The sequence below is a fragment of the Ptychodera flava genome, unplaced genomic scaffold (genome assembly GCF_041260155.1).
Source record: "Ptychodera flava strain L36383 unplaced genomic scaffold, AS_Pfla_20210202 Scaffold_37__1_contigs__length_1687728_pilon, whole genome shotgun sequence".
Classification (NCBI taxonomy): Eukaryota; Metazoa; Hemichordata; class Enteropneusta; family Ptychoderidae; genus Ptychodera; species Ptychodera flava.
In genome coordinates, this window is record NW_027248359.1 from 575,103 (window position 1) to 719,281 (window position 144,179).

General features: G+C 37.9%; 3 protein-coding genes and 2 long non-coding RNA genes across 6 annotated transcripts; 2 read left to right on the forward strand and 3 right to left on the reverse strand.

The window, feature by feature from the left end:
- Positions 1-14,191: 14,191 nt before the first annotated feature.
- On the reverse strand, positions 14,192-16,185 carry LOC139127836 (uncharacterized). The gene is made up of 5 exons (XR_011551146.1): positions 16,078-16,185; positions 15,735-15,901; positions 15,196-15,320; positions 14,581-14,692; positions 14,192-14,288 (listed from the first exon to the last, which is right to left on the reverse strand). It is a non-coding gene; the product is annotated as an uncharacterized lncRNA (long non-coding RNA).
- Positions 16,186-16,289: 104 nt separating this feature from the next.
- Positions 16,290-20,825, reverse strand: LOC139127790 (tyrosine-protein kinase receptor Tie-1-like). The gene is made up of 7 exons (XM_070693663.1): positions 20,714-20,825; positions 20,321-20,487; positions 19,908-20,033; positions 19,631-19,742; positions 19,097-19,193; positions 16,661-16,760; positions 16,290-16,556 (listed from the first exon to the last, which is right to left on the reverse strand). The coding sequence occupies exons 2-7, from the start codon at positions 20,342-20,344 to the stop codon at positions 16,290-16,292; spliced, it is 726 nt and encodes a 241-aa protein (XP_070549764.1). The 5' UTR covers positions 20,345-20,487; positions 20,714-20,825.
- An 808-nt stretch (positions 20,826-21,633) lies between these two features.
- On the reverse strand, positions 21,634-24,225 carry LOC139127811 (uncharacterized). The gene is made up of 3 exons (XR_011551137.1): positions 24,076-24,225; positions 22,667-22,837; positions 21,634-21,722 (listed from the first exon to the last, which is right to left on the reverse strand). It is a non-coding gene; the product is annotated as an uncharacterized lncRNA (long non-coding RNA).
- Positions 24,226-25,420: 1,195 nt separating this feature from the next.
- Positions 25,421-90,817, forward strand: LOC139127810 (nephrin-like). The gene is made up of 17 exons (XM_070693678.1): positions 25,421-25,877; positions 56,181-56,288; positions 57,124-57,456; positions 57,695-57,985; positions 58,317-58,586; positions 63,504-63,776; positions 64,363-64,692; positions 64,913-65,245; positions 65,382-65,684; positions 65,850-66,137; positions 83,265-83,396; positions 85,404-85,422; positions 85,739-85,794; positions 86,341-86,412; positions 87,047-87,136; positions 87,271-87,794; positions 90,542-90,817. Exons 2-17 carry the CDS (start codon positions 56,213-56,215, stop codon positions 90,752-90,754), a joined length of 3,603 nt encoding a protein of 1,200 aa, XP_070549779.1. The 5' UTR covers positions 25,421-25,877; positions 56,181-56,212; the 3' UTR covers positions 90,755-90,817.
- Positions 90,818-116,902: 26,085 nt separating this feature from the next.
- On the forward strand, positions 116,903-123,613 carry LOC139127797 (uncharacterized). 2 transcript variants are annotated; one of them, XM_070693671.1, is made up of 8 exons: positions 116,903-117,330; positions 117,706-117,948; positions 118,266-118,342; positions 118,939-119,147; positions 119,521-119,899; positions 120,305-120,457; positions 120,684-120,774; positions 123,278-123,613. In XM_070693671.1, exons 2-5 carry the CDS (start codon positions 117,788-117,790, stop codon positions 119,560-119,562), a joined length of 489 nt encoding a protein of 162 aa, XP_070549772.1. In that variant the 5' UTR covers positions 116,903-117,330; positions 117,706-117,787; the 3' UTR covers positions 119,563-119,899; positions 120,305-120,457; positions 120,684-120,774; positions 123,278-123,613. The 2 variants fall into 2 exon arrangements, 1 of the variants encoding a protein (XP_070549772.1); XR_011551130.1 differs by lacking the exon at positions 117,706-117,948 and having other exon boundaries at positions 118,939-119,899.
- The last annotated feature ends 20,566 nt before the right edge of the window (positions 123,614-144,179 follow it).

The window sequence follows — 144,179 nt, forward strand, 5'->3', positions numbered from 1 at the left end:
GAACAATCCCATTCAAAGAATCAACCACGGTTATCAATGAAAATATAAATGTACCACGACGTAGCATTAGAGGTATCGCGATACTCTTCACTAAAAATCAGAATCAGTCAGAACTGAATAGTGAACTTTTCTTTAATCCATCCATTGAATCTGTGTCTGTAATGATTGAGGGTATTGCAAATAAAATATACGCTCAGAAGATGTTACCAAGACAATTTTGGCGAGAGGCACGACGGTATTTTGCTGAAGATAAAGATTGGTGTGAAATTGATATAGATGAAGTCGATTATTTGAAGAATAAATTCTGTCTGTTTATCGATCTGCGTAGCTTTAAAGATATTGAATTTCATGGAAATGGTCTTAGAGTAATGAACACAAAGGATGGAATACAGCTTGAAATCTTGAAGAAAGATACTTCAGTTAAGGGTATCGACTCTCGCGATGATAATAAAATCGAAGCTCGCGATGATAATATATTTGCTCATGTTTATGTTATCAGTGATGCCCAGGTCTCTGTTGAGAATAGTAGATTAAAGTCTTTACTATTTTAGTTAACAGGATTGTTCAGAAAAACCTACCGGAACGATTCCACAGAAAATTTTCATGAAAACCGTTCCGAAAAACTGTAGAATGACAGACCTCTGTCATGACATCACAGGCTGCTAAGCAACCGTTCCGCGAAGCCTACCGGAACGGTATTGCGAAAGTCCTACTGGAAAGTCCCTGCTGGAAAGGTATTGCGCAACAGTGTTCCCGTTCTGGTAGGGTAGGGGAAAATCTCGTTCCGATAGGTAACATAAGTGTTAATACGACTCCAAACATAGTGAAAATTCACACAGCCAGCAGATATTGATAAAATTCATACTTACATTCACAAGACGAGAATCGCCTTCAGAACTCCTTCGGAACGGTTCCGTAGGGCCCTGTTGCCTTTGTAAGAGCAGACTCGCTCCGGTACATCTCAGTCAGAAACTATCTAACAAATGATCTGAGAATGCTGATAGTGGATTACCCAGTGAGTCATAGGCTAGTGTATTGCGCAAGTCCAGGACCTGACTCAGTGGGAATTCCCTCTTCCATGCATGCGCAAACGCGTAAGGGGGGATTACCCCTTCGGGGATTACCCCTTCTGTACTATATCTGACTCAGTGGGGAATTCCCTCTTCCACGCATGCCCAATAGGCAAACGGGTAAGAGGGGATTCCCTGTAGTTAAATAAAAATAAAATTTATCACAAAAAACAATATTTACTTACTACTGTCCCAATTTCGACAATTAGAATTGCTTCACTGACGAAAAGTAGACAAGACTACAAAACAAGATACTACCGCAGGAACGTGAAATATAAAGATACTTTAAAAAGTTTAGCCAAAGCAAATTAACAAATAGGCGCAAAAATCAAGAAAAAAACATTGTTATAAAGTACTTAAAACAGCAAAGCATGAATGAAAAAACAGAAACTATTTAACTCTAGTCAAACATCCAAATGTGCTGTTTGTAAAAAGGTGTTGTGATCTGATAGTGTTTTTAAATCGGAACTCTAAAACGATGACCAGACGAAAGCGGATCGAACTTATGACGTGATTGGCGTTATATTTAGATAGAGTTAACCTTACGTGTAATATGTTTTTCAAATAACTTGGAAAGGCTGGTCTGATGTTCTCCAAAACGTTGATGCAAATATTGACTATCTTATATATTCATTTGCTGCCCTTCTCATTCAAATTATCATACAAGTAAGCCGTAGAACATGTTAAATTACTTTCCACGAATGATCTGTAAACCAACGCCACTAGAGATTTTTTACATTGAATTGGGTTCAGTTTCCTTAGGAAAATTATACGTTGTTGCCCTTTACCATAGATAACATCTATATTTTCTTCTCATTTGAATTTATCATCCAAAGAAGAAAGAAGATAATTACTTTTTCAGACGATTTCAATTTCTGCACGCCACCCCCTATAGTTGTTGGCTTCGGGGGAGATTGGCCCTTTCTGAAGTCCATATACATGTCTTACCTTTTACTTACATTCATCAGTAAAGGACAAAGGGTGGTGAGAGAGACAGAGAGACAAACAAACAGAAAACAAAAGCAAACAAACAAACAACAACACAAATTTAACATAGAAAGACAAACAAAGAGACAGACAGACAGACAGACCAGAGACAGACAGACTGATGCTAATAGGCAGGGAGTGATATGAACGGTGTGAATATGTTCCGTCAGCTATGATGTACCACTTATTTAAGGGTTATATTAATAGATCTGTTTATAGGTCAGATCAAGGTTGGATTGGTTTGTAGATAATTGGATAAATAGATATATTCAATGATAACCATGAAAATTCTAAATTATTAAAATGGTGTACGTTCACTAAAATGTCAATGTTGGCCACATATACTACGGAACATAAGATACCGTTTTGGTGTTTACTCACATCTTGAGTTTCGTCTCTTGTGTACTATGTGTACATAATATATAACAACTATTCAAGAATGGGCAGCACCAATGAAGCCTATCAGCACATACATTGTCAGTTATTGTAACGTGCTTCCCTCTGTGGTAACGCAGAATTGTTGCTTGAGAGTTTGTGGATACAATGAAATGAACTCTATTTCTGAAATTATAATTATTACAAGGCACAAAGAAAAGTTTAATGAAAAAAAAAACAACGAACTTAGACAAAAATAACGACAACTACGACTGTAGCAAAATCACTGTTGTTAAGAAACACTTGAGGATTGCTATAATGAAATTACCAGAAGAGGGCTTTTCTAATAATTTTTGTGTGACAATTTGAACATGAAGTAAATACTGTGGTTTCAATCCAATTCGAAATCACAACGCTACCCAGTCACCTAGCGGAGAAGCCACAGATAAAATACTCTCGGCCGAATCCTCAATCTCAAAAAGATTGGTTCAATAACCGAGTTAAGTTGTTACAATTTTTCGGACTGTGACCCCTTCCACAGGCATATAATGCAGCAGGCACGGAGGAGGGAGTATTCAGTTGATCTTCTCACGTTCAACTAATAACAGTGCATGTAAAATGTCTAGACATAGTGTAACAAGTGTCACATTGAACGACCTGAATGTACAATTTGATTATTTGTAAATAAAACTTAGAAACACAAAAGCATGACTAAGCGCATTTGACTGGCATTTGTACATACTGATCGTGTTAATGGTGTAACCACAGTTGCATTTCTTATTGTGATCTGATTTAATGTTTAACGTGTTGCTTTTGTTTTCTGAAACATAAATGGAATACATATGTGCTGTGGAGTTTCTGACTTAATTGGTAATTTAACATTTAGCTATTGTTTATAATTTAAGGTACACACATTTCTTAAATAAGTAAATTTTAAGCACTTGAAATGGACTGAGGGCTTTCGAGTGATAAAAGTCTCTTTGCTCCTCAGATCAATGTTATTTATTTTTTCTTTTTTACGTAGTTCTGAAAGCAACACGTTATCAATGAAACAGACACAGTCGCTGGTTTCAGCCAAGATTAACGCATGTAGAGCAGATTGGTCGTTCGATTGGTAAATATTTAATGAGGTCTGTTGTGACAGAGGTACGATTTCATAAAAATGCTCTGATTTTCAGGGGGGATAGTTTAGACACTTACCCAATCCTCGTTTCTTCATAAACGGTTTAGAGAAGGTATCCAATATTCATGTCTTCTAAGAATAGACAAGTTCTCAACTGTGAAATTCTGTCATTTAGCATGGGAGACGGTTTGAGTGACTCAATGCTTACTCAAGATAACCTTTAATGTTTGACCTTCGACCTATTCACTTTGATGATGTATAGAATTACTTTGTTGTCTATAGGTCCAACATGATAATCGGACTACAATAAATCAGAATCCCTTACAGGTCCCAACAGCCTGTACTATAACTAAGGCTAGCTACAACCTCTCCCTGGTAACATACACAGAATATGTACAGCACTGTTTAAACTCTATTCTCGACACGCAAACCACCAAAAGTCTTGACACAGACACAAAAACAAATAGACAAAATCCACACAACTATTTAACGTTTTTAGTTCAATTCGCAAAAAGTTACGAAACTTAATTTGAAAAATTCCATTCGGTCCTTGCTCTTTGAAGTCACTGTAATGGCATAATATTGATTGTTTATATGATTGTAGATGTTTCCGAAATAGTACCTTTACATTTTCAACGATACAAATTCAATCGATGTACAAACATATGCTTGAGGGCGTACACCACCATTCCATCCATTCATCCATCCATCCATCCGTCCGTCCGTCCGTCCGTCCGTCCGTCCATCCATCCATCCATCCATCCATCCATCCATCCATCCATCCCACCATCCATACATACATACATACATACATACATACATACATACATACATACAAACATACATACATACATACACACATACATACATACTGCTACACTGAATATTTATTTATATAGACACAGACAAAAACATTTATCGCTGGTTCTAGCATTTCAACGTCACACCATTTGCGAATTAAGGCACTTGTTTTCCTTTCGATGTTGTTTCCAGTCAGTCAATTTTGTCAACAACACACGATCTGTCATGCAATGTTGCTGAAACAAAAACCTGGTTTTTGTTTGTGTTTTGTTACAGATGACCCTCTACTGTCGTGGTGGTTCCCTCAAAGGGGTTATTTTAAATTTGATTTTCAGATCATATTATCGTTCGCCGAATCATTGTGCAATCGACTGCTTATTTTCTGTGCGTTTTTTTTTTTATTGTTTTCATTTTGTATGTGGATATATAGGCTGTTAGAAGGTTTAAACCCATAATCGTTTGGTATCGATAACATACAAAAATATTTCTTGGTGAGTATATCCCCGTACACATTTGTTTGTGTAAAGACATAAACCGTACAAAACATTAATGTTTACTTTATGTCCTATTTCTAGAACTTTGCAATCGAAGCTGCAGTTGATCGATTGTTAGTGAAAATAAAATTGGATCCGCGATGCTTGTTTTAATATATCATCATTACTATTCGAGCTTCAGGTCATCATTCTAATCTTTGAATCCAGTAGTCCATCGTCTGACAGACAAGTCAAATATATAATACATTAAACATGTAAAATCTTAATCAACATACACATAGAGCCTTCTTCACAATTGAATATGCGGGTTACGAAAATGTCAAGATCTGTAGGTAGCGATATATGTCCGAATCGTTCTTTTAACTAACAATAACCAAAGTTAGTTCGGATGGCAGCTGACGCTATATAGTTCTTGACAGTAAATCTTCACTAGTGTACATTACTGGCGATTAAAAAAACAGAAGTACAGCAATTCCCCTGCTTGATAGTGAAATGTTTACTTTGTCTCCAGTCTATTTACAAGTAGCCTCCATCAAAAACGCACAAGCTTCGCGGGAAAATGACACGTGATATGACATATCAGGTATTGTAAATAACCTAGCGTCAGTTTCGGATAAAACTTCCACATGTGTGTTTTCAGTTAGCGTTTTCCATTTGGAATTACCCGTTTACCAAGCTTTCCTTGGATACTGTTTGAATATCAAAGTGTTATATGTCACATTTCTGCCGATGACCTTACAAGAAATAAGGTGATATACGCATGCCCTGTTTATGGGTTGAAGTGCCCCTCGACTTGGTGACAGAGATCAATACTAGGCAGACACAAGGTAAGAACTTAATTTAAAGTTGACTACTTGGCGTCAGACTATGTTTGACTCGTCTTGCTGATATATTAATAGCAGTTAACATTAAATAAGAACAATGATTTTATTTTAATTTCCCCTCACACCAATATTAATTGCGCCAACATGTACCCAAACGTACCGAAATATAGTGTGACACAGACTTTTAAAAACGCAAGGTCAGTGATCACCTGGCGTGCTGTATTTTCGCGCCACTTCTCTGGCAACAAGTTCAACCTCTTCACGTGCTTTATATGTAAAGGAAAGATCAGCACCTATACAAAATTTTGTATATTGACTCAATAATATTGAAGTCATATTGGTTTTGTGCTAACAGTACAAACACAGAAATGTAATCATAGTTCTTCCCGTCTATCATATTCTGTTTTCAATATAGTAGTCTTTTCTATGGCAGTGCAACTTCCGCAGAAAATACGTCTCTCCACTCTCGGGAAACTGCCTCTCCTCTTCAGTAATATACAAAGCCACAGGCAGCACAAATGATGTTCAGAGACGGGAATACAAAATCACTCGAGCGACTGATGAAGGGACCACACTTTGGTCCTGAAACACCGTTACGAGGAATCACACAAACATAAAACCGTTTTTCCTGTACCAAGATCAAATGAGGAGGGTCAAAGCACTGTCGAGTCGATTCACTGATGTCCTACTATTTTTGCCGTTGTCATGAATCCACATAGATTTACTCTCCATACATTATCACTAAGAAAGGCAGAAAACAGTGTGTGAAGTTGCCTTTATTTCCCGTTTCAATAATCGCAATCATACCATCCATAATCCAATAACACTAGGTCAAAATTTGTAAGACAATAGTTGTAAACATAGACACAAAACAGCACAGAAACAGACAGTAAATAGACGGTACACAAACAAAGTCAAACAAATATTGTATCTGCTTTCTAAGGGAAGTAAAAGAAATTTGCATTGTACACATGGAATGTCTTTGAAGATATCGTTGACACCTTTAGAACACCCAGTAAATAACCGGCATTAGTCAATGATGGGGGTCTTGCATATTTATGATAGATCGAGCACAGCTATACATATTAATTATGCGACATTGGACCTATTTGCAAGTAGCAGCGATCATACAACTTATTTCCTCCAATTCAGATGACACACATACAAACAGGCAGGTCATATATGGGGACAGGAAATGTGTAATTTGCCCAATATACATAAATCAAGAGATTTGGGATGGGAATAACAAGGTGATACTTGGCGCGTCAATTGGACAGCTCCATCTCCTATTGCCAAAAGTTGCCAAGAGTTGGAAATGTGGTTGTAAAATATAGAATGTGCAGGTACTTGTGGGTGCTATCGCAGTGGTCTGATTTGGACAGAACTTTGAAGTTGTTCTTGCCTCAACTAACATCATGTTTATGTTGACAAAATAAAGTTTTAACATTTGGTCTAAAAAGTACAAACCAGTGTTTTGAAAGTAGGCTATGGTTCCATGAGTACTAGTTAAATAGGTAAATTTGTAGGTTTTCAATTTAGAGATTTACAGAATAACAAAATATGCCTTTAAAACCAAAAAGAACAGTCTCAAGCACATAAAAACATACAATTTGACACAAAATTCACTTAAATTGGGAATGACATATGCATTTTATGCCTTGAAATATAGTATACGGATTGCTTAGAAGCCATATTGTAAAATGCTAACCGTACGGGCAATCACCTTACATGAACAAAATCACCAAATATGCCTTTTCAACCTCCAAAACAGTCTCCCCACCCGGGAGTGATGTGTATCTCGTAGGAGAGTGCATGGTAGTGATGTGTGCGTTTAGCTTAGCTGCCGCGATGGCTGCACATATGAGCTATTGTTTGCTCCCAAGGGAGTGATTGGTATAATATTAGGTCCAGTGGACCAGGGGTAATGATAATTGTAAAGCGCCGTGATCACATTTACTAGTGGATATGTGCGCTATATAAGAACCCATTTGTTGTTGTTGTTGTTGTTGTTGTTGTTGTTGTTGTTGTTGTTGTTGTCGTTGTTGTTAAAGCTTCGCTGGAAAAGCAATATGCCACGGTTTAAACTTTCGATGAACTCTCTCTCTCTGAGAACCATTACAAAACACTTATTTTGTGAACTGTACATGTAGAATAAATGTAATACAAATTGCTTTAATCTATGTTGGTTTTGAGTAAAATGTGTGCCATATTTTTAAAGTATAATTTCCATGTCATAATCTCCTTAGACTAATGATTAAAACAAGTTTAAAATATCAGCTGCTTTAAACCATATATGTACATTTGTTTACCTTTTGCATATGACACGGCGTGACGAGAAATACGTAAGAATAAACTAACGTTCGGTCTTGATGTCACAAGTAAATCTGGATGGAAAACGTAATGTATGATCGATGCACATGATATATCTTATCAATTCATATGTTTAAATCACTCAGTGTGTACAGGAACGTTTGTGTCGAAATCAGGAATAATTTAGAATTATGTCACAGCCGACGAGTCAGAAAGATACTGTTAAAGTTTTGAACTAAATTATTATAAACATCCAGAGTTGTGTCGAAAAGTGTGGGTAGCCACCATTGCCAAATATATAAAGACACAAGGGGACTGAAAACCAACCAGGTCAAGGGGAAGGAATGGGTTGATGAATAACGTTATGCGGTTATAGAAAGCATTAGACGGGTGGCGGTTGATTCAGGTAAAGATCACAGGTCAGGTGCCAGAGGTTACGGGTAAAGTCAAGCTTGCATATAAAATGCAGTGGCTAACAGTCACTCTAGACACAAATGAGAGATTGATTGTCATATTTATCATATATGTAATATTGTTTACACGCAAAGAACACATATTTTGTGAACTCTCTAACGTAATATGATACCATTAAAGTCAAGTTTCTAACGTATTACATGTGGTATTATCATTATAAGCATTATAAACAAGCAATGATGTAATCACATGCATACACACACAGACTCATTGAAGAGGGACACATTATGAATTACATGCTGTTATTATCACCATCGTCCTTCTAATCGTAGTCGTCGTTTCCGTTGTCGTCATCAGCATCATCATTATTATTATCATCATCATTATCATCATCATCGTCGTAGTAATTATTTTCGTCAAGGACACCGTCGCCACTTTCGCCATCATGTATCAAATAAATAGAACATATGTTACAAAGTAACCATTTTCCTTCTGAATGCCGTTAAATGCTTATCAACACTGCACGTTTTCCATAGTTTTCAAACCAGAACCAGAGCTGATTTTTCATAGCTGCCAACTGCTTTATATGTGTGCCTTATTTTAGGGGAAACAGAACAAAAATGAACGATATTTGGTAGTTGAACGGCTAAATATGTGCCATGCATCCTGTATGAGTATTCTAAGGCCAAGCATGTGCAAAACTTGGTGGACTTAGGGGAGCACTGGTGTTGGTGTGTGGCTGCAATCGTCAAGGTTCATCGAACAAACACGAACACAAACACGAGCACTGACCCTGTTGATCTAGCTTTTACGGCATTTGAGTGGTACGATGCATGCAGTTTGGCCAACAGGCGGGCGTTCAATAAAACGACCACATCCACAGTAATGAGTGGGCAGATCGTGCAATCAATCTTATCGCGTAATTGACGTTCAGAAATTCTTTTCTTGCCATGCAATGGGAACTTTTTTTAACCGTTAACCGTTTTTGCTATGTTTCAGTAATTTATATCCAGAAAATGTATTAGAGCTGCTCAAAGTATCAAATGCATTGATGTCACAGGCAAAGCGCCTACAGAAATTGGCACAAAGCGCGCTCATTTAATTAGTTTCGTTACTATTGTCCTATATGCTGAAGGACACAAATTGACTAGACAGTTTTTTGTTAATATAAGATGCATGATTCCATTCTCTGATTATTCAAATAGCTTGTACGGCGGTTTGTCCACAATTCATCCATTTTCGTATGACAAAGTCAGAGTTTCTTCTTGTAAGGAACACACGTGTGACACTGAAATGTACGTGAGGTTTTCTACGATGATTAATAATCATCGTAGAAAACCTGTCGTATATGCAATATCACACTCATCAATAATTCGGGAATGGGCATGGTCTTTGGAACTTGGAGTGCAACTTTCTTTCTCACAATGAGTTTTTAGTTTTGTTTTGTGTTTTGTTGATGTTTTTATTTTCCTAAATGTCATCAGCTGCTAATATTTCCAAACTCTCAACTGCATATACTGGTACCACACATAATAATAGGAAAAACCACTCCCGTATTAAATATATCGATAATGTATGACCTTGATTTTCATAATGGGTAAAAGGTCGTGTAATTCAATAATACAATCAAGTAATACTTTTATCGAGCCCTTCATATCTCAAAAATTATCGGTATTGTCGAGAAATATCTACTTGTCATTTGGAATTGCAATTTCGTTTTTTATTCCTTTGTATTGGGATTCAAACGACCTTTGGTTCGGATTTCGATACTTAATATCAATTTCAAAGGCCCATGTTTGTGACAGATCTCATACTGCACGAGTTGCAACATTTTGAAAGCGAACATGTTAAAGAAAGAATTGGTGGTGAAAACTACTATACCTGTACTACATTGTTTGCTCAAACTTGAAATATGTTCCCCTTCTTCTTCTAAATTAAATTCTAGCACTGATAGTAGATGTGTGACAATATACAATTTTGAGGAAATGTTTGTACAAAAACGTACTCTGCTGTATGTTTCCTCATGTCAATTTGCAATACCTATAGAGTTCATAGAGTCAGTCTCTCTCTCTCTCTCTCTCTCTCTCTCTCTCTCTCTCTCTCTCTCTCTCTCTCTCTCTCTTCTCTCTCTTCTCTTAAGAGGAGCCTTTATCACTGGAGCGGATTTCGATACGCGGATCAATATTTGTAACAACCTGCGTTCTTTACCTGTTTTACATATGGGGTGTCATTTTATTATCTAGGGCTATTTCAGATAGCTTTGTGACGTAATGAAACTTTATTTTCTCCTCAGGGACGCGAAGCAAAAATCCCGTATCATAGTAAAAGCGTGTCTGTCTCCCCCTGTTTATCTGTCTGTCTGTCTGTCTGTCTGTCTGTCGTCTGTCTGTCTGTCTGTCTGTCTGTCTGTCTGCCTATCTGTCTGTCATCTGTCTGTCCACCATCGGTCTGTCTGTCTTTTTATCTGTCTATCTGTCTGCCTGCCTGTCTGTCGTTTCTGTCTTTCTTTCTGTCTGTCTGTCTCCCTCTCCCTCTCTCTCCATTGTAGACCAAAACTTGCAAATTACATACCTTCTTCAAAAGCTCACATTAAACGGAGTTTTTATCACCGGCAGCGGGTTTCGATTCGCTGATCAGTGTTTGTCAAGACCTGCGTTCTTTACCTGTTTTAAGAGGGGTGTCATTTTATTCTCTTGGGCTATTTCGAGTAGTTCCGTGATGTAATGAAACTTTCGGTTCTGCTTAGTGACGCGAAACAAAAATCCGACATCACAGTAAAAGCATCTACACATATCTAAAACCAATTTTCAGCCAATAACGACAGTTGATAAGGTAGTCGTTCCCTGGTCTACACTGACGGTAGAATAAAGAGTAAAAAATTTACTAAAAATGATTGTCTTTCCAAAGATATTTTTATCTCGGGTTTTCAAAATAGTTTGGAGTATTTGTTATTTGTCACCATTGAAATCACAAGTTATGGTACTTGCAAAAGAGATTTTTAAACTTTACTCTCTGCATGACCAATATACCTTCGCTACGTAACCATGACATGTAAACAATGGAATGACAATTATCAAAGGCAAGGGGCCGAGGAAAAAAAGTGGAGTCGACGGAAAAGGTGTTCAGGGTACTTCAGAATTCAATGTTCTGAAGAGGGGCCTCCAAAGTATCCGTCAATGAAAAAATTCTTATAAATCTCTCTGAACAGGGCAGAAAGAAAGTATTTGATGAACCAATTTTCTGAAGTTATCCAACGAAAAAAGTTGTGATACAGTGACTTAAGATTAATTAGAGTTTGTACCTGTAAAAACTATTGCTAACTGTCTACATAAAGACGCGGGTTCCGGTGACGTAGAACGACAAGAGAATAAATCTCGTAGTTTTCCTCAAAGACGAGAAACTTGCCTTGTGCATGCAATAAGTACTTTTATTATTTTAAAGAAATAATATTACATCTACAAAGTGACTTATTTTATATATGTGAATAAGCTTCCGCTATATATGTTTTGTGGTACATACATAGATACATACATAGATACATACATAGATACATAGATACATACATAGATACATAAATAGATACATACATAGATACATAGATACATACATACATACATACATACATACATACATCATACATACATACATACATACATACATACATACATACATACATACATATATACTAATATTACATATGTATGATTGTATGTATGTATGTATGTATGTATGTATGTATGTATGTATGTATGTATGTATGTATGTATGTATGTATGTATGTAGGTATGTAGGTAGGTAGGTAGGTAGGTAGGGTATGTATGTATGTATGTATGTATGTATGTAGGTAGGTAGGTAGGTAGGTAGGTAGGTAGGTAGGTAGGTAGGTAGGTAGGTAGGTAGGTAGGTAGGTAGGTATCTATCTATCTATCTATCTATCTATCTATCTATCTATCTATCTATCTATCTATCTATCTATCTATCTATCTTACTATCTATCTATCTAGTTTGTTATATATTTGTCATTTATCTTATATTTATCTAATATCTTTACGAAGACAACGGTCTTGCCTGTACTACGGCAGAGTATTTCGCAAAAACATTGGACTTATTATATATTATTATAGCTTTTTGTTTTCACCCACAGAACCATTCAGTAATGCCCATGCTTTCACCTGTTAGTAAATGTAGGCGAATTGCATATATGCAGATGCCCAAGAGTAGCGATATTGCATCGATTTACAGCCCTGCTTGTATACAACCTGTCAGAGGAACGAAAAGTAAACAAACTTTCAGAAAACTATCCCTCAAGGGCAATCAAATGTCAAATTTCTCAGTGCATCGGTTTCTGGTTCTATCCTGTTCTTCTCAAACAATCTTGACAAAACGGAGGCGAAATCTCAGATTTTCTTCCATCAGTGTTGCGTCAGGTCAGTTCAAGATACCCTAGAGAGCAGTTGAATGCATGTCATACCAATTCGTTCAAACCATTTCCAGCAGTGGTTCTCGTTTAGTAGTACAATTCAAACTTTAAGAGTTCCTGTTTTGTAATAAACATGTATAAGGAATGAATCACATCTTAGATATTGTGAGTGATGCAATCGCAAATCAGACTAATACTTCGTGATTTCAGTGGTATTTCATTTCGTTTTTTTTTATTTTGACAACACAACATGTAGATATTTGTGCCGATCATCGTACTTCAAATACATTTCACTTGTAAAGATGTTGATTGGTTCTACCATACAATTATGACACTCTCACTACAACATATTTAATAAAATGGAATTCAATCTTCAGGATACATTTCAATATTTGTCCAGGCATCACTTTAAAGACTACCTGTGTCGGCGGCAATGCAATTAATTTGGTGTTGTGTAAAATAAATGAATTGCGTTTTCACTTACGTTTTTACTGTCCCTGAGTTGCTTCGTCCGCTGGAGGACGCTAGAGAATGAAAGCCGCTCTTTTGGCATATTCTGCCAACAAGCCAACATTAGGTCGTATCTATCAAAAAAAGATTGCAGTGTACTTGAAGCACTAAACAGACATCCATTGATCCAATAGTAGGTAATAACGTATTTTAGTCCATGGGCTGGTGGGCCAATCATACACTTCCCCAATAAACCTACTACAATTGGGTATTTGTTGTTTTTTAGGATAAATTGAATAATGTAAGGTTTGTGTTATTTCATACTACACTGCATGAAAAACCAATAATTCAGATAAATTCACATTAATGAGTTGCCTGTATTATAGTGTAATACACGTGAATTCACATGAATCCACATGAATACAGGCTTGCTGAATACAAAAAAGGATTCTTGACTGTATTCATCTGTATAATGCACTCTTCAGATAAAATACAGGCAATAATCCACGTTAATACAGTAAGTATTATAGGGTTTTTTATGCAGTGCTAGTTTCCTTAATATAGGGGAGGCTATAGCACCATACCCCTAGCCATTGTTTTTTTTTCATTTTTCGCGATACATGCAAAGCAAAAACCAGCCCACAGAGGTAGTGTATGCCAAAATATACAATATAAACATTTTATTCTAACTTGTTGAGCAGATTCTAAAGAAGAAACTTATACTCATATCGTAGGTTTGTAGAGATGCACGGTGGGCCCCTCCAGCCAACGGACTATTCGTAAACAATAAATCATAATTATTGAATACTGTGCACCAGGAATGGCAAGTGTAAAAAAAGCAAAGTCATGAGAATGTAACTAAATTCTCACAATGCCAACAAATTCATCTGCAGTGCAGTTCAGTTATTAAAGGTGACACTTACAAGCTTTCGCCTATGTGGGTATATCTTTGTAATCGCATTCCTCTTTGAAGAAGAGATACTACTTCTGCTTGTGTGAGATTTTCAAATGGATCACAACCTTGTATATGTAAGATAAATGAATGCAACGCAAATGTTAATATTTCTCAAAATCTATCCTAGCAAATCTAATGAAAAGACATTATTCATATCAAGCAAACGGTATGTAATGCACTTTCTTCCGGAAAAAATAGTGATACAGAATGCAAGGCAGTGATTATGATGCAAACCAGTTGAACCTCTAATATAATCTATGTAACCAAAAACTGTACATGTGGTTGTACATTCAATTGATACACATAAACGTCAGCGTCTTCAATATCGCTATACGCATTTTCCTGAACACAACATACCTATGGTTGCGATTTCCCAAAGTACAACGCCAAATGACCACACATCAGATCTTACACTGAAGGTCCAGTTCGCTAGTGACTCAGGAGCCATCCAGGGATATGGAAGCTCGCCCTTCAAGGAAGAAAGAACACTGTCGCGCTCGAAATATATTTGCTGTGTATATACTATATCACAGTTATGCAAGGTAGAACTAGTTATTCTAGCACGGGAGGTGTTATTTTTAGTTGTTACTCTACTAGTGTCATACTAATGAGTGTCCAATATTTATCACGATATTATTTTGTTAAATACTTTTCTTTGTTTTAATGGAAAATTAACGGACAGGTTCCGCACTCTTGTTCATCTTTGCTGGTCAAAGCATACGTTGTTTCGTTATGTACATGCTCCACCGGTCATATAGGAAAAAAGTTAAAACACTTTATAAAGAATCTTGCTTGTCTCTTTCTACATCAAAACACATGTTTTGCTACACACAATATTTTGGTAATGTTATATGTTTGACGACCACGCTAGGAAATATTTTTCGGGCATCAACCCTCCATATAATTGCAAGTCATTATTGCGACAACATATTTAGCTGATAATTTTCATAGCAAAGCAAACACCATACATACCCGTTCAACTAATTTCATGAATCTATTCCCGTCGGTTACGTCACTGGTGTAGCTTAGATTTGATATCTTACATGTCATTCGTTACATACAAGAACGTGTTTTGCAGCGAGATATCTATGAATAATCTAATGGAAAATAAGAAGAGAATGATTTCATCGAACTTGTTCTATGATTCTATTTGTTATATATTCAACTAAAATCTAATGAAAGCTTGCTCTATATATTTGCGTGATGTGGTGATGTAATATTATTGTTATTGGGTTAAACTGTCTGTTATCGTATCCATCGCAATTTTAATATTGAAAATTATTCCGCAAATGACACCTTTGTTGACCACTTGACGATAGTCATACACATAGATAGGGGAAAAAAATTAGAAATCAAGAATTTTGTTGGATAAAATGATAAAATAATTTCTACTTCAAGTTATGAACTAATTATATAATGATCATTAACAAAAACAGTGATAAATAGCTATAATTAATCGATTATCATCTGAATTAAACAATTTTTCTTCAATGATTACACTTGAGACTTACCCTATGAGACGCAATGTGTTTCATTCCATTGGCAATGTCGACCGCAAAAGAAAGCAGTTGTTCTTGGCTGGCTGCATTGTTGTCAATTAGAAATTAAACTCGATTCCTCTGAAGGTAAGCTTTTAAATTACCGTGTTGAGAGTATTCCAAAATTAAATAGGGCATTTCTGTAACAGAATGTATTTAACACAGAATTTGAGTTCCTTCTTACTATGTGGACTTTATACACAACCATGTCTGTTATTGTCATATTATTATAAGTACAACTTCAAGATTGAACAATATTGCACGAATCACCAATTTCCATCAATTTGCAAAGATAAAGTCCGCAAATGCCACATACCTTTCTTTGTGCTGTAGGCAAGAAGAGATATCACATTTCTATGGGAAATGGTTTTCATCAGTTCAATCTCTTTCCGGGCAGTGTGTGCAGTTACCATTTTGTTATTGCCTAAACTATATGTGCAAATATTAATTTTAGAAAACGCCAGCAGAACAGTCATACTGTAATAGCATGACCATATGGTTTCCAGATTTTACATGCAGACCTTTAATCTACCTGATAAATGTATTCGGATTTTTTAAAGGTTGACGGCAGAATTCCAGAAACTCACCTTTCGGAATCTTGATAGCAATTTTCGTATGAGATTTCTCCTTGCCAATCAGAGACGTTTCCCCAGCGAAGACATCGCTGAATTCCCCTGTGTAAAGTACATCCTTTATCCTCACAAAATTACGATTAACTTCGAACACATTTTGCCCTGGCGTAATGTATTCAGACTCTAAAAATCCATCCAACTCTTTGTAATGCTCAACAGGTACCTACAGCGATAAAGATAAGTAGAGTATAGATTTTCAATGTTCTGTTCTAACCGATGTTAATTGTGCAAGTACAATTACACCCTGGTAAGGTTATGCAAACTTACGTCTTCCTTCTCTGGAAGGGCTCGTAATCTTGGCAGGAGGCTTGTAAATGTCGGTCGATCATTAGGCCGTTTTCTCCAGCACTGTAGCATCAAATTGTACCTGGCGATGAGGTTTAACGGAGAACGGTTTTATCATGTAAAAAAATGAAACAAATTTCAGCAAATAAATTAACGGCAACTTAATTGGAGACAAATTGTAAGGGATGCAATAATGTAAAGACACCCTAGGCTTAAAAAGTCTAAAAAAATGAAAAAATGAAAAAATAAAATTAAAAACATCATGACAACTTTTTCCCGCACAGATTTAGTTGTGGTTGATATGACCTATTTGTAGCGAATCGGCCATACAATTAATGAGTTTACTTCTCTTGTTTACGCACACACTTATATCGATTGGAATTTTGCGTAATGGCTGTTACATAAGGTTGAGAACCCAAAAAATGGGCAATGATTTTGTATTACTCTTTGTAAGACAGTTATGATCCAAATAAAGCAAGACAAATTGTTGGTTTCATGAATTCATCTATATATGCAGCACTAACATTCATCAAGCAGAGAAAACTATGCAGCCTTAGTAAAGTCGTCAGGAACGACATTTGAAAAATGACGAGCATATATTGAACAAGATATTCCACAATGTTTGCCGTGTACCATGAGGTAATAACTGCATTCCTGGGTCCGTGATCGTAGCGAGCGACTAACCATGGAGGAAGAATAGAACTGATTCATCTCGTTGAACTAACGTATGCGTGAACAAAAGAAAAATAAACCATGGGGGTTCCGACTAGTCTTTACTTTAACTAGTTTTCTGTCACGGTATCAACCGATGCACGACGGTCAGTTATTAACCCCACGGCCAATATGGGTCAAGAGTGCTCGGCTATATTATAACCCTGCCACGAAGAGTGAACTAGCGCGCGTATAAACGCCAGAGAAGTAGCTGAGGCCCTTCTTTCATTGTACATGTGGTCTTCGGTCCTTGCAAACTTGCAGCCACCCAAGTTTGTGTACGGCGATGTGTGTTCGTCCACTGTGTTTCCCTCTGTTGTGGTGGCACCGCGCAGTGAACCGAACATGAACAGAATTTCACATAGCACCATACATATGGTGCATCAGCTTCAATGAAAGTAGCCCACGGTTAATGGAAAAGACCAAGAGTAGCCCAACCTAAACTTTCCTTATTAAACGTACACTCACTCTGTCAATAAACTACATTTGACTTAAATGGGTGAGATAGAAAAGCATGCCAATATATCCCATGAAATACTGAAACAAATCTTCCAGAAACAAATAACAATCACATACAAAAGAAACAAAAGCATACGGGACACACTGGTAAAGGCAAGACAAAACAAACAACCGAACAGCAACGGCAGCTGTAACAACGTCTTAACAGAGTTTTAACCATTGACGTACCACATATAGTTGTACGTTTTTGTTGACGTACCACATATAGTAGTACGTCTATGCTTTAAGATAAAAAATGTAATATCCTACGAGACTGCTAGAAGAGCAAAACAATTAAACATGAACCAACCAATTCAAGTAAAATACATAATTCAAGCGACTGATGAAGTAAATACTTAGGGTTTAGAAACGAAAGCGTCAATGGATCATAGCGACCAGGACGTAATCGACCCGGCTTCGTCTCGCAATGGACGTACCACAGATCTGCTGTTCGTCCACGGTCTCGCAAAGGCTTATTTTTTACACTAAAAAGCCCACACATATTCCACAAGATGAATATGCTACACTTAAATACCCACGGAACGATTACACAATCATACCGTACCACAAACCATCAAGCACACAACGCCCAAAAAAATTAATAGCGATTTGTGGAGCCGCGTTGCCTTAGTTTACTTTTAACGTGTCATTTTTGTCTCTTTTGCGATAAACTACAAATGAGACTTTTAATTACAATATTGCTTTCCAAATAACCTATCAAAGCATATGAGGGGGAGGGTAAGATTGCTAGAACAGACAATTTTACCAATTAGTTTCAAGAGCCTGAAGAAAGGTGTCAAAAGCATGCGATAGATATATTGACGAGATAAACATTGAGAACAGTAGGATTAGAGGTGTGACTGGTCCAACGTGTTCAGTGTCTGTGTTGGGAAAAGTTGGAATGATCAAATATTGAATGTACATAAAATAATAAACAATACTTTTTCAAATATTGAATGTACATAGAATAATAAACAATACTTTTTAGGCATATAGGGTGGTAGACTTTGAAAGCCAGGGATATTTGACAACAATGAGACAGACGTAAATATCATCAGCAAATAAAAGTATACGCAGAAATGGTGTACATTAGAAGAGGTAGCCTTTTTAACGATGAGTGAAAAAATCAGAAAAATAGATTAGGAAATAAATGCTATAAAGATAAGCTCAAACTCGGATATGGTCGTCATTTGGAGCTAAGAAGCTTACACGTCTTCATCAACACAGTCTGGTTTAAGCAGTCTGTATCCTCTATTTAGTTTCTCGGCAACATCTTCCTTGCAATGATCAACGTATGGCGTTAAGCCTGATAGGAATAGTTTAAAAATTAACGTCAATATTAACCTTTACTCACACATTAATATAGAGAACAATTTAAGACTTAAAAAAAAAAAAAACTCAAACATTTCCGTATAGTAAACACTTCTTTGAGATTAAATTCACATGAGATTCAATTAGTATCAAATTAATGTTAGGCACATGAGGTGTGCGACCAAATTTCATCCTCGCCCGTGTTGCTGTACGAGTAACTAAACTCGTAATTTCCTTTCTTGATATATGTCCATTACTTTAATATTAGCATTTCATGGCAAAGTAGAGAAGTTTCTGACTTACAGTAAAGAAAAATCTTTTATATATTACTTGCCTAAAATGTTCATGTGTGTATGTTTTGGATGGTTTTGATTTAAGAACCATATGGATTTACGTGAAATATTTGGTATTTGTATCTAATCTACTATTTACCGTATGTAAATATTTCCCATAAAGCTACTCCGAAGCTCCAAATATCAGTCTCCGTAGTGAAACTTCTTTCATCAAAAGTCTCCAGAGAGATCCATCTAAAACACTGCTCGCACTGAAGTTAAATGGTAAAAGAGATAAATAAATATTATAAGTTTCCAGGAACTCGTCTAGTTTCCCTCAAGGTGTGTACAAAAAAGGTAGTAACCTATTCCCTCTAGCCACTCTGGCACACGACATATGTCCATATATTAACAGGTAGTTGTTATACTTCACTTACCTCATTAGTGATCCGGAACAACTCAGAATCAGTAATAACGCCTTTTGAATAGTTGAAATGTGATACTTTACACCTTAGTTGGTCGTCGAGTAATATGTGTTTTGCAGCAAGGTATCTATGGATGACCTTTCAGGACATAGATATAAGTTATACAAATTAGTACATATTACTATCTATTATCAAAAGTTTGTTTGACCCGTTTGCAATTTTTCAATATTCAAATAATATTCATTTTCTCTTTATGGTTAAGACGTATGAAATAATATATCAATTTTATTGCTTTAAGTAATGAACGTAAGTGTACCCTTAAGAAAGTTGTTGAAGTATATGCAGCCATGCTGTTGTTTTCTTCGAGTCAGATAGCAGATTTATACGGCTTATGTCTGATGTTATATTTGATCATGAAGTCTTACCTTTTTCGAACTGATGTACTTCATTGCCGCCGCTATGTCAATCGCGAATGACAGCAGTTGTTTATGGAATTCATTTTCATCATACGTCTCAAGGCTCAGTTGTCTCTTCGTGATAAATGTTTTGATATCCCCATGGGGGTACTTTTCTGTAATCAAATATATTGGACCTGAAGTCCAATACATGTTGTTTTGTTAATTGCCTGATATGTTTGCATATGTAAGTAAACGTAATTGACGACGCCAAACAATTCTATTATTGTGATAACATTAATAGCAGGATATGCATTCTTAACCTCATTCCTGCTACTTAAGGCTGAAATGGCACCACAGAAATACCTGAAACACCCATCATGGTATTAGTTTGAGTTTCCATCGTTTGCCATATCTACTCACCTGTGGTTGTGCAGCACGCAAGAAGATTGTCGATGTTTTCATGATTGAATAGGTATTTTAAGATGTAAATTTCGTTCTTAATCAGTGTACATGAACCTTCCAGCCCTGTTGACAGTGGAAATAATAGGACAATAATGATATGGATTGAAAGACAAGAAGACAAAGATGCAATAAAAACTGTCGTTGTTTAGCTCATTGATTACCACACTTTAACCATTATTTACCAAAACTTTTAAAGCAATCGTTACCAGTTGGTTCTTTGATACGAATTTTAACGGTGCCTTCTTTTCCTCCGATGAACCATCCTTCTCCGCTGTATATGCGAAAAAAATGTGTGTCAATATAACTTCATGTACATAGATTCGTTTAGGATCAACTTCAAATGCTTGTTGACCCGGTAAGATACATTCTTTTATACCATCTTCAACTAATGCAGGAGTGACATACGGGCCGTTGTTAGGCGATACCTAGAAAGAAAGAAAAAAAGAAAGAAAGAAAGAAAGAGAGAGGGGGGGCAGACAGACAGACATACAGACAGAAAGATAGGAGAGAGACAGAGACAGAAAGACAGAGACAGAGACATAGACAGAGAGAGACAGATGGAAAGAAAGGCAGGGAGACAGACAGAAGATAGAAGAGGAAAGGGGTTGAGATTGAAGGGAGATTAAGAGGGGGCCATAAAAATCGTAAAGAAGGCATATATATAGTTAAGCTAACACAGATGTACAAATACGAGAGCAAACAAAACATACAAACAAAACATAACTCAACAACACAATGTTTAAGAAATAAAAAAACTGACAAGTTAGCTACCTTCGTTGGAATATATCTGTAGATGCACAATCATTATAGCCTTCGTGGTCATTGCTTCTCTCTCCGACTGAACACCTACTCACATTTTCGCCTCCAGCGCCTTCTTCGGCAGAATAACGCAAGTTGTTCACATTATTCAGGAATTTATGGAGATGTTCGTCAATTTCTTCATAGGAAGGCTGACTACTGCTACGAGCTTGACAAAAGGAGATTCATGATTTAAGAGAAGAGAGATTTTCACATGGAGACAAATATTTCAGAGAAAATTGATCGAAACTTAATTTCTATTGCGGAGGATAGGCTCTTATGTAAATGCTGAAAGCTCAAAAGTAATAAAAACAGGTGGATTTTCTGAATATGTCGATTGAGTAAACATAATTCCTTATATAGATATATCGTAGGCTAGAATTCAGACCATTGGTAATGCTAAATTAATGCCAGAATTAACTTTTTATAAATCTCCTAAAAATCACTGTCTTCTCAGTTGACATTAAGAATTAACGATATAAACTTTCTTGAGACGCAGATCCATGGTGATGCTTTCAGGAAGCCAGAACAATTTTGGTGTAAGTGTGTGTCATTGCGTATGGTCCTGATAATAATAAACCCACTTTAGGACCCAATATTTTCCACTCTGAGTGACAAATGATTTAAGGAACGAATACATAGTCCGAATGCGTAAATGAATAGCTAGATGTACGGATTGATGGATTGATCGATTGGTCGATTAAAGATCGATCGATTAAGTGATGTACGGATTAAAAGGGAAGGGAAGGGAATGTATGTAATGGAGAAAGGGTGATGAGTGATTAAGGCAATACAGACAGACAAACAAATCAACACACAGAAATTGAGATAGAAAGACAGACATATAGACACACTGGCGGACAGCCAGACAGTGATAGCGAAAGTGTGTATATGTTCTGTCGCTATGTTGTACAACTGATTCAAGGGTTATATAAGATTGATAGTATGATACTGTTTATATGTCAGATCAACAATGGATTAGTTTGAAGATAATTCGATTAATAGATACACCCATTGTTAAAATTATTTTATATGGTGCATATCCTCTGTAAATGTTAATGATGGTCACATATATACTAAGAAATATTTGATACCATTCTATATTTTACTCACATCTTAATATCCTCTTATGTATACATAATATAACAGCAATTCCAAGAATAGGCAGCACCATGAAGCCTACCAGCACATACATTGTCAGTTATTATGTAACCTGCTTCTCCATGTGGTAACGCAGAATTTTGCCCCAGAGTTTGCGAACACATTGAAACGGATTTTACATTTCTGAAATTATAACAAGACAGGACGAAATATTTAGTAAACGAACCGACCTAGCGATAACAGTAACGTCAACAAGTGCTGTAACATAATCATTGAGGTTAAGAAACACTGGACGTTTGTGATATTGGAATTACCAGAAGAGGGATTTCGAGTAACCTTGTGTGAAAATCTAAACATAAAAGGAGGTCATAATAGCATATAATGTAACAGACACTGAGGATTGAGTGTTCGGTTGGTATTCAGATTTCCAAGTAATCAAATTATATGTAAATAGTCTAGATATCATGTAACAAGTGTCACATTGAACGACCTGAAAGTACAACTTGGTTATTTATAAATGAAACCGTGGGAACACAAAAGTATGAACAAGCGCGTTTGACTGATATCCTGATCGCGTTGCTAATGTTGTTACCACAATTATATTTCTTATTGTGATCTGGTTTTAACCCATCGGGGCTTGTATGGAATGAACACAAAACAGATACGTATACCGCGGTAATATATTTTAGTGAATAATGTCATCTTTACGAGGAATTTATACCTGATATGATTCAGCACGCTGTTTATGTATCAATATGCTGTCATATTCATAGGATCTACGGTTGTCAAAACATTTTCTGTATTTGACAAAAAATTGAAGAAGTTCATACGTCACCGGTACACATTTTGAAATGTCACATCAGCAGTTCGATATATTCTAACATGTGCAGTTTTTTGGTAGATTCAAGACTATAAACTGATGATTCGACAAGACAACTTTTACAGGAGGTAGGAGAAAATTAGCCAAGTGCAATTGCCGTATACGAAAGATTAGGGAATATTCAGACATTGTTAATTGACAAAGAGACATTCACGTTTAATATCTGCCTTTTGTTTCCTGATCATTAAACGCGTAATGCAATGCATTTTCTGAGACTTGTCTGATTTAACATTTAGCTATCTTGTATAATATCAGACACGGTTCTAAAATAAGTATATTTTAAGCAACGGCGAAGTTTCTTTCTGACTTAAAGTGGCGTTAGGGCTTTCATGTGAAAAAGTCTCGTTGTTTTTTATCGATGTCATTTTTATTTTTACGTACTTTCGAAAGCAGATTGTTTTCAATGGAACACCCACAGTCGCTGGTTTCGCCCATGAGTCATACATATAAGAGGACGGGATTGGTCGTGTATATATGGGTAATTTGGGCAAAATACAATCACACTTGCTCGGATTTTCAGGGTCACTGTTTAGGCACTTACCCAATTCCTCGTTCCTTCCAAAATGGTTTAGAGTAGTTGTCCAATGTTCGTGTCTTTTAAGAATGGGTAACTTTCAAATAAAAAAAGGTTGATCAGGACTGCGAGATGTTGCATCGGTTTGACTGATTGAATGCTAACTCCAGATCACCTTTCAAGTTTGACCTTTGACCAAATTATTTTAATGACTTATATAGTTTCATTGTTGCCTATTGGTGTAACATGATACTCAGACTAAATACAATCAAAATTCATTACAGTTCCCCACAACGTATGCTATACGTTTGAGCGACGACCAACTCTCCCTGGTAACGTACACACACTATGTAAAGCACTGTGTGACCCTGATTCTCGACACAAAAATAAGAGAAATGTCGCATTAACAGAAATAGATACACAAACATACAATCAAGTTTAGGGTTTGACAGGCAGATTACACAATACTTACAGATTTGAATGGATAGTAGAAATATTCATACTGAGAGTTTGAATAATGATGCTTGATTGTTCGAAATAGACAAGAAAAAACAGTTATTGATCATTGAGTTTTGAATAAAAGTTTGAAACGTTTGTTATTTAAGTCACTGATTCTTCCTTTGAAAGTTGTTTCAGTTTTTTTTCCATTTCATCAAATACTCTTGATCAGTCCAGCAAAGGTAATTAACAATGTTTTTTCGGTTCATTGTTGTTTTCTGTCTTAGGTGATCCTCTAGTTTTGTAGTGATTTAACAAATACATGCTATTTTCTTGTCGATTTTCAGGTTATAGCGTTGTTCGTCGAATCGGGTGTGGCAGTCCTCTGTTCCTTTATTTGTGTATTTGGTTGTTGTTTTTATGTTTTATTTCCTCATCAGGAAGGTTACTTGATAATACACTTTTATTTGATGATTATTTTAAAACAGTATTTTTGCGGGTGGATAGCTATGATTTGGCACAATCTTATAATGAGCAAATAACGTACAATTAAAAAAATATTTCTTTGTGAGTTTATCCTTGTACAAATTTGTTTAAGTGTTGACTAAAGATATATAAAGCGTAAAGAGAATAATACTCTCGAGCTCTAAACACTCGGATTGAAATTACTGTTAATCATTTTTCCCCGGAAAAAAAATTGGATCTGCGAAGCTCATTATAATTTATGATCGTTGCTATTCACGCTTTAGGTCGCAACTCTATACCAAAAATTTAGTGGTCTGTCTTGTGACAGCCATGTGAAATGTAAAATACATCAAACAGGCAAAATCTTTATCAGCATACACATTGAGCCTGTTCCAAATATGAATAGGCGCGCTAAGAAGAGGTCAAGGTTTGTAGGTCGTGATTACTGATTAACATGTGATATTGTTCCATTGACTAACAGTAGCCAAATAATGTCGGGCATAGATTCAGACTCTGTTACAGTAGTTCTTTACAGTAAGTATCCGCGAGTATACAAAAAGCAGTGATCAAAATAACAACAGTACAACGATTTCACCGGGCACCATTAAAGCTTTAATGTGTACTCAGTCGAAGCACAAGTAGCCTCGATGAGAAATGCGCAGGTTTAGCGGGGAAAATGACACGACGTGATAGGGCATATCAGGTATTGTAAAAAACCCGGGGTCAGCTTCGGATATAGCTGACGCCTGTGGGCTTCTGTTTGTGCTCCTATTGGAATTTCCCGTTTACTAAGCTTGCCTCGGATACTATTGGATATATGTTGTTCCATGTGACATTTCTGCCGATTACATGACAAGAAACACAGTGTGTTTATGCTAAAGTACCCGTCGACTTGGTGATATAGACAAGAAGTGGACAGAGAAAAGGTAAGACGTTCGAAGTTGGTTAGTTGACGATAAATGCTGTTTTGACTAGATTCATACAAGTTAACGTCAATAAGGACGAGTGATGTCATTTTAATTTTCCCTTAACCCATATAATATATATATCCACACACACACACACACATATATATATATATATATATATATATATATATATATATATATATATATATATATATATATATATATATATATATATATATATATATACACACACATATATATATATATATATATATATATATATATATATATATATATATATATATATATATATATATATATATATATATATATATATATAATATATATATCCTCGCTCTCCTTTACAAACGCAACAAGCAGATCTTTTGATTCAAACAACTGTAATATAGACTCATAGTATATATAAAATAATTGGCTAAGCGTCCCGTTATAATTATGTCGTTACTAGACAGTTACGTGTTAAAACAAATAAGCGATGCATAGTCAAGCGCGAACCAATGGTGGCGCACTAACTAAGATCATTAAATTCGCCACCATTCAGGGACATAAATATGATATAACTTGACAGGAGAATAGTACTGTTAAAAAAGGTTATGATCGGGACATTTATCGATTATGTTGTAAAGACATATACTGCCATCTTTTAAATACGTCCACATTAATTTGAATGCGTTTGTTAACAATTATCAAAAAAGATAACAAAACACATACACAGGAGAATAAGACTGACAGTGTGTGGAAATAGCGCCCATTTCTCCTGTGAAGTTTTATTGAATATTAGTTTCATCACAGTCCGCTCCACGAGGGACTGTGGTTTCGTGAAAGTTATTGGTATTTTCAAAGCCTGACACCACTTGGCAATTGCGATGCGACATCGGTACAACAGAACTGAAAAGACGTTTCGTTTTGCCAACACCTGGCACAAAAGCTGAAAATGGTCGAAGCCAGTTCGACATAAACACGGTCACTCCACAAAAGAGTGGAATGACCGTGACTTACAGACTTCACTTGACTTCTATAGCTTGCAGTATTGACTGCTTCTAAAATTCACATTTTGCAAGTTATAACTCCTACTTTGTTTCAGCAAGAAAGACAGAGACATTGTCTATGTATTCGACTCGAGTGCATTGCATCCGATGTAGCCTCGCTAGTCACGATCGTATTATCAAACGTTTTGAATCAGACCAGGACTTTCGTCAGGAGAAAATCTTCATGAAAATTTGACCCATTCCTGAAGTTGCTAATTTAGCAAGGTAATTGTGATTGTCTCACAGTCTGCAAACACTCATAGCAAAATATTCACATCAAGCAGTGGAGAACGAATTCAAGTTTTAAATACCCAAAGTGTAGTTAAAGCTACATCCGAATCAATAAATATCAATATACAAAATTGAAAGTCCCTCAATAACGCCGATTTTATGTATAGGATAAAGCCCGAGTACGAGGGCTCTTCTGGTATATAAAGTCCAACCAAGCGAGAAAATGTCGAGGCCGCAGGCCGAGACATTTTATCGAAGGGTTGGACTTTATATACCAGAAGAGCCCGAGTACGAGGGTTTTATCCGACTTAAAAACTATCGCCCCTAACTGATATATTTTCGTTTTCAATGTGTTTACGTCAACCGTCCCCTTTGTCAGTGTAACATGTTTAGGATATGAATTAAAACTTTTATTTGTGAAATAGCCTTCCAATGTAATGGAACATCCTATAAATGCCCCAGGGTACATTATATAAATGCCCTAGGGCACAGCAGATTTTGTGTTGCAGCTGGTTTCCGCTGTGTTACCAAATTTTAATATTAAAACGTACCAGATGTCTACAGAATATGACATGTTCACTTTTGATTGGACAGTACTTTACTGCGGCGCTGTCATTCGTTTCTGGAATTTGGTGACCAAGGCTTTATGAGTAAATAAAACACCCTGAATTGAGCACTCTGATTGGTCAATCAACAGTAGATAGTTTTTAAGCCTGTGATAAAGAGGGGGCCGCGGGCCTCGAACGGAATGATGTTCAGTTAAAGTCGTATATATACAAATTTTTGATTCGGACTTTGATTTACTTGAATTTTTAGTGATTCGGACTCAATATTTGCTGCACCAAAGCGCGTAAAGTGTAAAACGAACGCTTCATCATAATTTTGAATACTTTCTGCGGATGGCAGTGGGCCACAAGGTCCATGCTGCTTATCTCCTTTGGTGAAAGGTTAGATCATGTTTTGTCTAAATAATGCGATCAAAATATCGCTAAATTTGTTAACATTTGATGGACATTTATGGATTCATGGAGCATGAAACGTGTCGAAATTATTCCTCTGGTAGTGATTCGTATACTTTTACAGAGCTCTCTTTTACGTTGTTAGCCTTTTCTATTCAAATTCGATTATGTTTATCCAGCATATACGCTAGAAGGGAGGACTGCGTTCCTTTCTTGAACATAGCTTTACAAACTACAATTTGCCGATGGTACACATTATTTTTGCAAAGTCCCCCTACGCTAAAAACACAATGAGAGTGAGTAACTGAAGAAAGACAATTTTCACGAAAACAAGGATATCTGTCACTGCGAGTTGGGGTTAAAAAGGGAACCTACGCCAATATCGTAATCCCCATATTATGTAATCATCGCAGACGTGCCCTCAAAATGACTCAGCTGAAACAGTTTTGTGACGTACCATCGTTGATTTTTAAGGATATATGTCACTTTAAAATCACATCATTTCATGGCCAAAACAGTGACCATGAAGTTCCGATTTTAATTTCCGCATCAACGTCGATATTTTAGTTCTTTTGGTGTAGCGTCGCCTCCGTCGATTTTAATTTTCACTGAACGAGCGCGCGAACAATGATCGCTTCCTTGCTCCCTGTTTCTCTTCGTCTCTTTGTCCCTCTATCTTTTCTGTCTACGTATATATACACAGTCGCTGTCACCATACCTCCATGCTGTCACACACACAATCAATCTATCCACGGAGGTGATCTATTTATCTACTAATTTGTCTGTCTGTTTATCTAATGCTATATTTTGATTTATGCTAAATTGCAAATACTGGTCGAGAATTTTTATAGTTCGTTCCTTTGTGAAAAAAAAAACCACTTAGAATGAAAATCACTGGAAGAAACTGGAAAGCGAAATGAATTATTGCCAAGTCAACTTCCGGTACGTCTAGTCTCAAGATAGACAAAGATGGCTTCGCTTGTGTGAAACACGGCCGTTCTGAAGATACACAACGTTTTATTCAGATCAGAATGCATTCATGACCCACTGGGTTTAATCTCCGCTCCTGCTAAACATCTTCAACTCGTTGGCGTGTATTCATGGTAAAATAATCTATCTTTATTTCTAAGTATCTCTAAAGAATTTCAGCGCTGTAATAAAGTGAACCTTTGATCATGACACACTACAATAATATCACGAGATCGTTCGGAAAACGGGCAATGATAGGGTCATGTGATTATAGCCTGGTAGTTCCAGGAAATTATCTGAAATATTGATTACATCCATTTTTCCGTGCTCCCATGGAAATTTGAAATGTTGAAATAATCTGCCTACTAGTCGTTTTCGGGGTAACGATTTGCTGAACAGTTGTACATTCGTTCGCTTAATCCCTTGTCAACACCTCCTCGCGAGTTGCAAATAATCTGCCATGGCGTAACCGACGAGGAAGTCAAAACGCTGAAAAAACAGTGCACATTGATCATTGATACCAGACAGATGTTTAATTTTTTTAAAGCAGTGGGTATGCAGCATCAAAATGTCAGCAAATAAAATCTTCCGGGGATGTTACTTCACTACACTGCAAGTTATTGATGCTATGCTCGGACATAGACCCTCGAGGGTCTATGGCCCAGAGAAGTGTTAGAGCATTTAATACAGAACAAGGTCGATCGACATTCTTAACAACAGTAAAATTGCGCACATGCACACGTCACTCATATGAAAACGTAGCTTTTACTAATGTTTTACGGCTGGGACGTGTGCCTTCACGATAGGTGCAAGTATAGTTCAAAAAATGGAAAAATTCCATGGAAATATGCCGTGTAAATGTTCTACTGTAGTGCTGTTTGATTGGAACATTGCTGGTGCAGTCAGTCAAAAATAAATTCGTAGTCTTACACCATGGAGCTAGACACGGATCTGGCTCCATGCTAACACCGATACTTTGCACCACTGTATATGCCGCTAATGATATATACACGTCTGGGTACACATGGTCAAGTGCCAAGAATGTACTCTTGCATTGCAGGTCAAACCGGTATCGATTTATCACTGTGACATTCCCTCCTCAAAGCAAGAGACGTCCTTTTCAAGTTTTCTAGCTCCATTGGTCAACCCATGGAGGCAGTGGTCATCCACAGTCCGCATCGTGTTGAGGAATCGAGGGTGGGCATATTATGGTCCGTATTGTCGTAATGCTGGCCAGAAAATTCATCGTCAATAATCCCCTCATTACCTAATCCTGAGAGCAAACTGACTTCATTTACACGTCACCGCGAAATGCATACTGGTGGCGCTTTTCACAACTGATTAAGAGGCGTTAATAGGTGAACATGTTAGCATCGGCGAAGTTGAATGTTTATAACGGTATCACGTGATCTTTGGGCGTACTGAGTCTGCGCAACACATCGCGGCCATTTTACTCAGGAGAAGAACCATCGTCCTGTGACACTTTTGATGTCATGAAACACTTTCGGAGTCAAACGTGTTTTTTGCTTTTCGGTCATTATTGTTTAACATGGACAAGGAAGTGTAACATAATCCTATTAGTAACTAACACTTTGCTGGATACCAGGCACAAACTGTATTCAAACACATTTATTCCATTACGTAAAAGTAGTGGGATGAAGCAGTTGGAGCATATAATAATCGTTAAAATCCGGGAATACTTTTTATATCAAGGAGACACTTTTACAATGAAAGACATTTGTTCCAAATAATACTAAAAGTTGAACAAAACCGTTGAATTGTACCCTAATCTTATTAGTAACTGACATTTTACATGTCACCTAGCACATTTTTGAAGGCTAATGAATTCTTTAAGTTGCATAAAGGTCGTTTCAATTAGCAACAGAAACATATAATCGTCAGTATTTTCCGGTAATCCATCCATCAATGTATCAATCATCCTTAATCTTACATCTGTTCAAAGTCAGAGTATTCAGCTTTAATGTACTTACATATCGGATAATTTTCACTGATATGCCATGCTCATAAACTTTCAGTATGATTTAGTGTCATTATTGTACTTGTACTTTAGACCTCTGATCAAACTCACTCCCTTCACTTTTAACAAATAGCTTTGATGTAAAGCCTAATTACACATTTTCATTTATTATGCAAATGATTGTGAAAAATATGAAACATCACACAAATCAAACTTTGAGAACAAATAATTTCAAGTACAACCAATGTATACAAGAAGTTCAATCGAATTAACACCATTTTGACATACAGTCTGATTATTAAATGTTATTGATATGAACATTATCTGGAAATTAGGATGTCACGCTCATCAAACATTAACAATAGGTTCAACACGGTATGGTTAATAAATAGCAGAGGTCAAACCCAAAACCATTGCATTCAATATTGATATACAACCTAATTGTAACAAACATGCAAATCGGCTAGTAATTAACATTGTGTGCTCAAAAATAACAGCAGAAAATTCCTTAATGGGATCAATAAACAACAGGCGTCTGTAACAGTTTTTATAGCCATTATTGATATATTCTGAATCCAGAAATGCAATGTATAAAGTTATGTAAATAAGTTGACAATTAGTCTGTTGTGCTGATTAAAACTTAAAAAATTAGTGGACCTACCAATATTCAATAATCTATGCATCTTTGATCTGTGACTCAATGCTGGTCGCACCATGACAACTTTTCCCCACACAGACGTGGTGGCTGTGACCAATCTAGGTTGAAATTGGTCATAGCCACCACGTCTATTAAAATTCATGAGTTTACTTTTCTTGTTTACGTACATACTTATATCAGATGGAAATCTGAGGATTTGCGATTACATCAGGTTGACAACCCCCCACACAAGAGCAATGAATTAAAATTACTCTTTACAAAGCATGCGGACAAATTTGTTGGTTCCACACATGTCACTTACTCTTTACAAAGCATGACAAATTAGTTGGTTCCACACATGTCACTACAAATACAACACTAACGTTCATTGGAAAGGGACAATTTGAAGCCGCCTATTAAAGCTCGTGCCCGTGTGCAGTGATATGTTCGTCGGTAACGCTGTGAATGAAACATGCACACAGTTTTGTTGAAACTTGAAAGAGGATATTTAAGGCCACTGTGTAGTGATAGTACGGACCGGTGTCAAAACCGTGTCTGTTTCGTGTACCGAAGGTGTAACCCTATAGCCTAGCTCTGCGTACAGGTATGTGTGTTCACGGCGCTGCAACGCTGTGGTGGAGGCCGCGGACGTGCAACGCCGTGAACACACAGACCTGTACGCAGAGCTAGGGCCCTATAGCCCTGCGTACTATGCCATGTGTTCTGTACGCGTACGTGCGTTCGCAGTGGGAAAAGTCAGGTCTTATGTACATGGAAACAGAGTGATTTCTGTTTACGGGCTTCTGCATTGTACACAGGGCGAGTGTAACACCAGCCTGTGCTGTGCCTCGATCAGTTGTTCGGATATGGGGTGTACACATGTCCAATTGAAATGTGATCGAGTCGTTTCCCAACGGCGAAAACACATTCATTCATGCACACTATCTCACCACTCGCATATGCTACTGCATCTCTACAACGTCCATACCACATTTTATGGGTGACCGCGAGCAGTTTCTTAAATGTGTGTAGATTTGGAAAATTAGCCTGTGCTCCAGAATTCCACCATAAATACCGTTTTGAAAGTGTCAGGTGCTACTTACTTTTGTTGGCGACCTTATTACATTTTCATCGACAATTCTGTCCCATTTTGCTGACCAACCGTTGAACCCGACAAGATACTGACACGGTCCTTCTTCAACTGCAACTATTTTCTTCACTGCACCCTTTGTCCACCAGTAACAGTCATCGAGGGCCTCAACTTTTCACCTACTGAGAACGCGTAATGAGCCATGTTTTTTGTGTTTTCTGGTGTTTGGCTTAATTGCTAATGAAACTTTTAATGTTAATTGTTTTCCGAGTCAACTATCCAAGCATTTTAAGAGGGGTGATCAAAAAGGCCAGAACAGCCAATTTTGACCAACCGGGTTCAAGAACCCGGGAAAGGTGTTAAAAGTGTGCGATAGATGTGTTTAAAACATAAACATTACGAACAGTAGGATTAAGATAGGTATGAATAATCCAAACTGCCCATTTCTGTGTGGGGAAAAGTTGGAATGACACAGATTGATCCTTTCTACAGGAAAACTGTCTAAATATGAAGAGTACATTTGACTTGAAAAACAAAACAAAACAACATTTCATCACGGAAACATCCTGGATAATCGCGGTCAGCACACCTCAGAATAACATATATTTGTCTGCTAAGAGCGCACTGCACGGATAGCTGACTCGAGTCGACAATGCAATACAATACAGTGGCAATGGACATTGACAGGATTTCAACATTTTAAAAATGAATATAGAAAAAACTACCTTGACAGGGTAAGAGATGATATCAGTGATATAAATCTGAACTCTACATTTCCTTGCATAGTAAAATTGGAAAAAAATTTACGAAACGGAACTTACTTTCGGCGGACAGCAGGCTGCTAAGCACTGGCAGACGACAAAATGTATTCATCGGAGGCTTCTAATGTTTTACACGTAAAAAGCCCCTGATATCCATGTGGTATTGGTTAAAAATATAATACAACTGATTGAGAATAATGAAAACGACAAAAAATAAGGAGAAGTTAAAACAAAAATTACCTGAGGTAAAGGCATGATTAATGCTGTATATATAAGGTCCTCGCAGAGGGAGGGTAATTGCGACGTTCGTACTTATCATGGAATCCCTAGAATATCGTCAATCAGCATAAAACAAACCTTCAGGGGATTTCGGGTCATAATCAGAAACGATCGTGAATCGTCGGGATGTGAAAAATACGTTTGGGAAATGACATGTTTTTATCGAGATTTCGCGATCCGCGCGCAGTCGCCACGTCAAATATCGACCGTTGGCAATAAAAAATGTGTTTTAAAAATGTTACCATGTGGGAGTGCCACTTTAAGCTTTACAAATTTTCCGTACTATCGATATTTGCTTACAAGCGCTGTCAGTTTGAATAGCAATTTCATTTTGCTTCATTCATCATTAAAGTTAAACCTATGATAACCATTGTCAATCTTCTAAACTCATGTATGTATTATCGGGTTGAATACTGCGAGGTAAATTTTTGAAAGAGATCTTTTATAAGACTGTTCGTGGTGACAAGTACAAAACGGCTAACAAATATTTTTCCTAACTTTTGAAAATGTCTGATCCTGTTTGAAGCTAGTATGCACCTCGTCAGTGAAACACTTAACTGTTGCTCAGTCTTTTCTCAAACAATCGTTCAACCGTTCTCTTTCATAACAAGAATAAGAATTGGGAGTCACCGTGCAAATTTTAGTACTAGAGAAACAAATAACCCAAGATTTACTGATATATAAATTTCAAAATGGCCGCCATCCCTGTGCTCACTCTATGGAAACTTTTCAATTTTCGAAAAATACATAGCCAGTAAAAAGTTTCTTACGCCTTGCGTTTTACAAAGGAACCCTCAAAAGTGGAATATCAGAAAAACATTGTAAAAGTTTGAAAGTCTGAATATCTGTCTCAGAGTCGCAGTTTACCTCAAGTTGAATATTAGTGCTAACAATTTATATGCTAATACATTAATTAAAAAATGTGTTGTACAAATAAAAATGAAACAACGGTGCTGGCGCCAATGCTCCTAGAGATATTGTTATGTTGAGCGACTAGATGGCAAGAACGAGCTTGTGAGACGCATTGCATCGAATCGAAAAGTAACATTATAGTGGACTCTGGTGTCTGCTCTGGCGGCATGATAAATCAAATTACCCGACGCGCTCATTTGCGCATTGTGTTAGATATGTAAACAGAATTTAATTCATCAATCAACTTACGACCCGTCGAAACCAGCTGTTATCGTAGCACACTTGAAAATACAAATTTGAAGTTGCAAATCTCTTCCCTTACTACCAACATGTTTTGAGAAATTTTATAACCATCATGGTATACTGCCTCCCTCCCTCTTCCCCCCTCTCCCTGTCCCTCTCTTTCTCTTTCTCTCTCTTAGACATTTGTGATCTTGTGATCAAAATTGACACATTTTTTTATAGAAAATCCTGTTTTATCAAAGACATACTGTCTTTATACGTAAATCAATCATGTATGTCATGATGTGCGTTGGATTGGAAACGGTCTCCATATCCTCTGCCTGGCTAGTTTCGTGAAATTTCATGACGTTGTGAAACAAAATCCCTTATGACAGTAAAGCCGCTTACACACATCAAAAGTCAATAGCCATCTAAATTTCAGACTATGGGAAACTGATATCGATTCCCCCCTATCAACGTCCAGGCAAGAGAAGATTTACTTCTAAAAGGATTTTCTGTCCAAATGTATTCTTTTATCGGACTGTAACAAAAGTTTGAAATATTTTACATGTCACATTTGAAATCATCAGCTACATTAGTTCCTGGTAAAATATTTAGACAAACTGTACACACACAACAAAATTCATTAAGTTTCAAAAGATATACAATAGCAAGGAATAGTTTTTTGATTGAAAAAGACAACCATGTACATTGTAAAATAACATTTATGGTTAAAATTTTAAAAAAACCCACATTTTTTGTGTACAGTTGGCCTCCTAATCTCAATATTTTAGTAAGTGTATTCATATTAGTCATAAAAATTATCCAATCAAACAAATAAGGCTAGTCTTGTTTTAAAAAAATGATCACAGTTTTCACTTTAGGCAACCGTGTATTGTGGAATGACACTTTTAAGTGAAAATCCCGAATACAATTTCGTGTACATTATTGCCTTCTTATAGATTATATTCTACTGAAGTACATTCATAGCAGTTTCTAAATAAATATCATTGTAACTTCGCCGATGCTGACATGTACACTAACTAAAGTTGTTTGCACAGTAAATAATTATGAAAAACAAAAAAAGATTTGAATAATGTTAAATATTTTTTTCATGGGAGGGACATGTATAAAATTACAGTGATTTAAGAGGAAACGCAATAGTCCCCTTTTCATGAAATTCTTGTTGGAAGATAAAAATTATAACGCAATCGTACTGAAATAAAACGTTTTGCTTTCATTAATGATCATATAATTCTTCGTCTGATTACGAGGTAACAACTGCTTCCAGGGGATATTTATTTCCTTTGAGTAATGGAGGTCAAAGTATCGATCGCCGGGAATCGTCCGCTTTGTTTTCGTTTCATTTTATATTGTCTTCTCGTTTGCTTTCGGTTATTATTTTTCAAATTGAATTTTCGACATGATAATGGACTAATGATGATGATAGTATAAAAAGTAAAGAATGCCATGAAAAATCCAACGTAAAGGTAGTCTCTAGCCATTAAAATCCCTTATGTTAAATACGGTTTTAAAATTTTAATTAATAATACATTTATGATAGTTTATAGAAATAGACAGATAGGTAGAGGTCCTAACGCATTCAAAGTAAAATGAGAGTAAGTCGGATATCCACATTCCGTTCAAATTACTTTCTGGCAACAGTTAATGGTTGCTTTCATTCTTGTCTCAACTTCTATTTCTCTTCCTGAAATCTAGTGGTCTGTCGCTTATAGACGTCTTTCATGACAGATAAACCGATTGGGTAAATTCTTAAACGACTTACATACAGAACCTGTGATATTTCGGACACGTGATCTTAGCAGTGGCCCAGATGAGTTTAAACGGGTCAAGCTGCGTAGGTAATGACTACTGATTTACGCGTTTTAATGTCCCGTAAACTAACAATGCCAATAGTGGATTTTCAGAAGTTTCAAGTTTCAAGTTCTCAACAATAATTTTTTGCCATTGTCTAAAATAAGAGGTTACAGTAACACTTTCAACTTAACGGTATTTCAATCGTCATTGTGAACCCTGTCTGTGCACAAGCACCCTCGATGAAAACCCCACTAGCTTGGCGGTAATTGACACGTCATAGGACTTATCAAGTAATATAAATAACTTAGCGTCGGTTACGGGTATTGCTACCGCCTGCTTGTTTTGCATCAGAGATTTTCATTGTGAATAACCCTTTTGTTGAGCGTCTTTTGAATTATATTGGATATACGTCGTTATAAATAACATTCCTGCCGAAGACATTGAAAGTAAGAACGTGACATTATCGTGTTCTTTCTGTGCTGAACTGCCGTTGACTAGGCGATAGAAAGGAGAAGTTGACAGTCACAAGGTGAGGCTTTAATTGCTAGTTTGCAAGGTTGCTGTATTGACTCAACCTGCAGACGAAATCGTACAAGTTCAATAAGAACCAGTGTTTCATTTTGATTTCCCCAAAAACCCTATGTACTATACTGATACTTTATCATATCTATAGCATTTTAGGGTGCCACATACACACCCATGAACATTTTCAACCAATCGGTTAATGAATCATTGATGTCAAACTATGGTTACAATGCAAGGGGCCACAGATAGGAAGAATAACCCTCGCTGTTCTTCAAACATACAAACTCGGGACACTCCGAAGTATTAGTTTTTACGACCTAAAATTAAACTTGTATTGTGTTGTCAGTCTCTTTCCCTGACTGTGTCATTGAATTACTCTATAAAAAGCAAAGAAAATGGTAGACGCGCTCTTTACTTGAACGAACATTCATTCGCCACCTTCAACTAACTTGAAATGCATTAGCCTATAAGTTGACTCTATCGTCAAAGTAAATTTTCGAAAGTTTTGTTCTGAGATACGCAAATTGTAAGGGATCTGATCTATGATCAACCATAATCAGAAAGTAGACTCAATTATGTTCTAATGTTTACTCGCAAAGGAATAAACAGCAACAGTTTTACATTCAATGTGTTCTTTTTTGGTTAGCTTTCTTTGACAAAGACACACTGCCACATGACAGTTCTAGTAACATTAATAGAGAACTTTAAAAGAGGTCATTAAAAGTCTCCACACACTAATCAACGGTACAAGCTGTCAGTAAATCGATCCAAGGAATAGCTGCAAGATCGGAGTTTAGATTTTCCCAGTTGGCTCTCTAAACATTGTACATCTCCCTCTGTGTATACATGTTTTGTAATGCCTTGCAGTAATACAGACAGTGATTGATGATCAGAGGTTATGATGTTTTCTCCGACCTCAACGCGTACTTTGTCAATGTTTGACAGACACAGGTCAAGAAAATACGTCTCCCTTGTTGGCAGTAAACAGTTCTGATCGATATTGAAGTTTGACATTTCTTCATCCAAACCGAAGTTGCTGATATCATTTGACGTCATACACATATGCTCTGATGTTGATTTCCATGTAATAGTTGGAATATTGAAATCTCTTACAACAATGTATGGGAGACAAGACTTTTGCACATTTTCCAAAGACAACACCAGTTCAGAAAGGCCATGCACTGTCGAAGACGGTGGTCTGGAATATGTTCCATCAAATAAACTCCAACTCAGAGATTAGTTCACAGTTAGATTCAAAGTGTGTCATTCATTTGGCTCCAAGGGAGAGATTTACTCCAATAGCCACACCTTCACCTCTTGTTTCTCCCGGTCTATCACGCCTGAACCATTGGAATTCATCAGACAGTTCATGGTCTCCGACAAAAGGCTTTTATCAGGTTTCAGTAAAGCAGATTACATCCAGTGATTTTAAGCATTCACTGTTTGCTTTAATGTCATCAAGTTTGTTCTTTAAACTTTGAACATTTTGGTGATACACACGCATTGGATTGTGCTGGACACTACAGGTTGTAGCTGGTCAAGGATTTTGATGAACGTCACCTTACATGGGGATAACGTAAAAGGTAGAGGTGTGATTAGCATAATAATGAACTGGAGCTCCATATTTTTACCGGTACCTGAATTTAGCAATCAAGTCTATTGCAGATGCAGTTCTATTGTGTCTGTAGACGACATCTGAGAAGTAAACCCGCAAATGTAGCAAATAACAACAAGATGTTGACCTCCATTGGTATACGGGTGAATTCCTGTGGAAGCTGCTAATTGAGCAATCCTGCGAGGGTTGTTATGCAATACAGTTTTGTAATCCATGGAGCACAATAATTACTGCAGATAGTAGGATGTCGTGGTCGCATATAATTGGAACAGCACTGCAATCCCCTGCAAGAAACAGTTATTCCCTGTAGAGATACTCCAAGATCAGAAAACAGTTTCCCCGGAAGAGGGGAATGTTTCACAGGCTTACTTGATGTTTCCAGTGTACTCAGGGTATTCACGAACCTAAGTGTAAAGTATAGAGTTCGAAGAAAAGATAAAATCCAATAAAATTACTAAAACCGGGGGAGCTCCTGTAGCGTTATTGTAGCATGGCAACAGCAGTGAAGATAAATAACAACATCTGTGAAGTCTTTTGAGCAAGTACCATTTATAAAAATCAGAAACAGCTAAATGCAAGTAACGATTATATGAATTCGTCTGTGATCAATGAATATAGAGGGAAAGGAAACAAATATTGTCCTACCTTACAGTTAATCTCACGAACACAAACATATTCTTATCTTTACTATTTTGACTCAGTACAATACTTAATCAGTGTACATCAAAGATTCAGTCATGGCAATACCCTTCTGCACGACAATTTTGCTTTGACGAAGTCTGATTCGTGACCTATTACAGCTGATATTTAGTCAACATGTTATATCATTGGCACGCAGACCGTACTGACAGATAGAGGGGACTCAGATAATTTATTCTCATAAAAAAAACCCATACATTGAAAATTCCAATATCCTTCATGAAACATTTATTTATACATTTGAACATCTCGAGGGGGGTGGTAACAGTTCCCACACATTGCCGTGCATAACAGCACATTTCGTACTCAGGTTTGAGTTCTTTAATTTCGGCATCATCGGTGTCAATATGATTCACATTTTAAGACCGGGTTGGCGTATTGTCAGAGCCCTAAATTTTAGGGTACAATTATACAGCAAGCTATCTTCGGCAAAGTTGTAATGTCTAACAAAAACAGTAGTATTTTCTTCTTTAAAAGCGTAGGAGCTTGAGGAACCCATCGACGACAAAAAATCAAGTGCGCGAAAGGAGGTTATACGATATGCTTGTAACGTTTAAGTTTTTGTGAAGAAATTGACGCAACTGTTTATGTATTCGTGTACATCCTAAGATTGAACTTTTAAACACAGAAATGTGATACAATAATAATATTTCATTGTTGAATGGCCAGAGCTTTGGTTGTTAGGACGGTCATATTAATATACATACATATATATATATATATATATATATATATATATATATATATATATATATATATATATATATATATATATATCATGACCCTCTTTATTTATGTTTCACTTCAAAAGTAACATTCTCTTGCACAAATGCAATGACGAATGGCTAACTGTACTTAACGTAGGTAGACAGCATGCATGCCAAGCCTAGTCTATGAAGGTATGGGATTTGCGATTTTAAAAAAAATGAGAAATGAATTCGTGTCTTGCAAAATGATTCAACCTTTGTTGCCACACGAAACACAATGTAATCATACTGTCGTGCATATTTAAATACGCCCACGGAGGTTTTGCTGAGTCTTGTCGTGCTTAGCAATTCCAATCGGTCTGGTCAACGGTAACCTGGTGACTCTGCGAAGAAACGCGCAAAATGCCGGGAAGACTTAGAGATATATGGGCGCGCAATCACGGTGACGGTATGCGTACTCTGCGTGTTGTAACCGAAATCAGATGCGTTTGCACAAGTTTCGAGCATCAACAATAAACTTGCGAACAGTCCTAGTCTGATACATGCTCCTTATGTGTATTACCACCACTATCGCCGACGGTACGAAGAACAAGTGTGATCGAGAAATGGACGGGAGAGATAGAAACAAACACAAACGGAAACCAATGACTTCAACGTCAAATTGTTTGACCTAGTCTTTCGTCCGTTATCACGGAAACTTGGTGGAAACTTCGTCGAAAATAAATGAAGGGACTCTCCTCCCACAACTGATATATGTTGTACAGACAAAACAGCACTTCAATATCGCATATTATCATATACCTATGCCCTGTATTGTGTCTGTACCGAGTTCAGTGACTTGATTTATCATGTTGATTTGCAAATCAATAAAGTGATACGCCTTGTTGATTTGCATATGAAAGGAATGATCAGCACGTCTTTTTTTCATTCAATTGAATATTTGCATATGAATAAGTGGTAAGACATGTTGATTTGCATAGCAAAGCCTTATACGGGCTGTTGATTTGCATACCGGACTACTTACATGGTGGCACCCTAATCAAAACAAACCATGGTCCCGTCTATGATTTTGATTTTGACTACAATACTGTGCCGATCTCCAAAAGTGGCAGGGTTTTGAAGCATAGGGAAATGCGGGGTAACTAAATAAAACACATGTGTCGATATCGGATTAACCTGCTAGTAGTGCTATCAATTTGAACAAATTAAAGAGCAGAGCATCACACCGCACGGGCACTGACAGATCGATGACCGACCAGCTGTTCCGTCCGTGCGTATGTAGAGACGCGCAGACGACAAACAAAAGTGCTATCGGAGGACCGGCAAATTCAAAACCACAACTTTCAAAAATATCATGTATTCATGGTAAATGCATTCGGAAAAAAACAGCGAACACAACATTTGCATGCAGCGTACCGATTTGGAAGTAAATTGAACTTCATTTTAAATAATTTTTATCATCTGAAATATTTTGAAATTTTTATGAGACACCGATATAAGACGGTCACTATAACAACAACCATGCCATTCCACCGTGTCTGTCAGCGAAAACCTACAAGAACTTTTCAGTCTGTCAGATTCTTTAGCTGTGGAAGAAGTTTTTGAAAATTTACCACCCCAACCCGAACAACAACATCAACTGTATGTAGAGTTTACTGATAGTGACCGGGAGGAGTTCGTCAGTCTTCAAAAAAGAAAAATACCGTACAAAACACCAACACGGCTACCAAACAGTTTAAGCAATGGCTGAATGCTATAAGGCCAAACGAAACCTGCCGAATACGTGACATCCCTCCTGCTGAGCTTGACGACTATCTTGCAGCGTTCTTTTTAGGGACTCTCCAGGAGGACAGTAGCGACTATGAGCCTGATACTCTTACAAAAACTATCAAAGAGGTATCGATCGGTTATTACAAGACAGCGGCTACGGGTTTTCCATCATACGCGATAAGTTGTTCGAGAAGTCGCGAAAATGCCTCTCAGCCAAAAGAGCAGAACTGAAAAAGCACGGAATGGGAAACAAACCAAACGCAACCGACAGACTGACTGAGGGAGAAGAAAAAAAAATTCTCGTTGAAGCTCTCTTCAATGCAGTGTGGACTTACAACACCAAAATGCTCGGGTTCCGCGGCGGGCAAGAAAATCGTCAACTTGAATGGGGTGATATAATGCTGAAGAAAACCGCCGGCGGCCTAGAATATCTCGAATTCAACGAGAGGGAAACAAAAACGCGATGGGGGCAAGCAGGAAGTTCAACACGACCGTTTAACCCCAGGATATCTGCGACACCCAACGCCATGAACAGCTGCCCGGTCGCGACTTATCGTCAATTCGCTAGCCGTCGTCCTCAAGAAATGAACACTCCGGACAGTCCGTTTTATCTCAGTATTAATTACACCCCCACGACTCATATTTGGTATAAGAAAAATCCAATGGGTCAAACAAGTTGGCTAATGTTGTGAAAACGATGTGTAATAAAGCGGGAATCTCCGGGAAGAAAACTAATCACAGCATGCAGAAAACGGACATAACAAATTTGCTCCACGCCGGGATTCCCCCAACTCAAGTGCAGCAGTTGTCTGGACACCGTAACGTTCAGAGCATAAACAACTACGCTGTAGCGTCGCTCGAGCAACAAAATGAGATGTCCAACATACTATCCAACAATAACAAGGAAGAAACAGCAATGGTTCCATCATCGGGAAATGTGACAGAAGCAAGACCAGCAAATCCACCATTTCACAAGACCATCAACGAAAGCACGTACCAAACCCAGGCAGCAGCAACAGCGGGTATATTCAGCGGGACGGTTATTTACGGCGGTTCATTCACCATTAATTAATGTTGCCACGCCCACGTTCAAGTCTCCACCACGCAAACGTCGTAGGGCCGTGATATATGATTCTTAGAGTTCTGACAAAGCCCAGGACTGGTGATCTTCCGAAATGAGAATTTTCCAATTTTGTTCGCGCTCGTATTCTCCAGATTTCACACGTTGGACTCGAACATGTGACTGTTGTGTTTCATTGAAGTTGAATTTGAAATTGCCGTGTTTGTTGTTTTTTTCCCGCCAGTTTAACGACTCTTCCAGATCAAATATCAATTTAAAAATATTTTATTCGTGATTTTGTTAAAATAGTCCATCCGATTTTAATTGAAATTTTAACAAAAGTTTTCCGATTGCATGCGTATGCGGAGGATATATTATTTTCAACAGTCTAGAGTGGCACGGGTCTTTCGACTAAAGCCTACGAAGCACGTTTAATAAGCTTAATAATGGCCGGGGCCATCGCGTCAACACCAAAAGATCTTCGTGGCAGTCTCCTAAAGTGTGTCACTTCAATTTCGCAAAACCCTCACCACTCATGATGCCACAGCCTGCCGAAGTTTATTACTTCACTAATGATGGTAGTAAACGGCCTTTTCAAACATGCTTGCCTTTATTTTTTGATTTTCATTTGATAACAGATTTTTGGTAAGTCTAGGCCGTGCCCTGTTATCTCAAGGTTTTACACTGATGCCGGTATTCCACACTTCCGCCCAACCTGACCCACAGGCTGCGGCAAACTACCATTTGTTGGTCGTATGTAAGGCACAATTTTCTCCAGAATAGAATGATATTAAACATCCGCCTGCCAAAGTTCCGAACTAATTGAAACATCGCAATATGTATTACGGACAAAGAAGTACAAACTAAAAGGCATTCGCAGGTTATTTAGTTTAGCCAGCGTTAGCAAGACGCAGTGACGTGATATAATTTGTCTCATGAGCGGCCTGGTACGGACATATGTAAGCTAGATAGTGTCTTTAGTATCAGCGTTCTCAGTCGAATGCATAAGTGGAATTTGTTAACGAGCCCGCGCGGCAGTTCAACCAGATCAGGCATTCTTTAGCGTCAGTATGTTGCTTCACTTATATACTATGTTCAGACAGGGAAAAATTGAACGCTTCTGCAACACTATTTGTGATTTGTAAACACAGGGGATTAATAGATTGAGTCCGCTTGCGTCCACATACACAAAATTAAGCCATTGTTTTGATGTTTAAGACGTCTTAATGCGCCCTCTCGAGTTCAAAAGGTGTGTATGGCCAAGCATTGTTTGTAACAAGATGGCTGAAATGGACGACGTCGTACTGGCTGTAAAGAATGTGAAAGAGGCTCCCCACCCACCTAACTATCCAAAATGTTTTTGTGTCGAGTTTGTGTTTTATTCGTTTCTAAAATGTGTTCCTACATTCTTATCCGATTGTTTGTGTTAATAAAAATGTTTGTTTCGCCTCGCCATAAGCTTTCCTCACACAAACAAAACATTACCGTCCACACTAATCCAAACTTCCCTACAAATATCCGAGGCGAAACAAACATTTTTATTAACACAAACAATCGGATAAGAATGTAGGAACACATTTTTGAAACGAATCAAACACAAAATTAATGACTCCATCGAATTTTTTGTTCCCAATTAATAAATCATAGACAATCTCAATTATCGGTTTATGGCAATTTTTGTCGACTGATAAAAGTCTTTTCATCTTCAACATTCCATTCTAATTTCACCTACGGTATATAATATCCTAACCTCCTGTGACTTTCCTTCTAAACGTTGATTTGCCTTGTGCACCAAAGAGATGCTGTATTTTATGCCAAACGATGAAAAAATATGTGAAGAAATAACCATGTATCAGTCAGTACGGCAGGCGAAACCCGGACGACCATACCGATTGGGACAGAGCAGAGTAGATCGAAACGCAAACGGGGTGTTATTATAGGAAAGGCGGTGACTTATTTTAAAGCTGAATAAAATGCTGTCTCTGGTTGTGTAAGTCTGTTGATCGAAATATATATTTTGTTCCCAGTTGATTAATCATGGGGGATGGCAGTCTCGATCTCCCCTTTATGGTTCGATATTTACTGACTCGTTCCCTCTCATTTTTGTCAATCAATGAAAGCATTTTCGTCTTCCATATTCAATATTACTTTGACCGATGTTACATCCTGACCTATACTGTCATTAGTTTTGACCAACGTACAAAGACATTGCCCATGCGTCCGGCTGATGAGATGTTTTGCAAAACGGTGAAGAAATGGGGGCTCGGGAGACATCGATGTCAGTCTTTCCGGACTGTTTACATGTAGCTAATAGGGGATATCAAAGGAGATGAATCAGTTAGTTGAATAAACATAACTTTGCGGACTTATTTTATGTCAATTTTGTCAATGTCGGACTTTTGATTCAAGAGAAACCAGAATCACCTACAGAGATGTCTGTATTAAACACGGACGCACAATTGGGAATAGTTTGTTATGCTACTGTCGGTCTCAGTCGTGGTGTCTCTCCCATAAAATTTCGAAGCTATAGGTCCAGTCGTGTCGTACACTTGTCGTTTCGATTCACATGTAGCGGTACACCGATGACCAGATATTGTACGGTTCTTAAAACTAGTCTAAGCAATTTTACGACACTGCACTATTTGCCATCGTGTCTCCCCGTGAACGTCCTTGAACCTATGGACGTGACCATTGTTTTACTGCGCCCATTAGAGTGTAAACCCCTGTTCGTTACCAGCAGAATACTTTTTAAAGTTCTGTACATCAGTGTACATGTACACTGTGTGTATAAGCCCTAAACCTAGTTTAATTCAATTATGGAAAGGTATTAAAGAATAAAGGGTCGTTACAGTTGCTAAAATTGCGAGAAAAACGGCACTTTTTACTCAAATAGAATAGTCCTATTCACAAGCGCTATTGTTTTAAATCACGTCCATGGTGTGCTGTTGATTTTCATTCTTTCGTGCAATTTCATTCGCTTGAAGCAATTATCCTTTCATTTGACTGCTCTGTGGGACTCTTCTGAATATGTGTTTTGGATAAAAAGAACTCTACAGTGAAAGACATAAACTTCGACGGTGATAGGTATACAATATCGGTTCGATGTGTGAAGATATACAGATTACAAGTTATTTTAGAAGTTCTCAAAACCAGTAAAAATAATTCTGCGCGCCACTTATTGATAATTTCTTCTTGTGAACGTCCTTGAATCCGTGACCGCGACCATTGTTTTCGAAGTGTTCGACGGTGGATGATCGGTAGATTAATGAAGATATATGTTACTGAACTATCGTGTGATTGTTTAATAGCATGGTTAGGTAATAGATGGTGTAGTCTGTAGAGGCGATACGGCGAAATTCCACGGCCAAAGGGAGCGTACATCGCATGGTTTCTTACAACGAACGAGCCGTCGGTTTCCATAGCTACTACGTGAAATCCGGCCTCACCGATGTCTCGGGCCGATGTCCCTGTCCTGATTCGGAGAACAACTTTCAAGCTGCGTGTTGAGGTTCAGATGTCCGATTTTTTCATATTCAAAAGGCTTATTGATTTACAGAGAACGCCCGTCTTGTTTTTAGCTTTAACTTAGCACATGATGGCAATTGAAAATTCAAAGCCAAATAGCCAGTGGGAAAAAAATAGACGACTCGCTCTCACCAGCGGTCGAGGTCGCAATGAAAAAAAAATCGAAGTCTCTGAAATCGGTATCATTGCTCCGCCATGTTTATTGTTGGTTGTACGGCCAGTTTAAAGTCACAGACTTTCTTCACGGTAAAATTCATATAATTGCCATACCGCGAAGTTCCCTGTGCATTTCAATATGTCTATTTGGAAGCAAAAGCGCCACGGACATTCGATCGATGGTGATGAACTTTCTCCAGGCCGTGACATGTCACCAGTTACGAACTTTACCGGTTTTCGATACGAAAGATGCAATATATTATCAGCGTTGTTCACGTTGTGTTTTGAGTTTGATATGGAATATAACAGGAAAACACTAACGATTAGAGTGACGATAGAGACAATGCCCGATACGGAAAAATTGACATCAACTACTTGCAATGAGCAGTGACCTGAAACTTCAGACTGATATATAAATGTCGACAATATAAAACATTGAAATGCCGGAGAGAGAGAGGGAGAGAGAGCTTTACGCTGTCGCGAACTGATTATACTCTTTCGGATATGACTTCGGTGTAGACGATACACAGACATCGAAAATGTACACCTACTTTCCAGAAATTCGACTAATCTTATAATAAAGAGTGGAACAAATCCAAAAGTGTTGGTTGAAGTAAATCTTCAGATGTTGGTTTTCTAAAGTTAGATAATACTTACAGAAATATGGTCGTCATAGTCTTCTTTTAAAAACTATTATCTTCAACACCACGTTTCTTATGATCGGTGATGTCATTTTTTATTATTTTTACAAACTTTCAATGCATCAAACGCTATAAGACTATCTCATCTGCCTGTCAAGGAGTTACAATATATTTCCAAGGGCTGGCACACGATGTCAACTTACGTGTCGTCCGTCGAGCGGCCGGTGGCAGTGTCACAGATTGTTTCCGTCTGTAATCGCGGCCACTTTGATTTTGATGTGACACCAACGTGCGTTTGAGGTTTTTTTGTTACGAAATTTGTCGACCTCACAAAATTTCACAGTCCATGCTTTGAAGCAGTCTCAACATGGCAAACATGTCTCGCTTAAATTTCATCCTCGTCGTTCCAAATTAAATTCGACCACTAAATTATTTCGGCAGTTTTAATTTCCTATTAATTCGACGTTTTTCAAATCGTAATGAATTTTTCTGGTCGAATTGATAGGATTTTTGGTAGCAAGCTTATCTCTTCGTCGGACCAGTATACCGCGAGATGTAGTACTGTGTTCGGCAGCCATGGCGACAGTGAATATTGTATATTGGTTGTTGTTTTGTTTTATGTTAAAAACACCTGTCGCGTGAGGGCGTTTGAAACGCTTCTGAAGCGGCTCAGTCTGTCCACACAGCGATTTGCGGATAGAGTTAATCCCTACAACGGCTCTGGTCGGGCCGACTAAACCGTCTCAAATCTGAAACGCTTCAGAACCACTTCGGAGTGTCCACACATAACTTTCTGCGTCAGTATTGGCCCAGAACCGTTTCAGAGACGTTTCAATGGCCTGTGTATGAACGGCATAATAGTATAAGTATAATGCTCATGTTATTGCTAACATAACACTATACAAAGAGAGACATTTTGCCAAAGCAAGGTTATTCATATCTGAATGGGTGAGCAGAATTTTAAATGAAAATAAACAGTGAAGCTGCGTGATGCAAATAGCATGGTTTCTTAGATTTTCAAGTTCCGAACAAACTTTATATTGAATTCAAATATGTGTTCAGTACTTTTTTCATTACTGTACGTGACTCAATCAATTAAGGTAAAGGAATGAAAAAAGGTATCACACTCCGGTCAAGCAGACATACTGTCAGACTTGTCAGTAATAATTATATTAAACTGCGCCATTCAAATTTTCTCGATTGAGAAATAGACAAATTTGGATCAAAGACATATCCCATTTATCCGCTTTCTCATTGTTTTCCTTTCCTTTCATGGAAATTTTATCACATATTCTTAGCTTTTCACAACTGATAAAGCGTTGCCATCTGTTCTCATCATTTTGATTCTCTCACAACATATGTTTGAGGAAGTGTAAGTTCGTTTGATACAGCTCCATAAGGGACAAATTCACCAAAATCGAAAACATTGAGGCTCTTCATGACTGTAACAAGTTGATGAAGAGCGTATGACAAAAGGTCAACCACGTGTATAAATAAACGCATGCGGACGTAATTCTTCGTACTGAGGGGTGAGCCATTTTCAATGTACGGTCAGCTTTGAAAAATAACGTCTCCTCTACTCGAAGTGCCGGTTGCATTACGTGCCCACTGGTAAGCTTAAGCGACCCAAGACCACGGTTTCTTGGTTTTTAGTTTATTCTTAGGTATGTCTCAACGTTCTGTGGCGCTTTGTAACTCGTTAATTGTGTTAACCTCGGTTACTCTAGCCAGTGGTGTGTTAACAAATTGACCGGCATGGACGACCTATGACCTATGACGAGCTATGCAAGCCTGTAAAGCGAGACTGCACAACGCAGTGGTAGTCTCTATAATGTTGTCGCTTCGCTTAATGCCATGTACTTCTCTACCACTTGCGGCACACTTTGCGATGAATATTGCAAAAAATTAGCGAAGTGACGATGGTCTCGGGCTGGGTCGAAAGGCCCAGGATTTCAATAGCAAGTATATATGGGTCAACCAAACAAAACGTTTAAGTTTCATGTGTTAAAGGCTGAATATACGTAAATTGGAGGCACTTTGCCACCACTAGGTTGGCCGCTGCATGAGTCGAGCTCAAACACGGTGCACTGTATTTATCCGTCAACGTTTACGCCTGGTTAACACAAACGCTGAAGGAAGTGTCAATCCCAAATTACGCTGTAAGGTAGACACGGAGACTCTATTTTGGCAAGCGTCAGCCATTTCTCCATCCCCACCTTTCGCACAGTCATGCCTACTCTATTTCCTTTAGTAATGAGCTAGACTTTCGTTCTGTGAAATGAGTGGTGCTCAGGGGAGTGTATCGCATTCCATCGTTGTTAAAAGCAATAAACCTTAAGGGCTGTTCAAATTAATACTAGTCGATTTTTCTAACCGTATGGTATTATGATCGTTATAAAAAAGAAGTAATAAATGCAATGATTTTTGTGGTAAAATAATGAAGTGTCGAGAAATATCATACTTTGCAATTGAATCTGAAGTAGGTGACCGAAGTATCGGGATTGATGAATGTATACGATGTTATTTATATTCATTGATTAAAAGGTAGCTTCACGAACAGCACAGTAATGTTTGTCTCCTTTGTTGTATTGGAGAACCTCAGGAGGATGTATGACAGTATTCCTCTTGCTGTTATCGTTACAGACGTAAAAAAGGCTCAAAAGACGCAGATTTCTGTAAAGTTCAGAGCACGAATAACCCGAACGAAAGGTACAAATTAACGATGATCTCCCCATCTTTGCTTAGAAGTCAACAATCAAATCACGATAGATATGCAACTTTAAAGCTTGCCGCCATATTCGTTAGTGCTTGCCGCTAAGCGATGATATGATTGCGGTTATAGCACATGTCAGACGCGTCATGAATCACATTTTATGGTTAGTATTTGTCAAGGTAATTAAGTACTTATTTTATCGCCTGCTTATACAGTTATAGTTACGCAACGAAGGAAACATCAGTTTTGTAGTCATTCAAGTCACTTGAACTGGACCATTGTTACATGTCATACAGTCGTACCGATCGACACGATCCCAAGCGTAGCACTCGTCGCTGATGTGTAATGCATACCATACAATGTCAGCTTAGAGCGATCGGACAAACGCGAGCGCGCTCGTATATGGGCTTGTCACAATCTTCCAAATTGGCGCACAGAATAGTAATATTTCACACTCAAAATACATTAGCATTCTGGGACGCTAGTGATCAAGCTGAAGTTTCTTTGTTTGGACTCTAACAATGCTGGCGCCACGAAATACCAGCACAGTATCGACAACATGATCTCGCTCATTTACACATTTTTGAAAGAATTACGCAGTAACTAATTTTTCACATGGAGGTATTCTGCGTACTAACCCCATGTTCTATTATGTTTCAACCAATCGTAATATTGAGCCGCTGTTATCATTTTAATTTATACATGGTGTGGGTTTGAAACAAAAGAATTGTAGCAAACCACGCACGGGCATGTGATAATTTCTACTTTTGTAATCTTTTCTAATGTCGGTAGAAATCAAGTATTGCCTTATTATATTCTTGAGGGACTGTGGGGCTCAAATACTCGGCATTATCGTGTGTCGCAACGCATTTCTTTTCATTTTCGACCAAAAATGGTGACTTTGGTATTTTACAACATAACATGCACTTTTAATAGTTTGCTAGTATCCGTTTCAACTCAATGGACAATGGACACATCGTTTGGTGTTGCCGTTCTCAACTACCGAAAATCCAGTCGTTGTCGACTGACCAGGTGGGAGTGCAGAGAAATACTTAGAAGAGCCAAGTGTAGAATTTGGGATAAAGTGGAGATAATTTGTTTGCGTTCCTGCCAGCCTTATCCGAAGCATTCTTTGTAGTTTCATCGCCCCAGTTCACGCTAATATTCATAGACGTGGTGGCTATCTAGTTCTCGGGCCTGAACCGGATAGTGCCCACGTCAAAATTTGTATGGGTAAAAGCTGAAGTGTTTTTTATTGTAACTCGTTGTATTGCTTCTTTGAGGTCTTTATGTATGACGATGTTTACCCTTTCCTTAGGCTTAAGAGCGTCAATAAAGTATTTATTTATTTATTTATTTATTTATTTATTTATTTATTTATTTATAGTTGTATGGTGAGTCTGGTGATAATTAGTGTATCCTAATGGTTAATCATGAGATTTGTGTTTAGTGTCGTAACACTGGTCCTGCTTCACTCTGGGTTTCATGGGGGAATAGCCTCAAGCTGTCCGTTGCGAACAGTAATCGTACGTTGTCCAGTCCTTACCAGATATCCGAGGTACAACGGGACCGTAATACTTGTGTACCTGAAGACGAACACGCCCGTTAGAATTGAGATTGATGGCTTTATTGTCTGCATGGAAACTCAGCCCAAGTAACAACTTAAGCTCTCTCATCCCCGTCTCTCCCCTGAATTAAATGTCATTTCTCATTTATCACAATTTTAAGCTTACTCTATTACGTAATCTACCTTTACTCAAACGGTAATACACATTGTATTCTATTGACACACCATCTCGTGATACAACGAAATCCTGACTCTCCATGATACGTTGACTCTCCAAACTTACAGTCATTGTCGGCACTTTTATTGCCACCTGGATTGTCACCTTGAAACATCACGCGCTGTACGTATGTACAATCACGCCACTTTCTTAAATTAAATATGCTGAACTGTAAAATGCTGACTTGGGAGATATTACAACATAAATCAACATCATAAAACTCTGTTCGTGTCACGTGGTACTCGGTGGAAAATATACAATATATTTCATAAAAAAACCCTGAAAGTTCTGAAATTAAGAAATTACAACATATGCACTAAAAATCTATTGTCTAAACTCAAAAAGAATTTTCGATACTTATATAATTTTATCGGTACGAAATGATCGTCTTTAGTGTAAATTGGCTACAAAGTTAAATACGTCTCTAAAGATACATAATTACTATGGTTATCACGTGGTCATTTTCCCGCCAGTCTTCAGATTATATCAATATCACACCGTTGAATATCCCGTATTCCATTGTACCGTGGCCGAAAACGACACAGACCCTTTTCAGTTTGTAATTGCGTCGTTCTGTTAGAGCTGCGTCGTTCTGTTTTGATCTGCGCTCTTCAGTTTGTAATTGCGTCGTTCTGTTTGAGCTGCGTCGTTCTGTTTTGACCTGCGCTCTTCAGTTTGTAATTGCGTCGTACTGTTTGAACTGTATCGTTCTGTTTGATCGTCGCTCTTCAGTTTGTTTTGTTGTAATAAAGGGAAAGCAACTCCACACATCGTTCATATCTGAGTTGTTTGCGTTTTGTGTATGATTCTATGTGTGTGTATATAATGCTTAGCTGTTTTATGTAAAGGGTTGATTAGCCATGGCGAGACGTACCCGTAATTTACGTGTCTTCAGTGTCTTGCTGTTAACCCACATCGGAGCGGAGAGACTAGCGTTACACTGCGATCCTTTGAAGCTACGTTTGGAAAACAGAGTTTTCTTCATCAGTCACTTAAAATTCATTTTTGATTGGTGAGACATGTTGAATGATTGATTGATTTTGTGTGTTAATATGTTGTTCCACTGAAGTTTGTTGTTCAATTACGGAAGCTATGTCTACGGTTTAGTCTTGTTGTGTTTGCGTATGCTCATTTGAATCTGATTGCGAGCTATTGTAGCTTTGTGAAGTCTGGCATTTGTAAGTGTATCGCATACTTCTGTTCCTTCTGTATGCGATTATTGGTTGCTCGAAGGTTTGCAGCATGAAAAAAAATATTTGGGACAAGATTTCACTGACGTTCTTGATCCAAGGCTTAAATAGTATAAAATCATGGACTTTTGTATAAAATACAGCAAAAAACGGGCTAAGTGTCAAAGACACAAGGGAAAAAAGCTGGAGCAACAAAAAAGGACCTCGAAATTAAGAAAGTGAAATAGAAAAACATGAAAAGACATTGATGAAGTTCAGAGAGCTTTAGATGATATTTACGAAGTCAAAACACAAGGTATTATTCAACTTGCTAGAGTAAGATGACATGAGCTTGGTGAAAAAAGCAATGCTTATTTTTTGAAGCTTGAAAAGAGAAATCATTACAAAAATCACATTCGTAAACTTCAAGCATCTACAGATTTAAATGAAATTTTAAACACGCAGAAAAAATTTTATCGAAATTTATACCAGACTACACATTGTTTTCCTGAAGAAAAACCAGAAGAGTTCACTGGCGATTTGCATATTCCTTTACTGTCAGAATTACAGAACAAATATTTGTGAGGGTTATTTGAGTCTCGAAGAGGGCTACCAAGCTTCGAAAAACATGTCCAGTAATAAAAGCCCGGGGTATGGCGTTCTTGCCCTTATATGGTAATTTAATTGTACTGAGTTTAAACTATATGTACACGTCCATATGGAGAGTTGTCAGTGTCAGTTTCCCAAAGACAAGCAACCATTACTTTGATTGATAAAAAAGAAAAAGATCGTCTGCAGCTGAAAACTTGGGGACCTATTTGTCTTTTAAACTTTTATTATAAAAATTGTTGCCAAGGCCCTTTTAATTCGAATTTCAAAGTTTTATCGGAAATAATTTACCCAAATCAAGCTGGTTAATATGTGAAAGGTCGCTACACCGGTGACGCTGTTGACCGGTCGTCCCCTTCGTCGACCATCAGACCAACTTCATGAACTTTCTGAGCGCAAGGTGAATCGTGGCAGAAATATACAATTACACTTACTTGAACTAATTTCTACACAAACTGGGAAAAGTTTACTTCAATCAGTTGACAAAATATGTCTCCGAAAAAATCTAAGCGTGTCAATAGCCACCTTGGCTATTGCCACGCGCGTGGCAATAGACACTCCGATATATATATATATATATATATATATATATATATATATATATATATATATATATATATATATATATATATATATATGTCTAGTAAACACAATACGAACACAACCTTTAACACAATAGAACAAAGTTAGACATCCTAGCTTCCAGAATGAAAGAATACGTACAATCTGCCGTTTATATACCACGAAATTTATCCACTGAACCTGACTTGAGGCGATTGATAAAGAAAGTCTGGCAAACTTTCGAAACATAGCGTTAGTGTCGTACGCAGTGTCTCTACTCTGGAGTACAGACTGACATTCATATTTAGCTGTCTCGCCGTACCTAAATTGCCATTGTACAGACTGCACTGACATTCATATTCAGCTGTCTCGCCGTACCTATTCTGTTCTGTACACAAGACAGTGAAACAAAAAATACACACCACCATACATTAAACGCAAACAACCAATATGTGAACGATGTGTGGAGTTGCTCTCCCTCTACTACCTATGACTCCACGGGCACCCATGCCAAGTTGCATATTCTCCAAGTGACCGTTCAATGTTTGTTACAAAATGTTTACTCCAGTACTTCCGTGTTATGCTGAAAACAAACTGAAGAGCACAGATCAAACAGAACGATGCAGTTCAAACAGAACGACGCAATTACAAACTGAAGAGCGTAGGTCAAAACAGAACGACGCAGCTCTAACAGAACGACGCAATAACAAACTGAAGAGCGCAGATCAAAACAGAACGACGCAGCTCAAACAGAACGACGCAATTACAAACTGAAGAGCGCAGCTCAAACAGAACGACGCAATTACAAACTGAAGAGCGCAGGTCAAAACAGAACGACGCAGCTCAAACAGAACGACGCAATTACAAACTGAAGAGCGCAGGTCGAAACAGAACGACGCAGCTCAAACAGAACAACGCAATTACAAACTGAAGAGCGCAGGTCAAAACAGAACGACGCAGCTCAAACAGAACGACGCAATTACAAACTGAAGAGGGTCTGTGTCGTTTTCGGCCACGGTACAATTGTTCTCATTGAAATCTTAACCAATAATTACTTAACCTATCACACTATCTCTTATATGCTTCTCGTACGATCTGAGTCAATGACCTTCCGACGCCTTAGCCACGTGAGGGACACTTCGCGATAAAATTCCTACGGGGGAGGGCGTTACACTTCCATCGCAGCAGAAATTATGTGTTCCATAAACAGACGACTAGGAGGCGGTTCAGTTGGAGCCTGCATCGACTGTGATGGAGAAAGGCATGCTGTATAGAAAAGGAATCGCGCCGCACCGTGCACGTGACTACGGGCGCTTTTCAGTCATGTTGTCAGCTGTAATGGGTATACGTAGTGTAAATAGTAACCACAAGTCTAGAACGATTCTAAACAAATCACAAAATTGTTATCATGTCATAAATTATTAAATTTGACTTGGACAAAATGCTTGATATGCGCTTAGCATATTTACTTATATTGACGTATATGGAACACAATATTAATTGCATACGCAACGTATATCTTTGTATATGGAACATTCCAATACGTTGATATGCGTTGCGTATTTCTTTGCAGATCATGAGTACACGTAATGCAGATCTTTGCACACTGAGTGTACACTGTAGTTTTGCATTTTATTAGTATACTTACTTGTATACTTAACGTATTTGACACATGTAGCATCAGTATATGTGTATATATTATTGAGTATTTAAGCATTTTGCAAAGTGTAACTTTAATAAAGGTGGATAGCGTCAAGATGACAACCGTCTCTGACTTTATAACATGCTTGTTCTACAAAGTACGCGAGAGGATTGCAATTTATTTCAAAAACTAGACATCTCAAATTTATTTTACATGTTCTTTATTTTTATTTTGTTAAAGAGTCTTTCTGAATTTTGAAGTTTGTGCAATATATGGCAGGAACAAACGTTCTCACGGAACTACTGGTAGCGTGCTGGTTTTTGTATCAAACACATTTACTGCCTTCCGGTAAGTTTATCATGAAACGTTATGGTGTATGAACTGAGAGTATATGATGATTATACGGTAAAATCCCCCCCCAAAAAAAAAACCAAAAAAAAAACCAAAAAAAAAAACAAAAACAAAAACAAAAAAACAAAACAAGGTAATCTGCTCCTGCATGCAACCTACGTGCACGTGACTACGGGCGTTTTTCAATCATACTGTCAGCTGTAATGGGTAGTGTAAATAGTAACCACAAGTCTAGAACGATTTTTAACAAATCACTAAATTGTTATCCTGCCATAAATTATTAAATTTGACACTGGACAAAATGCTTGATATGCGCTTAGCATATTTACTTATCTCGACGTATGTGGAACACAATATTAATTGCATTCGCAACGTATATCTTTGTATATGGAACATTCCAATACGTTGATATGCGTAGTGTATATCTATGCAGATCATGAGTATACGTAATGCAGATCTTCGCACACTTAGTGTACACTGTAGTTTTCCATTTTGTTAGTATATACTTACGTGTATACTTAACGTATTTGACACATGTAGCATCAGTATATGTGTATATATTGTTGAGTATCAAGCATTTTGCCAAGTGTAACTTTTAATAAAGGTGGTTAGCGTTCCGAGGACAACTGTCTCTGACTTTATAACATACTTGCCCCCCCCCCCAAAAAAAAAAAAAAAAAAAAAATGGTAATTTGCTACTGCATGCAATCTTCTTGCCAATTTTGGATATTGTTTTTCTGTATTAGGCATTTCACCGCTGTTTTATATTGTTATATCAACAAGAGGAAATTGTATAGCACGGAGTTCAAATCATTTCACCTCTCCGTTACAGTGACGTGTCTGACTTCCTGGGCAGTTACACCAGAAGATGCATACGTCAGAGAAGGAGATACCTTGACACTGAATTGTTCAGTGAATTACTCTGAGCACACATCAAATTTTCTAGTTCCTGGATGGACAAAACGGCCACTGAATGGTAAACCAATTGACGATATATGGATAGCCATCAATGGTACTTCAGTCAAAGATTGCTGTGACGTAACTGGTGATAAATCAAAGGGAGAAAGTAATCTGGTCATCAAGAGAGTGACTAAAGAGAGTAGTGGACAATGGCATTGTTTTCATCATACACTGAGATCTGCTACTGCAACCATTACCGTGATTGGTAAGTTCATCTTCTTCGTCTAATGAAATGACTTTCAATATCGTTAAACCTTCAACAGGGAATTACATGATGTCAGCGAAATACTTTGATAAACCATGTCGTCAAACATTGTCAATGAAAGCTTCCATTTGCTCAAACGTGGGCAATTTGAATCCGTTAACTTCATAAACACTTCTAATTTCACACTGCACTTGTTTTTCCGACGCCAGTAATGACGAGTCAAATATTTTATGAATAGATCCCGACGACCCTGTCTGTACTGCACTCAGTGGTATAGGCCGACATAATGAAGTCATCGAGAACACTGAGGTAACATTACGGTGTAGACTGAAGACTGAAAATATCACGCCACCAGGCAGACTAGTGTGGTATAGAAACGGAGCTGAAATCCACAGTGGCAACAGTTCCCTTGATATCAGGACAACAATAACAAGAGATGATCATGGTGTTCCTTTCAGCTGCAGATTAGAACACACAAATAGTTCCTCGTCGATTTCATGTTTAAATAGCATTACACCAGATGTTCAGTGTAAGTTCGTTCCTTCAAATTTACTCTTGTAAAACAATTCCTTAAAATTGTCCGAAACGAGGGTCCTATTTTTGGCGGGAAGCAGTATAATATCGAGGCCAAGGCAGGAATCTATACAGCTCCTCTGAACTTTACTCTGTGAGTGCACTTTGCTCATTTCTGGAACATGTATGGTTACTATGGCGGTACAAAAATTATACCATGACTAACATGATGCTCGTAAACAACATCGTAAAGAGTGGCCTTCCGGGACAAATACGCAATACGCTGTCTTTTTTTTTTGAGCATATTACACTGAAATATAATGTTTTTGCATTTTTGTTATTCACAGATCCTCCTCTAACGAAAACTCCATCGAACGTGTGTGTAAAGGAAGGAACAACACTTACTATCAATTGTGAATATAAACCGGGTAACCCAACTCTCACTTCTATTGGATGGAAAATTCCAGGAAGAGAGTCATTCACAAGACACAACCCCCTGATAATCGACAAAGTTAATTCAGCGAAACATAGCGGAGTCTATACATGTAAAGTGAACAATACATATTTCAGTGGAGAACAAGGGGAGAGTTTAAATCAAACTGACGTACGTGTTGAGTGTAAGTACAATTATTGAATTCATAATCGCCTTAGCAAATAATAGTCATCTGTTAAGTTATTTGTTACGATCAATATGATACTTGCAACAAAAAGCTTAAGCGAACGACGACATAGAACTTAGTATTTAGTGTCACTTTGTAAGTCCTCCGGGGATGTATTAGAAGGGGACTGCTTGTACTTTCTGTAGAGTTTGGCTGTGCAGTTTGGCTGTACAGTTTTGCTGTGCATCTCTACGCCTGTGCATCTGTCCGTCCGTGTGTCCACCCGGTGTCTTTCCTCAGACATGTCCAAAGTTCGAATTCGTTCACACTTAGCACAAGTAAAGTATCGTATGGCATACAAATTGACATTAAATTATTTACGATCTATTAAAGAAGTTGATTGACCGTCGCTTAAATGGATTCAACCGTAACAACTGCACTTAAAGGTGGCAATAGATCCATACGACCAATGTTACCACTGTATCCAAGCTACGATTGGATTGCTGAAAGTTAAAACATGTCTGTCATAATCTACATCGTATAACTTTAATTTTGCAGCTATGATGATGAGGCGCATCGAAATAACGAGAACACAATACGTTGTTTGTAAACAAAAAACAACAACTCGGACAGGCGCAGATCCGACTATTATTTCCATTAAATGCGTATAGGCTAGGATCAATATATCACACACATCCACACACCCCCTTATATATTATATATATATATATATATATATATATATTATATATAACAAATTACGTCGAGTACAAATTAAAAAACCTTACTTAAGTTTCATGCATACTGCAGTCTTCAGACAGAAAAAGTGAAATGATTCTTAGCTCAACACTCTCATATATGTATGATCGGGACGTACCATTCTATTTATAGGTGGTGTTAACCTTTGATAATACTATTTGGTTTGGTGGCGACATTTTGAAATCAACCCAGAACGCTTGCTTAACAGCGTAGATTTGTCAGAATTGATAACGTGTAGCTTTTCTGATATACAAACACTGGACAAAATTTTTGATATACATTCAGTATATTTACGTGTATTGACGTACATTATTTGCAATATTTATTGCATAAGTAAGTGTATCTTTTGATATGGAACATTTCAATACACTGATATACCTAGCGTATATTGTTGCAGATCAAGAGTATACGTAATGCAGATCTTTGCACACTAAGTGTTCACTGTAGTTTTGCATTTTATTAGTATACGTACGCGTATACTTAACGTATTTGACAAATGTACAAAATCAGTATATGTGTATATATTGTTGTATATCAAGCATTTTGCCAATAGAAAAATTACATCGCTTGCTCCTGTTAGAGTATCTTGATGCTTTGTAATCAGTAATCAGTAATCAATTATTGACCACGAAATGTCAAGACGTGGTTCTTTTGTTTAAAGGACCAGACGTAATCTGAGAGCCCAACAATGGGTGGCCATGGCATTGCTATAATCTTCGTTAACGTCGGAGAATGGCTACATCCAGGCGTTGCCACTACCTTTCCCCGAGGCCGCTCGTAGATTTGAGTGATCACGGGGGAGGGTAGCCTGTTAGGGAGCCGTCATTATTTACGGCCTGGGGGGGGGGGGGGGGTCGGAGGAAATGCTTTCGAAACTCCAAATTTCGAGTAACCCCCCCCCCCCCTGCAACCATGACGTGTTTGAGTAACCGCCCCTCTCTGCTACAGAAAATTTGAGTGACCCCCCTCCCCCCAAAAAAAATTGGAAAAGTTAAATATCTATACAGTAAATGGATCGCTGCCGCGACAGGCCCAGTACAGACCCTGATTAAACCCTGTGGTATAGGTCTTTGTCGGAAGGAGGTTCCAATTGCTGTGGCAGGGGCTGATGTACAGGTCTGTATCCAGTGCTCTGGTGACATGCAGTTATTCTGTAGGATTTTTTCAAGAGGGGGAAGATGTGGTGTGAAAGCACCACAAGAGACCGCATAAGTGGTCGCGGGGGAGGTCAGGAGGGGGGTATCCCCCCTCCTGCCATTGGAGCTTTTGAAAATAGAGATTAAAATGGTGTTATTTGGTGGCACTTGGGGAGTATTTTTTTCGTATAAAAACTCAAGGAAAATAAATCTGAGACAGTATTCCAAAACTTATATAGCAGTTCACTGATTTCAACTATATTTTTTGAAACCGAAAAATAGCGACAGACATACATTTATTCACATTTATTATTTATTATTATTTCCTGCAATAAAAGATGGGTTTGTTGTCAAGGCATTCAACTGGTTTTAAACTTTATAGCATCAGAATAAGCTTGCTTTACACATTTTCCCCTATCGGTAACCTATACAATGTAGAATATAGAAAGCAGACGTTTCTCATTAATGATCAGGCAAGTATATCAATCTTTAATCAGGAAATACTGAAAAATGTACTCAGTACTAGCCTCTAACATAAGGCTTGCCATGTCGAATAGCTGATCATTCTCGTCTGAAGATCACAATAACGTGAAACACATAGTGTAATGAGATTTTAGTTTCTACTTGAAACCACCTGTATTATGATACCGGGTATGAATATACATATCTTTACTATTATTGTTGTATTAATTCATAACTCCACTAAATGCTTCAATACATGTCAACAAAATTGAGTAGCCCCCCCTTTCTTGTTCTCAACTTTTGAGCAACCCCCCTTGTAGCTTTCGATTTTTTGAGTGACCCCCCTCAGATTCCTCCGACCCCCCCTGGCCATAAAGAATGACGGCTCCCTTACCAGGATGCACGTACTGCCACGGCGGGGGCGTTGAGGCGTCGCAGCGGCCTGGACGGCGGTACGGGGTCCCTCACGGGATCCCACCGCACGTCGGGCAACGTGTTACCGGGCACCCACAGCAGGCCCATGACAGTAACCCCAAAATTATGTCAGCACTGCATCGAGCGTCAAGTGCGACGTTTTGATGTCGATCTGCTATGCGTCGCCTTTCCATCTGCCAAGCGTCTTGATGAGCCAGTCGGGCAGGCCGACTTTGGCGTAGCGCACAGACTAGCATCGGCGATTCCGCCTAAAGTTAGCAGTTCCCACAGGCAGAGATTCAGTCGTTGGCGCATGAGCCACGTCCCATTGTGTATCTGAACGCTGGTTCTCCTGCACGCACGCAGACGCGGCTCTCGGTGTATACTTCATGTAGGCATAGACCGCACACACAGAGGTCCAGTTGTTATCCTGATTTCGATCGCATCCATAAGCAACAATATCGCGGTAAGCAAGGTGGTGTTTTCATTGAATTGTGTGGGTGTTCGCAGGGTGAACTCACTTACTCTCAGGAAGGCGTAGAATGCCAGTACAAAGCTGGCCTATATCATGAGTTTGTCATTGCTACACATGTCATCACGCTGGCGTAGACATTCCTTGAGGCGGCGGAGTAGGTCGATGGTGATCAGCAGCCATGGCTAGCACACTTTGCCTATGCTTTGCCTGATCCTTTGTAGCATCCGTTGCAGAAGAGCATGCGTCGTTACGTCGTCGATGTATCCGCTTTCAACATGTTGGTGCATTACCTGGTACGCGTGTCGTATGTTGTCCGCGACAGTATTCTCGACATAGACCACCTATCGCCCCGACAGTCGTCGTGTAGCAAGCGGGACGGGTGCAGGCTTATCAGTACCGGCGTAGGGTCGTCTTCTGCTTATGCCGCCAATGCTCTGAATCTCTCCATCTGTGAACGATAAAGTGAATCGGCGATTGAGTTATTGATTCCATTGACGAGGGCGATCATGACATGGAAGTCTCCTTTGGCTGCCTCATAAAAGATGCTTTTTACTAGTCTCATGATGCCTGGGCATCTTGTTGTGCCTTTTTTCCGGATGGTACAACAGTTTGATTGTCGCAATGAAACAGCACGCAATGGCCATGCCAGTGATGCCCCCAAATTGAACATGTGACGAGTATTTGGTAGATCTTTTTCCACTTGATTGAGGCTTGCAGGGAGCTGGGCCAGGCGATGCTGAACCAGCGATCATTGTAGTAGCCACCGCATCCAAGTATGCCTGAGGCATCAGTGTAGAGTTCCATGTTACATGGGAGAGTCCACTACATTTCGAGGAATGAGGCGAGCTGTTCCATGTCGGTAGGAAGTCGCACCACCACTTTGCGTCGGATCGCATTCATGTAGTCATGATTTGGTCGATCGTACGGCGGAGGAGGACGATGCGGCCTGCTGGCATGCACTTGCATGCGAAGCTGAGTGTACCGATGAGAGAAGGCAGCTCCCGTTTAGTGCATGATTGTCAGTATATTCACAGTCACTCGTGAGCTATTAAGCTCTGGGACTATTCGCCTTATAGACGTGTGTACAATAAGCGAGACAAAAACTCAAGTCTGGAAACCAAATGGCTATTTCCTATAGGGATTATGCCACCATGTCATCTTCGACGTTCGATTTCACTGTGAAAAGTACCAAGTTTGTCTATTATGTAACCGTCGATCGTTCCCCAGCATTCTCAAAATTCATACCTGTACTTAATTTGCTTCAAGAACGCTCGTTTCGTGTGATTTTCGACCGAATTCGACAACCACCTCGCCAAAACATAAGCGTGAGCAACATTCCAGTCACCCCTCACGGGTAGGCGGCGCCAACGTCAGTAAAGTGAAGGTGCCCAAGAGGTGACCGGAAAAGTATAATGCATAATGTTAAGATTTTATTTTTCACAGTCTGTTTATTAGCCTTTGCATCTATTTTAATTTTGTTATTATCAATAAATAGAATCTGAGACTAGTTGGATGTCTGCCTTAAAGCTATTCTCAAACAGTAAAACAAACAACACTTTCCATCTTACAGTTGTTTTCTTTAGCTATATTTATACCGAATCAAGGAAACATAATGCATCCTGTCACCTTGTCATAACCATATGACACCGTGTTTCCTTTTGATCGCATATTTTGTATTTATCTTGTCAGATAACCCTAGGGTAGAAACACTTCCAGTTCAACGAGTAAAGCAAGGATATGACACGTTATTGCAATGCGATGCAAAGGCCGTTCCTGATGTTGACAAGTTTGAGTGGATAACGCCAAGTGGTTCTGTTGTTAATGGACGTACGCTAAAACTGCAAAATGTAAATATATCAGATAACGATAACGGGAAGTACACTTGCAGAGCGAGAAACACTTTTTGTGGTGAAATTGGTGGTTTCGGACACGGGTCGCATTACACATACCTTGACGTACTATGTAAGTATATAAAGAGAGAGAGAGAGAGAGAGAGAGAGAGAGAGAGAGAGAGAGAGAGAGAGAGAGAGAGAGAGAGAGAGAGAGAGAGAGAGAGAGAGAGAGAGAGAGGAGAGAGAGAGAGAGGAGAAGAGAGAGAGAGAGAGAGAGACAGAGAGAGACAGACAGACAGACAGACAGACAGAGAGAAAGAAAGACATAGCGAGGGTCAAAGTTAAATGTTTATTTACAGTTATTTTTTAGACATTCTGACTGTTTCCGATCACCACATCATTTTACCTTTCATAAAAACTTTTTCGACTTTTAACATTGAACATTTTGCCTCATAAACGACAAACGTTTCCTTACTTATAATTTATTTATTGCATGTTGCATGATGGTATAATGTTTATGTGTTCCAGAGTATTCCTAGTATATTTTTACGTTATATTAATATTATCATTACTTTGAAAATGTATGCATGTCCTAGCATATATTTAAACCAAAATTGATTTCAAACACTTTCTTTAGAAATGCATAACACCGTTCTACAACTTGTTAATATTCTAGATAAAGATGATGATTTACTGCAACCTATCGATTTTTACAGATAGGTCCAAAGAGGTGTTTCTGTCAGGAAATACAGTCATGAAGAATGGCGGGTCATTGGATCTTACGTGCTCAACAAGCCGGAGTAATCCCGCTTCAACAATCACGTGGTATATGGACGGTTCACCTTTAAGAGGTCATCATAGTGTAGTCAACATAACAACGATTACCGAAGAAAGTAGTGGACACAGCGGATTTATAACGAAAGAGCAAATACACATGAAACTTACACATGACGACAATGCAGCAAAGATAGGATGTTCAGCAAAGAATCCTGACTTCAAAGATGCAAATGATGTATTCTCAAAGGAAATCATTCTTTCAATTTTATGTAAGGATACGACTTATTTAGAATGTAGAATGAAACTATTTAAAAAAAAATATGGACAATTATTGTTTATCGATCTCTTTGCTTGGGTTAGGGGCATCAGGATCAATTATGATCATCCATTCAAACGGTGACTGTAGGTTACTAAGTAAAAAGTGATTTGGAAATAAAAGTTTTCTTCACAAGACACGTGTACTAATTGTATATTATCAATTATTTACAGTCCCGCCAAACAAGCCTAAAAACTGTTCTACACAGCTAACAACATCGGCCACTGGAAATGAATTGGTAGTCAATTCAAGGTTGACACTTCAGTGTACATCCTGTAGCAGTAACCCACCCGCCGATATATCGTGGTACATGGGTGGGATTGAAATGAAGTCATCAAGTGAAACAGAACACCGGCAAGGTTACTTCCATGGAACAATTTCAGAAGAAAAACGTCAAATCAAATTAACCTATAAACACTACAATTTTTCAATACACTGCGTAGCCAATAACCGGAATTTCTCAGAACAAACATTTAAATCACAGGAGATACGATTGGATGTACAATGTGAGTTTAGATTAATTTTAATTTGTAGAAAACAGAAATGATATATCTTTGTACGAAAACTTTACTGTTCCTGTTTTTTCCTTTTTTCAACAATAAACTTTGCATATAATCGTGTTTGATTTGTTTATTTTTGAAGATGCACCTTTCCCCGCTGATGAGAAATATAACAGGAGAGTAGCAGTCAACGTGGGTGAAAATGCTATTTTGCAATGTCAGATGAATGGCAATCCTGTCCCCTCTATAAAATGGTATGATCAACATGGAAACAAATCCCTGCCTGTGGATAACAGACGATATGTCAGAGAAGACCCAAAGAAACCAATGCAAGAAAGCACGCTGTGCATTGAAAATGTCAGCAAAAGTGATCATGGGACCTATTATTGCAGAGGTAGAAATATTCACGGAGATGTCGAGATTGTCATAGTTCTCTCAGGAAAATGTAAGTTTTCTTAAATAATTAATTTTTCAAATAGACGTAGTAAGTCAAGTATACCAAGCAAAATGTTACGTATTATAGTTACATTTGTGTACTTGCATCAACTTAAGTATGTTATCGGCATATTTTACTTATTCGTGTTATCGTTTACGTTATTTTATTTCGCAGCTGCTCCGGATGCAGTGTCAGATATTGAGATCAGTACAACAACAGACATCACTACCGTGCATTGGATAGCGGGTTTTAACGGTGGCGACGATCAGAAATTCTACGTGGAGTACGTAAAATTGCCTGAAGGGGTGAAGAAAACGACGGAACTGATCAACGATAACGAACTAGGAGACATCTCTGTCAACATAAGTGGTTTGGTTGCAGGGTCACGTTACAACATAACAGTTGTAAGTCAAAATGATTATGGGGAAAACAGAAGTCAAACGTTAACAGCAAGGGCAGAAGGTAATCTTTAGAAATACATCATGATTACAAGTATTTTCAATTAAAATTTCACCTTTTTGTCCTCCTTTTACCTCGAGACACCCTACAGACCCGCAACATTATTTAAATTAAATTACAGTCACCGTGATAATTATCAAATACGTTCATCGTACGCCTAAAACTGATTTTTTTTTCTGCGTGTTAGAATAAAAATACTTTTTTAAGTTCCCAAGATTTCGTTTGGGAAACAACATCAGTCCAACGAATTAAAGTGTATAATGCATCAATTACTGAGTAATGAATTGTAAATAAGTTGATTAGATATATCAGTAAGACTTAGGCGTTTTACCGCCTAGAGGTGTAAAAGGAAGGGGTCACCCTAAATGTGGAATTCAACAACGTGATGTCGTTTTCTGTTTGTTTGTTTGTTTGTTTGTTTGTTAGTAGTAAGTAATTATTGGATTTTCGGACGAAATTTTTAAACCATTTTATTCGAAATAACTACAAGGGAACTCCCTCTTAAGCGCATGTGCGTAAAGAGGGAGTTCCTGAGTAAGGTCACTCAGCGCTAGCTATGACTGCACCTAACATCAATATATACTGTACTAAAAATTTTAAAAAAGAAAAATTATTACCTCCCTTCAGAACGAGTGTTCCCCATTTCGGCCGGTCGACGGAGTCAAGCTAGTTGTGCTCCTTCCCCAGAACTACTCGTTGCCGGTAACCCCGGAGCCGGAACGGGCTTTGTTATCGATATGGCTACTAGATGGTTATCTAAAAATAATTCAGTGTGGTATGTATAGACATGAAAGCTGCTGGTAGGTCCCCTACATGAAGTGAGGGTGACCTCACGTACGTGGACAGTCGGCACTGACGTCACTCATTGACAGATTACTCATTGTAATAGCTACCGGAAACTGACGTCAGTGTTTTTCCTGGTATTTCAACATCTGTACAGAAAGAAATAGCCACATTTCAATAATGGACGGAGACTCTTCAACACAGACTGGCACTTTCAAGCTCTACAGATGGATTGGAGTCCAAATAGCTCTGAATGAGCGAATTAGGCGTGTGTGATATAGTTATTGGAACCAACACTGAAAGAACCGGTAGAATTTGAATGGTTGTTATATTTGATGACCAGTGGACCCACCCCCTCTACAGTGCGCAGCTACATACCCTACCGGAACCGTAGGGATGTTGCGCAATACCTTTTCCAGTGGGACTTTTGCAATACCGTTCCGGTTGCTTAGCAACTTGTCATGTGGTTTCAGAGGTCTGAGTCTCTACAGTTTTCAGAAACATTTTCTACAGAATTTTTTCTGAACGATCTCGTTAACTAACTTTCATATCCATTTAATCCATAATGTCGTAGGTATCGTTCCAGCGGCGGACTAAATCCTTCTTGTTTTTGTATTTCTAGTGCCTGTTTGAATATGTTCTGAATAAGTTCTGACTCGTTTTCTGTTGTTGCACCTTTTTCTTGTATTTGAGTAAACAACTGCTTATATTGCACATAATAATGTTTATACTTCTCTCGTCTCTTTGCTACACCCCTTTTTTCCTTGTATTACATCAATAATAACACTGGTATAGGAGTTAAAGCTAAAAGAACTGGAACTGTAGGAATTGCCGCTATTACAGCTGAACTTACAAGAATTCCCTTAGTAATATTGAGAGCCATATCAATTCGACCCATCAATTTATAACTGCGACGATATGCAGCGCTAGTTCTTTCTATATAGTCGGCCAATTGTTCAACGCTTTCAACAACTGAGATGTGCATTTTTTACTGTATATGTAAGGGATGATAAAAAATAATTGTAGTAATATAGAAAGACAATATGGCAGAAGGAGGAGAAGATATACCACTCCAGGATTTCGATGATGCAAATTTAAATGATGACGATGCTACTGCTGAAACATCTTTTACCGATGATTATGCCTTTGCAGAAGCCGATCCTTCCCAGGCTGGCTCAAGCGCGCGGAGCCCGCAGGTAGATCCTTCGACTAGATATAGAGTAACAATTGAAATACAAATGGCTGAACAATTCTTAGATGAGAATAATATTACCGATGAATCAGCACGAATTGAATTGATTACTAATGCAAAGATTAGGGATGGAAAGCTGTATTATAAAGAGCTCAGGCTATCAAAAGATACAGGACGTGTCAAGACAGTAAAAAAAGAAGCGGGAGGATCTGAATTTGTAACTAAAGTATACAGTAAGACGGGGGACAGCGCAGAGCCCGAATATGTGAGTCGTACATTGTATTCTGAAGATGTGAAAAATGATAAAATACCGGCTGAGAAGATGACGCCAGAAGACATGGGTATATACAAAGATGAACTGACATTCTTACGGCAAGATGCTTCTGGTAATGCAGATAAAATACAAGCTTTTGAAAATAAAATCGAACAATGGAACAATCTAAACCCTGAATATAGAGCTTTTGTTGATGAATTAAAGATGGCGAATATGCGTCTTAATGAGCTTTACAATGAAAGAGATAAAATTACGTCAGAGCAGACAGAACTTACACCCGAACTCAGAACAAGACTAGCTAAAATTAATAATCGAATTGAAGTACAACATGATATGATCAGCGGGGCACGTGAAAGACTGGCGTTGACTAGGTCTCTTCGTGATGTCATTTCTGATCCAGATTTATCACTAAGGTTGAAACTGAAAGAGTTATTTAAGCGGAACGGTATAACAATCGCTGCATTACTTACTGCCCTTGGAATGACAATATCAACAATTGCCCTGGCTGTGACTAAAGGAGGAGGGGGAGGAGCAGGAACTGGAGCAAACACAGGTGGTTCAGGTCCGCCCAAAGTATACACAAAAGCGAAAGAAATTGTAAAGCAATTTGGTGAATGGTTAAAAACCTTGGCCGCAAAAAGTGCTGCTGCAATACCAGGTTTAATCGGTTCACTTGTCAGTTTTCTATTAAAAACAGCGGGATCGGTGGTTTGATTACTTGGAGAACAGCTATGAATATTTTTAACTGGATTAACATTAGTCATTATAAATAAAATTATGTATTAATATATGACTCTCCCCTACGGAATCGACATGTTTGGTGAAAAGAATATTGCAAAGTTTCTTTCTAAAAATAAAGACCTGTTTGGTTTCTCTGTCGAATTGGAATGGTGTAAACTTCGACGGGTAAATCGACATATCCTTCGGGCAAATCCAGGTGTCCGACTCAAAGATGATAATCTGTATCATAACATTTTAGCTTTCGTGAAGGAATGTCAAAAGACTAACTTCTTTAAGCGACTAGAATTCATAGCTGTATTCCAGGATACTGAGGATGACCAAGAGGCTCATCATCTCCAAGAATATTGGGTTCTTCGATTGATTCGCGACAAAGGTAATCGATTTATATTTCAGGCAGACGGAAATATTTATGTAAAGATGTGATTATTTTCTTTTTAACTTCATTTCTTTCTTTTTTTCTTCACTACTATATACATTACACGAAAAATGGGGTACGATAGAACATTATCACCGAATTTCATCAACCGAATACCGAATGGAACAAAGTCAGAAAGAACTCATCATGTGATTGCTCATAATCCAAGTGAGGCAGATCCAGGCCAGACACTTATCATACGATGTCCGAAGTTAGAAAGCGGAGTAGTACTAGTTCCTAACACTTTCAACCTGGTTTTTGATCTCGAAGTAACGGGTCACGAAGATAACCGAGTAGTACAAAATGTTGCAAAAAATTTGGTGGAGCGTATGGTTCTCACATTTGAGGGTCAGGCACTTTTCAATTTGAATAAATATAACCTTATTGAATGTTATCGTGATCTCTTCAAACATAAAAAGGAGAGAACGAACATGACACTGTACGGAATTCAGAACGAAAATCTAAGAAAGTTGAGAAGTGGCGCGGTCAATGCAAATGCCGACAGCCTTTCAAAATGGGACGATCTTTTACTTTTCGACACATATAAAACAAAATATGCTATTCGTCTCACTCATCCCCTAATAACAGGTCATGGAGTTGCATATCCAAAAGCGTTAGGGAGTCATATCGAATGGGAAATTACGTTGGCACCCGCCTCCCAATTACTTGTTAGTAATAATGTTGTTACACCCAATTATAAATTAAAAAACATTCAAATGGAATACGAAACAATTTCTGATCCCGTACTCGCGAGAGATACTGCTGGTTATTACAACAGTGGAAAAAGTTTTCTCTACGAGCATATACATTATTTTAGAACAATCCCATTCAAAGAATCAACCACGGTTATCAATGAAAATATAAATGTGCCACGACTTAGCATTAGAGGTATCTTATTACTCTTCACTAAAAATCAGAATCAGACAGAACTGAACAGTGAACTTTTTTAAACCATCCATTGAATCTGTGTCTGTATCAATCGAAGGCATTGCAAATAAAGTGTACGCTCAGAAGATGATACCAAGACATTTTGGCGAGAGGCGCGACGGTATTTTGCTGAAGATAAAGATTGGTGTGAAATTGATATAGATGAGGTCGATTATTTGAAGAATAAATTTTGTCTGTTTATCGATCTGCGTAGTTTTAAAGATATTGAGTTTCATGGAAATGGTCTTAGAGTAATGAACACAAAGGATGGAATTCAACTTGAGATAATAAAAATGGACACTTCAGTAAAAGTTGGCGACGACGCTCGCGATGATAATATATTTGCCCACGTTTATGTTATCAGTGATGCCCAAGTCTCTGTTGAAAATAGTAGATTAAAGTCTTTATAATTTTAACCGTAATCGTAGATCAGTCCTATCGGCCATGTTTCTGCCAGCCATTCGCCCGTGTCTGGATTGTATAACAGCACACGTTTGATATCATTGACTGATATCATGATTTTATTACAGTCTTTGCTCCTAATCTCACCGGCTTTCCGCACAAATTGCACAAAATGTGCCTGCTCCGGCTCCTCCCCAGTTTCAAACAGATTCTTATAGTTTTCAAAGTTTAATTGTTTACAAACACAGACATCTTTTATCCCTTTATTTTTTTTCGTCTCCGAAGTTGGAGTCCGAAAAGCGTACACTTTTGAGCGTATGCCGACAAATTCAAGAATAGGTACACCATTCAACTCATCTTTAAATTTACCTATCACTTTTTTATTAATCTTCGGAACTCCCATCTCATCTTTCATCCCACTAGTATCATATATCGACTCCTTACCATTCTTTTCCACATCTTCCCTAACTATATCATTAAAAGTTACATCCGGGGAAGGAAGAGGTACACTGTAAATAAAACTGTCAGTATCTATGTAGGCTAATCGTATTCCAGGGAACCGTTTTCGAAAGTAATTGTAATGCGTCTCATACATAAGCAGCTTGGAAAGTTCAAGCACCGCCGCGCCAATGAAAACTGGTTTTTTATATTCATATCGATCCCTTTTCAGTTCCAAGAGAGCACTGTCGCAGGAATCGCCATCCTCTTTCCTAGATATAAAAGTTCTATACTTCATATTTGGTATATACTTTTGGTATTTATCAGAACTGCTCGAAACAAATTTAAAATTTCTATACTTTCGAATGTCTTCTATTGTCTTGCCAACCATTGCATTATTCATAAGCTTATAGAAATTCTTTTCAAAATCTGTCTTCCCGTTTGCCCTTATTTTAGTGTTAAAGTTGATATATTCCGCGAGACACGGAGCCTCATCGAAAGCAAGCACCCGATAAATCTTTTTCAACCTCATTCCCATCCGAAGATAGAATTCAAGCAACTTGTAGTGTAAGACGTACCGCTCTCTGTCCAACACACTTGTAATCAGTCGAGTGCCCTGCCTCGGAAATTCATAGTGATGTGGTGCTAATGGCAAATCGCTGTGTTCTTCATGTAATTCAGCTGGATATTCTAAGTCTACTTCTAGAAAACTTGGTGGAAATCTAGCGCCGGGTCCCCAATCCAGTCCTGCTCCGCCATTCTGAGCAGACCATTCTAACAATTCTTCCATCGTCATCCAATGAAGTCCGCCCGTTGGCATTGGTTGACTCATTGCCCAGCCGTAGAGATTGTTTGCATCGAGATATTTTATTTCAGACAATGGTTTATCCGGATCCCAGTTCCCACCAGCTCCGCCAGGCTCTTCTGTCGCATAAGCAGGATGATTTGTCTGTAAGTAATGAATATCACACTGGCTGATACCGCCTCTAATTCCCTTCTGTACGAAATTCATCTGCTCGGCATCTTGAATGAGCCCAAATTTATTACCTGTGTAAAGTAACATAGCATCCCATGTCAAGCCGGGCGCCGACATATAGTGGGCTGGATCCAGCTTATATATGTCTAAACATGTGTTTCGGAAATTTTCGAATATATTTGCAAGAAGGAGAACGTCGGTCTCACAATAGAATTCCATATAATCTTTAATTGTCCGACATCCAACTTCGTCCCACACCTTCAATGCGTGTTCGTAATCGGACTCTGAGATATCCTCTTCCTTTAGTTTGCTATAAAATTTGTCCCTCTCCGGGAGCTCCTCCTCTCCCAGTCTCTCAACCGAGTCTAAATATTCGTAGGGGAAGAAACCTTTCCCCCTTTAATGTCCGGGTACGTAAGTGACACCATCCATCCATCCTCTGGCACAGTCTTCGCCAACTTATCCAACGGATCTTTCATTAGTTGTAAACTATCCATAAACTTTATCGAAAAGAAACGTTTCACCACCTTCCTCTTCCGGTTTGGCCACTCTCCGCCGACAACAATTGAAGCACTAAAGATAAATGTTTTCATAAACACCCATGATTCCATTGGCAGTTTTAGCTATTATTTTCGGCTCTGGGCCGCCGGCGTCGAATTCGTGTAACTTTTTTATAATAAAACTGCTATCATACCCCTTGAAGTTGTGAAAGTAGATAGGAATGGTTCTCGACGGGCGACACCCTTCACAATAAAAAGTCGTAGGATCCTTCACTACTCGGTATCCGGCGGGCGCCGCACATGCAATGCAAGTCTGGTGCTTCGCCTCTTTCATCGGTTTTATTTTACAATAATATATTCCTGAATAATACTCAGCCATTTCCTTCATTTCCTTGAGAAATTCTGTAACACAATCTGTACCTGTGAATGTTCTTTTATCAAAAATTTCCGGCTCGCCTTCGGAGCCCGGCCACCGTTCAATAATAACATACGAAAGACTAATAGGAATGTGTCGGCCGGTGTCCTTCTCAATAATTGCCTCAGTATCTGCATAGACGACGTAGGGGTAAGGAACCTTCTTCTTATGTCCTTCGAATTGACACACTCTCTTAGGAAAACTGCCTTAGCCATGTCTGTTCACAAATACTCCTGATGTATTTCCAATTCTTCTTTCTCTGCAAACCCTTTCCCACAACTTAAACAACAACACTTCCGTCTGTGCTCATTCTTACGATCATTACGAGAATTAAGAAGACGACTTAATGAAGTAATTGGCACGAAGTGACCGTCTCCGCCCGCGGCACTTACTATTAGTAAGATATTGGCTACGGAACATGCATCATTGTTACCATAATATATGATTGGTATGTCGCGCGATTCAGTATCATTTTCGTGAATCGACCATACTTGTAACTTAACTCTCGGATTTTGCCGCTCGAACTTCTCGAATATGGTCACATCTTCTATAGGTGTAGGAAATGGAATACCATCCCAACAGTAATCAGTAATAAACTTGGTGTACGTATTCCAGTTATTTCTTACCTGACCCCCCTTCTTCTTGCAAAACTCCTTGTCACTTAACTTTATACTTGCTACAACTGAGTATTGGAAGCAGCTACCGGTGTCACTACCATCAGGGCCTCGGGGCGGAAGAATCAGATTACTAACACAATGCTTATTTTTTAACCATTCAGGCAGTTGAATCGGGCTATCGCGTGTCGAAGGGATGCCCGCGCCCAGTCGAAGTTTTAACAGAATTACTCTAAAATTAAGGATCTTATCGAAAACTAGACCAGAACCTTCAAGTTCAATATATTCAAGCGCATCTTCGTATTTAATTATTAAGTCTTTTTTCATCTTAGTCTCCTGACCGCCGTATTTTGTGTATATACCTTTCAATTATTTATACAATTTACGAATTTGTGGCTTACTTTTCTCGTCTTTGGGATCTAATAAACTGACTTCCATCATTGTTAAAACTTTATACATCTTTCCCTTCTCGGCCATACCTTCGATATCAATCTTAGCGATGTCCTTGACTCGCTCGACTTCAGGAAAATCTTTTTCTAAATCTCCCCTGTCGAATGCTACACGTAAGCGGTGCTGCTTTTTATGATAATAAGTTGTAAGCTTTCGAAGAAAATCGGAATGGTCCCCTTCAGCCTTCCATGTCTTTATTAATATGTCTCTGATACCATTGAAATCTATCCTCTGTTCTCCATCAAAGGGATCTTCCATAAGGAAAATGTTTCCCGCCGAATCTGTTATCTCTGATCGATACATAGTGTATAGGTAATTCTGAGTATCTAGCCCTCTATTTAAATCGAGTTTAAGTATATCGGCCAATTGGCTTATCTTATATTCGTTCACGACTGGCTCCATTGTACTGTCCTTATATACTATACTAATATTTTCTTAAAAGAAAATATTCTACGATGTGTCATCAAAATCCACTATAATATTTTTGGCAGCATTTATTTGTTTATATATCTCGCCTTATCTTTCTAAGTCGACTAGTTCTTCCGCATCTTGAATTTCTGGTTTATTAGGCGCAGCACAAAATAACCTCTCAACAGTGAAAGAAAGAGCACGTTTATTTAAGCGCGGTTTAAATGCTAAGAATTCTATCTTACTACCTTTCCTATATTACGAGGTACAATAGCAGGATTTTCTCGGACTGGCAATGGACTCACTGCTTTAAAACCGCAGTCAATTTCTTGAACCATATCAATACATGTAGCGAAATCGTGAGCCCCTCTTTTAAACCGAAATTTAAAATACGCCACGCCCTGTGCCTCGCTCCCTCGCTTCTGATACACTTTAGATGGATTGTAAAATCCGCTAGGATTCTTGGAGTGAGCGGCCAGGCTTGCAGCATAACTTTTAGCGGTGGATGCATCGAAACTTTCACCTAAGGTACGGAATACTATTAAATCGGTAAACTTTTGAAGACTCGGTCCAACGACACACATTTCATTGCATGTAGCTGGGTCTTTAGAACCATATTTAGGCCCGATGTTGAAAACCACTTCTAGCTCACTGTCTACGTATATGAAAGGATCTACCAAAGATTCACCAAATATGAGTTTGCCGTCACTGATTTGAATATTGTCTTCTCCGGTTTCAAGTATTTTTATTGCATTTGAAATAGAAGGATTGTCATTATCTTATAGTAATATATCTTTACGAAAATAATTTAAAAAAAATTTTTCTATGAATATAGTATACCAAAATGTCATACATATTCATAAATGGACCAACTGGAAGTGGTAAGGGTTACGATGCAGTAAATTTGGCGGAGGGAGTTGCTACGGTGACTCACGTACCAGAATTTGACACTAGTTTTTCCAGCAACATTGCCGACTTTTATAATGGGCGTGTCGTTTCGATTGCCGATTTTCAGAATCAGTTTATAGAACATACTCTTAGTTTACAATGTCAGGCTGGGAGGGGCCTCGCTGGGAGGGGGAGGGCCTCCCTTCGGAACGCTACATTATTTGTGACTCTTCCATAATTCAACATCTAACTTTTTCTCGAATCCGAGGCGTTTCCATGGTAGCGGAAGAACAAAAGATTGTTTCTAGAGCATTTGACCATTTACATAGTTTCATTATCATATTCAAAGATATGCCTTGGGATTATTGCAGGCGGAATGTGTTGACTCGAGCCAGACAATATGAAATAACCGCCTTAAAAGAACTAGAAGAGATTCATAACAAGTTCAACAGACTTTCTTAGAAATTTGTAATGAACTACAGGCTTCCATGTTTGGTAATTCATCAATCTCTTACACCTGTCCTTCTCAAGAATATACTTAATCCAACAATTGATACCGAGACAGTCGGACCAGTAGAATTTCCACAAGCTTTTGACTTTGGAATTGCATGGAGCGGCGGTGGCCAGGGATTTTTAATAGACGGTTTCAGCAAGGAGGAACTTGAAAAAGCTTACTATCCACCTAATCAAGAACAACTAGAACAACCTCGAGTCTCACTCAAGAACCTACACAAACTTCTTAATGCTTGTGAATCTGTGCACGCTTACAATGCTCCGTTTGACTTACGGGCACTTGATATGATGAAACCCTACGGTTACGGGCAAGACTTTAAAGTTACTTGTCTATGGCTCATGTCAGTTGTGTACATTATACTTCAACCAGAACTTATAGATAAAGCTGAACAAGGGGGACTCGAAAGAACGGACTGTGGTAACATGAGAAGTCGCTTTGAAGATCTTGCAAACTTAATATGTGCCTCCGGATCCTCCCCCTCCCCTGTACCACCTCATCCACATACGGCCAAACAAGATGCAGTAAGTGAACATTACTTACGACAGTACATGATAAATACTTGGCCAGGTGGTTGGAAGCGAGGTGGTAAACTGACACTTTCGGCTTTCAAGAAATTAAGACTTTTTCCATGGTACTTATTGAATAACTTTTGTAAATACTTACGTTAGCACTTACGTAGTACTTACGTAGTACTTGACAAGTACCAGCACAGGAACTTACGAAGTTCTAATAACATTTTCCTCTGGCTCCCAACTATTGAAACTTTCCGGATAACCTTTCCATTTTATCAGATAATATTTGTTTCCTCTAATTTTTTCGTCTCCAAAATTCGTTCTATTCTGTACAGCTTGTCGAGGCGTTCCGAAAGGGCACTCTGCAGTTCATCAGAATAGAAAGTGCCGAGTATTTCCTCTCCATTCAGATCTTTTATTTTGTAAACTGGTGGTGTTCCTAGTCCAGCTGCGTACACCACTTTTGAAACCACGAAAATCTCCTCTGTCCAATTTGGTAAATATCCTTTCTTGAAAGTGGTCTTGTATTTTGTAATTCGGACCCGTTCTCCCGGCTTGAATTCAGGGTTAACTCCCGTGGCTGCCAACTCAGGGTAAAGTGTATAAAATGCCTGCCAATCGTAACTCCTCTGTTACATCGACGGGTTTCATTTTGATACTTCCGTGTACGGTGTTATTGTAATTCTCAAGAAGTTCTGGTAGAATGGGGAGCCAGGAACGTGTCTGTTTTATATGTAAAGTATTTCCACATCATCGTCTTGAGGGTCCGATTAAAACGTTCAACGACGGTAGCTTTTTTATCACTGTAGGTGTGGAACCAGTGAATGCCTGACTCCTGGAGCCACCCCTGCATTTTTCGGTTTGTAAATTCCCGCCCCTCCCGGATTTCTTAATTATGTCTTGTAGCGCCTGTAACGTATCATCCGCCGTTTTTGACTGTATCGGCCTGGCCCATGCATATTTGCTGAGCACATCGATTACTGTTAGCATGTATCGAATGTTACGATTCTGTTTTGCGAATGCTGCAGGGAATTCCACAAGATCAGCCTGCCAAAACTCGTCCACCGATGTTACGAAAACGCGCCTCCCCCTCCGGAAGGCGCCGGCCGGTGTTAGTCCTGAGTCTCCCGTCAGAGGAATGAAACTATTATATTGCCCCTCCGATCCATCATTTCGAAAGAAATAGTAGTGTGGTCGGTCTTTGTCGGGCAGTACATGTTTTTTTCTTTCCAAAATTGTATGTGTATAGAAAACGCCTCCGTCGGCGGAGAGGAAAAAGTCATGACCGTTGTATATCGCTTTTGGCTGCCGAACGGGACCACGATTAGTGTAATATTCATAACCATAGCCAAGACCTGAGTTCTGGCCTTTTTGATAACGAAAGTCGGACTTCGTTGGACTTCCAAATTCTGTACATAGAAGTTCATATTGAACGAGATTGTACGGATTGTCGCCAGCTTTGAAGGTGGGGGTATCGTCTGGAAGTGCAACGCCCATTTCATGAAGAATACGACGTATTGTAAAATATACATGGAAACGGCAGAATGATCGTATTTGCGGTGGAAATTTCTTATCGACGAGATGGGCGAATGATATACCGCAACCAGTAGTGCTGCACCATACGGCGAAATTTAATTGCTGGTCCCAATATTTCATGTGCGGACCGCCCAACCAGACATTACTTTCTTTAGCTGATCGATGAGTGATTACATTATCTTTAAATATATCCCGTGGATGAAAAGTAAATTTATCTGTCGGCGTTACATATATTTCTAAGTCCATGAGAATAGGTTTTATTCCCCATTCGGTTTGGAAGGAATATCAGCATGCTGTACTGTCGGTACGCTTGTCTTATTCAATTGAAAAGCAACTGGGAATAGGTCTGTACTCATTATTCGTGTTTCTATATACATATAGATTTAAATGGAGGAGAATTTTCCCGGAATCCCTGTCGGAATCATACTAACATTCCAGACTATGTTAATACTTTATTTCGGATTCAGGTTTAAACGAATTTTTTATTTTTTACTAAGAATAGATAACATACTGCGAACAATGGAGAATTTAATAAAGTCATCGGCAGCGGCAAATACACGTTCCGAAGGGGCACTACCTTCGGAACTACCTTCGGATGCTCAATCCATAATAGAGACGAAACGTGAAAAAATACTCTGTGTCATCGCAAGTGGTCAAAGTAAGTTATTTTTTGGTAAGGAGTTTACAGTTAGAGAAGTGGAAACGTGGAAAGATGAATTCATAACACGAGCCTTTAAAGTCTATGAAGCGAAATACAGTTTCATAGATCTAGGAGCCCGTGCAATAAGTCAGGTAGTTCCAATCGATGATCGAGATAACTATGCCACTGATCTTAAAAAGGATTTTATTCTAAACAGTGAAATAAAACGATTATCAGGACGGATAGCCTACACATGGGGGCCCATACTTGCTCTAATTTCCACCGGTTTAATTACGGGTAAACATTTAAATTTTAAAAAAATCGGGCTTAATATAATACCCGAAATAAATGGATTCAACTTCGCAAGCACCGACTCAGCAAACGGCTCCGCCAGGGACGACCTTACCAGAGACGACCCTACCACCACAAGCCCCTCCGACACCTCCGACACAGCGCAACATAGAGAAAATTACATTGCCGACGAAGCATCCAGGAGAGTTGCTGCGGGTAGGCGATTAGCGGAATGGAACAGGCAAAACAAGGAGAAGAAACGCCAAGCAATTGAGGAGAACGATGCGGTAGCGAGCCCCTTTCAAGACCCCTCTCAACACGGTTCCGATAGGGTACCGCCTACAACGAAAGAACAGGGTGATAGCTGGTATAATAAATGTTATCTTGTTTTAGGAATTATAGGAGTTTCATTGACTGCATTAGGGCTATATTTTGGGCGTGCTCGGCATAATTGTCCCGTTAAGTCCTATACATTGCATGAGATGGAGTAATACATAATTTTTATTTATTATGACTAATGTTAAACCTGTTAAAAAATCCAAAGCTGTTCTCCAACTCCCCATATTTTTTATTTTATTTTTCTATTTTATATACTTGTCAGCAATCATGGATACTAAAACAGTTGTAAACACAATGTACGATGGTATTGTAATCGCAGGACTTGCGATGGGATATCTAATGATCTCCAGCAAATTTCTGAAAATAGATATGGGTGATCCAAGTCGACCAAATTTAATTCGATTGGCAAAATTAGGCGGTGCGACTGCTGCCGCGGTAGCGACCAAAGATTTCCTTGAACAGAAAAATATTATTCCTGCTGAACCTTATACTTTGTAATAATATTCATCGAACACTTATACTTAGTAATATATACATACAACGTACAACGATGATCATTTGGATTGTAAGCAAACAGGCAAACTGGTTACTGTTAATTTTAACCCTAGCATTGACATGACACAGTTTACGAAGATAAGACTGCTAGAGTGTGGACTATATAATTCATGGCATAACATAACGAGGGCGAATAATGTACTAAAATATCAAGAAGGAAACGACCCAAAAAATAAGACAACAAAATCAATACGTCCGGGTAACTACAATATTGATACGTTAAACAAAGCAATCGGGTTGAAGCAAAAAATTAATTTTGAAAAACATCTGCCGACAAACCACGTTCTTCTAACTTTGGCGAAAGATATTAAAGTCTATTTCAATGCCACAGGTAGCTTCGCCAACGTCGTCGGTTTTTCAGATAAACCTGAGGACAACCCCGTGACAAAAAGTACTATGAGTCCAGGTCGAGCAGATTTCTTAACAGTTACTAAATACATAGTTCATTCAGATGTCGTTGATGTTACTGGAAATTATGTTTCATTTGGCTCTGGCGAATACATACAGGGGAAAGTATTAGACTGTTTACAAATACTTCCCGTCCAGGATACAAAAGAAATAAGTGAAAAAGTCATGTATGATTTTAAAAACGGGGGTGTTCCACTTTCCATGCAATTGAGAAAAGGTTCAGACTATATGAGTTCAATGCGTATTTGGATAACAGATCAGGATGGAAACATGATCAATTTCAATAACTGGCCAACTAGCTTTTGTATTGAATTATTGTAGCTAACCCTATCGGAAGATAAACCATCCCACGACCAATCCTCCAGCAATATAAATCATCTCATATTTCTTTTGCTCAGGACTGGGCTGATAATAATCTGAGAATTGAACTGCCCCTTCGGAACCCCTGTCGGAACGGTTCCGAAAGGGGTCTGACGTAGAGTTACTTTGCACCGCTTCTGCTTCTTCCAGGATTTCTGCATCTGTATCTCTTAATTCTGCCGCAGCATGCGCGTCCTTTGCCTGATTTTCTCTTTCCCAGTCAGCCTGTAGTAATCTTTTTTCTGACCAGACGTTGCGATCATGTTCAAATTTTTCTAATGCTTTATCATGTCGGACCCTCTCTTCAATAAGAGCGTCACCATTACCAGAAAGCTTTTGTCCGATAATATTTCCTCCTGTGAATGCCGTTGCATTTAATACAGCACCGAGAACTGTCATTCCTATAGCTGAAGCCATGGTTGTATATTATTACAAGGTATTATTTAATTTTCACTGTATATAGGTCCCTACGGAGTATGTCTGGTCCAAGTAACTTCGGTCTAGGTGCAATTCACGTACAAAATCTTGAGCTTGAAGATCTGAGTGATGTTAAAGTTAACAATAATACTAAGATAGCAGGTAATCATAATAAGGATTACGTCCTTCGTTATAAGGACCGCGAGAAACAATTCGTGTTATCGCCAGCGACAGCACAGAAACATGAACATGCTGTAGAATTTTCCGAACTTAAAGACATTGATGAGTCCATAATAGACGCTACAAAGGCTGCAAATGATCCTACTCCTTTTGCTCTGACATGGGATGAGGATAGTCAGAAATTCATGCCTTATAATGTACCACGTAACATCTTAGATATATTGGATAGTGAAATTGTAGGTGGGGTTGATGAACTGCCGGGGACTCCGAATGTGATTTATTTTGATAGCAATGTAAACAAATATAAATTGTCCGATTTTCGCCTTTATCTTAAGCCTAATAACCCATACATTACACTACTCGGTATACCGGTTCACCTTAAAATTAGTCCTCTTAATACAATAATGTCTTCAGATAATACACTAAAAAGGTGGATAAATGCTGGTGAGAATTATTGTTCATATATAGCTAGCAGGGTTCCAGTAAGATTATTTTGGGACACCACTTTAAAGAAACTGGGTCTGAAAAGTGTGGGGGAGGAGACAGCTGAATTAACTTTACAGACAGCCAATCAACAGATGACTGATAATATGAAAATAATTGAGCATGGTACAGTTGTTATCAAATGTATAAAATTAGGTACAGGAGACGAGTTTGATGATTTAGTAGGAAATATTGCTTTAAAAACAGATTCAAGAACGAGTTGCACTATTTTCATAACTATTGATAAAGATCGAAAAGATTTAGATATTTTTACTCATACCGTTCCGACAGGGGAAGAAAGTAGTTCCAACAACATTTCATTTGTTAAAAAAGATACAACTACTTACACTTTAGATATCAGTACCATTTATCTAAAACGTCTCATATTGTTTGAAGTAATGGTCTTCTGACATATTTTAAGTTCAGAGGAAAATTCTAAAATTTTATCTATCGTGTGAACAAGTTCGTACTGATAAGTAGCCATATCAATAACAAAGCCCGTTCCGGCTCCGGGGGTTACCGGCAACGAGTAGTTCTGGGGAAGGAGCACAATTAGCTTGACTCCGTCGACCGGCCAAAATGGGGAACACTCGTTCCGAGGGAGGTAATAATTTTTCTTTTTTTAAAATTTTTAGTACAGTATATATTGATGTTAGGTGCAGTCATAGCTAGCGCTGAGTGACCTTACTCAGGAACCCCTCTTTACGCGCATGTGCGTAAGAGGGAGTTCCCTTGTAGTTATTTCGAATAAATGGTTTAAAAATTTCGTCCGAAAATCCAATAATTACTTACTACTTTTGTTTGTTGTTTGTTTGTTTGAAAAATAACATTGCTATTGTATTCAGCAGTATTCCTAGAATTGAAAAAAATGACAACCTACCTTTGTTTCCATGCTCTGAAGTCAGTACACAAATCATCTCAATAAAAGTACATGTATGATTGTCACAACATTTTGTTTGGGCAAGTAAATAAAGGCTTGTCATAGCTTTTACCTGTAGAGCGACAATGTCTGGTTCACTTAATCCTTTGGCTTAAGGTAGACATTATTATGCTGGATTCTATTTCTGATTCTAAAAGAAAATTGGGCAATGTTTTGCAATACAACGAGGAAATTAATTATTAGATTGTCACTGCTGGATGTTGATTGGTAAATTATGGATCCTACTGAATTTTGTAAGAATCTATTAAAGTGGATTCTACCATAGCTCCGAATGCGGATTATTTCACACGGCGGGTCTTCAGCCAATTTTTCACGAAGCGTAAATGAAAAATTACCTCAGACATAACTTGTTGCGTAATGTCGGTTGGGTATTACAGTAAGACTAATTTGATCTCTCTCTCTCTCTCTCTCTCTCTCTCTCTCTCTCTCTCTCTCTCTCTCTCTCTCTCTCTCTCTCGCTCGCTCGCTCGCTCGCTCTCGCTTTCTCTGTAACATCAATTTATTATGTGATTGTTTGCCCTTTTAATTCTAGAAACAAGTATCTCGGCTGCACAGAAGTTTGAATATCGTATTTACATCATACTGATTGGAATATTAATAGTTTTTGCTGTTATGGTCGTTTTGACACTGCTTGTTTTCAAGAATCACAGGAGAAAGAGAAAAGGTAATTAAATAGTATTACATATGTACCACAGATTACTTGCATTGAAGCGCGCGCGTACTACCGGTATTTGCACTGCAGTGCAATACCAAGAACATTATGCCATACCTTTATGTTAATGAGTATTTACTAACTTTGACCCGGAACTATTTTTGTTTGTAAACACAAAAAATGCCGTCTACAAGATTTCATTTCACTTTTGTTCGATGCTCGTTATAGGAAAATGCATGACATTACAGATTAAAAACTATGACAAAGAAAATTGCATGTACTTATTATAGTGTGAGAATGATTTTTAGTGTCCGGAAGAGCAGTTTTGTTTGTCAGCGAAGCAAAAACATTGACAACGGGCGACGTCCGTTTCTAGCTTCATGAATGCACGGTGGCCGCCGTACCCCCCCCCCCCCCCCGTACCACGGTGGCCATCATACATCGAAACACACGTAACTGCGGGCGCAGTGGAGCCAATTAAATAGTTAACATTTTTAGAGTCGTTTTTGCCTGTAGTCTTCTCACCGGCGCGGATATTCCCTGTTTACAATAGAATGTCACTTTTGCATGCAGTTTATTCTGTGCTTGTGTGTCCTGCTACATGCTACTGATAACAGTGAGCGCTTGTGCGCCACGGTAAACACTGAATTTTGATCGTTCGACAAGTTACATTTGCCGTATCTTACTCTTAAATTTCCCGTAAAAATCTTCAAACTGTTATTTGTATCGATCATTTAGAAGAATTTCGAGCTCAACATGTAAAAACATCAAAAGCGTTCGCTTTCATGTTCAAAGTTCTCTTCGTTTATCTATGGCATGTTGCTACGTATGTGTATGTGTGAGCGAGCCCTTCGACGTTCCTCTTACGTCATCCTTGATAAACAAGTAAACAATAGTTTAGCCAATCAAATAGAGGGTGTGGCGGCGTTGACCAATGAAAAGTGAAAGCTGATTCAATGCCTCATTACAGTGATGTCAATGTATATAATTCCGCAGGGTCGCCCTGAAGCATTGACAGACAAGTAGTACGCTTGACTAATCGTCGATTCTCTCGATAAATGATGCAAATAAAAGACAGAACATATGTAATAATAACAGAACCCCATAGCCTGTGAGTGCACGCACACCGTACTAGCGGTATTTGCACTCGTGCTGCGGCGTATTCGGCTGTCCTTTCACTCGCTTCGCTCGTGAAAGGACTGCCGCCGAATACACCGCAGCACTCGTGCAAATACCGCAAGTACGGCGCGCTTGCACTCACCGGCCATGGGGTTCTGTCATAGTATTTCTAGTTTTTCATAATTGTTAAGGGTATTTGGTCATGTATAATAATCAGTCAGTAGCTTAGATATAAACACACAGGTAATTTTCCTTTGGAAAGGCAATAGAAATATATTTGCGTTAGATGATAACGACTGTTTCTCTTCTGATCCCACGCACTGTCATTAATTATGACTGGGATAACTAACATATCAAACATTTAAACTTTTTGTTCTGCTCAAAAAGAGAGCTTTTTATTAATACAATAGAAATCTAAAATCTACGGTCTCCTTTTTATCCGCGTGTTATCAGTTGGTCGGGTACATTTTACCAACGTTTATTATAAACACGATTGGAACTAATTGGAATAATTGGGTAGTGAAGTAATGCCGAGTTAATATACAAATGTAATCTCATCTGCTTTTCTTTTACATTATATATTTGTTGTTATGAGTAATTTGCAATATTGCAACATTTAGCTATACGGCACCTAACACTTTTGAGATATTTGAAGAATATGAAAATCCAATTATCCCGAATTAGTCTTTATATAATCTGGAGAAAAACCCGCTGATTTAGCACATATAATATCTGTTGAGACAAAGTGCCGCGCAAGTAAGAAATGGCTAGATTAATAAAGGCAGTTGAAAGGAAATGTTGTTTTATGGTATGTTGTGCAATTAAGTAGTTTATAACATGCGCGTTTCATGTTACAGTTTTCAGTTTTTTATATTCGGTGTATTTCTTCCTTAATTTCAGAACCGAGAGGAAAAAAAAGGTATTTCTTCTTGATCTTTAGAGAAATGTATTTTGCCGTCTTCAGTCCTGTCAGTGACACTGAAAAGACTGTATTGTAGCAAAGGTACAATCCCCGATGAAGAGCGAACTTAGAGTGTGATAAGCAGGCAATGGTGATGAGGAGTCATTTAGAATGACAATTTTTACTTTGTAATCATGTTATCAAGCGACGAAAGAAAGAAAAGTTAAGATATGCAGTTTCAGAAAAAAAAACGCTTAGAATCTAGTTGATATTCATGGCTTCATGTTGGTCACATGTAATTAATATGAAGTATTTTCTCTTCATTAACTTTCAGGGAAACACATCACGAGGATCCGCTTGAACTACTTCCATTTCGTGTGGGGCATAATGGTTTGTAATTTTATCGGAAAAAGATATTGATACTTTTTTATTTTTTGTAACATGTCATGCTGAACATTTCACAGAGTGAAATTATCACAAAATGAAATTCAAATATCATGCAGGTTTCACTTAACCACACAAATGCACGGTTTGCCAGTGCACGGTATATTTTTTCTGACATAACTGACAATGTTCAAACTTCATTCAGTTATCTTTTTTATTCTGACAAGTAGAAATATTCTAAAAGAGAATCAGTATTTGAAGTCACAGTATAGTCTTCTTAGAAACGTTTACCGCTGTTTAGATCATCAAAATGAAAAGCGTTGATATTTTCTGGATCTTATACTGTTTGTTACCATAGTCGATACCTTTTAGTTTATAAATCAGCATCAAGACTGCCGACCTTGGTTTTTCGACGTTTCTTATCAACAAATTATCCGTCTTGCTGAGTCCTATATAAAATAACATTATAGATAATAATTACCAAGGGATTTTTAAATGTTAAAACTAATTATACATTTATTAACTGTCTCTCCTGCTTTGACTCATTTACAGAAAACGTTGAGCAGAGAACCGGACATATTGCTCGAATACAAGACGTAAGACACCAAGGTCCCTTCGACGATGGTAAAGTCAATTTACTATCATGGTGTACACCCTGAACGTATTTGTTGGCTTATGTGTTTAACTTCTTGTTTACTTAAATTTATTGTGCCTTATTATGATGGTTTCCTTATGTGAATGCGATGATTATCTTTTATTCCCGATAATCTTCTATACTATTAATGTAACCGTAAGTGACGTAATGATCTTGCCAAGGCCTTTATTCTTATCATGGTGACTAGTCGTATACTTGAAATAGCGTATGTTGATGGGGTTGACTCGGCATATGAAAAATGCACGATTCGAAACTGAGAATAATGCTCTTCATAAATATAATTTCCTTGTCAATTTTCAATTTATATATAAAAGTGTCTGCTTAGTAAATTGTTGAAGAAATAGTCCTACCTGCAACCATATATTTTGCGTGGCCGTCTCTGCAGATATTACCAGACATAAGCAAATTTGAGATACGGGCGTGCTATTTGACTCATAAAAATTGCAATTTCTGTAGGAAGGAGGTAAGTAAACATTCGGTTAATCGATGGGAAACCTTTGTTCGAAATGTTATGCTTTTGAGTGATTAGAGTATGTTTCCATGTATATAACACATCTATGCCAAAATTGATTTCTTTTCACTTGTCTTTCTTCCTGCCCGAAGATTCACCATGTGATGTTGTCCAGCCTTACGAGAATGTACCTAACGTCCCTGAGCGAAGAATCGCACCGCCGTTCTTTACGAATGGAGAAGGTACGTCCGCAGTACAAAATGGTATAATGTTGAAGTCACTGAATATAGATGGGTTCCGTTTGAAACTAGAAGATACATTAACAAACGACTGACTCTTTTTGGGGTGTTTTAAAATGTACATTTTTTTATTCTAGAACGCTCTGCTATAAAACGGAATGAAGAAATATCTGCAAAATCACCTAAACTTCAAATTCAATCTGGAGCCAGTACTTCGAAACCAGCATCCCCTGAGTCACGAAGAAAAAGCTCGACAGAGGACGAAGATGTTTCTTCGTATGCACTATTGCAAAACCCCGTTCCTCTTAAGGAAAATACGTCGACAAAAACCAACAGTCTTCAAAAATCCAAGACAAAAACAAAATGTGAACATTCAAACAATACACCAACAAAATGTAAACTTCAGCATGTTGCAAATGTGCGAGGTCCGTACGAAAATTTGCCTTCTCTTCGCAAAGTCGGAAGCAGTCATGAATCACCGGAAGGTGATTACGCAGCAACACCACTAACAACTGAACAACAGTCACATTTCGCTAAGGACAGGTCAGAAAGAGATGACTCCAACGGCAACACGTATGAAAATTTGCAAGACATATTACGCAGAACAGAGGGAAACACATCGTCAGCGTCAGACCCAAGGCCAGAGCTACCAAGGAAGAAGGTATATCTTATTTTATTGCTTGGCAATTTCATACTTGAAAGTAAAGTGTATATAATATTAGTGGCTACATAACTAAAAGATATACGACTTGAGAATAGTTTTGTCCGCTATTTATCTTTTGCTGTTGGATATTCTACACTTTGTTTACTGTCAGAGCATGATACTTTTTGACAAGTAGGAATCAAAGTTGAACTGACCATAGATTTCTGAAAACGTGCCAAAAAGAAAGAAGTGAAAGAGGTTCCCCACCTTACTTTTCAAAGATGATTGTGTTGAGTTTGTGTTTGATTCGATTGGATATGTGTGAAATAAAGTTCCTACATTCTTATCCGATAGCTTGTGTTACAACAGTGTTTGTTTTGTTTTTGATATATGTAGGGAAGTTTAGATTAGTGAGTACGATAATCTTTTGTTTGTGTGGGAAAGCTTATCGCGAGACGCTACCGGACCTATTCAATTCAATTCAATTCAATAGAACTTTATTTATCCCAAACACGGGCAATTAAAAAGCGTGGCTCAAATACAACATCAAAAATATATAATACAAATTTACAAAATGGTAGGAGACGCAGGACTATACAAAAAACAGATTAGGAATCATTTAAAAGCCGCACAGCGGTTGGATTGAATGACAACTTGCGCCGGTTTGACCTGCAAGCCGGGTATCTAAAACGCCGACCAGAGGAAGTGTGTCGAACTCTGCTGATAAAATGTGATCACTAGACAAAATAATTGAGCGGGCTTTCCTGAGTACTGCTGATTATGAAACGTAGAAAGACTTCTCTGGGGTATACCAATTAGAGATATGATAGAGTGGCCCTTTGACGCTTGCGTTTCAAAACCCGAGTGTGGTTTTTCATCAGTCGCAGTGTAGATTCTTTCCTCAGTTTGTGTTTTTGAAAATTTATTTCAATGCATTTAGTGTTCGTGCTCTCCAAGTAGCGACGCAAGTATATCAAGGTTTGGATTGAGCGTGAGTCCGTTGGATGGTTCGGTTTGTTTGTTCTATGTCCCTTTACTTCTTTGAATTTTGTTTTGAGTAATTTGTCTGTTACAGTTTTGTTTTTCTTGTAAGCGATGATTGGGGATTTTGGGAATAAATTCCTTAGTGTTATGTCGTTTTTTCATCTCAGCCCTGTGTTTCAAAAGACTTGCCCTTGAGCTCGTTTGTTTTGATGTATGGGCTGTATGCTTTGCTAAAGATGAGTTCTTATTCGTTGTTTATTTTCGTGTCCCTGTGCGGTTTGTTAGCGTATTAAAGATACTGTAGTCTATTTTTTCTCTCATTTTCGCGATTTCGTTGATTTTGTATTCTCTGTCGAGTAGTTTTTTTGTAAAGAATGCGACTTGTCATATAAAGTCGTCATTGTAGTTACAAGTGTGAGAGTATCTGAGGATTTCGCCTTTGATAAAGCCATTAAAGCTTGTAGGGTGACACGATTATCTATAAAACGATTGGAACTAAATTGGGATTATTGGATCTTCATATTTTTTCAAATTTCTCAAAAGTGTTAGGTGCCATATAGCTGAATGTTGCAATATGACAAATTACTCATAAAAACAAGTGTACCCATTGAACCCGGCTCGGACATAATTGTCCGATGACGTCATAGAGTACCAGGGGGTTAGGGTGCAAAGGGTTAAAAAGAAAAGCAGATGAGCTTACATTGCAAGTGAAAGCGACCTTACTTCACTATCAAATTATCCCAAATTAGCTCCAATCGTGTTCTATGTAGAAATTGGAATGCATCTTTGGTCTAGTATGTGTTTGATGTCGAGGATATTTTCTTTTGGGTATCATGCACCTGTAAAACTACTACATCAAGGAATGTAATATCTTACGTTGAGCTTTTATTGAAAACTAATATGTCGGGTGCGTTGCGTTGATGTTTTGGATTACGTTTGTGAGTTCAGTTTGTGTTCCGAGATAGATTGCAAAGATATCATCTCTGAAACTTTTCCAAAAGTGGATGTTGTTATGGTTATTTGAAATTATTTTCTTTTCAAGTTCATGAAAAGTAATGTCGGCTCTTTCTGGTGAGGCATTTGATCTCATGCTGCAGCCTCGGGTTTGGCGGAAATGTTGCTTGTTAAATCAAAGTTGCTGTGTTTAGTTTGTGATAGCAATTAAATCTTCCCTTGGTGGTTTTTGATACTGTATATTGTTCGAAACGAGGTTAGTGAGTTAAGTGTTTCGCTGACTAGCCGAATTACTTCGTCGTGAATTGTGTTCGTGTACATTGACACCAAGTCGAGAGTTAAGAGAAATGCCTGTTGAGAAACATTTGTCTGTTTTATTCTTGTATGAAGTTTGTCATGTCTTATATATATATATATATATATATATATATATATATATATATATATATATATATATATATATATATATATATATATATATATATATATATATATATATATATATATTGGTTGTTGCTAAAATTGTAGTTTTTAAGTAGGAATGAAAGCTGAACTGACGATAGATTCCTGCAAACATGCTAAAAACGACTTGCCATAATGTTTGTTGTGTTTGTTTGTTTATCTAATTTTTGTATCAAACAAGGCGCGAGTCAATATTCTCCTGCTCTTCTGTCACTTTACCTCTCAACAACATGTCACAGAAAATGTTTCCCTTGCTTTCCTTTATGGCTAAGCCGCCCCTTTTTGGGTTTCTATAATTCCAAGTCTTTTAATTTTATTTTCTTGGTATTAAAACTGCTGCATTTATATGCATTTAAAACAAACAGCGGAAAACAAACGTGGAAGGACTTATTTATGCAGACTTGGAGCACTTTGGTAGAAAACAGCCTCACACTGGAAGGCGACGTGAACGCAAGTCAGATCCTGTGCAGTATGCCACCATAGATCATGCAAAGACTTCACAATTGTGCCTGGATCAACGGGAGAGAGCTGAACGTTCGCATGATGAAAATGCGTCAGATTCATCCGATAACAGCTAATAGGCCGCCTTTGTATTAGTTTTACTTAAATATCGTTGAACTGCATCAATTAGCAGGGCGATATTTCTAGTTCATATGCTTTCGACATAGGGTTGCCATTGACCCCGAAATTAATACAGAGCAGAAATAATTTGCTCTTATGAGATTCCATGGCATTACAATAAATGTACACATTTAGAAGAACATTTGCATTGCGTATCGTCAGTTGTTTCCGACAAGATATAATTGAAATAATATCTGTTCACACAAACAACAACAACAACAACAACTACTACTACTACTACTACTACTACTACTACTACTACTACTACTACTACTACTACTACTACTACTACAGATCACGGATTACATCGATAGGCTTTGACTGTTATTTATATAGTTTATTTCAATATGTAAAAAATTCACATCGATCAAATTTTGACAATTAGTCCCTGCATGGGCACTTTCAGAAATATTGTGAGTTTTGACAGCAGATAAACTCCTTTGTGTGTATTAGTCAGGCACTTTAAATGTTTATGATGCCATCTAACCATTTGTTGAACAAAATGTTACTTATAATCCATGAAGTAAAGCCCATTAAACCCATAAGAATTTCTCCATAATTACCATTTATTGAGATTAGGATTCTGATGTTTTCTGATCATGATGCTAACATTTATGTCAGCAGGAAAGCACTTTTATCTTGATTCCGTTTCTTGTAAATGATAAAATTTGCCTTTTATGTTCTGAAGACTTGTTTTGAATAACAATTTTTTCGATTCCATATATTATTGTAGTTGAATTTATAGTTTATATTTTGTACAATTACAATACACTGTGATTGATGATGTTGAAAGAGAAATACTTCAAATGATTTTGCATGTTTTGATCTAACATGTTGCAGTCATTTTATTTTGTAATTTGCAAGAGCTTTATATCAATCAATCAACAGAGAGTTAATTACCATTTTTGCTCATGTCTTGATAGTTATTTGTTATACAGTATATCGGTGAAAAATAACACCGCCGGACAATCTTTGGCATTACACGAAGAAGTATTCGAAATTTTACAACCCTCAACAATAGTTTAGACTACTTGATTATTTTCTTATACCGTACGCTGTGTCTCGTATGCCTATGCCGTGGACGGAGAATCAAATTGGTCGCTGCCCCTGGCAAATATCTCAAAAACACTGTTTAGTTATTTTTAATTGAATTATTTTAATATACTTTTTGAGCATTGTATAGAAAATCAGTATTGACACGTATTTGTCACATGCATGCGTGTTCCTTCACTTGAACGGGAGTCAGGGTCATTCATTTTATAGTGACAAGCGCACTGCATATTATTAAATAAAAGTGTTTATTCATTTAGAGTTTAATATCAGTTTGCTCTTGAGACCTTATGCCTAGTTAGTCTATGATCAAACTAAAAGCCATTTTGATCACTATCGTTTCCCATTTGGCAGTGGTTTTAAATTTTCCCTAGTAAATGAACATGTTTGTGAGTTTTTGTTTAGCTAGTAAATTACGTTTAAGTTGCTTGGTATGAACAGCTTGTTATGTTAGGTAAGTCATTTTAGGCTATCCTTCTCATAAGATAATTTGTCAAGAACATTCGTAAGGTAATTCTTCTCCATGACCTTGAATTCAATTAGTCATGTTTACAACTTTCTTGAAATTCACTTAGTCTTGTTTTGTACAAGTGAAGATAGTTTTAGAACAGTAGTTAGATATCAATATAACTTCTGGATTGACCTTAATCTCTGGATCGATTCACTGAGTATAAATAGGGGCGGCATAGTTGTTAGTCAGACTTTGGGATCGCTTAAGCAGTGTTTTTTTCAAGAGTTTCCAAGACCTTCACTCTCATGCAAGATTTATTCTGTTGACTTTGCCTGATCAACCTCAAGCCTACAGGCAAAGGATTTCTCACTCATCAGTCTGTCTGACTCATCCTAACGGTTGTGTGCCATCCCAGCTGAGATAAGTAGCCAGTGAAATTTTACAGTTTTTACCTTATTCCTTAACATAGTGGTTAAATGTATATTTTAAAAATAAATTTTACTTAGAGGTAAATCGCTGACTCCACCGTTTGTTTCTAACGTAGCAAGCTGCTTTGCTAAACTTACTAATATCCTATGTTGAATGCGCTCATTGGGTAGAGGTGAATCAAATTTATTTATTTCCACAGCAAACGTATTAGGTTATGCCGAGGTAGAGAATCTGCGGCTCATAGTATAGCCTAGTGATAACCTTAGAACAAGACCAGGCTTGGTATTCCCATGCGGTCTCCAATTTTTCGCCCACACAGAAACTGACCTATTTGTGATGATTACAAATCACCGTTTTCTACTGTTCTTAATGTTTTTTCCATAAAAGTTAGATAAGCCCAATTTTGCTTGCCCATGGAGTAATTTTGCCCCCGTAGTTTCCCAAACTAAATTATGTCCAAATTGAATGAACAATGAAAAACAAATAAAAAAAAATAAGAAGGAGGCATAGATAGTTTGTCGCCACGTTCACCAGGTCACGCCTGGGAAAAATCATAGACGATAATCGTCTTTTCACGACTAAATACAATCACAGACCGTGTCGGATGCTTAAAGCCCCCACTCAATTATCAGATTTATCTAATATAAATATTATTTCCTTGATAAAATATTAATAATATTATAATAATAATAATAATAACTTTATTGCCATATGCATACAAAGCATTGGAAATTGCCTTTCCACATGCGCTCATAAAAGACAAGACAAACCGAACATACAAAAAAAATTATACACACTAAAAATGCTGTCAAAAACACTGATAAAATACAATTATTGAGCAAAACCTTCAAACAATGGCGCACAAAGCTAGAATTGATTTAACATGCGTATTGCAGATGGATAAAAACTATTATTAAAGCGGACCGTTCTCGTTTTGATACTCCGATATCGCCTACCAGAGGGTAACAATGTGAAAAAATTGTGAGCGGGATGACTCGAGTCGTTGATTATTGTCTCAGCTTTGCGGATAGATCTTGAGTGATAAATGGATTGTAAAGATGGCAATTCTGCCCCAGTGATTGTTTGTGGTACACGTACAACACGTTCAAGAGCATTCAATTCATTCTTAGTGATATTGTTGAACCAGATAGTGATGCCATATGTTAAAATACTTTCTATTACAGAACGATAAAAATTGACCAGGATAGAGCGATTCATACCAAATTTCTTTAAACGTCTGAGAAAATAGAGACGCTGCTGTGCTTTCTTTACTAGGTGTTCTATATTTTCATGCCATGTCAAGCCATATGAAAGGTGAACACCAAGAAACTTGAAAACAGTGACGATTTCAACTGCACTCCCATTTATGGTAATTGAGGTGTGGGTAAAATGTACTTTCCTAAAATCGATAATTATTTCCTTGGTTTTGTTTACATTGAGTTCAAGATTGTTCACATTGCACCAATCAGTTAAATTTGCAATTTCACTTCTGTATGCTGACTCGTCATTTTCAGTTATTAAACCTATAGCTGTTGTGTCATCAGCAAACTTCACAATAAATTATTAGCATACAAATGAGTACAATCATAGGCAAAAAGAGAGTACAGCAAAGGGCTTAAAACGCATCCCTGGGGAGCTCCCGTATTTAGAACTGTCGACGAGGAAAGGTGGTTATTAATTTTAACAACCTGTGGTCTATTGCTCAGAAAGTTTAAAATCCACCTGCACATTGAAGTACCAACTTCAAGGTCGACTAATTTACTGACAAGCTTGGAAGGAATAATTGTATTAAATGCAGAACTAAAGTCGATGAAGAGCATACGTGCATAAGAGTTGCGATTGTCCAGATGAGATAATACTTTGTGAAGAGCAAAAGAAACGGCGTCTTCGACAGATCTATTAAAACGATATGCAAACTGATAGAGATCGAGAGTTTTTGGAAGTATAGACTTTATATGGTGAAGGACTAATCGTTCAAAGCATTTCATGATGACGGACGTGAGCGCAACTGGTCTATAATCATTCAAGCACTTGACTGGAAATTTCTTCGGTACGGGAATTATTGTAGATTTCTTGAAGCAAGTTGGCACCACACACTGAGAGAGTGAGGTATTAAAAATGTCCGTAAATACACCCGACAATTGCTCAGCGCATAGGCGAAGGGCACGAGACGGGATACCGTCCGGACCCGCAGCCTTGTGTACATTTACACGAGACAAACACTTCTGTACATCAGACTCGAGGATAGTGAAGGGCGCGTCGTCGTTGTCTGAATCAATGCGTAACGGGGGAACAAAGTTCTTTTTGTCAAAGCGAGCGTAGAAATCGTTTAAACGATCAGGAAGATCAGCATCGCTGCCGATGATCGTATTATGTTTGCCTTTGTATGATGTGACTGCTTTTAGTCCCTTCCATAAGCGCCGCAAAACAATGCAAAACAAAAGAATGGCAAACTGTTAATGGACTGTTGACACATTCGCTAATGCGAGAACCAGGGATTTAGAAGGGCGCCTTTAAAACTGAAGCAATGCAAATAACTCCGAATTTCAGTATTTTTGTTCTAATTTCCAAGAACACGATCGGAATTACTTTGGGATAATTTGATGGTGGTATAATGCCCTTTAAATGTACAAAATATTCTCATCTGCTTTTCTATTTACATTACACACTTGTTTTTATGAGTAATTTTTGTTTTTGCAACATTCATCTATCTGGCACCTAACAATTTTGATAAATTCAAAAATATGCAAATCAAATTATCCCAAATTAGTTCCAATCGTGTTCAACCTTGTCACTGTACAGCCGTTTATGATCACATGGTCTTGTCAGTATTGAGCTAATTAAAATGTAGTTAAATGAGTAAAATAATTTCCAATAATTTCCGTAGGCAACAATAAAAGTGAAGCAAGGGACAAGACTAGACATCAATAGATTGACAGTGGATTAACTTCTTAATCCAAGGGTTGTCTTTGTCGGCTTTATTAAAACTCTGGTGAAATTGTCATACTTGTATGTTTGGGTCAATTGTTTCGTATTATTGTTTAAAAAAATCATTTCTTTGAATTTACCATTCTTATTGTTTAGAAAATTGGTATGCATGAACTTTCAGGCAACATTTGTTAAATGCATTCAAATCTGTAAACGTAAACTGCAGTGCGTTACACCTGGGTACCGCAAATCAGCGTTTGAGACGGACACAGATCATCTACATCACAAACGAATAGCTTGGGTATAGAATTAAACTTCTTTTAACAACCAAAAAGAAAGTTTGACTCACCCTAGTATCTTACATTGTACCCGAAACCCGCACTGGCGCCACCGCATACGATCATGACTCGTGAATCTCACTGACCGGTACAAACATGAAATAATAAGGCACCTCGTCTGTCGCGAGTGTTTTTTAGTGCTGTTGGATTTTGTGGCTCATTTATGGCTGTAAACGATGTAATTCATCACCTAGATCCTGGTCAAGAAGAAATTTTCGTACAGCTGTTCTATCACGATGCACTGTCAACCGAGACCGTAATCAGCAGCAACGTAAACGACATAAAAACATTGCACCGTATGGGACCGGCCGTGAACGATGACAGGTTTGGCAAAACATACGGATTTTCGATGCGTTCGTTTGTATGGTTTTGGTATAAACTGTTCTTGTACCTAATTGCTATGCGAGTGAACTGACTTCAAAAAACAAAACTTTGAGCATAATCAAAATGACATTTCGAAGTGTCATAAGTCTAATTCGCTTAGCTGTTTCACACGTATATGTGAACATAACAACGAAGTTCAGACATACCAGCGAAGGTCACACGTACGCGTAGCTGTAATAGTTCGGCTACAGTGAAAATATAATTCGTATTTTAACATGTTAAAATACGGCTTCATATCAGTATCTTCTAAACGATTGAAGAACGGCAATACAGGCATGGCAGATGCGATAGTTGTATGTATAACATTCCTCTCTACAGATAAAAATATCATGTTTTTTTCCTGATGCACAATAGGGATGATACTGTGTGGACCCCTGCGTACATGTCCCGATCACTATGTTACCCCTCTGCAATGGAGATGGGTAACATAGTGGACGAACATGTATCACCGTACACAGACTTAAGTTGTTATACGTTTTGCCAGGACCAAAGTCTACATGTACAATAAGAGAAGGACCTCGACTACTACTCTGGCTGCTAAGCCAATCCACTGTGCGTGGCATCGCTATAATACGGCTACGGCGTAGTCGTTGCCGAACACTCTTGACTCATACCGGCCATAGGGCTAATAGCTGACCATCGCACATCGGTTGATACTGTGACAGATAATACTTCAAGGTAAATATTTTAGTAGTCATCTCGACGGGAATTTTCGATAACGTGTATGTTCCTGAAGGTAAATTAGTGCTCTTCTACCTCCATGCACGGTCCCGCTCCATGGTAAGTTGCTCGCTACCACCTTGGAGTGAGGAGGGAAGCTAGTACCCCCATATTACAAGGGAAGCATTTTTGAATATCTTGGCTCTTGCTAAGCCAATCCACTGTGCGTGGCATCGCTAGTGCTCTTCTACCTCCATGCACGGTCCCGCTCCATGGTAAGTTGCTCGCTACCACCTTGGAGTGAGGAGGGAAGCTAGTACCCCCATATTACAAGGGAAGCATTTTTGAATATCTTCGCCATTGCATGCTCACTGTGTTTTGAACATCATTGCAAACGGCTTTGTTAGGTTTGCATAGTTTTCCTGTTTGATGAACGTTGGTGTTGTATTCTCTATTTTCAATCGATATAAGTGTGTACGCAAAACAATTGACCCAAATTAGCCATGACCACGTGAGACTCTGGGTGTTGAAAAGTTGTCATTCCCATGCCTGCGTCAATTCCTTTCAAACTTCCAATATGCATTGCGGTGTGGCGTGCATAATTATTGATCATGAAATAGAGCTCTGTTTCTTGTGAGATTGAACGAAAATTTATGAAACTTTGTGCAGCTGTTGGTCTAACAAAGATCTAATGGTAAACAATGGCAAGTGTAAGTAATTTAATGAACTTTCCTTACCATAAATTAAAACCATTTCCTTATACACAATTTGAAGGTGGCCCTACAGTCCCTAATGGGGCATCACTAGTGTTAGCTCCCATCTGCTTACAAGAAAAAAAGGCACTTCACGCTGTTATGGTTTTAAGAATCGGACATGCTATAAAATACAAGCAAATATTATTTCAATGTTTAGGAGAAAATACGCAAAAAAGATGCATTAAATGAAACGTCATAAGTAGAAACTTTTTTTCTTGCAGGCAGAGAAATTTTATGGTTATTGATTTTAAAATCGAAAATGCTATACAAGAAATTCAATTCATTCGTAAGCAATTTGCGGTAGATGATTACTGCGATGTGACCTCTGCCAAGAAATGTTTCAAGCTCGCTTACAAAAGAACTTGTGTGATGGTTATCGTTTTGTGTCTACGTTTGTTTTTGTATTGCAGGCAGTAATACCTGTTGTTTCGATTTTATTTTCAGGAAGATTCCGCATATTGTGTCTTAAGTGTATACGATAATGGCACCATGGACCAGTGGCTAGAGCAGTGGACTAACGATCACAGGATGGTGAGTTCGAGCCCGGCTTGGCCGTGGTGTTGTGTCCATGAGCAAGGCACTTAATTCCGCATTGCCTTCTCCCCACCCAGGAGTGATGGGTACCTGGTAGGACAGTGGTTGTAATGTCTGTGTTTAGCTCTGCTGCGCTTACTGGTTGCACAAGTGAGCTGTAGCTTGCTCCCCAGGGAGTTGACTGGTATCATATTAGGTCCAGTGACCAGGGGTAATAATAATTGTAAACGCCTTGAGCACATGTACTTGTGGATATGTGCGCTATATAAGAACACAATATTAATATATTATATTAATATCCAACGATAGTAAATGTTTCTCGCTAATAGGACTGTAATACAGAATTTAGGACACGAGTGTTATCGTGGATTGGAACTACACTTTTGCCCTACGGTTCGACCTTTTGCACGTGCACACTATTGTTGAATAGAAACTGACAGATAACTACACCGGGTTCATCCGGTTACATTGAAGATGCTAAAATATGATTTAAACAAGTCATATGAACCGATGATGATGACGACGAGCACGGAGGTTGCACCGGTAATTTATCATCAATTCAATGTTCCCTAGAAATAACCTTTCTGCCGGCACCATACCTCATTCATACAAAAGTTTAAACAATTGCCCATCGAATGGGTCGACATCTTGATAGAAGATTTTGATGCGTGCTGTGGGGATATGCAGGACTTATAAACGGCTATGGAACACGTCCAAATCCTGTTCATGATACAAACGAAAGATGCTTCCTCTGCCAGTTATCACTATGTCACCCGCCATACAAAGACGCGTTCTCGCGAGAACACTATGAGTGAACATCAAAGCCAGAGGATGGTCAAGCTTGAAGATAAACTGACTCCATATATGGCCCTGTATTAAGACCATGTTTTTACAGAAACTACAGAAAATAATGATATTTTTAACATGCCACAAGCTCATTTCGTGTTGCCATTCGCCAGGATACCTCACATGATGAGAAAATAGACACCTCAAGTCCCCATTGAATAAACAATAGTTACGTTAGACGATATATTTAAAAGACTTTCCCAAGGGAAATATTTTTTGACAATGAGCTTAATCACGAGGCTATACACATAATGTCGTCTACAGCTTTGAAATAATGTGATTAACTAGAACTTGATGAGCGCCCGGGATGATCGACAAACCTATCACAAAACATCAAGATTTCTTTATCCCGACAGCGTAGGAACTTCAACTGCCCATCATTGACAAAGATTAAAGTTCGACCAATTTACTGGACAAAATGCTTAATATGCGCCTAGCATATTTACGTATATTGACGTATATGGAACAGAAATGTTAATTACATACACAACGTATATCTTTGAATGTGGAAAATTACAATACGCTGTTATGCAGACTTATTTTAATGTTTCGTGTTGTCGTGGTAAGTATTTTGGGATTACAAAATGTTACTTTTTCCCTAATTCCTATTTAAGAACTAATAATGACTGATGTAAAAAATTGATAATATATTTTTTCTTTGGTTAGCACACCCCTCAAAAAAATCACACTCATTTTAATGTGAGATGTGTCCATGGCAACCATACAGGAGTAAAAATTACCGGTTTTTCAAAGATTCCACCTAAAATCCAGTAATCAACAGAATGTGTTTTATCAAAGGGATATTTGGGTTAGAAAGACCAAATATCCAGTGTAAAAATCCAGTAATCAACCGGTTATCAACATAAATATTATACCAAACGGTTATTTTGGGTTAGAAAGACAAAATATGATATCAAGTTTTACCTCCCCCTGTTTCCATAGTAACCTATTTGCGTTTTAATTTTTTTTTCCTAATTCCATTAAAAGTAATCCCAGTTACTATGCAAATGCTCTCCTAATTGTATCTATCACAGCATGAACTCCATGTTCATTTTTTTAATGTTGCCATGGTAACTATTTTGGTTACCACAGTTTTTTATTTAAAAACATAGACCCTCGAAAGGGTCTATGTTACAACTAACTCACTCTTTTTTATTTATTTTATGGATTTCTAAGCAACAACTTTTAAAATTTGTTCTATAATAATAATTATTATAATTTCTTTGCCTACATTGTAGGATGAATAATACAGATAATGTATATCGTGGCCATTCTGCTCAAAATTATGTTTTCCGTTAATTTTAGTGTGTTAGAACTAATTTTATATACACCAGAATAATTTTTTCAAGCATTTGTAATTTTATTTCAAGCAGTCATCCCAAATAGGTGTTATATAGTATAGTACTAACTTTTTATGCATTCATCGAATTAAGTTTTGTCTTCAAATTAGTTTTATGAGCTAAAATTAATTCTACTAGTATCTCAAATTAATTTTATGAACCCAATTCCCCTTATCACCCAATGTACAATTATTTATCACAAGCAGAAACAGTAGCGCATAGTTTTTTTATTTAAAACATAATTCACTGGTACTTATTTATCTTATGGCTTTATAATTGACGACATGTTAATATTCATTTTATAATAACTTATTTTGATTTCTTTGCCTCATTCCAGGAATAATAATGAAGACAAATTATTTCTGATTGTTTAACTAAAGTAAAATTATGGCAATGTAGTGGTGCATTATTTTTTGTGTGACCTGGCGTTACCCCATAAGCTCTATGATTTGCTAGATCTCCCCTTTCCATGGTAGCAACGGCTAAATTTAAACATGGTGCCTGTAAACCTTTAAACATTTTATTAAAACCCACCAGGCAAAGACAAGGCGGAAATATTACAAGTTAAATTTTTCATGTTTAATACTGCCCAAGGCTCGAAATTAACTTGTTCCCCGGTAGTGCACTTAGGCTACCATTTTCTGAAGTTGGTAGCCCGGTGACAGTGGCTTGTAGCCCATGCATATTTTAGATCAGGGGTATCTTTTTCGTTAACCAAACAAGAAAAGGCTATTTTACAAGATTCTGCCCATGAAGTTAATTTTCTCGTCTTTTATGTGTATACTTGCACACATTTAATACGAAGGAAACATGTATAATGGACTACAGTGGGACTCAAAAGTTCGGTGACCTATTAACAACCATTTCACTCTCAGAGTTGTATGCAAATTTTAAAAGTCGCCGTGACAACCTGACAACAACATGGCCTTTTCAGCACTAAGACATACTGTAGCAGGGCTACAAATAGACCATAGCCCTTCTGTTGGGAGGAGGCATAATTTCCGTGTCATTATGATTGATACATTGTTATCAAAATGCAACGAGAATGCATTTTTATTGGCCATAGTTTCCTGTGGCTGTCATTCTAGTACGTCAGTTCAGAAATTTAAACTTTGTTGCAAAGTTCCACCGCACGGCCGGTAGTCTTCGTAATTTCCAGAACAAAGTCACATTATGGCAAATTTCTGTGCCCAGCTAGATTTGACCGCATTTATCTAGCTCGTTCCAAAATGACGGACGGATCATTCAAACTTTCAGCTTGGTGAAAAACGCATTTATTGATTCGCTAAAGGCCTGTGGATTCGCTTATTTTTGCACAAGTGCTACATTGACATAGGAAAAAGTTCGACTCACCCTAGATTGTTGAATACAACCACGGTTCATGATGAGAGTTCTCGAATCAAAAACTGTAGCCATGCTCTAATACAAATGTCTTCTCATTAAATTACGTCATTGTTATACAAGAGTTAGCATCCCAAAGTTTGTCACCTTTTTTTCAATGTTTGGAGAAGGCCGGCTTTTCCATCTGAATGATTGAACGACATGAAACGCAAAATTCACTTGCATCTGTTCAGGTAATATGTACAGTAGAAATACTGTATACACTGCAGTTACATAAGCTTATAAGCTTATACTCCACAAATGGCCACAGGCGGTGTGAACTTTCTGAGAGGATTTCCTAAACGTCCTACTTGGTACCTTAGACACTCACATGTGATATCCTGAAAAGTATACTCTGCAGTAATTCCAGTCTCTGTCAACATGCCACCTTTTTAAAGCTCAAGGACATGATAGCACGAAATCGGAGACGTTCTACTGTCACGCGCACTGTAGACTCAATTGCGCATGTTCTGGGATTCGCATCGCGTCTCTGAAGGGCGCGTGCGTGTTCCAACAAGGAAGAACCTCGAATCGTATGGTCTCTGTCAGACTACACTTGCAGGGCGAAACATGCGAAATGCAGAAAATGTTAATTATGCAATGCCAAGTTGACTGTTCCGAGGTAAGTCTGACTAAGTTTTAAATTGTACATCAGGAAGAATCCGTTGTACATTGGTAAAATTGGTACGTTTATGAAAGAATTAGTACAGGACACGTGTCCGAATTTTTTAAACTTTAGGTCAGTTAAGTTTTTTTGTTTTGTTTTGTTTGTTTTGTTTTTTTGGGGGGGAGGGGTGAGACCTCACTTAAGCAATTAAGTTAGATATATATAATGATCTTTTAATGTTACCCCAATGTATGGAAAATATTCGTTTGGTGGTCGCAAAATAGCAATTTCAGCGCGGAGAGAGAGAGAGAGAGAGAGAGAGAGAGAGAGAGAGAGAGAGAGAGAGAGAGAGAGAGAGAGATGTTTAATTTATATTTGAAATCTTTTTTCATTGTCATGACCTTTGATGGAATAAAACTAAAAACAAAATTAAACAAAACCGATTGAACGTGTATCCATAAAGTTAAAAGTCTAGGCCTGCTGGTATTGCTTAAACTGCTTGATGTCACTTTTCCGACAAGCATTTAGTTACCCCTTGACTTAATGATATTCCCCGTCTCTCCGTACAGTATGACGTACAGTATGAAGCAAAATAATGCACTGCACGTACAACAATTCGAAGTCACCCCTATTGACAAAATAAAATACAACACCTCTTTTTCAGAATTCCCACACAGCTTCATAAATTGTTATAATTTTGTGTATAATACTTATAGCCCCTAAACTTGTAATAATAATAATAAAATAATAATAATAATTAATATAAGTATTATATAGAAATAATAACGCGAATAATAATAGGTTCAATTTCCGTGAATATTTCGCCATTAGGGTATTTTTGGTCGAAAAGACGAAATATGATATCGATTTCACTGCCCCATGTTTCCATGGTAACCATTTTAGGGGTTGAAAATTTCAATTTTTGTAATATCCCATGCAAAGTTACTTCGATTGATATGAAAATTATCTATTGGGTAGTTCGGGTCAGAGACCACAAAAACCAGACTTATTTTAATGTTTCAAGTTGCCATGGAAACTATTTTCGCATCGAAAATGTTACTTTTTCCCTAATTCCTATTAAAAATGTACTCAGACATAATCCCGGTATTTTGGAAATAACCTCATTATTATACACCTTTTTTAATTCAATTATACCTCGAAAAAATCAAAATTAAAGCTTTTTGGGGGATGCCCGTCCCGCACTGCACTGAGCGATCGCGAGCAAACTGAGAACGGGTTAAGCGCGTCCGCTAAGCGCACAAAACGAAATTTCAAACCCGCGCAGCGCAGTGTAAGCTTACGTGTTAGAAATTGTAGGTCGGCAGCATAATTTCACCCGAATTCACAGGCTTTTGATTCACCACTACTAACTTTGTGAGTACCGAATGTTTAGAAGTATTTCCCCGCATTGACGTAATGATGTTTTGAGGTCAAAGGTCAAATACCGTTCAATAACACCAAAAGTTATTGTACTCCGCGTCAAAGTTATTGGACTCTGCGTCCTCTGATACCGAAATTTACTGTACGAAGAAAACTCCATAGATTGCAGACGAAGGTGTATAATATGACAGAACCCCATGGCCGGTGAGTGCAAGCGCGCCGTACTAGCGGTATTTGCATGAGTGCTGCGGTGTATTCGGCGGCAATCCTTCGCGAGTGAAAGGACAGCCGAATACACCGCAGCACGAGTGCAAATACCGCTAGTACGGCGCGCTTGCACTCACCGGCCATGGGACTCTGTTATTAATACATATGTTCTATCTTTTATTTGCATCATTTATCGAGAAAATCGACGATTAGTCGTACGTACTTCTTGTCTGTCAAAGCTTCAGGGCGACCCTGCGGAGTTATATAACATTGACATCACTGTAATGAGGCATTGAATCAGCTTTCACTTTTCATAGGTCAACGCCGCCACACACCCTTTATTTTGATTGGCTAAACTATTGTTTACTTGTTTATCAAGAAGACGTAAGAGGAACGGCGAAGGGCTCGAACTCTGCTTGCGATCGCTCACACGTACACATACGTAGCAACATGCCATAGATAGTCAAACGAAGAGAACTTTGAACATGGAAGCGAACGCTTTTGATTTTTTTACATGTTGAGCTCGAAATTCTTCTAAATGATCGATACAAATAACAGTTTGAAGATTTTTACGGGAAATTTAAGAGTAAGATACGGCAAATGTAACTTGTCGAACGATCAAATTTCAGTGTTTACCGTGGCACACAAGCGCTCACTGTTATCAGTAGCATGTAGCAGGACACACAAGCACAGAATAAACTGCATGCAAAAGTGACCTTCTACTGTAAACAGGGAATATCCGCGCTGGTAAGAAAACTACAGGCAAAAACGACTGGTTGGTATTGCACTGCAGTGCAAATACCGGTAGTACACGCGCGCTTCGATGCAAGTAATCTGTGGTACATATGTAATAATAATAAAGATAATGTATATTGGGGCCATTCTGGTCAAAATTATGTTTTCCGTTGATTTTAGTGCGTTAGAATTAACTTTATATGGACCAGAAATAATTGTTCAAGCATTTTTAATTTTGTTTCATGCAGTCATCTCAAATAAGTGTTATATAGTATATTACTAACTTAATATTATGCATTCATCGTATCAAGTTTATGCCTTCAAATTAATTTTGTGATAAAATTAATTCTACTAGTATCTCAAATTAATTTTATGAACTTAATGCCCCTTAGCACCCATTGTACCATTATTTATCAGAAGCAGTAACAGTAGCGCACAGTTTTTATTTAAGGATGTACGATCGGAAAAAGTAAAATAAATGTCAATTTTTTAAATGGGGATTTTTGAATACCTACATATGTGTATAGTCCAAAACTGGGGAAAAAATATGGGGTCACCGCGCTTGTTTTTTTACAAATTGACATTAAAAATTCACGGTTTTTCACAAAATCACTAAAAATCCATAAAACAGGTCATCATTTTCATATTTATATCATGATTGCATTTTTCACGTTACACTGTAAAAGAATAAAGAAATTATAAGCCTAAGCTACTTTGAAGATTTTACTTACATTAAAATTGAGTTTAAAAGTCATAATATTTATTTTTTAACCAAAATTGCAACAAATATGCCCCAAATTTTAGGAATGGGAGAGGGTAATTTATTAATTATTGATAGTTTCTACTAATGTCAATTTTCTCAAACTTTGCTAAATAATAGCTCTTTTTGTGAATTTTTCAAAACCACATTTTGTTTTGTAGGTCACCGAGCTCGATTTTTCACAATTTTGCAAAATCTAACTAAGATTTAATGGTTCTGGCGATAAACCATACTCTCCCGGGTTCGTCGCGCGCGAAGGCGCTCTTCAAATGCTGCTGACCTGCAGTGATAGTGGCTACCTGCAGTGGCTTGTCCAGGCATGGTCATCAGTCAAGCCTACCTGTAAACTTTAATGAGAGGGAAATGACAGAACAAAGCAAAGACTTTTAGGTTCTTCTACTTTTTAGAGTCTATGTATTAATACAGCATACAAAAAATCACGTAATATTTATTGCCGTGACGCTTATCGGTGGGAATTAGGTTGACTTTGCTGCAGGCTATTAAGTTGTCACACACTACGTGGAGCCAGCCGAGGCCGTGAACTTGGCGTTTCCCCAATACACGATGACAATTGTTAAGGCAAGCCCGCACTGACACAAGTGTCAGGATTTTCGGCTAGTAACTCCAAATCGACAATGCGATGGCCATTCTTCCATTCTCCGTAGGTCTACTAGCGACACTATCATTAGGATTATAACCACGACCTCGGCCTCTTTTATAGAGAATCAGACGTCACAATTCTGACTAACGCTGTACAGGCTGCGGTCATGTTGCATTTTTTTTATCTCTTTGCTGAATTCTCGTACCTTCCAGCGTGTTTTTAGGGCACTCTGAACATTTTCTTCTCGGCGCAATTTTCCTTTACCTGCAGACGACATTTTGTAGAACGGAAAAACGTTCGGAACGTCACTATGCGCGCGTGATTACTATGGATACATTTTTACGCGGAAATCGGCGCAGTACGCTTATATTTTTCCGATCGTACATCCTTAACACATGATTCACTGGTAATTATTTATTTTATGGATTTACAATTAATGATTTCTTTGCCTCATTCCAGGAAGAATAATGAAGACAAATTATTTCTTATTGTTTAAGTATAGTAAAATTATGACAATGTAGTGGTTCATTATTTTAGTGTGACCTGGCGTGACCCCATAAACTCTATGATTAGCTAGATCCCTTTCCATGGTAGCAACGGCTAAATTTGCCTTTAAACACTTTTTAAATCCAGCAGGCCAAGACAAGGGGGAAATATTACAAGATAAATGTTTCACGTTTAATACTGCCCTACTTGACATAATATAGGGCCCTCACTTGTGCGAACGTCGTAGGAAACACTTATTGCAACAATTTACCCTAAATATAAAGAATCGGCTGTCAATTAAACTGCGGTTGCGGTTACCAACCGGAGGTAAACAGTGAGACTAAACGTGCCCAGAAATACGATCGCAATAGACTAATCGTTTTGGCGTGTGCAAACTCACAATTATAGAAAACCGCAAAGATTAGTCGTTTTGGCGTGTGCCGGCTAATCGGCTAACAAAAAACAGGAAACCGCAAAACCGCAAAAAGTGATAAAGAAATGTAAATAGCTATGGAATAGTTTCTATAAAAATCAACGTTTGACCTGTAGCACAATGCTCAATGGAATAGCCAGTATTATTGTAAAAGGCGATAGTCATATCAAACTATTGACATGCGACAAAAATAATTAATCTGTCCACCTTTCAGCTTGGTGAAAAACGCATTTATTGATTCGCCAAAGGCCTGTGGATTCGCCTTATTTTGCACAAGTGCTACATGGACATAGGAAAAGTTCGACTCACCCTCTGGATTTTGACAATATAACTGACTGTTTCAGTGAATCCGCCATGATGAGAGTTCTCGAATCCAAAACTGTAGCCGTGCTCGAATACAAATGTCTTCTCATTAAATTACGTCATTTTATACAAGAGTTAGCATTCCAAAGTCTGTCACCCTGTTTTTTCGAAGTTTGTAGAAGGGCGGCGTTTCCATCTGAATGATTGCACGACGTGAAACACAAACTTGCATCGTATAAGCTTATGTTCCGGCAATAAGCTTAGGCCTAAAAAAAAAATGTGTGTTTCCGGTAACCCGACCTACCCTAGTTCAAACCCCCCCCCTACCCCCGACCCTAAACTTTTTTTTGGACCTTGAAAACAAATCCCGCGAAATTGGCTGGGAAAAGTTTTAAATCACGCGTGATTTCATGACGTCATTAAACAATAATAGCGACTGCTTGTGCAAGCGTGTTTTCCGTAACATGTGAGAAATGCGATCACGTTCAAGAAAAAATGTAAAAAGTGTGAGAGGCTCCCCACCTAACTATCCAAAATGTTTTTGTGTCGAGTTTGTGTTTGATTCGTTTCAAAAATGTGTTCCTATATTCTTATCCGATTTTTTTGTGTTAATGAAATGTTTGTTTCACCTCAGATATTTGTAGGGAAGTTTGGATTAGTGTGTACGGTAATGTTTTGTTTGTGTGGGGAAAGCTTATGGCGATTGTAAAAAGTGTGAAAGAGGCTCCCCACCTAACTATCCAAAATGTTTTTGTGTCGAGTTTGTGTTTGATTCGTTTCAAAAATGTGTTCCTACATTTCTATCCGATTTTTTGTGTTAATGAAAATGTTTGTTTCGCCTCGGATATTTGTAGGGAAGTTTGGATTAGTGTGTACGGTAATGTTTTGTTTGTGTGGGGAAAGCTTATGGCGAGACGCAGCCGGACCTATGGTGTTACAAAGTTGATGAGCAATGTCTGCTATCTCTGGCGAGGCATTCGATCCCATGCTGCAGCCGCGGGTTTGGCGGAAATATTGCTTGTTAAATTCAAAACTGTTGTGTTTTAGAATTAGTGAAAGCATTTCTATTAAGTCTTCCGTGGGTGGTTTTTTGATGCCGTAATTTGTTTGAAGCGAGGTTTGTGAGTTTAATGTTTCACTGACTAGCCGAATCGCTTCGTCGTGAATTGTGTTTGTGTCCATCGACACCACGTCGAGTGTTACAAGAAATGCATGTTGGGGGAAATTTGTTTTTTCTATTTCTTGTATGAAGTTTGTTGTGTCTTTTATATTTGACGGTTGTTGCTGGACCAGTGGTTTTATGAAGTAATCCAGGAATTCTGAAATTCTGTTAGTGGGACTGGAGCAGCCACTAAATATTGGTCTCCCTGCAAACGTTGAGTTTTCAGGCGGCGGTTTGTGAATTTTAGGCAATAAGTACCAATGCGGGGTACGGATTTTTATGTTTCTTGGATCGAGATACTTATAAGTATCATGGTCGATGTGTTTGTTCTCGTACATTTTGTTTAATAGCTCGTGTACTTTGTTTACTGTTTGTTCTGTGTCGTCACTATTCTAGTTGTGTATAATACTGAGTGTTGCATAATTGTCTTTTGCATTCGTGTATGTAATCTTTTGTGTTGACAATGACGATGCCTTGACCCTTGTCGAAGGGTATTAAAATTATCACATTTTCTTTTTTGCAGAGAAAAAAAAATACCAAAAAAAATTTCCTACCTACCTACCCTATTTCTGAAGAGCATGTTTACAGGAAACACACAATTTTTATTTTTTTTTTGCCTTATGTAGGGCCTACAGTATAAATACGCTGCAGTTAAGTAAGCTTACAAGCTTATACTACACAAAATGGCCACAGGCAGCTTGAACTTTCTGAAAGAATTTCCTAAACGTCCTACTTGGTACCTTAACACTCACATGTGATATCCTGAAAAGTATTCTCTGCAGTAATTCCAGTTTCTGTCAACATTCAACTGTTCAACGACACGATAGCACGAGCATTACTGACACGTGCACATAGACTCAATTGCGCATGCTCTCTGAAGGGCGTGCGCGTGAATTGCGCGTGTTCCAACAGTGAAGAACGCAAATCGCATGCTCTGCCAGACTACTCTGGCCGGGCGAAATATGCGAGATGCAAAAAAATGTTTATTCTGCAATGCCAATATGACGCTTACGAGGTTCGGTGGTCGCAGAAAAGAAATTTCACTGCACAGAGAGAGAGAGAGAGAGAGAGAGAGAGAGAGAGAGAGAGAGAGAGAGAGAGAGAGAGAGAGAGAGAGAGAGAGAGAGAGATTGTTAATTTATGTTGGAAATCTTTTTCATAATCGTGAGTTTTGATGGAAGAAAACTAAAAACAAAATTAAATTGAACTGATTGAACGTGTATCCATGAAGTTCGCACAAAATTAAAAAAGTCTAGGCCTGCTGGTATCGCTTAAACTGCTTAATGTCACTTTTCCGACAAGCATTACCCCTTGTGTTAATGATATCGCCCTCTCTCCGAACAGTATGATGCATAATTCTGCGCTGCACGTACGACAATTGGAAGTCACCCCATTGACAAAATTAAAATAAACAACACCTCTTTTTTAGAATTCCAACACAGCTTCAATGAACTGTTATTAGATTTCTATATAATACTTATAGCCCCTAAACTTGTAATAATAATAATAGTTAATATAAGTATTATATAGAAATAATAACGCGAATAATAATAGGTTCAATTTCCATGAAAATTTCACCATTAGGGTATTTTGGGTCGAAAAGACCAAATATGATATCGATTTCACTGCCCCATGTTTCCATGGTAACCATTTTAGGGGTTGAAAATATCAATTTTTCTAATATCCCATGAAAAGTTACTTTGATTGATATGAAAATTATCTAGTAGGGGAATTCGGGTCAGAGAACACAAAACCAGACTTATTTTAAGGTTTCGAGTTGCCATGGTAACTATTTTGGCATTGAAAATGTTCCTTTTTCCCTTATTTCTATTTAAAATGTACTCGGACATAAATCCCGGTATTTGGGAATAACCTCATTATTATACACCTTTTTTAATCCAATTTTACCTCGAAAAAATCAAAATTAAAGCTTTTTGGGAATGACCGTCCCACACTGCACTGAGCGATCGCGAGCAAACTGAGAACGCGTTAAGCGCGTCCGCTAAGCGCACAGAACGAAATTTCAAACCCGCGCAGCGCAGTGTACGTGTGAGAAATTGTAGGCCGGCAGCATAATTTCACCCGAATTCACAGGCTTTTGATTCACCACTACTAACGTTGTGAAGTACCCAATATTTTAATAGAAGTATTTCCCCGCATTGACGTAATGGTGTTTTGAGGTCAAAGGTCAAATAGCGTCCAATAACACCAAAAGTTATTGTACTGCGCGGCAAAGGTATTGGACTCTGCGTCCTCTGATACCGAAATTTACTGTACGAAGAAAACTCCAAAGATTGCAGACACAGGTGTATAATGATAAAGATAATGTATATTGGGGCCATTCTGGTCAAAATTATGTTTTCCGTTAATTTTAGTGTGTTAGAATTAATTTTATATAGACCAGAAATAATTTTTCAAGCATTTTTAATTTTGTTTCATGCAGTCATCTCAAATAAGTGTTATGTAGTATATTACTAACTTCGCATTCATCGAATTAAGTTTATGCCTTCAAATTAATTTTATTGTGATAAATTAATTCTACTAGTATCTCAAATTAATTTTGTGAACCCAATTCCCCTTAGCACTCAAGATTCACTGGTACTTATTTATTTTATGGATTGACAATTAATAATTTCTTTGTCCCATTCCAGGAAGAGTAATGAAGACAAATTATTTCTGATTGTTTAACTATAGTAAAATTATGACCATGTAGTGGTGCATTATTTAAGTGTGACCTGGCGTGACCCCATAAACTCTATGACTAGCTAGATCCCTTTCCATGGTAGCAACGGCTTAATTTGAACATGGTGCCTGTATACCTTTAAACACTTTTTAAAAACCCAGCAGGCCAAGATAAGGGGGAAATTTTACAAGATATCACGTTTAATACTGCCCTACTTGACATAGTAGGGCTCTCACTTGTGCGAACGTCGTAGGAAACACTTATTGCAACAATTTACCCTAAATATAAAGAATCGGCTGTCAATTAAACTGTGGTTGCTAACCAACCGGAGGTAAACAGTGAGACTAAACGTGCCCATACGAGCGCAATAGACTAATCGTTTTGGCGCGTGCCAAAATTATAGAAAACCGCAAAGACTAGTCGTTTTGGCGTGTGCCGGCTAATCGGCTAACAAAAAACAGGAAACCGCAAAACCGCAAAAAGTGATAAAGAAATGTAAATAGCTATGGAATAGTTTCTATAAAAATCTCTACATAGTATATCAACCCGAGGAATAAGATTTTGACCTGTAGCACGATGCTCAATGGAATAGACAGTATTATTGTGAAAGGCGTTAGTCATATCAAACTACTGACGTGCTACAAAATAATAAATCTTTCCACTTTCAGCTTGGTGAAAAACGCATTTATTGATTCGCCAAAGGCCTGTGGATTCGCTTATTTTTGCACAAGTTCTACATGGATATAGGAAAAAGTTCGACTCACCCTCTGGATTGTTGAGCATACAACTGACTGTTTCACTGAATCCGACATGATGAGAGTTCTCGAATCAAAAAACTGTACTGTAGCCGTGCTCGAATACAAATGTCTTCCCATAAAATTACGTCATTGTTATACAAGCGTTAGCCTTCCAAGGTCTGTCACCATTTTTTTTCAAAGTTTTGAGTAGAGGGCGGCATTTCCATCTGAATAATTGAAAGATGTGAAACGCAAACATTTCCATCGCATATGTTCCGGCAATATATACAGTAGAAATACTGTTACGCTGCAGTTACGTAAGCTTATAAGCTTATACTCCACAAAATGGCCACAGGCGGCGTGAAGTTTCTGAAAGGATTTCCTAAACGTCCTACTTGGTACCTTAGACACTCACATGTGATATCCTGAAAAGTATTCTCTGCAGTAATTCCAGTTTCTGTTGACATTCCATCATTTTTAAGGCTAACGACACGATAGCACGAGATCGGAGACGTTCTAAATGTCACGCCACGCACTCTCAATTGCGCATGCTCTGGGAATCGCGTCGTCCCTCTGAAGGGCGCGCGCGTGTTCCAACAGAGAAGAACGCGAAGAACGCCAGACTACACTGGTTAGATTTATATAATGAACTTTTAATGTTATTCCTAATGTATGGAAAATATTCGTTCGGTGGTCGCAGCATAGCAATTTCACTGCAGAGAGAGAGAGAGAGAGAGAGAGAGAGAGAGAGAGAGAGAGAGAGAGAGAGAGAGAGAGAGTTAATTTATAGGCCTATTGGAAATCTTTTTCATAGGAGAGAGAGAGAGAGAGAGAGAGAGAGAGAGAGAGAGAGAGAGAGTTAATTTATATTGGAAATCTTTTTCATAGTCGTGACTTTTGATGGAAGAAAACTGCGCTGCACGTACATCAATGGGAAGTCACCCCTATTGACAAAATTAAAATATATAACACCTCTTTATCAGAATTCCAGCCTCAATGAACTATTATTAGATTTCTATATAATACTTATAGCCCCTAAACTTGTAATAATAATAATAATAATAATAATAATAATAATAATTAATATAAGTATTATATAGAAATAATAACGCGAATAATAATAGGTTCAATTTCCGTGAAAATTTCACCATAAGGGTATTTTTGGTCGAAAAGACCAAATATGATATCGATTTCACTGCCCCATGTTTCCATGGTAACCATTTTAGGGGTTGAAAATTTCAGTTTTTCTAATATCCCATGAAAAGTTACTTTGAGTGATATGAAAATTACCTAGTGGGGGAGTTCGGGTCAGAGAACACAAAAAACAGACTTGTCTTAATGTTTCGAGTTGCCATGGTAACTATTCTGGGATTGAAAATGTTACTCTTTCCCTTATTCCTATTAAAGAACTATTGATTGATGTAAAAAAATGATAATAAGGGTTTTTCTTGTTAGCACACCAAAACAATCACACTCATTTTAATGTGAGATGTTTCCATGGTAACCATTCAGGAGTAAAAATTACCAGTTTTTCAAAGATTCCACCTAAAATCCAGTAACCAACAGAATATGTTATATCAAAGGGATATTTTGGGTTAGAAAGTCCAAATATCCAGTGTAAAAATCCAGTAATCAACAGAAATATTATACCAAAGGGTTATTTTGGGTTAGAAAGACAAAACATGATATCAATTTTTACTGCCCTGTGTTTCCATAGTAACGTATTTGCGTTTTAAAATTTCAAAGTTTTCCAAATTCCATTAAAAGTAATCCCAGTTACTATGCAAATGCTCTCCTAAGTGTATTTATCACAGCATGAACTCCATGTTCATTTTTGTTTCATGTTGCCATGGTAACCATTTAGGTAACCAGTTTTTTTATTTAAAACCATGCATATTTTAGATCAGGGGTATCTTTTTCGTTAACCAGACAAGAAAAGGCTATTTTACGAGATTCTGCCCATGAAGTGAATTTTCTAGTCTTTTGATGTGTATACTTGCACACCTTTAATACCCAAGGAAACAGGTATAGTGGACGACAGTGGGACTATTAACATCCTGTTTCACTCTCAGAGTTGTATGCAAATTTTAAAAGTCGCCATGACAACCTGGCAACAACATGGCCTTTTCAGCACTGAGACATACTGTAGCAGGGCTAAAAATTGGCCACGGCCCTTCTGCCGGAGGAGGATAATTTCTGTGTCATTGTGATTGATACATTATTATCAAAAATGCAACGAGAATGCATTTTTATTGGCCATCGTACCCTGTGCCTGTCATTCAAGTACGTCAGTTCAGATATGGAAACTTTGTTGCAAAGTTCCACCGCACGGCCAGTCGTCTTCGTAATTTCCAGAACAAAGTCATATTATGTGCCCAGCTGGGTTTGACTGCATTCATCTACCTCGTCCCAAAGTGACGGACGGATCTTTCAACCTTTTAGCTTGGTGAAAAATGCATTTATTGATTCGCCAAAGGCCTGTGGATTCGCTTATTTTTGCACAAGTGCTACATGGACATAGGAAAAAGTTCGACTCACCTATAGCCCTCTCGATTGTTGAATACAACCACGGTCCATGATGAGAGTTTTCAAATCAAAAACTGTAGCCGTGCTCGAATACAAATGTCTTCTCATTAAATTGCATCATTCTTGATATACAAGAGTTAGCATTCCAAAACTGTCACCTTTTTTTTCAAAGTTTGGAGAAGGGCGGTATTTCCATCTGAATGATTGAACGACGTGAAACGCAAAATTCCATCGCATATTATCCGGCAATATGTACACTTCTGTACAGTAGAAATACTGTATACGCTGCAGCCAGTGCAGGTACGTATTTTACAGTATACAGGCGGCGTGAACTTTCTGAAAGGATTTCCTAAACGTCCTGCTTGGTACCCTAGAGACTTACATGTGATGTCCTGGAAAGTATTCTCTGCAGTAATTCCAGTTTCTGTCAACATGCACACATTTTATAGCTGAACGACATGATAGCACGAGACAGTTCTACGGTACTTTTCAAATTCTCGCGCTCTCAGGCTCAATTGCGCATGCTCATACTGGCAGACTACGTCACCTGTGTTTTGCTTCCGGCGCGGCCGACTTGGCAACTTAGGTTGGGCAAACAAATAACGAACAGCCGAACGCACTCTCGAGACGATCGCTCGCCGTGCGCGTATTGTTGCTCGAATTCTGACCCATAAACATTTACAAAATGTATTCAAATGTGATAGTGAAAGCTGTTCTCAATTAACAAGGTGGCATACTCAGCATAGCTGGATGTTTATCGCTAGTTTACCTTTGACCTCGCGATATTTGCAGAAGTTTCTTATTGCACGGACAACTTGATAACATAAAGCATGGCGGTCTGTAAGTATTTTCATTAATGTGTTGTGTATTACGAAGTTCAGATTTTAAGTAAATCAATTTTAACATGATTGAAACCGATTTAACCGTGTCCGCAGTGATTTAATCTGTACATTTTATTGCGTGATTTGTCATGGGTTATTTTTTATGCGTGTGGGTTTTTTGTTTACGTCCATATGTGCGTTGCAGTTGAGCATAGTTTTTCGGACCATCACGCATGTCTCCCTGGTAACGGGTTTGTTTACACAGTGGCATATTTTCTGGCGCCTTTTTCAGTCGTCTGTTGGCCTAGACTGTGAAAATGTCATTCGAATTTCATGCTCGTGTGCTAAAAAACCAGTGTCGTATTTGTGCACGGAAAATAAATGGCACAAGTTCTCCATGCTCCAATTTTATCGTGGAGTTAAAGAATTGTTTCAGAGTACAGGTTAGTGAAGACATTCTGACGTTTACCCGTCCAATTTTTGTTGTCTCTGTAAGAGAGTCATTGCTTCATGGCAGCAGGCAGAAAGCAATAACAAAACCTATCGGCCAGGGACACACGTAGTGAAATGGTCCAGACACTGTAGAGTAGGGAGATGTGCGGTGTGTGATGCATTGTGTAAGGCAGGAAAGAAAAAGAAAGACAGCAAAAACAGGGGCAGACCAAGTCAATACCAAGGCAGTGACATTTCTGGTATCACTGGCAAGGAGACAGGAAAGACGGGGAAACTAGAGAGTGAAACTCATGGCAGTACAAATCTAACAGCAGCTGTAAAACAGAGGGCAGGAAAAAAGATGAGAAGATTCATTCCCTTGCTGAGACAGAGGTTCAATGATCTCATTGAAGAAATGGAGTGTCCCATTTGCAAAGACATAATAGATGGACCAATACAACTCTTGTGTGATGGACCAAATGTGTTTTGTGCTGAATGTTTGTGTCAGTGGTTGCAAGTTTCTTCATCCTGTCCTGTGTGCCGTCTCTCTACCGGGTATATTATGTGTGAATCTATTGTAAGTCCCCATTGCCTTTGCAAACATGCTATCAAATGCCACAGTCACATTGTGATTATGGGAATGTCGGTTGTCAGTTGTGCCACTGCAAGATCTGCAACACAACACGGAACGATGTGTTTACCAGTCCATTGCTGGAGACCACTGCTACTCGTCAGTGAGCCCATTTCCCTCCAGAAGCCACCCTACTCCAGTCCCCATTCCTGACCCAATCAATACCGAGACATCAAATGATGAAACATCGAGGGATAGGCAGAAGAATATATGTGCAGTGAAGGCCGCAGAAATTGTGTTGCAGAATGTATCAGCGGTGCATATGCTGCCACAGTATGAAGAAATGGCAACAACACTTGTAAAGAAAAAAATTGAAGCAAACAGAAGTGATGAGGGTTTCATAAAGGTGAGTTTTTTACCAGCATTACTCTTGCTGATCTATACCCACTTATCAATATACAGTTAGATTTTGGAGTAAATTCTTCTGATAAAGCTATCATGGAATATGATAATTTGTAAATTTGTATTTGTAATTACATTTACATGTGTGACCTGTAGTGGTTCAACAAATTAATTTCATCAAGTAATGAGCTAGTCCAATTTCATGAATTTATCACCCACATATACTTTTGAAAGATAAATTTGGTTTTTCAATTTTTGGTGTGATTTTTTTCAGCCATTGTGTTTAACATATACACCAAAGCCACGAAAAACAACCTCAGAAGCTAGCACTAGGACAAGACGTCAGAGGGTGTTGCAGTTAAGTCAGAGGAGAGACATTGTCAGTGGTGGTGATGCGATGCTGCAGCTGAGTGAGAGGAGGTGAGACACCAACAAAAGGACAAGAAGGAAAATCCTCCAGATCTTGGGACTCACTCCTGACATACCTCCAGGTGCTGGCCTTCACTTGAAAGTTGCTATGGGAACAACATGGGCTGCCATGAGGAAATTACGGCATTACTTCAAGGCATGGCATGTGAATATTGGAAGTGAGGTATGTTATGCAGGTCATTTTCCCCCACACTCATCATGACCTGAGTTTAATTAGCCTGGAACATTCTCAAGGTCACTGTCCTTCTTGACCTCACAACCATGAATTGGAAATTTAATTAGTTGTGTAAGAGAGAGAATTTTAGAACAGTAATTAGCATGTCAATAAAAGTTCTAGATTGTTCTTATATGCTCTTATATAAGCACATGAGTATTAATATTGGGACAGCAGGCTTGCACTTGCAGTCAGACTTTTTGGATTGTGTGCAAACTCTATTATGATCATGTAGAGAAAGACTGGATAAGTAATCTTGTTATCACATATTACTGAATATATGGGTTACTGTTGTTTTTGCATCTTGTTCATATTTGTCTTCAGGTCTAGCAAACTTACCTGGCATGGTACAATACCTACCAGTGAAATTTGGATAAAGTTAGGTGGGGACAAGGGTCAGGGAACCATGAGAATGGTTTACCAAGTTGCTAACATCAGTAATCCAAATGTAGCAGATAATACAGTGATTTGGAGTACATTTGCAGCACCTGATTCCTATTACAATTTAGAAATAGCTTTAGCTGTTAACAGAGGTCAGGTAGACAAACTGGATGGCACAAAGTGGAAGTAAGTCTAAACATGCATACTGTGTTTTACTGAACAATGAACACATTGTACCATATATCTATTTTGGTACAATATTTGGAACTTAAGATACATACATATTGGTCATCCAAGTTTAATACATGCATTATACTGCTGATCCAAAAATCTGTAAAACAATGTGCAAATCTGACCAAACTTATGCAGCATAAATATGATACCTACATTAAATAGTACAAAAGGCAAAGTCGTTTTCTTGCATGTACAAAATGCATTGATGTGTAGAAACATGGGCATCAATTTACAATGGTGTGGACAATTGTCTTACATTCTTATTTCAGAGACAAGACACTATTAGCACGGATGATGGGAGATTATGAGTATCTGGCCAAGAGTTATGGATTGTCTGGACCAAATGGTATGAAATGTATACTTGCATGCTATGATTTATACATAAGAAAAGTTGAGGCACTGACAGGACAGGCAGTTTATTCTGTACACTTCAGTTTTACCTATGATTTATATGTGTACGTCCTTGACCTATCAGTCTGCAATATGTGCGTCTGTCAATAATCAGCATGCATTGTGTATGATATGCTGTAGAACACAATTATGATAATTTGTTGTAGTTTTTCGTTGACTTAAGACATTCACAGCTAACACTGGTTAGTCAGATAAATTTAAAGGAAGGGGTACACAGTGGGTCAGATCTTGATAAATATTTGCAAGCTATTGTTTTCCTCTGTAGAAATTCTTGTGTTTATTTAATTTAATTCTTACACATAGTATTACTATGCTATGTATACTGGCAATGCAAAATGTAGTAACCATGAATTTCTTTGAAATAAATATTTAAATTGATAAGTTTGCATATTACAGGTACATCCTCTCCAAGAGTTCACACATGCACATCAAATTGACTTCATGAACACCAGTCATGTCTATACCCAATAAGGTTTTTAAGTAATTATGTCAGTTTTTGTTCCTTGTCTTCCTCACATTGAAATATTTTAGGGAAATATTTTTGTGTATGCTGTGTGATCAGCAAGGAACAAGCACAGTTGCCGAAGGAGGAACAACCATTGTCATCAATGAAGAAGAGAAACCTTGATGATATCAGAAAATGTCACAGTGAATTTTTTTCAACTGGTGGAAACCTAAGGCATGCCATGCAGCACTACAATAGTGTCAGAAAGCCACTTTTCAATGTACCACTGCACAGAGTATGTACTAATCAATTCAATCCACTATGTTGTTTGCTTCCATTGACCAACTAAACATATAGCTCTGTTCTGTTTCAATCAGTTCACTTTACCTTTGTCTGAAAAGTTCAACAGACCACACTGTGACCTATCTACATGTATGCATGCCACTATGTCCATAACGGTGTGCACAAATAGAAGTTTATTAGTGAAGCTATATGCGAAAACAAGTTGACAATGAAGCCAGCACATATGTCAGCATTTGTGATCAATCTAGTTGTTGTATATTTGTATGTAGTGTTTTCTTCATAAATAGGTAGGTATGAACGTTACAAGATATTGTCATACATTAAAAGTAAAAGATACATGTGCTAACCCTTATATTTTATCACAGGTTGCAGTCCCAGGGTTGTACATCAGTCCTGGCTTGTTTTAATAAAAAGTTTTTCACCATGATGGAAGCTAGCTGTGCAGTACTGGATATCAAGATCATCAGAGAGAGATGATGACATTGATGAACCCGTGCTGAAGCCTGCTGGATTTGACACATATGTGGCCATGTTTAAACAAGTCAAGACATTACAGTGTGAAGCGAAAGAACTCCAAGAAGAAGCTAAAGCCTTGGCAGAGAGTATTGAAAGGGCTCTCCTTGCTGATGATGACTGTGACGATGATGATGATGACGACAACAGTGAAGATGATGGCAGACTGCCACTAATGACCTTGGGCAAAGTTGAAAAAGCCCAGGAGAAAGTGCATACTACATTAACAAAGTAAAAATACATGATTTTGTGCTAATTTTGAAATCTTGTGAGACACAATTAATTTCAGTGGCAGTGAATTGCTAGCCAAGTCAAACTTTTTATCAAACTGGAATAGTTGCCATGTTAAATAAACATGTAATGTTTGTTTTAGCATGGTGTGAAATTTCCTGTATCATGTGAGAACACCCACAGATAACCTGTCTAGCAACCTGAGATCTCAGAGGGTCTCCTTCATCTTTGAAAATGGCATATTGATACCAGAAGTAAGATCGTTTTTGTGATGATAAGCAATAACATTGTAAATCTCAAGTGCACAGTCATGTCTATGCTGCATTTTCAGAATTTTGGCTTGTGCACATTTGTAGTGCAGTCAATACTTTCCAGACAACACAGTGTTTATCTTTGTTTTCTTAGATATCTGAAGCTACAGACGTAAAAGCGAAACTGACAAAACAATGTGGTTTTGTAGTCTGCGGTATTGACCAAGCTCTGCAGTCATTTGGTGTTGGACGTCATTCTTACCACGGGCAGGCATTCTTTGGAAATCATGTGAACAAGTGCTGTAAAGTATGTTTTACAACTGTACACTGTTTGTTGCTAAAGTCATTAAAAGGTTCAGTATTCTGCTTGTCATGATTTTCAAGCTTTCAGTGTCAGATTTATTTGTGTTATATATATATACTACAGAAGATGTATTTCGTCTACATTATTTTGACCTACTTTCAGTGAAATAACTCTGTTTGCTTCTTTCAAAGAAAGTTATTCATATCCTTTTTTTATTTTTGTGTTTCAGGAAGAAAACATTCAAACGTTGTGCAAGAGCGTCATCAGGACCACAGCAAGAATATGCTCACAGCTGAATGAACAGGCTGCACACATTTGTGGTCTGTATAAGCCAATATTTTCAAAATTTGCAGCCTGCCATAATCTTTAGAGTACAAGCAATAGAATATCAGATGAATATATTAGCATTCTCAGTTCAAACATATCACATTTAATGGCATATTACAGAGAACACTTTCCTAATGAAAGTGTACCCCCCAAAATGCATATGTTAGAAGATCATGTCATCCCTCAGATTGAAAACACAGGGTTTGGCTTTGGTTTCCTCACAGAACAGTGTAGAGAGTATCCATCATGAGATTAGGAAGGGAATGGACAGGTACAGTAAAGTACCTGGCCATAATGGTTTAAAGAAATTAGAACTTATGGTAAGGGAGCATCATGTGATGACCAATCCCAGTCATGTGAAAGTGCCAAAAACACAAAGGGGTTCATACAGAACCAAATAAGCAACGTGAAATAATGATGGCCATAGTGATAAAAGTAAAGATAAATCATGATAAAATAAACATGTAAAGAACAAATTAATTAAGTCAATAACAAACCAATATGTAAATAAAAACAATGAAACCTTGTTCTTTCTGTGAATCATATTTTTACTAAATTGATGCTTGTATTTTTAGTCCCCACAGATACCGTCCGGGGGGACTTATAGGTTTGGGCATGTCCGTGCGTCCGTGCGTGTGTCAGTGTGTGCGTTTGTCCATCCATGCATCCGTCCGTTCACGCAGATATCTCAGAGATACATGGAGCGATTTCATTCAAACTTGGTACAAGGATTACTTGATATGTCATACATATGCATGTCGATTTGTTTTGTGATATGATCCAATATGGCCGCCGTGCGGCCATTTTATTACAATTTTTTTATGTACAGAGCCATAACTCGGACATGTTTCAACCAATTTTATTGAAAGTTGGTACAAGGACATTGACCTTCATCATACATATGCACATCAATTTGTTTCACAACATGATCCAATATGGCTGACATGCGGCAATCTTATTACAATTTTGTCATGTACGGAGCCATAACTCAGGCATATCTCAACCGATTTTATTCAAAGTCGTTACAAGGACATTGACCTATGTCATACATATGCATGTTTATTTGTTTCATGATATGATCCAATATGGCCGCATGGCAGCCATTTTGTTACAATTTTTTCATGTCCTTAGCCATAACTCAGGCCCGTCTAAATGGATTTTATTCAAACTTTGTACAAGGACTTTGACCTATGTCATACATATGCACGTCGATATGGCTGCCATGCCACCATTTTGTTACAATTTTTTCATGTACGGAGCAATTACTCAATCATATCTCAACCGATTTTATTCAAAGTTGTTACAAGGACATTGACTCATGTTATACATATGTATGTCGATTTGTTTGACGATATGATCCAATATGACCACATGGCGGCCATTTTGTTATGTTTTTTTTCATGTCAAAAGCCATAACTCTGGCAAGTCTCAACCGATTTTATTCAAAGTTGGTACATGGACATTGACTTATGTCATACATATGCATGTAGATTTTTTAGACAGTAAGATTAAATATGGCTGCATGGCGGCCATTTTGTTACGATCTTTTCATGTTCAGAGCCATAACTCAGACATCTTTCCACCAGTATCATTCAAAGTTGGTGTAAGGACATTGACCTATGTCACACATATGCACATCGATTTGTTGAACGGCATGTAGCAGTATCATGTCAATTACCTAAGTTTCATAATTAGACTGATATGTCGAGAAATACTGCATCAGATTTCATGAAACTTGGTACAGATGCTAAGCTTACATTGCTTTAACAATGAAAAAGACATTTATCAGTGTCATTTTAATTAATTTGTAATTGCTTATGTAATGAACTTTCCTAATTAGAGTTATATATCCACAAATACTGCGTCAAATTTGATGAAACTCGGTACAGATGTTGATCTCATAGTTTGTAAATACTGCATCAAACTTTATGAAATATGGTACCGGTGATAATCTATTAGTGTTAGGATAGTATGCAAAAATGTTCGGCAACATCCTGTTGATTCATTACTAATTGACTCATTTCATGACCTTTTGTAATTAGGATGGTGGCCTACATTGGTTTTATGTTTTCACCACCGTGGAACTCATTCTTGGCCATTTAGCGCCATCTGTATCACAGTATTTTTATCATAGACCTAATTAATGAAGAGGACTCTATCCTCTCTGAGGACTTGTAATTAAAGTACCAATTAACAAGTGGGGAGTGTGTCATCAACGACGACTTGTTCAATTTAAAATTGATGCTTGAAAAGTCATCTTTATGGTGATTCCAGTATATGTAATGATGAATTAAATGTAAACTTATCATTTTAGGATGTTTTCACATGTTCAAATGAAACTTCCTTCAGTTTTATCTTACATGAAATATCATTGGAAAAGTTAAATTTTTAGCATGAAAATAAGAATGAAATACTGCTAAATGCTTTCATTATGATTTAGTATATATACTAACAAGTACAGATGTAAATAACCTTGTTTTGCTTATCTATTTACAGAATACAACGACCCTGGAAGTTGCAAGGTGTCCATTTGATTTCAAGTATTTCTCATTTTTTAATTTTGTTTGTATTTTTCAGATTGTAATTAAAATAAAGGTATTTGATCATTTCAATTTGTATTTTTTCAGTTTCTGTGTACCTTTCCTTTTCGTTTCCTATATTTTTTGTTTAGCTCTTTATTTGTCCCTTTTTTAAAATGCAACTTTGTGGGATAAGTTACTTTTGATATTCAGGGAGTTTGTAAAAGATGTTTGCCCGAAACTTTGTTACCGGTACATGTAATTTATTTGAGTCTTGTCACTTCAAGAAATAAAAATAAAATGTTTTATTCTATATGCACGTGCCTGTTTTGATCATTTAAGTTATGGTTTGAAGTAATTATAATAACATTACAGTTAATTTGCCATTGTGCTGTTAAAAAAATCACCGTACAATACAAATAAGGCAACAATACATTGATTTCTGCCTATATGATGAAAAAGGTGCCTCTCTAATTTTTGCCGCTTGTGGCGCTGTTCTGTGGCTTCCGATTGAATATGCAGGGTTCGAAATACCCGGTGGTCATGCGTCAAATGACCACCGCTTTTCTCATTTTGACCACCAGTTTCAATTTTTGGTGGTCAATCATGACCACCAAGTTTCTGACGGCTACGCTTGTACGCTGCCGAAACCCTATACCAACATAGCAGATAGCGCTAGCAGAGCAGACAATTTAAATATTCAATAACCGTCTGTGACGTCGCAAAGCCATGCCAAACGGGCATCTCGAAACCGACTGATACATATTCATTATGCAATGATCTTGGTGGCGGCGTACATACAGGAAGGAGGTCTTGAAACAGAGAAATACATATGCATGAGACTCCGACTGGCCAACACGAGGCACGGCACTCGACCCATCCCAATGCACTGAAAACAGTCTGAGGTATTTGCTTTTGTGCAGCGATTTCCAGGTCAACTCTCCCGCTAGGCATTTAAATGCAAATATGACCAGTACCCTCTTCAACTTTGGCTTCAAAAAAAGAACTGCGGAAACTGATGAGCCAACACGTTCAGTCAATGCTGATTCCAGTCAGAAAAAGACTTTGACAGAAACATCGGCGAGCTCATGCTCAAAGGGCGATGTTGACATCGACAAATGCCAGACAATAAGTAGCGAAGTTCAAGCAGCGAGTGTACCGTCTTCAAAAAAGCAGAAAGTTGTGAGAAAGTTCTGTGATAAATGGAAAAGTGGTCGACCATGGCTACAATATGATGATGGAAAAAGTGTCATGTTTTGCTCGTATTGCCGTGAGTACAGCCGAGATACCGACAATGCATTCAACCGTGGATGCTCGAATTTCCGAATATTCACCCTACAAAAACACGAGAGAAGTGAGTCACATAAGAAAGCGACCGGAGCCTATCGAGTTCAAAGTTTAGCAGGCGATCAAAGTACGCCGATGCAAAGATGTTTCATAAACGCAGAAAAAGACCAGGTGCTTAAATTGGAAAAAGTGTTTCGGACTGCATATTACCTCGCAGTTGCAGAACGACCGTTCTCGATTTGCTGGATTGTGTGAACTTCAGGAGTGTAATGATGTCAACTTGGGTACAACGTACAAAAATGATAAGCAAGCTCAAACTTTCATTCATTATATCGCTCAAATTTTGAAGGAGCAGTTGAAAGATAAAGTAAATAACAGCCATCTATTTTCAATTTTGATCGATTCTGCGACCGATGTTCTGTAGTCGACCAGGAAGTGTTGTATCTACGTTTGATTGACAATGGTCTTCCCCTCACCGTGTATCTGTCGCTGCAGCAATTGGAACGAGCAACCAGTGAGGGTATCCTACAATCTATTGATCGGGCATTCGATCGAGAGCTTGATTTGGATCAACAACAGTGGAGAAGTAGGATTGTTGGCTTTGGCGCCGATGGAGCTGCCGTTAATTTTGGCGAGAATCGCGGAGTTGCAACTCGCATACGTAATGATGTTCCCTACCTCATGTCTATACACTGTGTAGCCCACAGACTCGAGCTTGCGATCAAGACAGCGTTACAGCGATCTCAATTTTTTAGAGGATTAGAGGATTTCTTCATTCACGTGTACAAGTTTTACACAAATTCTCCATTGAATTGGACAAATTTACAGATAACCGGTGACAAGATAAATCAGAGGGTGTATAAACCTTCGAATGTGGTCGGCACGAGATGGATTGGACATCACGAACGTGCGGTAATCAACGTGACGAAAAATTATGTGCCTATGGTTACGCATCTTGAACAGGTAGCTTTGACAGGTCAGTCAACAGATGCCAAAAATAAAGCCAGAGGATTTGTGAGACAGTTAAAGTCATATCGGTTCGTGAAATCTTTGTATATGATGATGGATATTTACAGAATTTTGTCTCGCCTGTCGCTGACTTTCCAGAAGAACAACACTTCTGTTGAAACAGTGCAGACCTGTTTCCATGTTGCACTAACTAGCCTGAGGGAACTCATGACGAACCCTTTGCCCTCAAGAAATCGAGTTCAATGGTCTGGCTGAAATGGATGAGGATGGCATCAAAGTAACTTTCAAAGGTATGGAGTTAGCTGCTGAACGGGGTCAAACTCAGCCAAGACAGGACTATGATGAAACTGTCAATGGTGACAAAGTACAGTTGCTTCAAAATACGTGGACCAATTACAACAAAGATTTCAGTCATTCGAAAATAATGAAATCTTGAACATGGCCAGAATTTTCAATCCAGCAAATTGGCCAGTAAATGAAGATGATGCCCTTAACACATACGGAAATAATGAAGTTCAGCATCTAGCGGAACACTTCCAGGTGTTGCTTCAGAGGGAAGGATGTGGAGTCTGAAACACTGTAGTAGAGTGGAGGGAACTAAAGTTAACTGCACTGAACACAATCATCAATCAACCCGATCTGACTTACCTTTACTTTTGGCAGAGGCTCCTCCTACAGCAGCCAGATAACTTAACAAATATACTTACCCTTGTCAAGATAATTCTTCTCATCCCAATTCACACAAGTGAGTGTGAAAGGGGATTCTCAGTCATGGGGAAGATAAAAACGGACTGGAGGTGTAACTTAACAACGCAAACACTCAATGAGCTCATGAGAATCAAGCTGACAGGGCCTCCACTGAGAGATTTCAACCTCATCCAGCTCTACAAATGTGGTGGTATGGTGCCAGAACAAGACGTCGGCCCACTATCCGGCCCTATGGACCTCGGCCTCCACGCGAATTAGACTCTGATATTGATAGTGACTGATGTATTTTTTGGACCACCAACATTTGACTATTGACCACAAATTTTGAATCTGGTGGTCAACCTTGACCACCAAAGAAAAAAAATAAATTTCAAACCCTGATATGTATCCATAAAATTCGCACACAAGTTAAAAGTCTAGGCCTGCTGGTATCGCTTTAAACTGCTTAGTGTCACTTTTCGACGAAGCATCTAATTAATACTCCTTGGCCTAATGATATACCTCTCTCCGTACAGTATGATGCATAATTCGGCGCTGCACGTACAACAATTAGAAGTCACCCCTTTTGACAAAATTAAAATGAACAACACCTCTTTTTCGGAATTCCCAGAGCTTCAATGAACTAGGTGTTATTACATTTCTATATAATACTTATAGCCCCTAAACGTGTAATAATAATAATAATAATAATAATAGTAATATGACAGAACCCTATGGCCAGTGAGTGTAAGCACGCCGTACGTGCGGTATTTGCACGAGTGCTGAGGTGTATTCGGCGGCAGTCCTTTCACGAGCGAAGCTCGTGAAAGGACTGCCGAATACACCGCAGCATGGGTTTTGTTATTATATCTTCTGTTATTATATGTTTTGTCTGTTATTTGCATCATTTAAGGAGAGAACGACGATTAGTCGTGCGTACTACTTACCTGTTAAAGCTTCAGGGCGACCCTGCGGAGTTATATAACATTGACATCACTGTAATGAGGCATCGAATCAGATTTCATTTTCATTTGTCAACGCCGCCACAACTTCCATTTTGATCGGCTCAACTATTGTCTACTTGTTTATCAAGGATGACTAAAAAGGAACGTCGGGGGCTTGAACTTTGCTTGTGATCGCCCACACACACGTAGCCATAATAACCAAACGAAGATAACTTTGAACGTGGAACGCTTTTGATTTTTTCACATTTTGAACTTGAAATTCTTTTAAATGACCGATACAAATATCAGTTCGAAGACTTTTACGGGAAAATTAAGAGTACGATACGGCAAACATAACTTGTCGAATGATCAAATTTAAGTGTTTTCCGTGGCACACAAGCGCTCACCCAGTCTGTCTGTTATGTGTAGGACACACAAGCACTGTAGAATAAACTGCATGTAAAAGTGACTTTTTATTGTAACAGGGAATGTCCGGTGAGAAAACTACTGGCAACAACGTCTCTGAAAATGTTAACTGTTTAATTGGCTTCCCTGCGCCCGCAGTTACGTGTCTTTCGATGCATGATGGCCGCCGTGGTACGACGGCCACCGTGTATCCACCATTCAACCATTAAGCTAGAAACGGACGTCGCCCATTGTCAATGTTTTGGCTTCGCTGACAAACAAACTGCTCCTGCGGATAAAAAGAAAATCATCCTCTCACTATAATAAGTACATGCAATTTTCTTTGTCGTCGTTTTTAATCAGTAATGTCGAGTATTTTACTATAACGAGCATCGAACCAAAGTGAAAGGAAATCTTGTAGACGACATTTTTGTGTTTACAAACATAAATAGTTCTGGGTCAAGATTGGTAAATACTCATCAACATAAAAAAATGGCATAATGTTTTTGATATTGCACTGCAGTGCAAATACCGGTGGTACGCGTGCGCTTCGATGCAAGTAAACCGTGGTACATAATTATGTAATAATTAATATAATTAATATAAGTATTATATAGAAATAATAACGCAAATAACAATAGGTTCAATTTACCTGAAAATTTCACCATAGGGGTATTTTGGGACGAAAAGACCAAATATGATATCGATTTTACTGCCCCATGTTTCCATGGTAACCATTTTAGGGTTGAAAATTTCAGTTTTTCTAATATCTCATGAAAAATTACTTTGATTGGTATGACAATTATTTACTTGGGGAGTTCGGGTAAGAGAACACAAAAACCAGACTAATTTTAATGTTTCAAGTTGTCATGGTAACAATTTTGGGATGAAAATGTGACTTTTTCCCTAATTCCTATTAAATAACTGTTGATTGATGTAAAAAAATGATCATAAGGGTTTTCTGATTAGCACACCAAAAAAAAAAAATCACACGATTTAAAGGTGAGATGTTTCCATGGCAACCATTCAGGAGTAAAAATTACCAGTTTTTCAAACATTCCACCTAAAATCCAGTAATCAACAGAAAGTGTTATATCAAAGGGATATTTTGGTTTAAAAAGAGTAAATATCCAGTGTAAAAATCCAGTTATCAAAAGAATATTATAACAAACGGTTATTTTGGGTTAGAAATATAATAATATGATATCCAATTTTACTGCTCTATGTTTCCATAGTAACTATTTTTGTTTAAAATTTCATTTTTTTTCCAATTCCATTAAGAGGCACTGTCTGTAAAAACCTGCAAAAGGTGGCCAAGGTCAAATTTTCAATTAAGACAAACATATCACATATCATAGGGCATAGTTTAACTAAGAAGGAATGAATTTTAATTTGTGTTTAAACGGACCAATTTTGATGTTACAGGCCATGTCACGTGATATGGTGAGGACCTAATATTTCCTTACTTTTTCCCCTTTAAAAAGTTGAAAATTCTGTAAAAATGCAACATATTCACTATATTGTAGATTTTTAACCAACAAAAAGTGCTGGTATAAGTATATATATTTGTCATGAGTAAGGTCCCCTCAGTACGTCCGTAACCTCATATTGACCTTTGACCCTTCTATGCCGTAGAGGGCGCTCTAATGCCGGAGAAGTGAAATCTGAGCAAATTTCAGCATTAAAAGCTTCCAATTTTTTAAATTAAAAATGGTAACCCTTGTGCGAGATCCCGTAGTGACATATACATCATGTTACATAACATGACTAATGTTTTGTGAATCACTTTTAAAACCTGCGGGCAAACAGTTATTTTTATGTTATGCGGTCATGAAAAGTTATGAAATATTGCTACTTTCTGATTTTGATTTCTGCTAAAGCCTGTCTTAATTATTTATCAACAAGTTCGTTTTTTATACCATTGACAAAAAATAAACCCAAAAACATATTTTCAAATTTACAAACAACAAGAATAACAACAACAACAACAACACAAGTAGCAACTTCAATTCGTGCCACGTTTTATTTGTACCATACGAATACATATACTCCGGGTATAAGGGTGACGAATTCATAGACTAATTTCTTTGTTATTATTTTCATCATCGGTTTATTGCTAACAGTTTGCTTTCCAAAAAAACGGAATATGACATTTAACACAAACAAAATTTAAACTCAAAATTTCCTTGTAAGCTTGAAGTATCATTGAGTACTACAAATAATGGTTAGACTTCTTGTATGTATTTACTGAAAGTCTGTCGCCTTGGAAAATATTTAACATTAGGAAGTGTTCAGAGACAGCAAACAAGTAAGCACTGCTTCTACTACAATTATAAAAATATTTACCGTCATTGGAACTGCTAGTGGGATTCCTTGACGTTTGTAAGTGAAGACATAAAAAGCAAATAATACAAAGCTTACTGTCACTATGGGGTCAAAGGTTAATGACATTACGTTACCATACCTGCAACACGCAGTCCAACGTAAACAATAGACCCGCTTGCTGCAATCCGGAAGCAGCCGCCGGTGCACTCCGAGAAATTGGTGAGTATTGGCATTTGTATCGATGATATTATCGATGAAAATAAATTCGACACACCAAACAGTTTTGTTTCTTTAGTTTTACAAACTTCGGAAGTAAAATTCAGTGATAAAATCCAGGCAACCTGCATCGGTCGAAACAGCGGGAATTTCAAATTGGTGATAGCGATCCTGGTGGTTGACTTGACGTTTATTTGTCAGTCAATGTCATATTTCAGCTTGATGACTTGATGAATCCTAGCAATGTACTGCTATCTTGAATTGCTGTGACATTATCAGCAATCACTTTACCTGGAAACATGGAGGCAGTAGGGTAAACCCTGGCTAGCAATGCCCTGAGTGTTTAATGATTAGACCTACCGTCACATCACATTATCAAATGCTGCGTATTTTTATGAGAACTTAGCCGTTTATGATTCGGAATAGGCGAGTGTGTACAAGTGTCTGAGACAGGTACAAGCAAGTAATCATTAGGAACGTAATTTTGTTTTATTCTCAATTCACAATAATTTCAGATCTACCTGTTGTCATGAAATGAATATCTCTGTCACAGCTGTGGGTTGTGATGGCGGCATTGCTGCCGGAAAAGCAAGTGAATGCCATGGATCGCTAACAGCCCTTGAATTGTGTACTCAAGACATCACTGCACATCTCAGAAGAGTTCGTCAGTCGAAAACTCTTGTCACTGAGTCTGAACTTATTCTCTTGCGAGCTGGTATCCACCATGATGACGTTTCTGTAGAAAATGTTTGCAACTGTCATAGAGATACTCTTGGCACGCACTGTACAGTGAAAGTTTCATGTCAACATCCCCTCCACGCAGTGTGTGAAATTAACTTGAAATGCATGCTGGTCCGAAGGACCAATAGCAAAGATAATCTGCTGGTCCTTCTTGACGTATGTTGTATGTCCAACAAAACCTAACAAAAACCTCTTCAAAAATGTATTTTCAATTGAAAATAGCTGGTAATATGGTGAATTATCAGTCTCTCCAACTCTGGTGTTGTTATATAATATTGATACAAATAAATGAACAAATATGTATTTTAAAATTTCAGTTTTTTTTGCTCAATAATATTTGCCATAACTAGAGGTAGGTAACATTAAGAACCAGATCCCTATGGGAAAAGTTTTTATGGTTCATTCCAAAGTAACACGGGGAAAAGTCTTTCAGTTTTCATTCCAAATTAATATGAGAAAAATTCTTTCAGTCCTCATTTCCAATTAACATGGGAAATAGTCTCAGTTTCATTTCAAATAAGCATGGGGAAAAGTCTTTCAGTTATCATCTCAAATCTCTACTACATTGGAACAAGTCTCCAGTCAGTTTCATTTACACCATCAGCTATTTCAAAGAGATCATGGGCAATATCATCCTCAGAGCAGCGAGAGTCTCCAAACTCAAAGTCAGATCCATAGTCTGATTCAGTGTCCCGATCTGCACACTCAGTAGCAATTGCATTTGCAGCATCTGCCTCCTTCCACGGTTTCCTGTTCTTGAGTAGATGTAGATGCAGTGACTGTCACAGCATCTGCCAGCAACTCCTTTTTACGTCGAGTGAAGCCATCCAGACAAAGTCTTTTGATGGACGGTTATTCATACATATGGCATGGACATTACGGGACAGATACTGAGATAGCAGAGTTTTGTGAAGACCGCACTGTTCATTTTTACAGTGTTGCCTCAGCTTTGGCGCATTACGGTTCTTAGCGTGTTCCACGGCGATTTTATGAAACTCTGACTGACTGTGTGAGGCTAAATTTGAGTGTCTAAAGTTGTTAGTGCCAACCACACACGGACCCTTAGAATAAGTTGAGAAAACAGACTTACAAGATATGCGGCTACCTTATGGGCAGAGAGATCGCCGTATGCTCGTCGGCATGGCATGTAGTACATACATCTTCGACTTATGAAGTAACAACCAGTCGCGGAACTCATTCTGCCATGAATGCTGAAAAGATCGCCATTTTCGTATTTCTCGATCAGGCAAAACATAAATAAATAAATAAATTGTGCTGTTCCGATAACATGGTTTTCAAAACTAAGGTAGGTTGGTCTGCAGGGATTTTTTTCCAATTCAATATTTTTATCTTCAAATATGTATTTTTCAGGGGTTCAGGGCGGTCAAACACTGGCCAAAACATTTCCAGAAAAATGTATCATACATATAAAAGAAATAAACATAAAAGACATCCTTGTTCAAGTAAAAATAAAATGTCAAGTATTACGAACACTTGATTTTACGGGTTTTTTTCTTTCTTTTTTTACTTATGTGTTTACGTAGCTCTAAAAAGTGTAGGGTCAGCAGGCAAAAATTAGGGTAGGTCGGGTTATCGGAACAGCACAATTTTTTTTTTTTGCCTCATATTTCCTTCGTGCCTGTTGCTTCTCCTTGTCGTTTGTTTTTGTATTTTTTTGGGGGTGGGAGTGGGCTCGCACCCTTCAAAAACACGCCACATATTGGTAGGGTGATCCGAAACAGCGTAGTCAAGTCGCGCAAGTGTGACAGCAGACTTGCAAGACCTATGACCTTTAACAAACTTTGTTAGTATCAAAAATTGTGATAAGTCAAAATAATAGCCTGCCCGTGAAATTGGCCAATTGCGTGCGTTATTTTAAAAAGTTTTAGCTGTCGCGGCTGTCGTTCTCTGTTCGAAGATTTTGTAATTCGTTACGTACTGCAGTAGCAAAACTAGGAAAAACACTCATGCAAGCGGGGATCGGACCGACAAATAGTTGGATACATAGCCAAACAAATTCGATTTTCAAAATTATTATGTGAATTTTGCCTGGTCCGTCGGGGATTCTGTTGGTCTCGGACCACAGGGTACACAGGCTTGTTGTTTATTTGTGTTTGTTTGTTTGTTTGTGTGTGTTTGTGTTTGTTTATTTGTTATTTTTAATAAAATAACAGCGAAAAGCTGTTTTGTTAATATTTGTCAATAAAGAGCAGTTTATTTGTTTTTTTTTATTTATTTGTTTGTTTGTTTGTTTGTTGATACGTATTTCCGATGGTTAGGGTTAGGGTTAGGGTTAAGTTAGGGTTAGGGTTAGGCTTAAGTTAGGGTTAGGGTTAGGGTTAGGCTTATTCACTCCCTCTATATATTGAGACAAGGGGAGCAAGTGGGATTCCAACATCTGTATTTTCAAGTCAAGAAAAACACACCAAATAAATGCCGGACAATTGAAATATTGGGTTTGTGGCAGCATCATGTCCTGTACTTACCACACCTATCCTTTAATTCGATGGAAAGGGCAAAAATCGGCGATATTTAGCATCTTCCTCCTTTGATTCGTACAGTTTGTACGGCAAAACGTAAGTGTCACACTTTGGCGGGTTAGTACGTCAGTGAAATTCAAATCTGACCAATCAGATAGCTTGTTAGCCCTGCCTTGGCCCGAACTGGAGACGTTACCGTTGTGGGGCTCGAACCAGGATGATTTTACTTTGGCGCATTTTGCCATGTTCATTTTCCCTTTACGAATCGTCGACAACTTTGTATGCCGCAACATTCACTTTGGTCTTATGGGAAGAAGGTTCCACTAGAGTACTTCAACTATACATCTATGCGAAACGCACTCATTTCCAATCAGTTCGTGAGATATACTGGAAAAAAAACATGAGCGTAAACCCGGAAGTAAACAAATACAGAGAGACCGTCGCCACGCCACGGTTGAATTTCCGCGGCTGGAAAAGTTGTTCTTGTTATTGGTTCAATTCTAATAGTTTTCTAGCTGTCGAAAGTAAACTACGGGCAGTAACCTTCCAACTACGAACAATACTGTACTCGTCCGAGTATACTATAAGCCCCCGGTTCGGCAACACTGAACGGTGGTAAAAACTGTGGAGGGGCTCGAGCATCCCATTTTTTTTCTGCCACGGTCGCTTAACTTATGCTAATTTTATGCACGATTTTTTCAACTCCTCTGGATGTGTCTATCGCTTTCCAAATCAACTTTATCCAAAGGTATTGATTACACAATCTCTGAATACAGAAGTGACATTTTGGTAAAATTCAGCGTCGGAAAAAACCTCAAACTTGAAACAAAGACGTCATGTACATGTATGCATGGATGCTGCTGATCTGAGTGTATGTGAACTGGCATGGCATGCATATTGCCTACACGGAAAGGCAACTCAATATTCCTGTATCAAACTGTATACATCTTGTGAAAACAACAACATAGCAGTGATTGTAATAGTCACCAGGAAAAAAAGCTTCACAAATGAAAGTATAATTGCTTCAAACAAAAGCAACTGCATGTTCACATGAAAACAGACATCGTGGCCGTCAATGAAAATAAACCATGGCAGACGTGTGTGAGACTATTCTATTTAGGCATCGGGGTGAGCAGGGTCAAAGAATCAAGAAAGTACTGGAAAAACGTGTCATTTTCCTTACGTTGCTGTCAAGGGAACTCGAGTTTCCCATTGTTTTTACATCTTTTAATGGTTAAAGTATGATCCGTTGTCATGAACAGTGAATCAACGACTTTTTTGTTGCATTCTCGATATCTGCGAACACGTATTAGTCACAGGCACGACTGCATCTTGCTGTGGTATAGTCGCTTGAGAACTGGCGTTCGCGTATACTGCTGTGAGTCTAACAAGCTGCCTGATTGGTCAGATTTGAATTTCTCTGACGTACTAACCCGCCAAAGTGTGACACTTACGTTTTGCCGTACAAACTGTACGAATCAAAGGAGGAAGATGCTAAATATCGCCGATTTTTGCCCTTTCCATCGAATTAAAGGTTAGGTGTGGTAAGTACAGGACATGATGCTGCCACAAACCAATATTTCAATTGTCCGGCATTTATTTGGTGTGTTTTTCTTGACTTGAAAATACAGATGTTGGAATGTTTTGAAGTCTTGCATACAATACATGACTGTTCCCATGTCCAACGACTGTGTTAATAGGAAACTGGTATATCACAATAGCATTGTTTTTGAAGTACTTATGTGGGAATATAAGATCTGGTGGTATAAAAGCTCAAAAACTGAATTATGTTTTTTCCGGATTTCTCTCTAACTTGTAAGTTGCGCCACCGTGCTCACAAGTTCCATTTACCAAGATAATATGACAGAACCCCATGGCCGGTGAGTGCAAGCTCGCCGTACTAGCGGTATTTGCACGAGTGTTGCGGTGTATTCGGCGGCAGTCCTTTCACGAGCGAAGCGAGTGAAAGGACAGCCGAATTCAGCAAACGAATCAACTAAAAAGTTGAATTTTTTATTTGGCAAGACGACACAAATATCCAAAATGTCGTCCCAACACTTTAAATGCACTGGTAATATGTCGTTGGATTGGCATCAATTAGTAATTATTGTTCTCAGTTGCCTGCCTGCATGCATGCATGCATGCATTTATGTATGCGTGCATGCTTGCATGTCTGTCTGTCTGTCTGTCTGTCTGTCTGTCTGTCTGTCTGTCTGTCTGTCTGTCTGGATGGATGGATGGATGGATGGATGGATGGATGGATTGATGGATAGATGGATAGATGGATGTATGGATGGATCTACGGTCGGATTCATGCATGTATGTACATTATGTACATAGGCTAAAAATTAGGGGGTCACAACGTAAATTTTTAAGGTAGAAGAAGTCAAATATAGACTATATGAATGTTTTTATAGCGTTTAATGATGCCCACTAGTTCGGTTGCCATGGTAACAAATGATGATATGGTATGGGAATATCATGGGTGTATATAACAAACAATAATGTCTTATTATAAACCGCATCATAAACAACAGAGCGAAATTAAAAGGTACTATTCAAATGAAAACTTACTCTAAAAAGTCCACTGTTAGTGCGTTATTACACAGCATAGGGCATATTCTACTCCTATGCACTCACTGTCTTTATGATAAAACACTTCAAAATGCTGCCATAACTTCTTTATATGATTTTAGTCTCCCATAATTAGACTGGTTGAATCATATTGCAAGTGATAAATGGTGGCGATAGAAATGTGTACAAAAACATCGACAGAATGGGTTGTTTTGGCACACCGGAAATGAGCTGTGATATACTGTGCAGAACTATGCGCAAAATTCAAAAATAACAGAGGTGCAGTATACCTTAAGACTTAATACACATTGGATTCTTCCAAAACGTGTTATAATATTGTATGTGTTCCATGACATAAGGTTGTATGTTTGTGAACACTAAAATACTCCTGTTCGCCAAATACTGGTTTCCCCATAGATCCTCAATAAAAGCACGGCCGCATTTCTGTTGGTTTAACAGTGACCTTTGACCTTTGCCCTTAACTGAGGTTTAGTGCCATATCGAATAAATAACACAATTATCTTTTGTGACGTGTGTAAAATTTATGTTAACAACTATGCATTTATTTATGTTAACAACTATGCATGCAGAGTGATTGGTATAATAAATTTAACCAATTGTATAATTATTGCAAAAATTTACAAAAACATTAACAATGTCAATCATTTATACTAGTCTGATCGATATCAATGGAAACAGAAATAAAGGCAGTACAAAGAAAATTAACAACTAAAATGTACATATTTTAAGAATAATAACATATGAGCACCATCCATTCCGACAGGGACACGCGGGATTGTGCTAGAATCAGTGAAAATAATTGAAAATGATGAGAATACGCCACTTTTAGGAGTGTTGCCATGGCAACAAACCTTGCCAAATTAATATGATTTTTAATATTTTTGATAGAACTGAAAATGATGTTTCATAGTATACAAGATATCACAATTCAATTTAGTTTTTCTCCACTAAACAGTTTTTTAAAAAACGGGAAGGCTTTGCAAATATTTCTAATTTTCCACAATTTTAAAATAAAATTAAAGCAAAAGAACAATGAGTGCCCGCACGTTTTTAATCGGATTATTAGACATCGGTCATGGGTTAAAGTAAATATTATATTAACTTTTTACGGTCCCACTTCCTTTTTGAGTTAAACACGTTTGAATTTGAGAAGTTTTCTCTCTTTCCACAAATCCGAAAAACATGGCCACTTGAGGGCGCTATCACGAATCTAAGATGGGGTCAAAGGTTAAATTATACCCATTGTCTTAATTGACTTGACCATTCTCGTAACTATTTTACTGTACTTGTACAATTGAAAAATTAGATACGACAAGTAATGATTGGTGAAATATTGGTATATTTGTTATATAGAAATGTTGTTTTTGACCGTTTGATGTAAAATTTGCGCCATTAATGTCTTATTTTTCAAACGCTGTTACTATGGTAACAGAAGGTAGCACAACAAAATTATTATACTGGTACTTTAGTTAGATCATGGCCTATCTTTTGGTATATAATTTATATGTTTTTGAAATTTACCCTTGGCCACCTCATATAGGCGCTCTGCAGGTTTTTACAGACAGTGCCTCTTAAATGTTATCCCAGTTACTATGCAAATGCTCTCCTAAGTGTATTTATCAAAGCATGAACTCCATGTTCATTTTGTTTTATGTTGCCATGGTAACTGTTTTTAAATTTTAACCATAATTCACTGTTTTTTTGTTATTTCATTGATTTCTAAGTAACAACTTTAACATTTGTTTATTTATTACATTGGTTTCTAAGTAACAACTTTTAACATTTATTCTATAATAATAATTGTAATTTCTTTGCCTTCAGCTAGGAAGAATAATAAAGATAATGTATACTGGGGCCATTCTGGACAAAATTATGCTTTCGTAAATTTTAGTGTGTTAGAATTTATTTTATATACACCAGAAATATTTTTCAAGCATTTTAATTTTGTTTTATGCAGTCAACCCAAATAAGTGTTATATAGTATAGTACTAACTTACTATGCATTCATTGAATTAAGTTTATGCCATCGAATTAATTTTATGTGCTAAAATTAATTCTACTGGTATCTAAAATTAATTTTATGAACCCAATTCCCCTTAGCACCCAGTGTACCATTATTTATCACAAGCAGTAACAGTAGCGCCCATAAATTTTTTAATTTAAAACATGATTCACTGGTATATATTTATTTTATGGATTCATAATTAACGACGTATTAATATTCATTTTACAATCATTTATTATGATTTCTTTGCCTCATTGCAGGAAGAATAATGAATACAAATTACTTCTGATTGTTTAACTAAAGTAAAATTATGACCATGTAGTGGTGCATTATTTTTTGTGTGACCTGGCGTGACACCATAAACTCTATGATTAGCTAGATCTCCCCTTTCCATGGTAGCAACGGCTAAATTTGAACATAGTGCCTGTATACCTTTAAACACTTTTAAAAACCAGCAGGCCAAGACAAGGGGGAAATATTACAAGTTAAATGTTTCGTGTTTAATACTGCCCTGGTTGTAAAGAAAATTAAACTAACACCAACTCTCAATGAATTTTGCCCTATTTCTCACTTGTGCGAACGTCGTAGGAAACACTTATTGCAACAATTTACCCTAATATAAAGAATCGGCTGTCAATTAAACTGCGGTTGCTAACCAACCGGAGGTAAACAGTGAGACTAAACGTGCCCAGAAATACTAGCGCAATAGACTAATCGTTTTGGCGTGTGCCAACTAACTTATAGAAAACCGCAAAGACTAGTCGTTTTGGCGTGTGCCGGCTAATCGGCTAACAAAAAACAGGAAACTGCAAAACCGCAAAAAGCGATAAAGAAATGTAAATAGCTACGGAATAGTTTCTATAAAAATCTCTACACATGTGTGTCAACCTGGGGCCTATAGCACAATGGAATAGCAAGTATTATTGTAAAAGGCGATAGTCATATCAAACTATTGACATGCGACAAAAATAATTAATCTTTCCACCTTTCAGCTTGGTGAAAAACGCATTTATTGATTCGCCAAAGGCCTGTGGATTCGCTTATTTTTGCACAAGTGCTACATGGACATAGGAAAGAGTTCGACTCACCCTAGCCTCTTGATTGTTGAATATAACCACGGTCCAAGATGAGAGGTCTCGAAACAAAAACTGTAGCCTGCTCGAATACAAATGTCTTCTCATTAAATTACGTCATAGTTATACAAGAGTTAGTCTGTCACCCTGGTTTTTTTTTAAGTTTGGAGAAGGGCGGCGTTTCCATCTGAATGATTGAACGACGTGAAACGCAAAATTCCATCGCATGTTATCCGGCAATATGTACAGTAGAAATACTGTAAACACTCCAGGTACGGTATAAGCTTATACTCCACTAAATGGCTACAGGCCGCATGAACTTTCTGAAAGGATTTCCTAAACGTCCTACTTGTTACCTAAGAGACTCACATGTGTTGTCCTGAAAAGTATTTTCTGCAGTAATTCCAGTTTCTGTCAACTTGCACAACATTTTAAAGCCCAACGACTCGCACGATACGGAGAAGTTCCAGACTGCACGTTCACAACGTTCACGCGCATATACGTACACTCAATTGCGCATGCTCATATTGTCAGCTGCAGTGGCATAGACTCTCCACAATTGCTAGCGCTGTGCCTTGTTTGGTGCGGGCGCGTGCCCGCGAAACGATGGGCCCGTCATGCTACGCTGTGCATGTGAGCTGCCAGACACAGCGACCTTAGGCTTTTGCAAGTACATGAATATTCATAAGGGTAGTGACGTCAAAAGAAACATCTATCTAACTGGGCGGAGAGAATATATACTAGCTGGTAGACCTATTAATACGCGGTATGTTTTTATTTTTCATTTTTCATTTTATTTGACTATGGCACTTGTAATGTTTTTTGATTAACGGATGTGTGGAGTTCCATAAAGTATCCGGATCAGGCTGAAATCCGACCGGTTGCTTGCAAGAACGTCCAGACCCTGGGATCGCGTTGCGATTCGCGTCGCGTCAATACCTGGTAAGCTGGAATCGCTTAAACTGCGAAGTGTCACTTTTCCGACAAGCATTACCCTTTGGCTTAATGATATCCCCCCTCCTCTCTCCGTACAGTATGATGCATAATTCTGCGCTGCACGTACGACATTAGAAGTCACCCCTATTGACAAAATTAAAATAAACAACACCTCTTTTTTTAGAATTTCCCACAGCTTCAACGAACTGTTATTATATTTCTATATAATACTTATAGCCCCTTAACTTGTAATAATAATATAAGAGAAGAAGAAGAAGATTTTTCAAATAAACGTTTATTACTAAAAATAGTCTCCTGTACAGACAAGTACATATCAAAACAATTCAAATTTTGAGACAAAAAGCAAAATGAAATCTGACAAATGCTTTATAGCAAATGATGGTCAATTACTGAAAACACTAAACAAAATTGGACTGTAAAAAATCAGCAAAACTGCAAAATGGCTATGATACTGATGCTGGAGCGAGACGGAGAGAACTGGTGAAAAGGCAAACAGGTAGCTATATCACTTGCAACATGGGGAAGGAAACCAATTAAATCTGAAAAAAAGCACAATTTTGTTAATGACAAAAGGCAAGATGCGAGGTGCATGAAAAATCTCCACTGAATAGGAGAAAGCGAAACAAACATCCGAAACAAGAAAAAATGACAGAAATTTGCGAGGAAATAGGACAGGAACACCTTACATCTTGCAGAAAAAAGCCACCTAACCGCCAATGAGAAGGGGTATATTGAGAAAACTTTTCGTTGGCATGTACATGCTTACGAAGAATCCTCCCAACTGACCACCCCCTTCCATTCCGTGAGGAGTACGGTGCCCAGGACGAGATAGGATTTGGCAAAAGGGAAAGTGTGCTTAGAGGTGAAAGCATTTTCTTTACAACAAAATTGAATCAATAGTAAAAGTTCCATCAATGTCTACAGAAGCAATGACGTCATTAATACACCAAATGTTTTTGAAAGCACTTATGTTTGAATTGAGCGTGAAGTAATTATATTCTTCTAAAATGCGAGCACAAACTCGCCTTTTAAAACAGAAACAAGCATATTACTGATTGAGGGATCATGACCATTAATTGCATTTCGTCTTGTTACAAGAATTGCAATTTTAGCTGTCGTAAAAAGGAAATTTAAAAGCGCAAAAGTATTCTTGTCCATGTATGATTTATCAAAGGTGGGCCTAAAACAAACCACCAGAATAAAATCTTGCATTCCTGACCAAGAAAAGGTGACAGAGTTTACGAAGAAGAATGAACAAGGGAGAAAGACGAGGGCATTCTAAAAATATGTGTAAAAGGTCATCTCTGGCACTACAGAAAATACAATCAGAGGATGAGCTATACCAGAATGGAACATAAACGAGCCAGTGCGTACGCATCGTGGAGAGACGCCATTGAAGATCTCCTTCTTTTTTGGGAATTGGACTGAGATAACAAGAAGTGAATAAAGGTTTGATATTTTCCGTAAGTGAAAGCAGATCTCTCCAAACTGTATCTTGACGTTTATTGTTCCCATGAAAATTGGACATAATCAAGAATTTATATATGCTACCCTTTTCAAATTTATACAAGGGACAATTCAAAATAATATGGTCATCAGTGCCTTTACAAATAAGTTCGAAAGAGTACGAAGGACGATGATAAGAATGAACGTCATCCAAATCAACTTCCTCTTCAAAATAACTTTGGATTTTGTTTTTCCAATCACAGGGAATAGAATCAACCAACGTCTTGACAGTATTTGTTAAAATTCTATCCGAATGAATAGAAACAATGTTTTTAAACTGGCTTGGGGAGCGCCAAGTTTTTTGGAAAGGGTCAAAAAGATCTCCAACTTTTGTAATGCCAGCACTGATAAAATGATTAACAAGAGTACTATCAAGAGGATTTGTAAAACTAACACAATCGTTGAAAAAAGGGCTTCATGGAAGATATCTTTGATTGAAAGGGGTCCACCTTTTCTCAGGAAAATACATGACTTCCAGACTCTCAAAAGTTCAAGATAAAAATTAGGAAGATAATCTGGAACAGACTGATAATTCACTGTAAAAAGTTGAGAGGTGTACTTGAGATTACCAACATTCCGAAAATAACAATCAGCAAACAAAAACGAAGGATGATCCAGACCTGAATACAAGTATCTTTGAAGATAATTTAATCTAAAAGCTTTCACACGTGAAGAGAGATCGATGAGATTTTGCCCCTCCTAACTTTAATGGAGCAAAAATTGTACGACTTGGCAACCAATGTTTTCCTTGCCAGAAGAAATCAAGAAATTTGTGCTGAATTTCATCAATGATAAAAGCAGGAGGACAGAGGCAAATGAAACGGTGAAAGGGTTTAGTTGCAGCAAGTTGATTAATAACGATAACACGGCCTTGGAATGACATAGCAGGAGCATATCTATTCCACCAAGATAACTTATTGTCAATCTTTGTAACACACTCACTCCAGTTTTTTGAAAAATACTCATTACTGTTACCCAAATAAGTACGAAGGACTGTGAGACCAATACTATTCCAAAGAATTTCAAGCGGATGATCAGTACGCCCACGCCATGAGCCGACCCAAAGACCTCGGGACTTACGATAGTTAATTTTTGCATTACTGGCATGCTCATAGACAGAAAACCAATATTTAAACCTCAAAAAATCAGTATCACAAGTTACAAGAGTATTAACGTCATCAGCATAAGCTGAAAGTTTACATTTACGATCACTTGAATTTGGAATCATAACACCTTGAATACTGTCGTCTTGTCTTATTCTGTGTAAAAGAGGTTCAATAACAATTGCATACAGCTGCCCCGATAATGAGCAACCTTGCCTTATACCACGTGAAAACTGAACTGGAGCAGTAAGGGAACTGTTAACACGAACAAGACTATCAGTTTGAGTATACAGAGTTTAATAAAATTGATGAAATTTTCACCAACCCGAACGCATGCAGAGTTTGAAAAAGATAATGATGACTGACACGATCAAAAGCTTTTTCCTGATCTAAAGAAAGAATACCAAGAGGAAGATTCATGTCATTATGAAAATATTGCAATCTCTAATTAAATGAATATTGTCAAAAATCTGTCTGCCTGGAACAGTATAACTTTGATCTACATGAATGATATCTTGCAAAACGTGCTTCAAGCGAAGCGATAAAGCTTTAGTGAAAATTTTATAATCAGAGCAAAGCAAACTGATAGGTCTCCAGTTCTTAAGAAGGGAGTTATCACCTTGTTTCGGAAGGAGTGTGATAACAGCTCTACGACAGGACGTTGGAAGAAGGCCATCGGAAATTGACTTTTGAAAAACCTGGTGAAAATCTTTCCCCAGAAAAGACCAGAATTTTTATAAAATTTACAAGGTATGCCATCAACACCAGGTGTTTTACCATTCGCAATGTTCTTGAGTGCAAAGGTGTACTCGTCAAGACTAATGGGTTCATCAAGTTGCGTAACTTTGTCAGCAGGTAATTGAGGGAGATCATGAAGCAAAGTATTTTGTGCTTCGGGCGAAACAGGTTCAGCAGTAAACAGGTTTTGATAAAACTGACGAGTAAGTTGACGAATTTCTCTCTGATTTTCAGTTATTGTATGATCTTCACGTTGGAGATGAGTAATTGATTTACGACAGCCTTTGTATTTTTCAAGAGAAAAGAAAAACTGTGAATTAGTATCAGAATCATTGAGCTGTTGAAAACGAGAACGAATAACTGCACCTCTGGTGTCAAGTTTCTGAAAACTGTCTAACAGGTCTTTTTGCTGATGATATCTTGTTTCCAGAGAAGGCTGAGTATGAATCAATGTTTCCAAAGTACGAATTTCCTCAATAAGCTTTGTTTTGAACGTTTAAAGTGATGAACTCGTTCAGCGCTGTACTGCTGACTAAATTCTTTAATCTTTTGTTTTCCTATATCCCACCAAGACTGAAGAGAAGAAAACCTATCCTTCTCATTACGCCAACCTTCCCAGAATTCCTTAATTAAAGTACAGTAATTTTCATCGTTAAGAAGACTGGTATTGAGACACCAAACTGGATTTTTGTTGACACTCGAATTCATAGTTAAAACAAGAGAAACAAGAGAGTGATCAGATAAATCAGTAGGAGAGTCAATAGACACAGATTTAATTTTCGAAGTCAACCTCTTGTTGATGAAGAAAGTATCAATGCGACTTTTTTGCTCTCCTCTCTGCCACGTAA

Excerpts from the sequence above, each read along its gene's own strand:
- LOC139127790 (XM_070693663.1), bottom strand. The coding sequence starts at position 20,344 with ATGAAGTACATCAGTTCGAAAAAG. Across the intron at positions 19,743-19,907 it reads TGTTCCGGATCACTAATGAG|TGCGAGCAGTGTTTTAGATG; the intron begins GTAAGTGAAGTA and ends ATTTAACTTCAG. Across the intron at positions 16,557-16,660 it reads CCCTTCCAGAGAAGGAAGAC|GTACCTGTTGAGCATTACAA; the intron begins GTAAGTTTGCAT and ends TTATCGCTGTAG.
- LOC139127810 (XM_070693678.1), top strand. The coding sequence starts at position 56,213 with ATGGCAGGAACAAACGTTCTCACGGAACTACTGGTAGCGTGCTGGTTT. Across the intron at positions 57,457-57,694 it reads TGCAACCATTACCGTGATTG|ATCCCGACGACCCTGTCTGT; the intron begins GTAAGTTCATCT and ends TTTTATGAATAG. Across the intron at positions 65,685-65,849 it reads CATAGTTCTCTCAGGAAAAT|CTGCTCCGGATGCAGTGTCA; the intron begins GTAAGTTTTCTT and ends TTTATTTCGCAG.
- LOC139127797 (XM_070693671.1), top strand. The coding sequence starts at position 117,788 with ATGAGAATGGTTTACCAAGTTGCTAACATCAGTAATCCAAATGTAGCA. Across the intron at positions 117,949-118,265 it reads CTGGATGGCACAAAGTGGAA|AGACAAGACACTATTAGCAC; the intron begins GTAAGTCTAAAC and ends TTCTTATTTCAG. Across the intron at positions 119,148-119,520 it reads TCAATGTACCACTGCACAGA|GTTGCAGTCCCAGGGTTGTA; the intron begins GTATGTACTAAT and ends ATTTTATCACAG.